The 144,179-nt window shown below is 38.1% G+C and overlaps 1 protein-coding gene across 2 annotated transcripts; it reads left to right on the top strand.

Annotated features, from left to right (window-relative positions):
- The first annotated feature begins 33,812 nt into the window (after positions 1-33,812).
- LOC100498055 (cGMP-dependent protein kinase 2) lies at positions 33,813-124,872 on the top strand. Of its 2 annotated transcripts, XM_002935769.5 has the most exons (19): positions 33,813-34,163; positions 54,907-55,511; positions 63,062-63,228; positions 66,101-66,214; positions 74,263-74,368; positions 76,040-76,103; positions 78,854-78,931; positions 85,384-85,478; positions 87,793-87,861; positions 92,805-92,906; positions 96,154-96,304; positions 98,702-98,838; positions 103,640-103,729; positions 108,405-108,546; positions 110,119-110,282; positions 110,896-111,018; positions 119,273-119,335; positions 121,296-121,362; positions 121,448-124,872. In XM_002935769.5, exons 2-19 carry the CDS (start codon positions 55,048-55,050, stop codon positions 121,541-121,543), a joined length of 2,292 nt encoding a protein of 763 aa, XP_002935815.2. In that variant the 5' UTR covers positions 33,813-34,163; positions 54,907-55,047; the 3' UTR covers positions 121,544-124,872. The 2 variants fall into 2 exon arrangements, with proteins under 2 accessions (XP_002935815.2, XP_031762124.1); XM_031906264.1 differs by lacking the exons at positions 33,813-34,163; positions 54,907-55,511; positions 63,062-63,228; ... (2 more) ...; positions 76,040-76,103; positions 78,854-78,931 and adding an exon at positions 82,804-82,889.
- Positions 124,873-144,179: the final 19,307 nt, after the last annotated feature.

Here is a 144,179-nt window from a genome sequence, read left to right as displayed (position 1 = left end):
CCTTACAGTATGTGCCCAGGTTTATGGCAACGCTTACTGAATTCTAGATATAACATTATACAGGCTGGTAATTTATCTTGGCACGGATAGTCTGTTTGCTCTGTTTTCTTATGCAAATTATATCATTTCTAATCATTTTTGTAATAATCCATGAGATTCAAAAAATGTAATAAAACACCTGGCTAGAATCTACATAAACATGTGCAATGGAATATTTAGGAAATGTGCTTCTTGTTTATTTATTAGTCTAGGCTTAGAGAAGGGCTCATGGGAAATCTTTATCCATGGTAAAGTATTTAATAAGCTGCCCTCAATATTACAAATCTGCTTATGGTTATGGTTAAAAAAAAAAAGAAAAGTAGGAAACACAGCTGCGTAGTAGTGGCGAAAAAAGAGCTTAACACGTTTCCGACACCCCTGCCCCTAATCATGTATTCTATTTAAAGGCAGGCATTGCGATGTGCTAAGCTTTTTTCCCTCAGGTTTGTATGAACTTTACTTTTCTAAATGTTAGATTTGTACTGTATGATAGTCTTGCCCAATTCATGTGATAATTCTATATTTGTGTGAGATGGTAATATGCCCATTAAGATTCCATGTTCTAACTGTACCTTTAGAGGGAGAGTGTTGTTATTCAGACAGTATGTTGTGCTATTTTGTGTATTGGTAATAAATCAATGACGATTAGGGATTATCGCACTTATTCAACTAGTCTTTTCAGCTAGTCTTTTTCATTATCATATGAGGTTTAGTAAGTTATTTTGGCTGTCAGCAAGGTATAGGTTATAGCTACGAGTCAAGAAATATAGACAAATGCATTAATTTAGTTCATTACACATGACAAGGGGACTCCTCAATTGACCCTTCGCCTTGAGGCACCCCACTGAACCCCCTTGTTACATATCTCAATGAAACACCAGGAGACAGAGGTGGAGAAAATGAGAAGATAAGGAAGTGAGTGCTTTTCTGACATCACATCCCTCTCTTTCTCTGCCCCTCCCCAGGCCAGCCTTCTCCTGCCTTAACTCTTTCCTTCTCACCTAATCACAGTTGCACCTGGTTCTGCCAATCTCTAAACATAAACCAGTGTAATCTGGCTGCTGGTTATTCGGATCCCTTGTCATGCAGCCCCTGCGCTTATATCTCCAGGGCTTTCCTAACTGGCTTATTTATATATACAAAGTTGTAGGTACAAAAGTTGCCATATTTTTTCTTCTTTTTCCCAGGTTTTTTTTTGTATTATTCTTCACTATTGTTTTGCTTACAATAAATATCAATTATATCATAGGATCAAGTACAAGGTACTGTTTTATTATTACCGTGAAAAAGGAAATCATTTTTAAAAATTGGATTTTTTTTATTAAAATGGAGTCTATAGAAGACAGCCTCACTGTTATTGGAGCAATTCCATACCTGTAATATGTCTCTTCCTCCAGTAAGTGTGAATGTTTCCTTTTCTGGGTGTGTTTTGATATATTTTTGCTTGTTTACAGGGTTTAAGTGCATTTTGTTCTGGGAAGCACTTGTCCTTAATGTTCTTGTAGCTGAACTAAATAGACCACTCAAGGCACTCAGTTAATCAAGAAAATGATTAATTGATCCTCTATATCAAGTTGACCCAACTTTTTTACTCAAAAGCAACATTTATATTTGTTAGCCGGGCTCTATTTCTGTTTGGTGCCTCTCTAAGCACCAGGTTAAATATCCGAAAGCCTCATTAATCCTCTATTCTCTATTTTTTCAAATGTTTGTAGGTATACATCTGTCAGTCAGTGTGTATTGTGGGTATTTATTCAATTGGCAGAGGTTTCTCCATTTTCATAGTGAAGGGCAAATAGTGACTTAGTAGCTTTGTGCCTGTGTTATGTTTACAGCTGGGCTTTTCCCAAATCATGGCACTATTTATAATTCCATGCAGACAAACAAATTGACTTCGGAAACCAGAACAGATCAGCAGTCTGAATATTAAGGAAAAATATTTTTTTCTTCTCAGCTGCTTTTACAGGTATCTGCCAACCATTCCCTGTGATAAGGCAAGTGCAATGTTATTTCAGGGTCATCTGTCTGTATCCAGGCCAACATGTACACACTCATCTCTCTGTATCCAGGCCAACATGTACACACTCATCTCTCTGTATCCAGGCCAACATGTACACACTCATCTCTCTGTATCCGGGCCAACATGTACACACTCATCTCTCTGTATCCAGGCCAACATGTACACACTCATCTCTCTGTATCCGGGCCAACATGTACACACTCATCTCTCTGTATCCGGGCCAACATGTACACACTCATCTCTCTGTATCCAGGCCAACATGTACACACTCATCTGTCTGTATCCAGGCCAACATGTACACACTCATCTCTCTGTATCCAGGCCAACATGTACACACTCATCTGTCTGTATCCAGGCCAACATGTACACACTCATCTCTCTGAATCCAGGCCAACATGTGCACACTCTTCTGTCTGTATCCAGGCCAACATGTACGCACTCATCTGTCTGTATCCAGGCCAACATGTACACACTCATCTGTCTGTATCCAGGCCAACATGTACACACTCATCTGTCTGTATCCAGGCCAACATGTACACACTCATCTCTCTGTATCCAGGCCAACATGTACACACTCATCTGTCTCTATCCAGGCCAACATGTACACACTCATCTGTCTCTATCCAGGCCAACATGTACACACTCTTCTGTCTGTATCCAGGCCAACATGAACACACTCTTCTCTCTGTATCCAGGCCAATATGTACACACTCTTCTGTCTGTATCCAGGCCAACATGTACACACTCCTCTGTCTGTATCCAGGCCAACATGTAAACACTCTTCTGTCTGTATCCAGGCCAATATGTACACACTCTTCTGTCTGTATCCAGGCCAACATGTACACACTCTTCTGTCTGTATCCAGGCCAACATGTACACACTCTTCTGTCTGTATCCAGGCCAACATGTACACACTCTTCTGTCTGTATCCAGGCCAACATGTAAACACTCTTCTGTCTGCATCCAGGCCAACACGTACACACGTTTCTGTCTGTATCCAGGCCAACATGTACACACTCTTCTGTTTGTATCCAGGCCAACATGTAAACACTCTTCTGTCTGCATCCAGGCCAACATGTACACACTCTTCTCTCTGTATCCAGGCCAACACGTACACACGTTTCTGTCTTTATCCAGGCCAACATGTACACACTCTTCTGTCTGTATCCAGGCCAACATGTACACACTCTTCTGTCTGTATCCAGGCCAACATGTACACACTCTTCTGTCCGTATCCGGGCCAACATGTAAACACTCTTCTGTCTGTATCCAGGTCAACATGTACACACTCTTCTGTCTGAATCCAGGCCAACATGTACACACTCATCTGTCTGTATCCAGGCCAACATGTACACACTCTTCTGTCCGTATCCAGGCCAACATGTAAACACTCTTCTGTCTGTATCCAGGTCAACATGTACACACTCTTCTGTCCGTATCCAGGCCAACATGTAAACACTCTTCTGTCTGTATCCAGGTCAACATGTAGACACTCATCTGTCTGTATCCATGTCAACATGTACACACTCTTCTGTCTGTATACAGGCCAACATGTACACACTCTTCTGTCTGAATCCAGGCCAAGTTGTACACACTCTGACAAAATTAAAAAATGCACTTACAGTATCTGTCACCCACTTGTCAATATTATATTTTCTATTAACGCTGACAAACGAGATTTGATACATATTTTCTAATACAAGATGTTGTGAACTTAGTGAAATGTGAAAAGGTTTCTCCTTAATTTTACTTTTCCCTGCAGGCATTAAGGTTTGAACTCTTGCTACAGTTTATGAGACAAAGTGGGTTGGCTTTTAAATATTCCTCACCACAAGACTTCCTCTAGTTTGATGAGAGCAGTAATGTCAATGTTTTGCAAAGCTTTTGTAATGTGATAACAGGACTACTGTAGCTGTTGTATGTTCATCTGAGATTATTCCTGCTTAAGCCGCTCACTGCTCTGGTCTCTGAAAGACCTTAGAGTCTCAATTCAAATTTTTGTCTTTTGCTACATTTTTGAGAACAGACACAAATGGTAATGACCTAGTTTCCCTAGTTATTGAAGAAATAATAATGTATAAGGTCACTTGAGCACACTAAAACAGGCACATTGAGAAACATACATTTGTGTGTGTTTCCTTTAAAGTGTCTGCAGGTATTCTGATTCTTAAACAGGTATGTGGTTGTTGGGTGACTGTATATAAGAGCATATAAGCATTTAATAATTCAATCACTGGAGGGATCAGAGTTTGCATTGGGACAGCTATTAAATATGCAGGCTACATAGCTCCCCAGTAGCTGTTTTTTCAGTGATGTGTTATGCAGCTGGACTGATACTAATGAGATTTTTCAAGGTTTCAGTTTGCAAATGAATGATATGGCAACTCTGGGAGGAAGTGTGAAAATGTAGATTGGCTGCAGTGATGGTTTGTTGTATGGGTCATGGGACAGATTGGAATTCCTTCTGTAAAGATTTCTAAGAATCACTGCCAGGCCAAAATTATTGTTGTGTACAGTTATGCTGGAAATTGGAATGTTGTTGTTATTGCCATTAAAGAACACCATAAAGAAAAATGATGAATTTGACTTGGCATGCTATTTATTTCCAGTATGTATAAAAATATTTTCTCTTAAGCAGATATTCCTATTTTTTATTTACTTTGTTTATTACCAGATCTGCTGTATCCAGCCTACTTTGTTCATTGCAGCATCAGATAATACAAATTCATGAACTGCCCTGAAAGGTCCTACAAGGATTTTTTCTTTTTTATATTAGTATTTTCGAAAACTAGTGCAATGATTTGAAAGGAGAATTAAAGCCAGCACAACGTAGCTCAGTGATGGTTGGTGGGGGCCATCTCAAGTGCTTATTTTTCTCCTGCATTTTATTCCAGACTTGGAGCATCAGCAATTGAAGCCACGTCTGAATATGTGCGAAGATTAAAATCTGTTAGTTAGATGGAACACACCAACTCTGCTGCACTGCTTTTTTTTAAGGCTGATGTCCCATGGAGAGATTTAGATGCCCACAATAGATCTCTGCTACCAAGGGCAACTAATGTCTCCTAAATGCCTTTCCACCAGTAACAATACAAATAGCTAGTGGAAAGGCCTTTGCATTGCTTTGGTTTTCCGACGTCACACAAAGTTGGCTGCTGAAGCAATATGTAGGCCTTTCCACCAGCGATTCCTATTCACCAAAATTAATTCAGCTGTTGCACTCCTGCATTTTTCCCTGCAGTGATTTGTATGTAAAATGTAATTCATTAAAGGTACAAGCATGGGAACTATTATCCAGAAACCTGTTATCCAGAAAGTTTTGAATTATTGGAATGCCATCTCCCATAGACTTCATTATAATTAAAAAATTCTAATCTTTAACAATGATTTCCTTTTACTTTGTTATAATAAAACAGTATTTTGTACTTATAGTAACTAAGATATCATTACTCCTAACTGGGGCATAACAATCCTTCTGGGTTTATTTAATGTTGAAATTATTTTTTAGTAGACATAAGGTATAGAGATCCACATTAAAGGGGTTGTTCACCTTTGAGTTAACTTTTAGTATGATGCAGAGAGTGCAATTCAGAGACTTTTTGCATTTGCTTCTTTCTGTTGGGGTTCCTCAAGGCTCTGTCCTGGGCCCCTTACTATTTTCTCTCTATACCTCCTCACTTGGCAAATTAATCAATTCTTTTGGCTTTCAGTACCACCTTTTATCTTTCCTCTCCTAATTTCAACCCAGAGCTTCTAACTCATGTCTCTTCCTGCCTGTCCTCTATCTCCACTTGGATGTCCCAACGTTACCTTAAATTAAACCTCTCTAAGACTGAATTGGTTCTCTTTCCCCCATCCAACAACCATATTGTTCCCGAGGTATCTATAAAGGTTAACAATTCTACCATTACCCCATCTCCCCAGGCCCGGTACCTTGGGGTTATCCTCGATTCCGCCCTGTCCTTCACTCCTAATATCCAGTCACTTTCCAAATCTTGTCACTTTCACCTAAGAAATATTTCTGCCAATCTCTGCAGTGGCTTCCCCTACCATCCAAGATAAAATTCAAACTTGACTCTCACATTCAAAGCAGTCCATAACTCTGCCCCACCCTACATCTCTGAACTTATCTCTAGGTCCCATCCAACCCGCTTGTTATGCTCCTCTACTGACCTGCTCCTCAACTCCTCTCTCATTCCCTCCTCACACACTCGCATTCAAGACTTTGCAAGGGCTGCCCCCCTTCTCTGGAATTCGCTCCCACAATCTGTTAGACTTTCTCCCAATCTCTCTGCCTTCAAAAGATCTCTAAAAACACATTTATTTAGACAAGATTAACCTAATCTAGTTTAACATAACCTCAGTGTGCTGCTAAAAGCAATACCTTGTGCCACACCTCTCACAACTCTGGTCATGCCCACTCCTACACCTTGTGTCTCAACCCTTTCTCTTTGTAGATTGTAAGCTCTTTTGGGCTGGGCTCTCTTAACCTATCGGTTATTGATTGCTTTATATGTTACTCTGTATGTCCAATGTATGAAACTCACTTATTGTACAGCACTGCAGAATATCTTGGCGCTTTATAAATAAATGTTAATAATATTTTACTTTTTGTTCCACAGCTGTCCAGTTTGGAATTTCAGCAGTTATCTGGTTTTGGCTGCTGGGGTAAGTGAACCAATTGAAAAGTTGCTTAGAATTGGCCATTCTATAACATATTGAAAGTTAACTTAAAGGTTAACCACCACCTTATCCGGAAAACCCTAGGTCCCAAGCATTTTGGATAACAGGTCCCATACCTGTACTGGTATCAAAAGCACTTTCAAAATTTTGTTCACACACTAACACCAGAAATGATACCAGCCAGTCATCCACACAGCTAGCTGCTTTTAATGTGCACCGAAATCCATGCTCAGTTTGTGTTCATTTTGGCAAATTGGATTCAATTATGTCACATTCAGTGCAGTTGCCTCAGGCGCAACTAAATATACAAAATACATACCAATAATGTTGCAGGCTGCTTCTTTTCACTATTCTTATGCTCACTTAACCTACTCATTTTATATATACCTAGGCACTTTCCATATAGGTTTTGCTGACAGTAATGATGCATTGACCACACATTGAAAGTAGCAGGATGCAACCAAATTGTTTTTTCCCTAGATCTCACTGTCTGGGGATGTAAGTTACCTAGAATATAAGTTATGTCTAAATCAAATGTGTAACTGTTTCCCCAAATGAATCTCACTAGATCACAAGCTATATAATTCATATACAAAAACGATTAAAGCTCAGTGGCAGCACTATTTTTATTAAATGTGTTTTTTTAAATACAGTACATAAAATGAAATCAGAACTATAAACTAAGTTTTTTTTGGAGCCTTCACTGCATTTCTAAACTAAAATCTGGAAGTGAATATTTAATTTTTAGAATTTCTTTTGCTTCTTTTTGAAAGTGAAATTTATGCTACAAAAATATTTACCAAGTGAAAAATGGCATTTGCTAAATGAATACCGGACATTCCCATATTCCTGATGTACCAAAGGACCTGCAGATGTTTAGTGCCTACATCCTTGTGGAATAAAGTATTTACATAAAGCAGTTACAAGAACTTAGAGACAGAATCCTCATAATTCCTGGCTAGACAGAACATCCACCTTACCAGACAGGCCAGAACAATGACTTATTCAAACCAAAAGGATCTTGTGCCCAGCAAGGATTCCTGAGCTGTTTTATAGATTATGCAAAAGTACAATGAGAATCTCAAGTGCACACGCTACACTTGTATTCTGTACCATTAATATTACCTGCTTGTGTCTAGCTAAAGCCACAAGAAAAATCTGAACATTATTCAGCAGATGTTGCATCACTAATCAAAGCCTTGTGCAGCAGAATTTGTACTTATTTGCTGCAGATAATGTATGGTAATATGTGCAATTACATGTGTATTCTGATCGTAGATATCCAACATTTAGAAATGAAAATATAAAAAGTTGATTTTTGATTAATTTGAATTGTGTATAATTAGTCAACAACAGTTAAGCCCTGCCTAGATGTAATGCTGTGCTATATGGGTTAATGCTGATTGTGCTGTATGGTTTACATCTCTTTAGTATACTATAAGCTATAACCACCTGGTCTATTTGCCTGTCTAGACAGTGTCAGTACAAGTAATTAATAACTTTTTTTGTTCTTTTTAATTAATTTCTTTGGTACCTATACCTGTCATTTCAACATTTCTATACTACCAAGTAATTAAAGAAAGTAAAGTCAAAAATGTAGCCCCTAATACTCTGACATCTGAAGGGTTAATACACAATTCTGAAAGGATTATCAGATTGAGAGAACTGCCACAAATTTCTACATGAGTTGAAACTCACTTCTCAGAACCATCTGTGCCATAGACTAGTGCTCTTAGGCTATGTCACAGACAGTATTTTGATGAGCTGTACCTGTACCACTGGGCAGACATTAATATGTATGTATGTATGTATATCTTTATTTATAAATCACTACTTATGTACACAGAACTTTAGAGTAGAATAAATGCAAGGGAATAAATGCAAGTGGATAAATGCAATAAGTTAAGAGTCAAAGAGATAAGAGGATGGAGGTCTCTGCCACTACCGGCCCCTTTTCTGCTTTCCATTGAACGTGATGTTTTACAGCATATTAAGGCATGATCATAACTTTTACTGTAGCTTGTTATATTATAACCAATTGTTAGCTACGTCTATCAAGTAGTAAAATTATTAAAGAATACTGTCATGGGAAATCGTTTTCTTTCAAAACACATCAGTTAATAGAGCTTCTCTAGTAGAATCCTACATTGTAATCTGTTTTTCAAAAACACAAACAGATTTTTTTTTTATATTTAATTTAAAAATTTGACATGGGGCAAGCCATATTATTCATTTCTCAGGGTGCCACAGCCATGTGACTTTTGCTCTGATAAATTTCAGCCACACTTTACTGCTGAGCTGCAAGTTGGAGTGATATATCCTTCTTCCCAGCAGCCAATCAGCAGAACAATGGGAAGGCAGCAAGATAGCAGCTCCCAGTAGATATCAGAATAACACTTAATAGTAAGTTACATGGGAGTAGGAGAAACAATAGGTTACCTGAAAGCAGTTCTAATGTGTAGTGCTGACTTCTTCTGAAAGCTTGGAATCAGGCAAACACACAGAGATGGCTGCCTACACACCAATATTATAACTAAAAAATACATTTGTTGGTTCAGGAATAACATTTTAAATAGTGAAAAGAGTGAACTATTTGCTATGTAAACAGTGTAATTTATAAATAATAGGGAAGAAAGTATAAGGCAAGAAAGTAGGGGTATGCTAGAGTATGACCACAACTTTTCATAGCTACTTCAAACCTGGGTGTTTTTCTGCTAAAGGAGAAAAAGCTAGTACTGCCCTTTGCCTGTAGGCAGTGTAATAGATGGCATCTACCTGTCACTGCTCAAATGGGGTAGATGGATCTGTGTAAATATAACACTTATGTACATTTTTAGGGCAAACTCTGCTCCATATGCTGTATTGTCCCTCAGCATTTTCTTCTCCAGGATTGTTTTCAACGGGCATAAATACCTAGGGGCATATTTATTAAAGTGTGCAAGCCAACATCCCTGGTGATGTTGTTCATAGCAACCAGTCAGGTCTTTGCTTCTGTTTTCGAACTTGTAGATGACCATTCAAATCCAATTGCTGAAAGGTTGATATGGGCAACATCATCAGTATAATAAATATGCCCCCTAGTGTGACATTTCCCTCAATAAAAAGAAACAATGAATGTTCCTCCCATTCCTCATATCAGAGCTCTGAGCTCTGAGAGTGCCCAGATGGGTTTTAACCTGAAGCAAAATAGATTAAATCAAGAAGTACAGTGTTCTATCAATGGCTTGGCTACACAAGTGAGACCGTCTATGAACCTATTTCCAAAATGGCACCAACATTTTGTCTTGAATTCTGAATAAAATTATATAAAATTATATCTCAGACCCCTATGATCCCTTTCCTGATAAATTTACCATTTTTTGGTGTTTGAATCAATTTGGCTTGTTAAGTGGCATACAATAGTTCTAATTAAAATAAGGAAGCAATTCTGGGCAAGTAGCACCGCCACCAGTTGCCTAGCCCTGTTATCATTAGGGATGTAGCGAACCTCAAAAAAAAAGTTCGCGAACCTGTTCGCGAACTTCCGCCGAAAATTGCGAATATTCGCGAACTTTGCGAACCCCATAGACTTCAATGGGAAGGCGAACTTTAAAACCTAGAAAACCCATTTCTGCCCAGAAAAGTGATTTTAAAGTTGTTTAATGGGTGCCACGACCTGGACAGTGGCATGCAGGAGGGGGATCAAGCAAAAATTTCTCTGAAAAATTGACACACGCTGTTTTTCGAAATGATCTGTAATTTTGCGACTTTTTCGTATTTTCCGGCGCTTTCGTAAAGTTATTGTAAGTTTTGCGACTTTTTCGGAGCTTTCGTACCGTTATCGTAAGTTTTGCGACTTTTTCGGATCTTTCGTAACGTTATCGTAAGTTTTGCGACTTTTTCGGAGCATTCGTACCGTTATCGTAAGTTTTGCGACTTTTTCGGAGCATTCGTACCGTTATTGTAAGTTGTGCGACTTTTCGGAGCTTTCGTAACGTTATCGTAAGTTTTGTGACTTTTTCGGAGCTTTCGTAACGTTATCGTAAGTTTTGCGACTTTTTCGGAGCATTCGTACCGTTATCGTAAGTTTTGCGATTTTTTCGGTGCCGGCGAACCCAAATTGCGAACATCACAGAAAGTTCGCGAATTTGCGGACTTGCGAACACCCGATGTTCGCGCGAATTAGTTCGCCGGCGAACAGTTCGCTACATCTCTAGTTATCATTCATTATTTAATCGCACATGCCTACAGCTTGTGCATATGAAAGTAATTTCCACTGGAAATGCAGCCCAATAAGGAGATGGGTGGGGACAAACTGATACCAATGGGATACCATACTGACCAATTAAGCAATGTATTTTAATGGGCTTTATTGCTCAGCTCAGCACAACAGGAACAAACCCATATTTTATATGTGATGTGTAGTTAAATGCCTTGCTCATTTATGCCAAGCAGCAAGCATGGAAAGAGGCTGATTTAAAGACATAGGGATAGGGACATAGGATAAAAATTTTATCGCTTCTTATTTTTCGCAACTTAATGCACGATTCACTAAAAGGATACTTGCGTAAATTTAGATGCAATGATGTTGTTAAGTCGCGATGAGTGTTTCTCTTGCGTTATTTTCTGCTCGTGCGTTAATTCCCGCTGCACGCGATATATTTCACGCCTGCTATATTAGCACACGAATTAACACACGTAACCAATTATCGCGTCTAATTTAACGCAAAAAAACGTGCGATAAATTTTATCGCACTTTAGTGAATCAGGCCCATTGCCTTTGGTAAAAAGACACAAACTTGAATAAATAACACTGTAAGTCCATATTTTATTGCCAAAAACTCATTTACTGTACTTTTCTATAATTTATCGCCTGCCTGTAGTAGGTGTTAATTTTCGCATAGCCTAATGCGATATTTAGCGCGCCTAAGTGATTGTGAATCATGTGATCGTATTCTTTTCAGAGCGGAAATTAACGCATGCGTTAAAACTAGCGCATGCGGTCGCGCGAAAAATAGTGCATGCGATATGGCGACTTAACGCACGCGATAATACTATGGTGAATCGCGCGCTAATTATCGCGTCTATTTTAACGCAAAAAAGCGTGCAATAAATTTTAGCGCACTTTAGTGAATCAGGCCCATTGCCTTTAAACTAACGCCTTGCGATGATGCATTATTTAGCGCATGCGATATGCGTCTTAACTCATGCAAAAAGATTTTGACGAATCGGTACTTTTCGGTACTTTTACTTTTTCGGTACTATTTATCGCGTCAATTTTAACGCAAAAAAACATGCGATAAGCGTTATTGCACTTTAGTGAATCAGCCCCATAGTCTCTAAACCACACTAGTGTAGTTACCTATAACAATCAGGTAGTAGCATGTTCAAAACTTATTGCTCACTGGTTATGATTATTAACAACTGCATTTGCGCAATTTAATACCTATGTTCGTTGGAATTATGGAATTATATTTTTCTAAAGGATCAGTTTTTGAGGGCTAGAATTCCATAAAGTTGCATTATTTATTTGTCTTCTTTTGCAATTAAAAGTAAGTCTAACTCTGAAGTGGATTTAAACAAAGGAACATATGAAATAAGATGGCACTTCAGATACACAAACACCAATTTCTATGGATGAGACAAAGCTCTTAACTGTCAATACAAGTGCTTTATGGCTGAGCACTGAACCATTGAAGCTAAGGCATTTTTCTCTTTCACTGCAGTAATACAATCAGAAGTAGAAAGGAATTCTCAGTAGGCCCCTTCTGAAACGTAAATGACACATCATAAAATGAAAGCCTAACACTGCAGTAGAATGAATGAAACTGGGGCTATACTGTGCTATGAGCTTTCGTGTAACAATACCATGCTCTATCTAACAGTTTTCTTAATATTCTCTTTGTTCTTAAGATAGTGTTTACAAAGGAATGCGTTATTTTGGTACTCTGTACATAGTCATTACTAAGACTTAAAGGAGACATATAGGATTAATGAAAACAATGCTAATTTTGTAGGCATGAATACTGGTTTCACTTTGGGCTAAACATTAATACTATCTGTAAAAACTGCCCCTTTATTGGTGCTCCCTATAGATCTGCTATGGTTCCTGTCTGTGTTTTAAATGAAGGGTGGGCGTCATAACGTTCCCTGCCAGAAGCACAGCAGGAGAGGGATAGCCAATCACAGCTCTGCAGTGACACAAGCAAAGACAGGCTTCAATTCCATATCAGGTCAATCTAGCTGCTGATTGGTTCCTATCCTAAAGTGCAAAGTGGTGGGTGCCACCAGCCCCATACAATACTTTTTAGGGCTCTGGCACACGGGGGAGATTAGTCGCCCGCGACAAAACATGTAAGTCGCCGGCGGGATGGCACACGCGGCAGCACGATTTCCCGAAATCGCCGAAAAAGACTTGCGAGTCTTTTCTAATCTCCCCCGTGTGCCAGAGCCCTTAAAGAACATTCCTTCTATATTTAGTTCAATTCATTGGCACCTCATCTTCTTTTCTGCTGATTCAGTGCACATACTCTGTGCTGCTGTCAGTTACTGAGCTTAGGGACTGATGCAAAATACACTGTACATACAAAATATGAATGTGACAATATAAGGCCAATTAGTAATTAATACAGATAATCACTACATGGCAGCTCAGAAACCAGTGCAATTAGCATCAGAATTTAATCATCAGCCCTGTAGCATTAGCTTACATTACAGGCCGCCCTTATTTTCTGCTTGGTAATTTGCTAGGACTTAGTAGTAGTTATTCTTATTACTTACCAAGCTTAGCTTCCCAACAGCTGCCCAGAGCACACTGAGCATGTGAGTGTCGCAGACACCTTCCAAGATGAGGAGCTCCTGCGACAAGTTTGATGTCCTGGATCATTGCTGCTATTGAGATGCTGAAACTTTAGGCTGGCATTATAAGTACAGTTTATAAAATATGGCATTTTTAGCCATATTGATTTGTAGGGTTTAGTTCTCCTTTAAGGTCAAGAAGTACAGGAAGCCATAGGGCTGCCTATGCCACACAATCATACTCCAATAAGTAAACAGCATACAGGACAGGATGGAAAGCCTATTCAGGAAAGGTATATAGACTTCAAACACTCTACAGAAATAGTACAGAGCAAATGGGCACAATTAACAAAGCCTCTCAGAAGTGCATTTGTTTGATTAATATGGATGCCAGTTTGGTAAATGGGGTAGGATACTCAATTAGTAGAAAGGCTGTGGGCCTCCATTTCTTATATAGTCAATGGTAGAGGCACAAATGCAGGGTTAGGTTAAGCACAGTCAAGCACCATTATACATTGTGTTACTTCACCCATTACAGCCATTAAACGGGGTGCCAGGGGGAGCTTTATCCATTACACCAGCCACTGACCAACCTTCAAGTACAGGGCTCCCCTTATGCATTGTGCATTGCACTAAATCACAAGCACTCTATATAGAGATAAAGGAAGTTTTAACAGTGCAGGATTTACATACATACAATGCAACATAATGCAGAGCAATGTTTACTGCATCGGGATGTGCGTGTCTCCATTAAAGCCTGCTCTGTATAGATATTCTGCGAGTAATCATGGATCAAATAAATTGCATGAGAAGCCAAACCTTATGAACCTAAATTAGTAAATAGTAAAAGTACAAATGAATACTACAGTGCATTTGTATCTGCAGAGAGGCACAAGAGGAGAGTGCCGAGAGCTAAGGGAGGTGTGGGCTGGCTGCAGGCTGCGGGGGTTGTATTTGGACAGCTCTGCTCCTGAAAGTTCAACTCACTTGACTGAAAATGAAAACAGTGTAGGGAATGCTGCAATACTCATTTATTTTCCCCTCACAGACAAATGCTTTTCCTATTTCCCACTCTTTCAATAAAATATCTTTTTATCTTGCAGTATAAAAGAAAATATTCTGTTGGTCAAACATGCTCGGAAAACAACTGGGGAAAAAAAGGAATAATCCCAGAGCAAGTTCAAGCTATGGCCTTTCAGTTATAAACACTGGTGCACAGGCCCCTGGAATAAAACAGCCCTCAGGTTTACAGTATAAGTCAGAAAAGGTATAAAGGCCAATTAAAATATACAAAGCACTAGGCTATAAATTATATTATGTTTAGGGTTGTGAAACATTCCAACATTCCTATGGGTACAAAAGCCATTTGCAGTACTGATGCATGCTTGCCTATAGATTTATATCAACGACTGCTTATATAGGTTATTGTTTCACTTTAAGGGGCAAGGGCTGGAGGGTCTGCACTGAGCCATGAACAGTTTTTACCTCCTACAGAATGGCAGACAGAAGCAGGTAATTATGGTATGTCACCCTCTTTGTTTTACAAAGGGTTATAATAAAGGTCCATACAAGAGGTTATAATAAAGCTTTTAGAATAAAGTATTAATACTTGTACCTAAAACTCATCATCTCTTGAATAAGCATTGCTTATAATTGAGGTTTTTGACTGCTTGAAGTGGATAGAAGTTTATCAGATGATCCACTGATGTCTCTTCATGCATAATAATAACAACTGATTACTGCATACCAAATCCACTTGTGATCAGAGCAAAGGGTTAGAACTTTTTATACATGGTATGTATGGTTGGAGAGATAGTTCTATGCTGCCATGTGTCACTTGTTCACGTGGCTAATAATAATATACCTTTATACCTGCATTTAGATTTATTTTGTTTCTCTATTACAAGAGCTGAACGGAAGCTCTTTTAATTACTTTCTTGTGTTAAGCTCTGACCTCTTTTACTTTCTGAGCCCTCCTTCTCTCTGTGACTATGAAGACGTCAAAGATGTGCCTACTGCGCATGCCTAATTGCAGTGCTGGGCCAAGCTGAACGGGTGCCCCAACCAGCCCCCCCCCCCTCGTGTGCATGCGTGCATGCGCAAACGAGCACACAATGCGTGAGCTCACAGGGTGGTGGGGTTGCTGTGGCCACTGCAGTGGGAAGAAAGGGTCCGGAACTAGAGGTAGGTAAAAGAAGAGGTACCTGCCTGGCGCCACCACCGTTGTGCCCTAGGCCCTGCCTGATTGATGTTATATGGCACAGAGGCAGTGAGCATACCCAGTATGCACTTCTTTGAGGTCTTCATAGTTGGAGAGAGATGGAGTGCTCAGAATGCAAAAGGGGGTGGAGCTTAATGCTAAACAAAGAACTAAGTTATAGAGCTGCAGTTCAGCTGCTTGTAATAGAGAAACGTAATAAATATGCACACAGGGAGAAAAGTATGTTATTCTGGGCGGGGGCTGTTTAAAGTAATTTTAGGAGATTTTAAAATAAAAGGCTTCATTATCCTTTTTTAATATTGGATAAATTAAACAAATAGTCTTATAACATATAAAAAAAACTTTATAAAGGACCATGCTTTACAGCACAAAAAGTCCAGTATTTTTGCAGATGCTGGCTGTGAATTGTTGATATTTAAAATTTTATGACCCATTTTGATTTCATGTTCCCTTTCATCCTGTCACTGCAAGCATGTATCCTGCTGCAGAGTTTAATTCTTTAAGGACATCCCAAATACAATCTGCAAAAAGACCCCTCTAACACCCAAGGGCTTTATCATTTCAGAATAATTCAGCAGACTCATCCTGACTGCACTTTGCAGACTGCACATATGGTGCTACTTTTCTGTCCTAATCATAATTTATGACACATCTGTCCACTTCTGCTACATTTAATGAGGAATGGCAAAAGTAATCATCCCTGCACTATTAGTGAGGGTGGGGGGAAGTGCAACACCTATGGCAAGCAATGTAAAAACACTGTACATTCAGAAGATGATATTTCTCCCTCAAACCATCCATCTATAATGACCCGAGTAATTATCAGGAAACATGTCTGACTTCAAGCTTTCCTTCAGACAAGCTCTGTAGGTGGAAAGTCTTGCTGTAATGGGTTTTCCGTCTGTTATTTTTTTGGGTGCTAAAAAGAACTATTGTCTGTTTCCAGATGCTCTTTCTATTAGTAAAATAGATTTTCTGTTTGATGATGCAAACAAATTAGGACAAAAAGAGGCTTTGATATTGACATTTGTCTTTAAGTGTAAAATAATCTTTGATAATGTCTACTTTTACAGTTATTATTTGCACCTGTAAACCTTCGGGACTAACGGGAAAGCATGACATAGCTTCCTAATAATCACTGGATGTTTTAAAGGAGACTTTAACTTAGCTTGTCAGGCAGGTGCAGCAGCACCAAATAAAGAAATAATGTTTGTAACAGTATTTTTATTATTATCATTATTTGTTTTGAAGTGGAAATTCTTACTTCCTGAAACATTTCCCCTCCCTCAGAATATAATCATTTAATAGATGTTTCAGGGGTTCAGACTTAAAAAAAAAAACCCTCTAAATGAAATTAAATGCTGAAAACCCTGCTGAACAGTGCTGCTCAACCAAACTTTACTCAGCTGTTGCTGGACTACTAATCCCAGAATAATGTAACATATAATAATAATATTGTGAGATGTAGTCCAGAAACATCAGGGTTGTATTCTTAAAGCAATATTGCACAATAAAACTTTTCCAAAACTTTTCCCCCGCATCTCCAGAGCCAGCGACTGTATCACAATTCAAGAAATCCTCCAATGAGAATCCAAGCTGATGTGTGTAAATCTGGCTCCCTGTTCTTTGTTCCTGCAATTGAGATCCCTTACAATTAGAAAGAGATAATCAGGCAATTTATAACGGTTTATGTGTGTGGTGGGAGGGTGATAGAATAATGCAGAAAAAATTGCCATTATTTTAATCCACCCTAGACTAGAATTTCTGACGTATTTCTGTGCAGAAATAAAGTAAAGATCGCAAGCACTTAGTAGTTTTTACACAGCTTTTTTTTGTCAAATTAATACCTTTTATAACAAACAAAATACCATTGTATACAATAATTACGCAGCTTTTAGATACATGTGATTTTATGCAGAATATACTTTAGCAGTGTTAGAGCTTTCTAAAAAAAAATTCTGTAATATTTTTTATTAAAGGGGACCTGTTGCCCTAAGAAAAAATCAAAAATTGTTTCTATTGTGTTGTTAATTATTAAAAATCCCTTTACTTATACTATATAAATACTTCACACTTTGTTTCCTTCAGTCTTGGAATTCACAATCACAGAAAGCAGGCAGGGGCCATGACAAGGGGACTCCTCAATTGACCCTTCGCCTTGAGGCACCCCACTGAACCCCCTTGTTACATATCTCAATGAAACACCAGGAGACAGAGGTGGAGAAAATGGCCACAGCATTTATTCACATTTTATCAAATAAATAGGACCTTGCCAGCCTAAACCAAGGCAATATTCTAAAGCCATAATTCCATAAGAGGTCGCTACTATGCTCTGCCGTTCGTCGCTGAAGACTTGAATGAGTATTAGACTGCCTCTACCTACAGAGAGGATGGCCCCAAACTCTGCTACCAGCAGGAGCTGCATTACCAACCATGAGAGAAGTTCAGCAGCCCTGCTGCCGGTCCTGGACCTGCAGTGTCTCGATGATAGGAAATCCAAGCAGGCTGTCACCTAGCACAAGCAGTAGTAGCGTCTGTATCTATCAATCTACCGTGCAGTCACAGGAGAGAACCTCCTTTCTCCCTCTGCTAAAATGACCTGTGCAGTACTCTGGCAAGGTCCTACCGCTGATCTGACAAATAAAACTTAAAATATATTATCATATATCCACTATTTTGATCCAGAGGAAGGCAAAAAACCCAACCTGAAGCTAGTGCCAATTATGCCTCAAGAGGGAAAAAATTCCTTCCTGACCCCCTGGGCGATCGGAAACATTCCCTGGATCAAGAAATCGTTGTTAACATGAATTAAACACAAAGCTGACTCTCAAGTTTATACCATATAAAGATACAGAAAGCACAATATAAAAATGCATTCAGGTAAAATTCCACATTCAGTTATTAATAGATAATATGAAAACCAAAAGAAGAGAAACTCCTGACATTTCTCAAAATATGCAAAAAGAGGGAGGGTGGTGGGATGTTTCTACCTGCTCAGAAGATAAGGAAGTGAGTGCTTTTCTGACATCACATCCCTCTCTTTCTCCGCCCCTCCCCAGGCCAGCCTTCTCCTGCCTTAACTCTTTCCTTCTCACCTAATCACAGTTGCACCTGGTTCTGCCAATCTCTAAACATAAACCAGTGTAATCTGGCTGCTGGTTATTCGGATCCCTTGTCATGCAGCCCCTACGCTTATATCTCCAGGGCTTTCCTTTTTGTGGCAGGATACACAGTTATAGAATATGAGGAGAACCGGTGATGCAAGGAGTGCAGTAACATATAGACAGTGCTGAATGGAAACGGAAAGTAATTGACTGCACCACTTCTATGCCTGAGACATAGAGGCAGGACAGGCAATAAATAATTGACAATTCAGATATAAAATGTTTACAACAGGTATGGATATTTTAATAAAAACAATAATTTTGGTTTCATGTTTCATTTGCAAAGAACTTTTATTGTGCATTTTTAATGTGTAGGTGACAGGTCCCTATAATTCTATATGAAGTGCAGGCCAATAATAATAAAAAAAAGAATAGGCCATTTTTAATGAGCAATAGCATTAACGCATGAATAGTTAGCAAATCTGCAATAGGCTTGTAGCTTTATAACCTACACAGATCCCATTTTAAAGACTTTAATAGGTATAAAAAGAAACAAGGAATAAAGGAAGGTGGCCATGCACAGGCCAATAAAAGCTGTTGACTCAGTCCCTCCAGATTAAACTAGTAATTTATTGGCACATGTATGTGACCCACTGGCAGGCCTGCCCAACTGATATCTGTCTGAAAATTAACCCTGCCAGAGCCTAATTTGGCCCAGCATGTGGATGACTAAATCAGGCAAAGATCTGTTTGGATAAGGAGTCAAAAGCTTAAGATTGAAAGGCTGAGAGCAAGAATATTTTTTAGCAGAAAATATCTAAATAATTTGGAAGCTACATTTTGGTTTTGGATATGTATTGGGAATAAGGTCTTGCCAAATGGGTGGAAATACAACAGATAACACAACCCGCAGTAGGGATGTGCTAAATAATGTTGGCTTACAGTGGGGAAAAGTGGGGAAATAGCTATAAATATAAGTGATTATTCTATGTACCATTACTATTTTTTTCAGTCTCAATACATTACTTACTTGTAGCAATAAGTCAATTGTATCAGTTTTGTTTTGCCAGAAATTAGCAAAAAAGCAGGAAATTTTGCAAATTTTCAGCAAATGCACTGATAATGGAAGGCAAATCTAGTCATTCATTAATACATTAAAGGCCCATGAAACAGTTAATTAAAACCAAGAGATCCAATGGAATTGAAACCACAAAGATTTTTTAAAAATCCACAAAACAGCTGATTTAAGCAAGTGCTTTCTACTTTTTGTCTTTGCGCTGTTACTTAGTAAAGTAACTTCTGGGTTTACCTTTAGTAGTAACAGCGTGATGCGTTTCATGGATTTATTAAATCTTTGAAGTTTTAGTTCTATTGGATCTCTTGGTTTTTATTTACCTGTTTCATGGGCTTTGAAAGTTTTAATAACTACTCGGCAAAATGGCAAAATTGTAGCGTGGATTCACCTGTGGCTAAAGAGAATTTCACCAGGAAACCATAACTGGGAACTTCTCAGTACTTGTTGGTAGTCCTTAGTTAATTAATTCAAAAATTTATATAAATTAATCTGGTTACTTTTGTAGACTTGTTAGTTGTCTACTGATTAAGTTCATGCTTTACAGAAAACTTGGTGCCAATTGATTTGGTACCATCATATAATTATGATTCACCAGCAAATAGAATATCATACAAATTCAATATTTTTCAGTTCAGTAAAAAGGTTCTCTACAAAACACAAAACACTAAATAACCCCCAACTGACCTGCAACATCTCAGTGTATTTGTGGAAATATGGAGAGTGTGTGTGTTCATCTCTAACCTCATTGCGGTATTTAACAAATGGATGCTTAATTTTATGCCAGCATCAATCATCTCACTATATTTATTTATTGTTATAAAGCCTGTTTGTCCTCTTCAGGATTACAACTAGCTGGCTTGGGCATTAATTCAGGAAGTCCTTTTTTTATCTGATCTTAAATTAGGATCTTCATGATCCTCCTGTGAAAGATGATGTGTCAATTGGAACTGCCTTATGAGTGAGCGTTAGGACTCTTCAATGTCACCCATGTGTTATTTTGGCCAAGTAAAGAATAAATAGCTGCACTGGTATATTATTTATGAAATCATATGAAAATATGTCCTTCAACAGATACCACCAGTGCTTTGTGACTTTTTAAACAGAGCATAATTCTAAATGTGTATTGTTAGTACATTGTGCAATATACATACAATAAGATTTTTATTTTTACATAGGATTATAAAAAAAGAGAGGTTTTAGGACTTGAAACATTTCTTTCTTTAACAACATTTGTTAAAGAAGCAACTATTAGAGGTTTTTACTTATTTGCCCTCCTATTCTCCTCTTTACAACTTTCAAATTGAGTTCACTGACAGCAATAAAATCGTTATTATTGCTTTTTTTTATTACCTATACTTCTATTCAGGCCTCCCATATTCATATCCCAGACTGTCATTTAAGGGTGAAGACACATGGAGCTACTAGTAGCAGCTACTTCTCATGGCTACTAAGGCTAATGCCAGACGAGGCATAGGGCGGATATTTTCAGCAAGCTTTTCCACTTGCAGAAAATATCCGCCCTACGCCTCGTCTGGCATTAGCCTTAGTAGCCATGACAAGTAGCTGCAACTAGTAGCTCCGTGTGTCTTCATCCTTAAATGAGAGACTGGGAGTTGTAGTGTGTGGAGTTGTAATGGAGAGATGTATATCCCTGTAAGATTCCCTGTAGGATTCAAAAATCAACTCTATATTTAAAGACAAATTAACATTACTTGGTCAAATATCTATTACTATCCCTAATACAGGCATGGGATCTGTTATCCCGAAACCCATTATTCAGAAAGTTCCATGTTATGGAAAGGTAACTTTTAAAAATGACTACTTTTTTCTCTGTAATAATAAAAGAGTACCTTATACAAGATCGCCCCGGGGTCCCCGCACCCCCCAAGGTACCTCGGCTGATGCATCACCTGCCCCCACTGTGCACCCTTCCCCCCCAGGGGCCCCTGCCAGACATCCTCCCCTGGATGCGCGTATATGAAACGCATAAGGGGAGGACATCGCTGGCCAGGAGAAGTGCCAACAGGGTCGGATCTGGAAAACCCCAGTTCCCGGGCATTCTGGAAAACAGGTCCCATTCGTGCATCTTTTCTATCTATCGCTGTCTGTTTAATATCTTTTTACAAAACTATTTCAAGTCATGTATAAGATATCACCTAAGCTTGCTGATCTGAGCTACAAAACACTTTCAAGGGTAAAGTAATAACTGTATATCTACAAATATTCCATGAAAGCATGTGAACCAGCTTCCCAGTGAATAAACTAAAATATGAACAGAAAAAATATATCTTTCAATAAATGGGCCGCCACAAGTTTAATTAAAACACACACTTTCATAACATTATCTGGCAAAAAGTTACCAAGTGAACAAAGTATCCACAGTACGAATCTGTGCCGTTTTGCTTCGCCATAAAATTCGCAAAACAGCAAGAAAATTTGCAAAACGCATTTGTCGCGCAATTTTTTTGTCGCCTACGTTTTTTTTACGCGACCGCGCCCAATTTGACATGCGACAAAAAAAAATAAATTGCGTGCCGAATTTTTCCGTTGCGAATTTTCACAGGAGTTTCGTGAAACAATTCATGGTGAAATGTGGAAATTCGCTGCAAATCCATACCTGGCGAAAAAATTTGCTCATCACTAGTACTAATGCATACACTAGTACTAGTGTATGCAAAATATTCACTTACATAAGAACAGATCCATATCCAACAGGTAACCTGTTTTGCCGATATAAGGCCAGAATGAAAAGCCAATTTAATAAAATATTCAGCAAAACTGTAAAACAAATACAGTAAATGAATTAAAAAATTACAGCATATTCATTGCATTATCTTTGTGCCATCTTTGTGAATTAAGGTTTAACGTTGAAAATTATTTTCTTGGTTGTACGAAAATATTGTGGTTGCGATCCGAAAGTCACAAAATTTTTTAATCCGAACAATCGTAAACGGCGCGAAAACCTTTCTAGCTTTGGAACTTCAATGCATGATTTTGGAAGCCTTCAATGACTCTACAGTTCCAACCTGGCCAAAAGAAAGTCACGATACCGAAGCTTGAATGAATTCCGAAATAGTCATAGTATTTGCGAAAAAAATACAACTTTTTCGTGGAATTTAACGAAAACCACGAAAAAGTCATACTATTTTAACGATATTTTCATGGTCAATACGAAAAGTTCTAAAAATTAGAAAAAATAAGAATTTTTCTCAATCGTGGTCAATCGTTCTTTAATGAATGGGTCCCCAAGTGTTATATGCCTAGTGTTCCACAAAAATTCTGGTGCTCTCTTGAGTTGCTAATCATCTCAGTGTTGTTTTATGGAAATATATTGAAGGTTTCATTACTGTATTTTCCATAGTGTTTACAGTGTTACACTATTACAGTGACCCCCCAAGTTATGCATTCCGCCTCCGACTGTGACAATATTAATAGGCAAACACCTGTATACAACACCCAACACCTAGTTACCTAGACCGGTCCAGGGGCGGGTGGGCAGTAAACTGCTCTTGATCTGTGAAAGTGTCACTGAGTAAAATGTTATATAATTTAATATATATATATTATATATTATAATTAATGTTTTCTATATTCTAAGGTTTATATTTTTGCCTCTTTGATTATAATTATTGTTTCATCTTTTAAAACAGATTAAACCCTGAATTCTAAGTACTTGTTTGTCAGTGTATTTCCTTTGACCATTTCCGTATATTGTCAGATAAAGCTAACTTAACTGATACATGTGATTCACAGAGCCGCACACAGATTTCATTGAAATAAATGTAATGCTGTGTGCATGGCATCACAACAACATCTGTTCTATCTTTTTCTCCTAATACTTTTTCAGAAACTCCAGGAAATTAAAATGTTCTAAAAGATTTGGACTAAAAAGTTTGGGCTTGTGTGTAAAAAAAGAATAAATTATATTTTTTTTACTTTTTTTTGTTTGAACTTTGAAGAAAATAAAGCCTACTTACATGTTGGAAACACTTTAAACTAAAATACAAATGTATTCAATATGAAAATTGTTTTGGAATATTAAAAGATACATAGATATTCTGAAACCTTGACGAAAGTGGGGGACAAAGTCAGTTTTACTCTTTTCCAGTTCCAGATAAAGACTATGTAATGGGCAGCAGGTGAAGTGAATGCTCCTTTTACATTTGGAATATAAATTTACATCGGGCACATATTTAGTAAGCCTGAAAATCTGTCACCAAGATCCTGAGCAACGCCCTATAGACTACAATGTAAATGACCTGATTTAGTGTCAGAGCTGCTTTTAAATCATTTTGAACTTTATCTATAGACCATAAGAGTATAAAATGTGTTCTAAATTGGTTGTCTAACCCAGTGTTTTTCAACCTTTTTTGGGCAAAGGCACACTTGTTTCATGAAAAAAATCACGAGGCAAATTTAACTCCGTGCCCAGCAGCAGTGCCCCCCTAGTACATTGGTGCCAAGAGCAGTGCCCCCCTAGTACACTGGTGCCCAGCAGCAGTGCCCCCCTAGTACATTGGTGCCAAGAGCAGTGCCCCCCTAGTACATTGGTGCCAAGAGCAGTGCCCCCCTAGTACACTGGTGCCCAGCAGCAGTGCCCCCCTAGTACATTGGTGCCAAGAGCAGTGCCCCCCTAGTACACTGGTGCCCAGCAGCAGTGCCCCCCTAGTACATTGGTGCCCAGCAGCAGTGCCCCCCTAGTACATTGGTGCCAAGAGCAGTGCCGCCCTAGTACATTGGTGCCCAGCAGCAGTGCCCCCCTAGTACATTGGTGCCCAGCAGCAGTGCCCCCCAGTACATTGGTGCCAAGAGCCAGCCCCCCTAGTACATTGGTGCCCAGCAGCAGTGCCCCCATAAGTCAGTGTGCCCTGTGGCCCCCCCTAATACATTGGTGCCCAGCAGCATTTTACTCTTCCGCGGCTTCAGCAGCATCTTCCCCTCACGCGCGCCGCCTCTGCACTTCTGCCTACACGCGACCGCACACAGGCCCTTTTATAACGTTGCGCCCCGTGCGTACTGACGTCACCCGTACACACGGGGCACAACCAATGACAGGGCCCGGATTTTTTTTTTAAAGTAAAAATTGCGGCCCTGCCTACGGCACACCAGGCAACATGTGGTTGAAAAACGCTGGTCTAACTGTCTCCTTTCCAGTTACTGAACTGCAATTTCCTTGCCATTCAAGCATTTCACCACTAGTGAGAGTATGGGCAAATAGTTGAGTAACAGCTGTAAGCCTCAGGCATAAAAAATAAATATAGCATCCGTTTTAACACTTGTTTAACAGACATCCCATTACACATAAAAATGATACACCAGGGCACATAGGGAAAAGCTTATTCATTTAAATAAATAGAAACTTACAACACAGAGAAGGGATGTATTATTTAGAATGCTGGTGACCTTGGTTTTCAGAATTTTATGGGAGGTTTCCATAATTTGGATCACCATGTATTTTTAAACATTTTTGCAATGCACCATCACGACTAGACTACTGTAACCTGCTACTAACTGCCATCCCTAACTGCCATCTAACCCCCCTACAGTCTGTATTAAATACTGCTGCCAGAATTCTGCTCATCTCACCCAAGAGTGCAGGCCCCTCCACTGTTGAAGTCCTTATCATGGCTTCCCATTAAACAAAGAATAACTTACAAACGCCTTCTCACACCCTTCAAAGCCCTTTATTCATCTGCACCTCACTACATTTGCTCCAAAGAAACTACTTTTATATGTACAGGATAAAATATAAATAAAAATGACAAGTCAAACGAATCACTTTCATGTTTGGTGTTAATGAACCTTTAAGAAGAACCTTTCAATATGAGGTCATTTGTTTTCGAAACATACGTAGGTCTTGAAATGCTAAGAGACGCTCCCACGTCTATGATAGAAGTCATGTCCTGCTATTATCAGAGCTGGGCTAAATGAATGGCAGCTGTGGAGTGCTGATCCTATGCAGGCTAATGCTGTTTTAAGCATCTGTACAGCCCAGAACAAAAATCTTAGACGTAAACATGTGCGGCTTGCTGACATAAATGTATATGGAGAGAAAGGGAAATAACGTTGTGGTTTCTATTAAGAACAATTTGACAGACTTTATTTAGGCAGGAACATGCACATCTTGGTCTTAAATTAGGATGTGGAAAACCCTGGAATGATTTTGGAAGATAATATTTTAGAGAGATTTGTAAAGGGACAAACGCATTTAATAGGCAAATAAACACTTACATTACTAATGCTTAACTATTAATATTGGAGACATGTGGTGGAAGGTGGCTTCTCACCTTTTTCCTTTTCTCCAGTTCACCAAAATCTCATCAAATATTTTGGCTGCTTCATTTTTCCCCACCTAATACATCACAACAGCTTCTGCTGCCTCTTTGTGGCTTTTCACAGTTAATCACTGGGTCTCCCCCGCCATACACACAAAAGTAATGGTTTAGTCACATAGGCTGACCAGATTACTTGAAAATTCAGGGACACGTCTAAAAAATCCAGCTAGCAGGGCTGAACTGATTGCAGTTCATTTTAAACGTAATCAGTGCAGTGCAATAAGTATTTATTAGAGGTGTCCCTGAATTTTTAAGTAATCTGGTCACCCTATGTTGAGCATTTATTATAAAAGGTCCACTGACCTAATAACTCTCTGTGTGTCTGCCTACTATCACAATGGACACTAAATAAATCGCTACATTACATCTTCTGCTGTCAGCCTCTGCCCTCTCTTCAACCCAGGGGTCATCTGCTCCCCTGTACGATTTATCTCTGTAGTGTATTCTCTGCCCTTTCTTAACCCTACCAATACATAAACCTTCACATCTTTTACGTAGATTAAGTGGAATTATACAGAACTATCACCACCATTTGCAATCTGGGAGTTGCATCCGCAGATCAACAACAGCTGCAGAACTACAGGTTGGGCACTTCTGGTAAGCTATTTACAAAAATAAGGACATTTTGTTTGCAGGGGGAATTTTCTGAGGCTTGAGGCCCAGGGCAAATCCTACTCTACTACAATGGCTGGTCCCTGCACTGAGACCAATTTGGCACAGTCCTAAAAAGTATTTAAACTGCAGTACTCTTATAAACAGCAGTAGTTGTTGGCACTTAAGAGGCTTGGTATTTACATTGTTATTTGCTCTATGTTATTTGATACATACTCTGGGCACCAATACTGCTAGCCTGGTGTTACTGCTGTCCTATATCCTAGTTCAGTGCTGTCCAACTTCTGTTGTACCGAGGGCCGGAATTTTTCCGACCTACGTGGTGGAGGGCCGATAATGGAAGCCAGTTTTGACCACTCCCCTTTTTGAAAACGCACCCACTTGAAACCACACCTATGTTATCACATGACCATACCCATATTAATGGTTGTAGTACAGCAAAAAAAAAATACTCTGCCTGCCCTACCCTGCCTGTGTGTGCCATACTCTGCCTTCCCTACCCTGCCTGTGTGTGCCATACTCTGCCTTCCCTACCCTGCCTATGTGTGCCATACTCTGCCTTTCCTACCCTGCCTGTGTGTGCCATACTCTGCCTTCCCTACCCTGCCTGTGTGCCATACTTGGCTGGTTTGTGCCATACTTGGCCTGTGTGTGCTATACTCTGCCTGTGTGTGCCATACTCTGCCTGCCCTACCCTGCCTGTGTGTGCCATACTCTGCCTTCCCTACCCTGCCTGCGTGTGCCATACTTTCACTGTGTTTGCCATTCTTGGTTGGTTTGTGCCATACTCTGCCTGTGTGTGCCATACTCTGCCTTCCCTACCCTGCCTGTGTGTGCCATACTCTGCTTGCCCTATGATGCCTGTGTGTATGGCACACACAGGCAGCCTACAGTGACACAATGCTGGCACTGCTCCTACAGTCTGCACAATAACTATATATTAAAAAACTTTTTAATTGCAGTACCACCTCAGTATATGTTCTTTTTGTAGTGTGCAGGGATTATTTGTGGGTTTCTACTGCTCCTGAGGTGTGAACAGGGGAACAATGGGGGTGATTACAGCCTGAGCCTGAGGTGTGAACACTGCAGGGGGTGAACAATGCAGAGATTAAAAGGTGTGAACATTACAGGGAATTACATATTTAAACAATACAGCCTGATTACAGCCTGAATCTGAGGTGAGAACCATGCAGGGGGGGCAGTTAATCACAGTACTGATACCATTCAAAGCTTACACAAGAGTAAGCCATCAAAGCAGCCAGACAGGTGGGGGGCCACACAGAGGGGGGTCGCGGGCCGCCAGTTGGACAGCACTGTCCTAGTTTAACACTGCCCAATCCTTAGCAGCATTACTTTTGCCCTTAGAAGCCAGCCTTATTAAGGGATGAACAGACAAATGATGCCAGTATATGCAACTTGACCATTACAAAAGCATTGGACATCAAAAACAGTTAGGATAAATACAATTCTTCCTGGTTTTAATACAACGATACAGTAATATATGTATTCGAAGAACAGTTCTCTATTACATACTGCGGGAAATCACTACTGATGGTAGATCATCTGAGAACACAGTGCCAAGATGTAAATCTAGTTCTCTGCTGCCACATAGTGGAGGTTAGGCAAAGTGCATTAGCTGTTTGTTTCCAAATGCCCAAACATTGCACAAGGTGGGGGTGGGGGGGGGATAGAATTAATGTACATGTGGACATTGTAATAGAGGGTCAAGTATTATATTCTCTGAATAAAAATGTACAGGGTAACTAAGATCAGTTACTCAGTATTCATATAGGCATGGGTTTCACCCCACATTTGCAAAATAATTCAAAGGTGAAATATGCAAAAATCACAAGTTTATTTCAATGCTTTGGTAAGTGAATTAGACCCGTTACGACTATCTTCTGTAAACTACAACTCCCAGAATCCTGTAGCAGCAGAATGATGAGAATTGTAATACAGCACCAGAAGCATTCATTTGAGACCTTTGGGAATCCTCTTTTTCATTGCCTGTCTCTCAAAGTTCTCCATTAACAGTTTTGTCAGCAGCCATGGCCATAACCCGTAATCAGAGGTGTGCATTATTTATCAGTTCCGCAGAGAGCAAGCGCATGACTCTAAAACAGTTCTGAGTCTCTCTAGTACTACTACGCTGAAGAAACCAACAATAAGCATAAAATCACAAGACCACTTTCTGCACGTTTCTAATGCAAATTAAGTGTATCCTATGCAAACCACAAGGTTTTATTGCCTTAATATAGTTTGCTAAAGTCGACTCTGATCACAGGGGCATACTAAAAGCAAGGTTACGTTAAGTAGTGAGCAGAGCAAAACAAAAAGAAATGCTCTTTCTAGGAAATGTACAGCTGGTTCCACAGTTTTGGTGCAGTATAAAATGCTCTGCTAGTTCAGGATATATTGAATTATCTTTCCCCAGCCCAGAACAATAACTTTTCAATAAACATTCACAGAAGATAAATTGTCATTTTTTTATGGTTAAACATATATATCTCTATTAGAATTTTTTGCTCTGATTAGTGAGATTAGATCAGCGGTCCCCAACCACCGGTCCGGGGACCGGTGCCGGGCCGTGGGCTGTGCTGAACCGGGCCACCTCTGCTCCCAATTACTTGTGATGCCAACTCCCTGATGCGTTACACAGCTATGACAATAGCTATGCAAAGCCCAGGAAGATTTCTACTGAATACAACAAGGACCAAAGTACTTTATTAAGCTATGTATGTAATAATAATATTAATAGTAAAGTGCATAATATAAAATTTAACTAGCACTAGTTGCGCCGCACCCCCCATCCCCGGTCCTTGGAAAAATTGTCTTGCTTGAAACCGGTCCGTGGTGCAAACAAGGTTGGGAACCACTGGATTAGATGACCTGGGTACCCACATGAATGTGTATAATTGTCATAAAGCTCAAGGGCTCAAGTGCAGTGACTAAAGTGCAATTATTTGCCCCACTGCCATGTTTTTTCCCCACAATGCAGCATTTAGAATTCCAAAATTCCAGCAGCATTGTTCCACATACCACAATTGTCTCCAGCTTGCCAAAATTATCACAACTGCGCACATATTTCAGCACAAGTCAGATGCAATTGTGTTGAAGTCCCTCTGGAGTCATTTCTGGTGTTTGATGTGTGAGTGAAGTCTGCTTCACGATTTTTTAGACCCAAGTGTGCTGGTCAGGACCTAACCTCGTCAGGAGGTGGCATGGCAGCGCTTAGTTTGGAATGGAGTGTAGAGTGTTACTATACGGAATTGCAAGGAGCACATTTTAACGCAAGCAGCTTTAACAAAAAGCATTTCTGGCATCTCAGACATAATGGCATACTTGAAAGAGATCTATCACATGGCAACCATACACATTTTCAGATTTGTCCCCAAGTTGCTAAATCAAGTTTTAGCCTGTTTTTGGTTGTGTCTTTGTGGGTGCAAATTTCTTGTGCCAATGCTGGAAGCTCATATAATGGTGTTAGTAATTTATAACGTAATTTTTACTTATAGTAGGTACAAGTCACATGTGTGTGTAGGTGACCTGAGCAAACCCTGGAAGCAATTCCTCCTTCCTACCTGTTGTTCCAGGCTTCCTTGCATCTGTACACCCTGTTATTTTTGTACCTTGCACCTAATAAAGGATAGAGGACTCCAGCAGCATTTAGTGCAAGGAGCTAGAATAGAGAAAAAGAAAATATAATGTTAAAAGGGTGGTTCACCTTTCAGCATGTTTTAGAATACCCTATTCCTAGTAACTTTGCGATTGGTTTTTATTTTTTTTTATATAGTTTTTGAATTATTTGCCTTCTTCTTCTGACTCTTTTCAGCTTTCAAAAACCCTGGCAGCCAGAAACTATTGCTCTGTGAGGCTACACTTTTATTGTTACTTTTTGTTACTTATCTTCCTATGCAGGTCCTCTAGTATTCATACTGCCCTCTTCTATTCATACTACAGACCACTGCTATGGCAAATAAGACCATAGCAACCAGATAGCTGCTGAACTACAAAACTGGATAAATAACTGAAAATACATAAAAGACATGAAGACTAACTGCAAATTGTCTCAGAATAGTCTACATCATTCTAAAAATTCATTTTAAGGTGAACTTCCTCTTTAATGGATGGAGTTTTGTGCTTTTAAATCTTAAATGAGACCTCATGCGCATTCATTTTATGCATGTTTGTTGCATTAAAGTTTTATTGAAAAAATCATAAAACATTCAGCAACATTCACACAAGTTGGCAACAAGAAGAATGTACACATTTTCATAAAACTGTTTCATGTCTTTAATGTTCCAAGCACACACACAAATTCATTTTATTCAAGCAGCTGTGACTCAGTAATTCAAGATTTTTATTTCTGTGGTCACAGATATGTTCCCACATGATTGTAGATATTGATCCATGGAACATATTATCAGCGGAGGATGGCAGGATGATGGGTCAGTGGTTAGCACTGCTGCCTTCCAGAGCTACATAGCTATATAAAAGCCATCTTTTGCTGCTAAATCTGTATCTTTTTTCTTCGCTGTGGTACTAAGTTCCTTTCAAATCTCTAGACAAAGTTGTGGTTGAAGTTTTGAGAATCAAAAGAGAAACTGATCCCAGATTTTGTGTCGCTGGCTGCTGTGCTCCCTGGTGTTCTGCAATGCAGAGCTAAGAGTCACAGAAGTTATCAGTCCTCCGTTGAAAGCTTCCAGCCAAATCTATGATATCATATAATTGTCTTGTCTTGTGGTGAAAACCTGCTGGGAAATTTCCTGGGCCTGTTGCCAGCCAGCGCTAAGGATATGTCAAGAACAAATACAGCTTGAGGACTGCCTCTTGTAAATACCTGCATTACTGCCTTCCAAGCCACATATACAGTTTTTGTGATAAACAATATATCCTTCTAGATGAATGACAGAACATAAGGCTGTGGCAGTTTGTACAAAGCGAGCTTGTATACATTTCTCTTGTTTCGCATACTTATATAAAAAGAAATCTTTTTTTTAGGTATCAAAATAGCCACAATAGTGAATGTACAGAAAATATTCTGCAAGAAATAGTCAGTCAATAGACAAACATCTAACTGTAGTAAGGAGATAAAAAACTATTCAAGAATATCCAAAGCTACCAGAATTGATCTGATTGTTATTCATTAATAATATGCTTTGGCCTCTGCCTAGTTCTATCTGGCCTTTTTGTTATCCACTGATTATTAGTACAATCAGCTCTTCCTTTTCAATAGGATATCACTGGCTCATAGGACATTATGGCTCTCTGGATAATTGCTGAAATATTGGCAAAAACAGAATCATTTAGCCTATTTACAACAGATCTGTACAAACTGTACTCTACCTTAGCCCTGTGGTTATCTAATACAGACTGTAATTGTTTTAATTGTGTTAAAATTATTTAACTGGCTCTTCAGTTTGACATTTCAGAAGCTATTTGGTTGCAAGGGGCCAATTTACCCTAGTGACCAAGCAAGCAGTGGTTTGAATGAGAGTCCGGAAGATGAACAGGAGAAGGCCTTAATAAAAAGATAACTACACGTATGGGTTATTCAGAAACCTGTTATCCAGTAAGCTCCAAATTATGGGAAGCCCATCTTCCACAGACTGTATTTTAATCAAATGCTTCACATTTTTAAAAAGTAATTCCTGAATCCGTATTGAAAGAAAAACAATTATATTGTGTTTTTTAAGTTTAAATTATTTTCTAGCAGACTTAAGGTATGGTGATCCAAATTATAGAGACCCCAGGTCCCAAATAACGGTCGGTGGAAAGAGACTAAAAATAAAGGGAAATAATTTAAAAAAATAAATAAAAACATAAAATGAGGACTAACTGAAAAGATGAAACATATAGAAAGTGAACTTTGGGGCTGAAAAATGTTTAAGAATAAGTTAAAAATAATCAATAATTATACAGGTATTTTAAATCAAACAAATACAATGGAGTATATAACTGTCATTGGATGCTGGGAGATCTAGTTCACAATAGCTGGAGGGTGGTGAGAATGCCACCCTGCGTTACCTTTTCTCTGCAAAGTTGACAATGAAATGGAACATAAAGGTCAGTGCGGTGGGTACAAACTACTTCAGAGCATTGCTGACTTGGTAACTAAGCAGTATTATGCACAGACTCTAATTGCTCCCTGCAGTCTGACATGGTCACTCGGCCTCAGTGACCAGCTTAGGTGGGCTAGCAAGCACATCTAGTCTGTAAGGCTGCGGCCAATACATGGTTTGCCAGACACATGCAGCTACTTTGAAGGAAACAACAGAGCTGAAAGTAAAACCATTTTAAATCAGATGCCAGCAGAAGCCCCTTTCACTGCCAGGCAGACAAGGCAGATTTGAATAAAGCTATTTTCCTGGGGCTCACACATCAATAACAATATGTGAACTGCTTATCCAATACTTCTACATCAATGCAAAGTTTATATATTCTAGGTTTTTATTAACTGCCCCTTTACATTGAATACAGTTTGTAGGCCTCCTTCAGCTCGTCCTGTTTATATAGAAGCTTCTCAAAGCAGAATTACATAATCCAAGTTAACGACTGCAGTGCCACAATATTCTGCTATATTATAATGTCAATACAACTGCGGCTTTTTATTGAATAGTCATGAATAGCAGTTTGGCTACCATTCAATTTGATATCCAATGGAAGCTATTGAGCATCCCTCATGTAAACCAAATGATTTTTATATTATTGACTATTTAAACCTTTGGAAACTAAAGCAGTCTGGTTAATGCTTTTTGCAGTTTCTCAGCCTCCCCCCAAATAGAAGACTGAGAGGTTAGTATTTACATATATCATGCAGAGGATTTTTCCTTGGCATAGGAAGGGTTACACTGGTTCTGCTGCTGGAGTTTCCCTGCAGATGGCACTCACTGACTCTGCTCCCCATCTCATATACCCTCTCTGCCTTTCATGCTTTTTGCTGCCGTTGCTGTGAAACCTCTTCATTCGCTGTTAGTCCTGATAGTAACTGCATTTGTCACAGAGGTAAAGGGGAAAAAATGCAAAATATGACAACAACCTTCCCAGTCTATTGCTTGTTGTGTCTTTGCCTGCAACCCAGAGATGATGACATTCGCAGTGCTAGTGAAGGTGGCTCAACCCTCAAAGCGAAAATGTAAAATGTGAGCAAGGGATGTCCTCACAGTGCGGTATCCTGACAGTGACTGGGAGACGCTGCTTTTACCACAGAAACAACAAGATACAAGGTTTGTTCTGCACAGTGAGCCTTACACCTGTTACTGGAGAGGATTTCTCTGCCTGCTCCCAGGAGTCAGAGGTGGGTTTGACTTCCAGGCTTCTGTCAGCACCTATATTTCACTTGCAAACTTCTCTTGCAGTTTGACATCATTCCTCTGTCTGCATTAGCTGCTGCAACTTAGCCTTGGCTTCCCCTTAATAGGGCAGTGATGCACAGTGCAACTGCACCATTCTTTCATTAGGGGACAACTAATTATACACAAAAGCTTTTCTCGTGCCCGCTGCCTATGCTTAGGGCATTTAGAGTCAACGTGTGCCCATTGCCACAGACTGACTTCAGTGAAGTATGTCTAGAAAATAAAGGTCAATATGCCTAGACCGAACATAAGTCCCAGAGGATTAGTTAGAATGCCATGATACAAAATGAATAAGAGCAGATGGTTATCGGTAAGGCAATACAAAAATGCCAATATAAACATTATGGAAACTCTAATAAGTGTGTGCAACATTAACAGACCTGTAAACAATCTGTATGCATACATATATATTTGTTATTCATATGTATATGTGTAGTATCTATATGATCTAAAGTCTGACTAAACTGCATAATACCCATGTCAAGGGAGCTGTGCTCTACCCAGTTTACATTAGCCGAAGTTCATGTTTAACCCTTCAGTAGAGCACTGGAGTGACGTGCTTTCATCTGTCCATTTACTGGAAGAAACCCGCTAACAGAACATAACAAGTCTGGAGGCTGCAATCAAAAAATCCATCTCTCTTTCAGTAGCTGTTTTGAAATTGTTATTGCCATCACTATTCTCTGTTGTAACAAGGGAACATTGCAGTTGGAAATAACATTATGATCATGGTTTCTCTTGTTAGTTTACTAAACATAAATACATCCCATTTCCTACAATTCAGTATGCAGAAATAGCTCTGGAGTGGTATTTATAACCATACATGCATATTAACAGATATACTAACGGAGCATGTTTGCGTAGGAGTGTCAGCTGTAAATCGCGTGCCAATAAATATTTTATATTTCATATAGAGTATAGTGATCTGAACGAAATTCCTGCTACCATAGCGTTTTAACACATGCACTGTGGCAGAGAAGCAGTTAAGCTGTAACAGACATAACATATTCCTCTTCCTCCCTCACCCTGAGTGTCTGGATGTATATAAACACTTCCATTCAGCTACACATAGTGATCATAGTGATCTTCATAGAAACATACAGTATTTACAGAAGAAAAAGAAAGATATAATGACAGCATGAAACCATCCATCCTGTGCATGATTGCTTAATTACCAGCATTAATTAGCATTTTGCAATGAGGCTTATAAATATATAAATTACAGTTTTTTGTTTACTTGTGATTTTTTGCTCATAAATCTATAAATAAGCATGTAGAGACACTCATTAAAGGGGGTTTCCTAAAATCTCAGACAGTCCTTATTATTATAAACTGCATTGCAAAGTGAATAGTCCCACTGTCTGTCATGTTTGTTGTCAAGGTGACTGTCACAGTACAGATCAAGGTTGCAGTCCCCTGTTAACTGAAGGGCACGGAGCTGAGGGGCAAGTGGACATTTATGTTTTGTGAGTCTGTGGGGAATCTGTGCTAAGTAAATAATAATGGGACACTGTAACATATCAGTCTACAAGCCTCTGCTGTAAAATATGCAGAGAGAGAAAAAATGCTTTGGTATATGGTTACTTGGACCTATTAATGTGATAGGAAATATATTGACTTGGACATAATAATGTAATTAGGAGTAACGGTAACTCTGACCAATTAATGTGATAGTTAATATGGTTACTTGGACCTATTAATGTGATAATTAATATGATCACTTGAACCTATTAATGTGATAGGGAATATAGTGACGTGGATGTAATTATGTGACCAGGTATAATTAATTTGATAGGAATATGGTCACTTGGACTTATTAATATGACAGGGAATGTGGAGACTTCAATCTACTAATTTAATGGGGAATATGGTCACTTGTACCTTTTAATATTATAGGGAACATGAAAACTTGTACGTATTAATGTTATAGGGAATATGGAGACTTTGACCTATTAATGTGGTAGAGAATATGGTCACTTAGACCTATTAATGTAATAGGGGAAATGGAAACTTTAATCTATCAATGTGATGGGGAATATGGTCACTTGGACCTATTAATGTTATAGGGAATATGAAGACATGGACCTATTAGTGTGATAGAGAATATGGTCACTTGGACCTAGTAATGTGATAGGGAATATGGTCACTTGGACCTAGTAATGTGATAGGGAATATGGTCACTTGGACCTAGTAATGTGATGGGGAATATGGTCACTTGGACCTAGTAATGTGATGGGGAATATGGTCACTTGGACCTATTAATGTGATGGGGAATATGGTCACTTGGACCTAGTAATGTGATGGGGAATATGGTCACTTGGACCTAGTAATGTGATGGGGAATATGGTCACTTGGACCTAGTAATGTGATTGGGAATATGGTCACTTGGACCTATTAATGTTATAGGGAATATGAAGACATGGACCTATTAGTGTGATAGAGAATATGGTCACTTGGACCTAGTAATGTGATAGGGAATATGGTCACTTGGACCTAGTAATGTGATGGGGAATATGGAGACTTTTATCTATTAATGTGATGGGGAATATGGCCACTTGGATCAATTAATGTGATAACTTTGGCCTAATAATGTGATCATGTTTTTTTTTAGTAGAAATACAATACTAAATTGTACAGTAGTAAATTGTACAGCAGAGCTATCTGTCACCCTCCAGCTCTCAACATCTCTAAACATCAACTGACAGTTGAGGGATTCTGGGAGTTGCACTTTAGCACAGGGGCTAAAGTCATAGGTCAGACATCTCTATTACAAATCATTTATGTATTTATTATTATACTTTATAAATATTTATGTAGTTATGTTAAATGTAAAACTTCCAGGGAATGAAGAAATGAAATCAGTGGGAAATCCCTGGTAATGCTGCTTACATATGTATTCTATGTATTCCTTCACTGAGCTAAAGCAAGGTCACTCAATCTGTCTTTTGTGCATCCTCTAGTGAAAATCAGAATAGGATTGTTGTCCATTAATGTGCAATTTATTTTCCTGCTAGTTTCCCATTAGGTTCAGATAAACATCAAAAACCCTTTATAAAACTACTGTGAAGATTTCCCTGTTATTCTGACCCCTCTGCCTGTTTACCATCTTCCAACATTAGCGTTGGTGCTGTTGCCTAGCAACCTGAATGTTGGAAATGGAAAGTATCACCTTGTTGCCCGTTCTCCATAATTATGCTGCAATGTTTTTTTGCACAAGTTAATTGCCATATACTCTATAAAAAGTCAATTCAATAACATGATGCCAATCTAAAGACAAGATGTGATGCTAGCAGCCCCCAAGTATCCTCAGAAACTGTAGTTTTTTCTTGGAATATTAATACACAGCAGCATTAATAATACCTGCTATGCTATATAGTTTACCTGTGTTTATTAGGGCAGGTACATAAAAGGCATGAGACCTGCATTTAAGCTGCAGTTCAGAATTGTGCATCCTAATGCTCACTCATTAAAGGTCCCTGATTCATATTGTAAAAACCTTGTTGTTCAGTACTATATTATAGACTTTGAATGCTCGAATGAACCTCAGTCTGAGCCAAATACCCATTTGGACATGCTTTTACATGTAAAATGAAAGTGTGTATTAAGATAGCTTCAAAATACATTAACTGTGCATAATGGATTCCTGTTACTCTGACACTGCTACTGAAATGTATATTTACACCATTGCATTTTTATTTGAAATCTCTCACCTTCATACTCACTTTTCCATTTTCTGAGCAACCTTTTCTTGGTAAATAACTGAAAGGTTTAATATGCTTGATATGTCCAATACATCCCAAAACACAGCCACTTGCTGAGACACTTGCTCTTTAATCAATAGACTCAATGATCCAGTCACATTCTCCGGTCGCTGGTGTATAGGTCATAGGGGTTGTCACCTTTGAAATAACTTTTAGTATGAGAATAATGCTCTGTGACTGTGATAATATGCAATTGGTCTTTATTGTTGTTACTTTCCGGTTTGGAATTTCAGGAGCTATACAGAGGGGAGGGCCTGAATAAAAAGATAAGTAATAAAAAAAATAACATTGTAGACTCACAGAGCAATAGGTCTTTGGCTACTGGGGTCAGTGACTTCCATTTTAAATCTGGAAAAAAAACTATAAAATAAATTATAAAATAAGGATTTAAAAAATAACTAGGAATCTGCATCTGACCTACAAACTATAGTTTTGAAAACTCGGAAAGGTAAGTTTCGGGGGGTGGCATCCTAAAAGTCGCCTCAAGGCGGCAAGGACCCCTGGTACGCCACTGCATTAAATGAACAGTAACACCAAAAACTGAAAGTGTATAAAAGTGATTACAATTAAATGTACTGCTGCCCTGCACTGGTGCAACTGGTGTGTTTGTGTCAGAAAGACTACTATAGTTTATATAAACAAAGGTTCTGTGTAGCCACAGGGGCAGCCATTCAAGCTGGAAAAAAAGGAGAAAAGGCACAGGTTAAGGTGGCCATACACGGGCCGATTCTAGCTGCCGATATTGGTCCCTTAGACCGATTCGGCAGCTAATCAGACCATGTAGGGGTACTAACGACAGGCTTTCCCGACCGATATCTGACCTGAAATCGGGCAGATATCGATCTGGCAGGTTAAAAAATTTAGACTGATCAGGGACCGCATCGGCTTGTTGCCTATACCCATCGTTCTTATTCGATCGTTTGGCCCCAGGCGAGCGGATCTGAAGGTGTATGGCCACCTTTACATAGCAGATAACAGATAAAACACTATTGTATTCTACAGAGATTATCTGTTATTTGCTATGTAACCTGTGGCTTTTCTCCTTTTTTCCAGCTTAAATGGCTGCCCCCATGGCTACTAAAAAGTTTATCTATATAAACCATAGTAATGTTACTGTAGCTAACACACAACTTTTACCAGTGCAGGGTACATTATATTTTAATTACTTTATAAAAAAAAAACTTTTCATTTTTTGGTTACTGTTCCTTTAATGTTACACCAATAGTGCAAAGAGAGAGGCTGTGGTATCTTTCTCACTGAAAGACTAAAGAGTCTGGAACTACGTAATCAGGGATATATTTACTTTAAAACAGAGGTTATGCATGACTAATGTTTACTGCATAGTCCAGTACTAAATAAAGTCAAAGGCACTTGCTTGTTTTGCTGACTTCAGGTAGAAAAATCAGAAGTTTGCAATTTGCTTGTCAAAATGAAAAATGGAAGTAGATTTTAGCCAAACTTTTTTTTAGATATATTTTCTGCAGTAAGGGAAAAAATGTTTTTCTGACAGCCTGGAATATATGTTTAATATGTTATCTGTGGGGGAAATCCCCTAAAGGAAACAACTGGATTTATGATTTTTTTTGCCATTCTGCCTGTATTATGAGAGACTTGCTGCATTGGGGTCCTGAGTTTGACTCTGGCTTAGGTACTATCTAAGATAGTTCTCTCTGTGCCTGTGTGGATTTCTTCTGGGTATTCCTGTTTCTTTCCAGCACTCAAAACATACAGGCAGGTTAACAAACAATGCTAGTCTGTTTTAATGTCATTGGGGCCTTTGATTGCAAGCAGCACTGGGGCAGCAGGGCCGGAACTAGGGGTAGGCAGAAGAGGCTGGAAGGGCGCCAGGCAGGTAACTCTTCTTTCATCTACCACTATTTACAGGCCATTTCCCACCACTGCATTACCCCCTCCGGCCTGGTTGACTAGGGCGGCCAGCCGGCCTGGCCCAGCACTGTGGGGCAAAGACTGTTATGAGAGTTGTATAATCTCTGTATAATAATATAAGAACTTGTAACACGATTTTGGCTATAAAGGGGTAAATCCAGGCTAGTAGATGATGTAGAGCATTTGTTACATGCGACCCCTTTCCCAGGATGGGCCTCTGCTATGTGGGAGAAAGTAAGATAGGAGCTGAGGGTGTAGTTGAACTACAACTTGATGATGCTGTGTAGTGCAGATGGTATAAATGGACGCCAGAGAGGTTCTTATGGTGAACTATAATACAGATTTATTTGTCCAAGACACAGATGTTACGCAGGGTTATCAGACTCACAGACAAGCAGATTGAGATGGTACAATAAGGAAATGCTCTTTTGCAGAAGAGAGGGTATGGACCGTTTTATCCCACCTCTTGGTAGAGTCTGGGCAGGGAAAAATACCTTTCAACCAGTATCCCTTGGGAGGTAGTCCAAGTAGTAGGAACTACTTCAGGTTGATAACCTCTAGTGGATGAGTCCTCCGGGTGAGTAGGGATCAGGGGTTATCTTGTCACTATCTCTACTCCGTGGCCCTGCACTGAGGCAACATTGCCGGATAGGAGAACTACTCCTACTCCTCAGGAGATCTAATCACTCCTTTGGTGAGGCTAATGGCTGCCCTTTCTAGCTAGAGCTGACTACCTTCACTTTCCTAGAAAGTGCTATTAAACAATCTGACTGTGCTTGCTAATTCCTCATTCATGGGGCCCTGTCCCCGACTCTCACTAGAGGTATCGTTTCCTCTAGGGCACAATGGCTTCTGGGGCCTACAGTCTGCTCCCAGGCTCAGATGGAGCTCTGCTTGGGACACAACATGCAGCCAAAAGAGAAAGTCACACCCTCCTGCCAGACACTATATCAGTCTGCAGGGGGTGTGAACAACCTAACTAGACCAATAGGCATAGGGGTTCTAATTGTAACCTGAGTACAGGTAAGGAACTTACCATAATATTTGTGAAGTCTCATAACTAAATGTTAGTGAAACAGTTTTCCTCTTGGGGTATACTGAGAAGCACAAACATGTCTCAGATAACAACGCAATGGCATACAAACCAATATTTTTGGTAATAAAAAACACAATGCCTGCTGAAATGTATTCTTTCTTGTTTTTTAAACCATTTTCTTATTTTTGTTAAAATTAGTTTTTTTAAAATGTTTACATGTGTCTGTACGCGCCCGCTGCACGCAGCTAAATTGCTGATGTATTTCCTTATTGATGTGCTGCTCGATTCCCAGTCAGCTGCCAGACAGCCTCAAGCCATGTTACTTGTGATGGCCCTGTTTTGGTGCGCACTCTCTGTGGAAATTGAAGAGGCCAACGAGCTGTTCCATATATCTATGAACAGAAGGGACCCAAGGACTCTCTGTTATATCTCTGAAAAGCCGGTGCAAATTTTCCCAAAGACAAAGAAAACAGATTGTTTTAACCCAACAAACACTGAGCCAAATTAAATGCACAAAACATTACAATGTTTCCTTTTTTCCTGTTGCTTATTAGATAATCACTCAACTATGAACTCTGCATAGGTTGGAGGGGTATACAAGTGTGGGATCTGCTATCTCCCAAATACTAAATTTGAATCAAATAATTGAAATATTTAAAGATAATCTCCACTACAAACCAAAATGTTCCAATATATGTTGACCGAAGAGTAAACCACAACATGGGTACTTAAGTCCAAAATGTAAATCCCTTTAATAGAACACTAAAAAGCAGAGTTAAGGTTTAATACAAATGTTGTGGAGCATTGTGGTGAAGGATGATGTCCATGAGGTATCATTATCAACTTGCCCAAAGGAAGGAGGAATGCAACCTTAAGAGGTTAAGAGGCTGGAGGAGTGTTTAAACTAGACAAGGGGGGGGGGTTGGTAAGCTAGATTCTTATGGGAGAGCTAGTGTAGATGGGGCAGTGGGACCAGTAAAGGGTTGTGGGGGAGGAGTGAGGGGGGCATATAGTTTATCAGATAAGGAGCTTCCATTGTTACAAGGGAAACAGACTAATTTTCACCTTAGCTCTAACTGTCCTTTAGCTAATGTAAGCATCAGAGGAAGAAGTAGTAATCTCCGCTGCATGCTGGCTAATGCGCGTAGCTTGTCGGGTAAATTAGGGGAGCTGCAAGCTATTGCATGTATTGAAAATTATGATTTAATTGGTATCACTGAGACCTGGTGGGATGAAAAATGCGACTGGGCCGTGAATTTAAATGGTTATACACTTTTTAGGGACAGAGTGATTAAAAAGGGTGGAGGGGTTTGTCTTTACGTAAAGTCAGATTTAAAGCCATCAATAACGTTGAATCTCTTTGGGTAGAAATTTCAGTAGGGCTGAAGGTCACAAAGAAAATGATCATTGGTGTATGCTATAAACCACCTCGTATAGATGAGGGGGATGAGTCCCAGCTACTTTTGCAAATGGAGGAGGCTTCAAAATTGGGTCAAGTTGTTATTATGGGGGACTTTAATTATCCGGACATTGACTGGAGTAATGGGGTGGCTAAGTCATAAAAAGCTAGTAGGTTTGTAAATATGCTAAATGACAACTTTTTATTTCAGGTGGTTCAAGAACCTACTAGGAATGATTCTATTTTGGACCTGGTAATATCTAATAATACTGAACTTATCTCTAACATTTGTGTGGGTGAGCATTTGGGGAACAGTGATCACAACATGGTCTCCTTTGAGATAATGCTACAGAGACAGCTCTATAAGGGACTTACTAAAACGCTCAATTTTAGACGTGCAGACTTTGCCAGTATAAGGGCATCTCTGCAATGTGTCAACTGGGAAAGGCTTTTCATGGGGTTAGACACAGAAGGAAAATGGAACATCTTTAAAACATTGCTTTGTAGGTATACACAACAGTATATTCCCCTTGTAAGCAAGGAGAGGCATCGCAAAGCAAAATCTTTATGGCTGAATAAAAGAGTTAGGGTCGAGGTTGGTAATAAAAAACGTGCTTTTAAAGCATTCAAGTTAGCTGGGACAGCGGAAACTTTCATCAGGTACAAGGAAGCAAATAAAGCATGCAAAAAAGCTATCAGGCAAGCTAAAATTGAGATGGAAAGGGATATTGCAGCTAGGAGTAAAAAGAATCCAAAATTATTTTTTAATTATGTGAATAGTAAAAAAATGAAGCAAGAAGGGGTGGGAACTTTATTATCACGGGGGGGTACATTGGTTGATGAGAACGGGGAAAAAGCAGAAATTTTGAACTCTTATTTTTCATCTGTCTATACATCTGAGGAGCCACCTAATGAAGGCTTCCCTTTTAATATACCCAGTGCTAGTAATTTAGCTACTGACGCGTGGGTCACTCAGGAGGAAATTCAAAAGAGACTTGAACATGTAAAGGTAAACAAAGGTCCAGGGCCGGATGGGATTCATCCCAGGGTATTAAATGAGCTGAGCGCTGTGATTGCCAAGCCTCTTCACATAATTTTTCAGGATTCGTTGAGGTTTGGCATGGTGCCGAGAGACTGGCGAATTGCTAATGTGGTGACATTATTTAAAAAGGGATCTCGTTCTCAGCCTGAAAACTATAGGCCTGTTAGTCTGACATCAGTAGTAGGAAAACTTCTGGAAGGGGTAATAAGGGATAGGATATTTGAATACATTGCAGTTCACAATACTATTAGTTTGTGCCAGCATGGTTTTATGCGTAACAGATCTTGCCAGACTAATTTAGTTGCCTTTTATGAGGAGGTGAGCAGGAACCTTGATGCTGGAATGGCAGTTGATGTCATCTACTTAGATTTTGCTAAAGCGTTTGATACTGTACCTCACAGAAGGTTAATGATCAAATTGAGGAATATTGGCCTAGAACATAATATTTGTAATTGGATAGAGAACTGGCTGAAGGATAGAGTACAAAGAGTGGTGGTAAATGGAACATTTTCTAATTGGGCCAGTGTGGTTAGTGGAGTACCGCAGGGGTCAGTCCTTGGTCCTTTGCTTTTTAACTTGTTTATTAATGACCTCGAGGTGGGCATAGAGAGTACTGTTTCTATTTTTGATGATGACACTAAATTGTGCAAAACTATAAGTTCCATGCAGGATGCTGCCGCTTTGCAGAGCGATTTGACAAAATTGGAAAACTGGGCAGCAAACTGGAAAATGAGGTTCAATGTTGACAAGTGCAAAGTTATGCACTTTGGTAGAAATAATATAAACATGAACTATCTACTGAATGGTAGTGTGTTGGGGGTATCCTTAATGGAGAAGGATCTGGGGGTTTTTGTAGATCACAAGTTGTCTAATTCCAGGCAGTGTCATTCTGTGGCTACTACTGCAAATAAAGTGCTGTCTTGTATAAAAAAAAGGGCATTGACTCAAGGGATGAGAACATATTTTTGCCTCTTTATAGGTCCCTGGTAAGGCCTCACCTTGAGTATGCAGTGCAGTTTTGGGCTCCAGTCCTTAAGAAGGATATTAATGAGCTGGAGAGAGTGCAGAGACGTGCAACTAAACTGGTTAAGGGGATGGAAGATTTAAGCTATGAGGTTAGACTGTCGAGGTTGGGGTTGTTTTCTCTGGAAAAGAGGCGCTTGCGAGGGGACATGATTACACTGTACAAGTACATTAGAGGGGATTATAGGCAGTTGGGGGATGTTCTTTTTTCCCATAAAAACAATCAGCGCACCAGAGGTCACCCCTATAGATTAGAGGAACGGAGCTTCCATTTGAAGCAGTGTAAGTGGTTTTTCACGGTGAGGGCAGTGAGGCTGTGGAATGCCCTTCCTAGTGATGTGGTAATGGCAGACTCTGTTAATGCCTTTAAGAGGGGCCTGGATGAGTTTTTGAACAAGCAGAATATCCAAGGCTATTGTGATACTAATATCTACAGTTAGTATTACTGGTTGTATATTTAGTTTATGTATGTGAGTGTATAGATTGGTTAGTATAGGTTGTGTGCTGGGTTTACTCGGATGGGTTGAACTTGATGGACAATGGTCTTTTTTCAACCCTATGTAACTATGTAACTATAACTATGTAACCTACAGGTTAGTGGACAACCACCAGTGCTTAGACTATTGTAATATTGCTATCAAGCAACTTCCAGATACAAATTCTCAACATGAATAACTGGCAGCGCTCCAAGGCTGTTAGAACTTGTGAGTAGAAGCAAGGGGCACAACAGGCAGAAGTCCAGGCACAGGTAAGGACAGGCAGTGAGCAGAATAGTCATGAACAAGATAGGAGTCTAATAACCAGGAGATCAAATCTCACTAAGCATAACCAGGAACTAGCACAGTAGACCTACAATTAGTGACGAGCAGCAAATTTCTGCGTTTTGTGGATTGTTTTAAAAAACAGGCGCAAAAATTCACAGCAGTAAAATTCGCTATGCAACAAAAAAAGTCAAAACAATTGTCGCATGGGGCAATTATTTTTGCCACGCATCATTTCCCAAATTTTGCACCGTTTTGTGAATCTTTTCAAAGTTTTGCAAATTTTTCGGCGGAACAGAACAGGACAGATTCACTCATCATTGGTGTCAATGGCTTTAAATATTTAAACGTAGCACCAAATGCAGATGTAATGCATTGGAAGCACCACAGGTCTGAAGCATCCTTACAGTATCTCTTCCGAAGGAAAGGGGGGGGGACATTACTGCTAGAGTTCCTATAAGCAATAGACAGTTGACAGACCCCACAAGACACAGCAGGAAGTTAAAAAGCAAAAATAGGAACAAGCTGAAATGCCAGCACAGGAAAAGGCTAGAGAGCTGGTGATAGAACAAGCCAGGGATTCAGCACTAGAGCAACAACAGGCTGAAATGCTAGCACTAGAACAAGTTGTACTATTGAAACTGGAACAGGCTGGAGAGTTGGTAGGACCTCAGGTAGGTATCAGGTAGGGTTTGCAGATAAGTGTATGCTACTGAGAGGCAAAAATATCAAAGGGGCATTATGGGATCGAAGAAGAAATCTGTCCAAAGACCAGTCTATGTTTTGGTTGTGTTGTTTAAACAAAGCTGTCTCAATATTATTGGTGTTGATGGACTGTGAATGATAAGGAATTATCTTTTCTTTATTGTCTCCCACCATTATGGACAATTCCCCAATGGAAAAAAAAATGTAAATTAAATTTTAATTCAACTAATTCACTTTTAGTTAATTATTTTAAAGATATTTTAGGAATATCTACAGTCTTCTTTGGGGAAATGTCCTTAATTAAAAATGAGGGATAAATAACATTATTAATGTAATTGACTTTGATAAATGTTATGAACTACATGCAGAAAGTGAATACATTAGTTTAGGAATAGAAAGAACAGTATAGATTCATTTGAGCAACAATCCCTAGACATTTGTGCAGTATCTTCTCTGATACTGAGTGTTCATTGTGCAAATTTAAAGTAATTCAGAATATCATCATGGGTTTTAATGCAATATACAGGAATTCACCCATAAGTTTTCACATGATAAACCATAAAAAAAAAACATAAAATCCCATTTTCTCATATCCTGATTTAATTCTGGATTTCCTATAGAGCCAGATGCAATTCAATGAGAAAAACTTATCTGTTAACTGTTTATCACATGAAATCTTGATTGAAATGGAAAAACTGCACCTGAATTAAGAGAAAAGTTTTTATTCCTAGAATTAAATCTCACCCATAATTTTCACATACCTGTACCATAAAATCATATTTTTATCCATTTGTGGTTTAGCTTCAGGTTTTGAGAAATGTATCTCAGAAATATTCTCTGGTATATTATGTAATTCATGGCTGGCTTTGATATCATGCAGCCCACAGCCATAACTAATAACCACCTATAATTTTTTATGTGGAACCTTTGTTCGATCTGAAATTTAGTTTTGTAATATGATATGTAGATTGTAAGCTCTTTTGGGCAGGGCCCTCTTCACCTCTTTTATTGGTTATTGATTGCTTTATATGTTACTCTGTATGTCCAATGTATGAAACCCACTTATTGTACAGCGCTGCGGAATATGTTGGCGCTTTATAAATAAATGTTAATAATAATAATAATAATAATGACAGCTGACAAGACAACTAACTTGTACACTGGTAAGGAGGTGAAATATAAAATTATTGACAACTTAAGGTTGGTCTCTAGGGGCATTCCCCTTCAGAAGCCTATATAAGGAAGCAAATCAGCCAGGCATTTCCTCTATGGCCCGATAACATCTACAGGAAAGACCAACGTTACCAATCCAGTTCAGGTGGGAAGCTGTGCCTTGCTAGAGCTAGTTAGAGAGGAAGGAGACTGTCATTAGCTCACTTTAGGAGTGAGAGACAGATATGGTAGCTAGTATGGACAGTCCTTGTCCCAACGAGGAGTGAGTATTTGGTGAAGGTTAGGAAAAATGTATGGAGTCACCAATAGCCAATCTGTTTCCACCCATTAAATGTCATCATTTAAACTGAATGTCATCATTTAAACTGATGCCATTATTTAAGTATTTATTCCAAGGTTGTTAAACTTTGCAGAGTCTGGGTAACTGCAGGTTAAAAAAAAAAAAGTGGGCAGAGCCACCAACTGCCAATCATATGTCACTCATTGACTTTCAGTGGGGAAATTTAAATTGCTGCCATTCAGACACTATTAAAACCTGGGTCCCCAAACTTTGCACAGTGGTTTTTACTATATAACTGTGGTCCAAGGTTAGAAAAACTGGGTGGAGCCAACAGAATCCAATCAGATTTCATTCAGTGACTTCACATTTTTCAAACCAACATGAATTTTGTTCTCAAACTTCCCTTTCTAGTTGTTATTGTTACTTTTTGTAACCTTTTTTTTCTATTCAGGCCCAACTTGGGAGTTGGACCTTCAATATACTCTATAAATATACTCTAGGAGATAGGTAGGGCTGTACGGGTCAAAACTCCCTGCCCAGTTTTTCCCATTTGGAAAAACAGGCAGGATTCTTTAAGACTGACAAGGAGATTTGCCGATCGCCTTGTTATAGTCCTGCCCCCGTGATGGCGAATCCTGTCCCTGTGACATCACATCATGCCCCACCTCCCTGCCTGGAGTTCCTGGGCACGAAAGGTGGCAACCCGATTAGGAGACAATTTCCAAAGGAAATTGTGTTATTCTTTTGATTACTTTAGCTTTCTTTTGATTTACTTTACATTTTGTATTTTATTTCTCTTTGTAATGGAAACCCTAGAATAGATATAATTTTTTTTTTTAATTTTAAAAAGTTCTATGGACTGCAGTGATTTTAAATATAATGAGTGATCGTGTCTGGTTGTTGAGTTTACTCCACTGTAAAATGATGGACAGGGAATCTGAAATTATTATAGAGCAAATAATTAGCTGAGATTATTAGCCTCTAAAATTCCATCCTGGCAGAACATTTGCCTTAAGGCTTTAAAAGAAGTTCACTGTGTCATTCTGTAAAACAAAAAACAACTCTGACTCAATATAGGATGCTTCCTGTTGTAAGAATTGGTAGGTGCAAGAAGCAGTTTAAAATGTGCAAGTGCCACATAGCATTCCTTTAGGGCTATGACACATGCAATGGGATCAGGGTGAGAAGATGTGTTTTGATCACTGCAGCTAGTAGCAGAAAACAAAACTCCCCATGTGCCATTGCTCTTAGTCAGCTCTGTTAGCAGCTCAGGCTTTTCTTGTTCTACTGAGGCAAATGCCAGCAAACATTCTCTTATGTTATAATAGAGCTTTTTATAAAAGAGCAATAAATAAATTGCAGAATTTTATCTTCAAAAGCCTCACAGCATTCAGTCTTTTCTGTGAATTATTGAGCCTAAAGTAAAAATCTAATCCAAATCCACGTTCAAACAACAATTCACACAAACTGAGTTAGAATAATACCATCAGCAAGTAACATGAGTTAATTTGCTTTGTGAGTCTGGGATAATTAATTAAACAAATCAGTGTGAGCATAGCAGAAATCCTATTTGGTTATTAAATAGGTCAGTGCATTTGAACACGCATAGTATGTATTTTAAGAAATTGTAATGTAAGCTTTTCTTCTTAATGAAATCCATATGTTGAGAGAGATTGTTGTAGTTACAGCTCAGGTAAGGTCTAATGGAAAAAATCGTCTCTCAGATAATATATGTAAGAATATCTGTCTCTTAAGCAATTGCAAAGGATTATGCACTATATGAATAAATGTATCTAAGGGTCATTATTTAACGGATTACATTTTTTCCCACTGCATTTAGCACCATTTTCCTTTGCAAAGTAAAATTACAAACTCTGTGAAATGTCATTTGCACTGATATGATTTGCTGTAACTCCATTGTAATTACATAAAGTGTCATGCTGTTATTTTCTAAACAAGGGAATTCCGACCAGTATAGGTGTTGCTTGGTTGGCATCTAGAGATGAGCAAACCCCTCCCCTATATATACACACAGCATTAGAAAAAATAGGTTTCCCATAAATATTTAAAATAATACCTGCTTATTAAATGTCTGTGTAAGGCTCTCTGAGAGACCCACACAATCTCTTACCTGTCAGTGTGTTGGTCTCCAGAGGCCTTTGTGCATGCATACCTCCCATGGCTAAGCCAGCCTAGCCTTCAATTATAATGTTCCTTTCTGTTTTTTTGACTCCTGCCTGTATTTCACCTGGATCTTTGCTGCCTGGTCTGACTCATCATTTTTCTGGAATGTGTGTTCTGCTGCAAAAAGTGCTGGGGCTCCAAAAAGACATCAGTGAAGACCAATGCTAGAAGGGGTTCCCTTATACACAAAAGAGTAGGTTCTTTCAGCTTCCACCCAACATTCTTATTGAACAGACTGTTACAGGCTCTTTAACAGATTGCCCCTTTCTAATTTCTGCTCCTGGAAATGAAATTGGTACAGTGAACACTCTGCTTTGGGGAAAATCAATGTTTTCATATTTTATTTAATGCTCTGATATATTTGGCCACCAAGTGTATTCCTTTTAGAATTAAATAAGAAAGAAGAATATTTAGAAAATATAGCAGGACTTCTGCCTCTTTACCTTACTTTTACCCCTGTATTTTATGTTTTTATGCGCTCACACAAAATCACTTTAACCTTAGCAGCAACTCCCTTTCACCCATGAATGTGTAAGTGCAAAATGTACAAAGGGGAAGGAAACCTGGCAGCATGTGGGGAATTTCTGCTGTTTTATCGGGCACTTTGGCACCATTTTAAATAGAAAATACACATTCAAACTTGAAAATTTACTCTGCAAGTTTGCCATTTAGAGAAGCAAAGCTTTTGAAGGGTTGTTAAAGTACCATAATACAAATTATAAATTAAATAGCATTGTTTTATAAGAGACAGCCTTATCATGCACTTATATTCCTTTTTATGCAGGGAAAGCTCTTGACAATCTTATATGGGAGGCTATAACTGTAGACCTGTATACAAATATACCTTCTTGTCATTTCCAGTTTACTACCCCTCTAGAAACCATTATACAGTCTGATATGTCTAGCCAAGTCTGAGCTGAGCAGTGGGGCCGAGTGGTTTAGAGGATAAGAAGGAATCACAAGTGTCTCTAGTAGAATCAAGTCTAAAGCAAGTGAACTTCATGAGTTTCCTTAAAACCATTTGGCCACTCATCTGAGCTTATTCAGTTTAACTGAGTGGTAGGGAATTTCCTGGCATTTAATCCCTTGAGGGTAGTACAGTCACAGACATCCAATCACAATGGTTCCATTGAACTTATTCAGTTAGGTGTTGGCCGAAACTCACTGGTGTGAAAAAGTATGATCAAATCACAATGGTACAATAATTCTCATTAAGGCAGGTTTTCATTTTTCACAGTACATGACTGGAAGTGTGAATTGTTGTGAAACTGCCGGGGCAAGGATGTCAAAAATTATACATGGCTATTGATAGTCCTAGCTTTTTTAAAGCGACAGGTTGGAAGGCACAGTTTGTTTTGATGATATTCAAATGTAAAGCATTAACTAAAAATGTATTTAGTAAAAGTGATGCTTTGTTGATTTGCTTTAGGCATGCTTCAGTTCTCCCACTAAATTAGTCAGCTACAATTCACTTGGGTGGCATGGCTCTAAAAATGGGAGCTGGTAAATTTACATTAAATTACTCATACTGAATAGCCGATTACTAATCATACGTGTATTGTTTTCTGTGCAGCTGAGCATATTATCTGCTTTGCAGCGTTTAGAGGTATTTATGCCATACAATGCATTACATTTATGCACCAATAAAACCATATCTTACAAAGTTAGTTCAGATATGTATTGCACAGAAACCCAATGTAGCATGCAGTATACTTTGGCACAGGGTTACCTGGTCATTTAAAAAAAAAAAAAAAAAAAAAATAGGGACACTTTTGATAAATGCAAGTTGTTGATCTGCATGAGTGCATCACATGATCTACCTAAGCTGGCATGTCTAATTTGAGTAACGGCCCTTTATAGAAATCATGGGTAAAAATAAATTAAATAGAAATTTATAGAAAGCCCTTTTATTTTTAGGTATTACTGTTCCATCCATTAAATAATGGTGAAATAGTTATTTAGCTTTTAAAAAATATGTGTCCAGTGATATTAAAGGGAAGTGGGTACTATTTATGGATTTTACCATTTGTGAATTAATGAACATTTTTGACATTTTGACCCAAAAAATGTTCTTTTATGAGTTATCACATAAAAACTTATAGGCAGGATTTAATTAGAGGAGAAAAACTCTTTTTCTCAATCATTTACAGTTTTTCGTATCGACTTCAACAGAGTTTTCATGTGATAAACAGTGAGATGGGAAAATCTGTAACTGAGTTAGGAGAGAAGCTCTTCTCATCAAATTAAATCTGACCCTTTGGATCCTAAAGGATTTGTCCACGTTAAAAACTTGCTACTGCAGGCGACAAACCTCCCCGAAAATGCCTTGCCCTTCGCTAACATTGTAATCACTGCAGATAAATTACATTACTCACAGCAATTCGGCTTAATTGCAGGAAAAGCCTATTGCGCAGTGCAGAATTATTCGCACAGTGAACATATTTGTCCTGCCTGTGTTTACATTTACAAAACTGGGCAAGACTGGTGCATTTAATGTGCAGACACAATTGCAAATTTTTAGTTGCAGTGCAAATGTCCTTAAAAGCTTTTTAAATATGGAATATTTGCAAATTGTGAACAAGTTACGCCACAACTTTGTTGGTGGAAAAAATATTTGTTAACTGATTTCCCAAATTGCGAATTAATATTCACAAAGTGAAATTGGTGCTATATTCGCGCTTAGTAACTCACACAAAGGGTATGTTCACACAAACTGCAAACTCGTTTTTTAAATTTTTGTGCTGCATGAACTTTTTAAATGACCCCCATTTTGTTTGCTCCCAAATATAAGAAGTAAGCACTCACAGGGCCCCTGAGTATTTACATCTAAAAGGAAATCAACAACTTTGGTGTAAGCTGCAACACATACTCTCGTCTAATTAATGTTCTTAATAGATACAAGTGCTCAGTTCCCCTAAGAGAACTCTGATTTCATATGGGAGCAGACAAGAGAATTGTGTACAGCTATACAGTTCTAGTAGCCCCCAACTCATAAATCTGGCATGGGAACAAATTCAAGCCTAAATGAATATTGGTTCCAATAATAACTTACTATTTCATAACTGGAAAATATCCAATATTGCTTTAACTCATCCCTTTCCTATTATAGTCCTTACACTTCCCAAATGTTTTTCTGGAGGTGAATGCTGCAGCTACTGGATAGTAAAAGTACGTTTGCAGTGGAGTATGAAATGAGTTGGACTATGAAGATCTATGTGAGCAGATCAGGCCTCTGGAATATTAATACTAATAGTGTTCTGCCTCTTTGGTAGCCTGTCTGACATTTCCCTCTACAGCTGGCCGGGTGCCTTGAAAGTATTGCTGGATATTATTGCAGGCGCCAGCATCCCACGCATGCAGTTGTTTCACAATATCGGATAAATGAAAGCATAAAGTTTGAAATCATTTTAACTGCAGCAGTTCATTATAAATCTGTATTCTTTTTACCTAATATATCTGTACGCCTCTAGACAGAGAAAGAGAGAGTAATGCATCTTTCACTGAACACCTAAAGAAATAATAGAAAAATGCTATTGCATTCTCCTCTCCTCTGCACCACAAGCAGCAACTTTAAGCTTATGAAATTTGTGCTAAGTTAGAGTAACAAGAATTTTAATAAAAAGACTACTACTTTTCCACTGACCTGGAGTAAAGGTTAAACCTTTTTTAAAAAGGCCTACCCCGCTCTGTTGAATCTAGAACAGCAATTCACAAACTTGTGGCTTAGAGACAACATGTTGCTCACCAACTGCTTGGGTGTTGCTCCCAGTGGCCTCAAAGCAGGTGCTTATTATATAATTCCTGGCTTGGAGGCATGTTATGACTGTATTAACACCAGGTGTACCACCAAAAAGAGCCTCCTGTAGTCTGCCAGTCCACATAGGGGCTACCAAATAGTCAACAGCCTTTATTTGGCACCCCATAAACCTTTGAATTGCATCTGGAATTGAATAAGGAGATAGGTATTTCTCATCTAAGTGAATGTGACCCAAAGTGCACTGCTTATGTGCATACTAAGGAAAACTTTTCTTAGGGTTTTTCACATGAAAACTCTTTTGAAGGAAAAGAAACTAAAACTGACTTTGGAGAAAAAAATGTTATCCTGAAATTGAATCTCGCCCTTAAATTTTCACACAATAAACCATGAGATAATCTTTTCTCAAGTTTTCACAAATTTTATGATGTGTATTAAACTCATAAACCCCTCATCAAGACTATTCCTAATGTGTAATTGAGCAGTACAGAGCAGAAATGTTGTGAGACAAACAGGGAGGACTTTAAGTCCCAGTGTAGAGAAGGGGTTTGGGTGTACACTGTTCAAAGAATGTTGCACCAAAATCTGTTTCTATTTTATTTCGACAGGTAAACACTGTATAAGAAGATAAAGAAATTGAATAGTTTGCTGACTGAAATCATTTTATTAGCAGGCTATACCATACTATAAACAACAGCTACGTGTTTCCTCTCCTGCACTGTCACTTGATTACATACCCCCACACCACATAAATTAAATCATTGTAAAATACTACCAAAATACAAAGGAGATAATCGCCATATTTTAAAAAAAGTAGCCATAAGTATATGTGTTAAACAAAATAGCTGGTAGAGCTGGAAGCACTGGTTGACATGAGTTCCCTTTTGGTTAGGCCACGCTTTACACTCTGTGCCAATTGCTGGGCCAGAACTATTTTCAGCTATATAGTTACAAAATGAATAACAAGTTCTAAAACAAAGGTTTGTTGAATTTTTAGGTTTAGTCCTACTGTCTTTCCTGCAACAGTTAAACCCACCATGATGAATAGTGATAACATTGATAAAGATCTGTGGCCCAAATAGAAGCACTAGTTCATACTAAGGTTGCTATATCTTACCATTATATTTACTGTGTAAGAAGTTGCTCATTATGTAAAAATTTGCTAGCATCTAATTGTCAAGTGAGTGAGTTCAGGGGCACTTCTGCCATTAGGCGAGTTGAGAAACTCGCCTCAGGCGGCAGAAGCACCCCAGTTACCAGGGGCGGCAACTGGTAACTTTAAGAGACGAATTTCCGGTTTTTAAACCGGAAATTCGGCTCTTCTAGTGCAGAGAGCGCAATTGCGCTCTCTGCACTAGTGATCTCACCACCCCCGGACCCGCTCCTGCGCTCAGAAGGTAAGCGCTGGGGAGCGGGGGGGGGGGGGGGGCGGCATCCAGGAGCCGGATATGTCCAGAATCGCCCCTGAGTGAGTTAGTACTGACCCCTAAGAGATATCAGTAAAGGCAAACAACTATGTGAGCACCACATGTTTTAGGCTCCTACACAGGACAGCAATAAAGGTAACTAGAGAAAGAGGCAGCATACATCTCATTGCAAATTAAAATGCTTTAAATTGTATTTGTTAACAGCAATAATCAAAGTATTACTTTAATAACCACCATTGATTTTAATTCCTAGGTAACTGACAGATGCCAAAAAAAATGGGAATAATGAGTGATGAATCGTGGAGAACAAAAAGCTTTTAAACTTGAAAATAACATCACAGAAAGAATGCACAAATAAACACTTGTGAAACAGAGTATCTTTCCTGGCCTGGGGATGTTTAACCAGAACAGTATGGGAAATGGAACTATCAGAGCCCCAAAAAGGGAGGACAGTTGCCTCTTTTCTAGGAGGCGTGAGCACTCCTCTGGGGCTTTTAGCAAGTTACAAGAGACAGTGTTACTTCTGGAAGAAGAACTGAAGCAGAGATGGAAAGAGCTCCAAGAAAAGGATGAAAAAATTCTGCAGCTGGAGAAGGAACTGGAAGTGAAAGTTATTCAGATAGACAAGCTGCAGGATGCTCTTGGATATAATGTTACTCAAACGTCCCCAAAGGGCAGTCAAAAAAAGAAGCTTCTTAGTGTTATTAACCAAGGGCCTGCTCAAAACAATGAGAAGGCAGCAGAGGCCCACAGGCGTCAGAAAGCCAAGGAAGGAGTGTCAGCAGAGCCAACTTCAAGGCATTACTACAACCCTTCTTCTCAGAACCCTGATGTCACCTGCGTCAGGAAAGATTCCAGGTGAGATAAGTTGTTTCTGACTGTTGCTTGAAACTATGTCTCTGCTATTGGTCTGCTATAATGCATATTCAATGGTAGAATAAAAAATGTTTTTTGAAGATTAATAATGATGATGGTGATACTTCGTATTGTTATAAGTAATGTGTCACTATAATGATTTGCCTGAAAGAAGGTGTTCAACTTCATATTACCTTAATTTGTCAGCTATTCTTCGTGGTTTATCTTGTATGGTTATTAAAATATTAGCATTCTGATTCTGCCTTTTTCACCCTGCAATTGAAAATATCATATAGTTTTGGGGTCACAGACCATGGTATTAGTTTTCGACTTTGTGAATTCGAAAGTTGAATAAGCTCCCATAAACTCCCATTGACTTTTACATAAACTTGTCTACGTAAACTTGCAAGCTTTTAGATGCCAAAGTTTTACATTCACGTTTTCATGGTTTTTGCTCTTAATAAATATCAGACATTTGAGTTTAATTCAACTTTTGAACGTTTTAGCGCTAAAAAAAACCAATTTTCAAAAAATGTTAAATCATTCCCTTAATGTGAGGGTTCAGTTGTATTAGTGTTCTTAGTATAAACTGGCTATATTCCTAAACAAATTGTATTGATCTAGAGAGTTGTAGAAAAAAAAAATTCCAAACAAAATGTGAGCTTAATACATAAAAACTCACCTATTTTCTGTTCATTCTGATAAACACACTTTTAAAAATCCCTTAGGAATGAATAGAACATGGGTGAGCTTTTAGGTATTAAGTTGAACTCACATTTTGATAAATCTGACCCTTATTGTAGATACATTACATGAATTACCCCTTTAAATCAGTTTAGTCAGCCCTTAAATACCTAGTTATTTGTAATATCTATAAGCCTTTCCATATGTAGTACACAGTAAGACAATATAGGGCCTAGTTATCATGCAGTGTAAAAACAAACCACAATCTAATACACCACACATCACTTTCTAATCGGCAGGTATTGCTGTATAAAAAAAACTGTATATTGACATCCTGTAAAAGTTTTCTACATAAAATTCTGAGATAAAAACAGTACTTTCTTTAGAGGGGTTGTTCACCTTTAAGTTAACTTTTAGTATGATATAGAGAGTAATATTCTGAGGAAATTTGTAATTGGTCTTCATTTTTTATTATTTGTAGTTTTTTAGTTAATTAATTTTCAGTTCAGCAGCTCTCCAGTTAGTTTCATCAGTTATTTGGTTGCTAGGGTCCAAGTTACCTTAGCAAAAAGGGAGTGGTTTGGATGAGAGGCTGGTATATGAATGGGAGAGGGCCTAAGTAGAAAGGAAATTTACAAAAAGTAACAATAACAATAAAACTGTAGCCTCACAGAGCAATAGTTTTTGGCTGGCGGGGTCAGTGACCCCCATTTAAAAACTGCAAAGAGTTGCAAGAAGATGGCAAATAATTCAAAAACTAAAACAAATAAATAACGAAGACCAATTGAAAAGTTGCTTAGAATTGGCCATTCTATAACATACTAAAACTTAGCTTAAAGGTGAACCACCCCTTTGAATCACCGTTTTTTATGGTATTTTTTACCGCTGGAATTTACCTGACCCCTACATTTTTCCCACTTGAATAGTTTACACCAGTGCTGTCCAACTGGCGGCCCGCGGGCCGCATGTGGCCCACGACCCCCCTCTGTGTGGCCCCCCACCTGTCTGGCTGCTTTGATGGCTTACTCTTGTGTAAGCTTTAAATGGTATCAGTACTGTATTAACTGCCCCCCCCTGCATGGTTCTCACCTCAGATTCAGGCTGTAATCAGGCTGTATTGTTTAAATATGTAATCCCCTGTGTTGTTCACACCTTTTAATCTCTGCATTGTTCACCCCCTGCAGTGTTCACACCTCAGGCTCAGGCTGTAATCACCCCCATTGTTCCCCTGTTCACACCTCAGGAGCAGTAGAAACCCACAAATAATCCCTGCATACTACAAAAAGAACATATACTGAGGTGGTACTGCAATTAAAAAGTTTTTTAATATATAGTTATTGTGCAGACTGTAGGAGCAGTGCCAGCATTGTGTCACTGTAGGCTGCCTGTGTGTGCCATACAGTATGGCACACACAGGCAGAGTAGGGAAGGCTGAGTATGGCACACACAGGCAGAGTAGGGCAGGCAGAGTATGGCACACACAGGCCAAGTTTGGCACAAACCAGCCACGAATGCCACACACAGTGAAAGTATGGCACACGCAGGCAGGGTAGGGAAGGCAGAGTATGGCACTCACAGGCAGGGTAGGGAAGGCAGAGTATGGCACACACAGGCAGGGTAGGGCAGGCAGAGTATGGCACACACAGGCCAAGTATGGCACAAACCAGCCAAGAATGGCACACACAGTGAAAGTATGGCACGCAGGCAGGGTAGGGCAGGTAGAGTATGGCACACACAGGCAGGGTAGGGAAGGCAGAGTATGGCACACACAAAGGCAGGGTAGGGTAGGAAGAGTATGGCACACAGGCAGGGTAGGGCAGGCAGAGTATGGCAGGTTTTTGCTGTACTACAACCATTAATATGGGTATGGTCATGTGATAACATGGGTGTGGTTTCAAGTGGGTGCAGTTTCAAAAAGGGGAGTGGTCAAAACTGGCTTCCATTATCGGCCCTCCACCACATAGGTCGGAAAAATTCCGGCCCTCGGTACAACAGAAGTTGGACAGCACTGGTTTACACCATAAAAAAAGGTGATCAAGTGACATAATGTGAAAAACTACACAGCTTTATAAAATCGCATTCATTTCACGCTGCTATTTTTAAAATTTTCCTGCATTTATATTGGATAAAGTAAATATTCAAATCCTTTCCTATATTGCAGTAAAACAAAGGGCATGGGGAGACATATTTTTTAAACAAAATACACACAATATCTCAATTTTTACTGTAACATTTCTAGAACTAATATTTGTTCGCTGTAGTTTACAGTCATGGATTCTAAGTTTACTCTGTCGGTAAATCAATTTTATTTTAAAAGGCTAAAGCCCCATTAAGCACTTTCATCATGACTTTAATGGCCGTTTTCTAAAATGTCACATAGGCGGAAGCCAGATGAAAATCATTGCTGTGACCAGCAAAGCTGTTTTCTCATAACAGTTAAAATGGAATATTAGAATCTCTGCCTTAAGGTTATGACTAGGTACATCCCATATGGGAAGATTATTCTTCTCTAGTTTCTTGAGACAGAGATAAAATAATATTGCCAATGATATTTCTTCTTTACTATTAGATTTTGTCTATATAAAATTGGATTTTTTTAATGTTTTAAAAATATCTCTGTGGAGCTACTATTAGCCTACGTTTACAGGGATTACTGTCTTATGGTTTTAGAGGTTCTGATGAGTTTTGTAGTTATACAAATGTTGGAAGATGAAAATTACAATTTAAAATGGAAGTGACAGAACTTGAAAAAGCGAAAAATTATATCAAATTATGTTAAATGTAGATTTATTTGAGGCACTTTCCATTTTTGTACCTTCTATTGTGTTACAATGAGTTCCCATATTTAAATAAAATGTATAACTACAAAAAGAAGCATATAGGGGTGCGCTATCTATCATTGAAAGAAGAATCTTTTGTAAAAGGAAGAAAGTATTTCTTTCCATTAGTGATGAGCGAATTTGTCCCATTTCAAAGAAAAATTTGGTAAAATGGCAGGAAAATTTTTGAAACGGCGAAAAATCTGTGAAATGCATTTGTCGCGCACCTTTTTTGTCATCTGCATCTATTTTTGACTGCGCCTATTTTGCCGTGAACGCGCCTATTTTGACACGACCGAGCCCTATTTGACATGACTGTGATTTTTTTGTTGACGCACAACAAATTTTTCTGCGGCTCACTTTTGTGGAAGTTTCGCAAAACAAATCGCAAATAGCAAAATGCTGAAATTCGTTGCGAATCCATGTCAGGCGAAAAAATACGCTCATCGCTACTTTCCATTACTAAATAAAGTGAAATTTTATTGTGCTTATTCATAGTTTTTATTATTATATATATTTTTTGTTCTGTATTATACTATGCAGATAGCAAATTGGGAAGAAAACACATTTTTGTTTCTGAAATTTCCATTTTCCAGTTTAAAATACCCTATACATTTAAGCTTAACCACTAGGTTTGAAAGCACAGCAAGGGTAGTTGCTGAAAACCCCCAAATGAAGACCAATTTCATTCTTACTGAGGGGTCATCAATGACATGCTATATTATCAAACCTCAACTATTGACTTTTACCATTATATGGTCAGGGAAGTTTCACTCCTGAAATTTCTAGTTTCATATAATACCCTTAGTGGATCCACTTCTCAGGGCTGTACATGCTGCTGATCAAAAAACCCTTTACAATACTGATGAGCTTTAGGCTGATGCCAGACGTGGTGTAGGGCTGATATTTTCGGCAAGCGGAAAAACGCTTGGTGAAAATTCAGCCCTACGCCTGCTACTTGTGCCTGCACCGCGGGACTTTGCATTCTCTCACGTTTTCATGTGTATATCTGCTACATGTGCCTGCACCCGAGCGTATCTCATTCATTTGGGTGCAGGCACAAGTAGCAGGCATAGGGCTGAATTTTCACCAAGCGTTTTTCCGCTTGCCGAAAATATCAGCCCTACGCCACGTCTGGCATCAGCCTTAATAATGGGTTTAGATCAGACACTACCCTGACTTTGCTTAAAACCAAGTGGGTGAGCTTTAGTCACTAGATTTGGTTTCTTTTTTTTGCTGCTTTGCATATAAATAAGGAGAATGTCTCCTTACTCTTGTATATAATACTATATCTTATTCACAGCTGCTTTTCAAGCCACTTGACAGAAATTAAGTCAATTTTCAATTTGCAATCTTGAATAAGCTTGAAAAAATAGGTTATGTGCTAGGTGTTTTAACAGCTATATAATGTAAATTCAATTAATTTGCTGTCTAAATTAGCAATGGGAATATTATGACATAAATGTCAGTCTAACACTTTCTACCAGTTTTACTCTTTATTAGTGGAATTAATAAATTCATTTAATAACATGATTCAGCTTGGCAAATCTTTGTAGCGAATACTGTACATAAATGTGGGGGTGACTTCCAAGAAGAAGAGTTGGAGTGTGTGACCCATTCATTCTTTTTAACAGGCTGTGGCCAAACCAAAGACTCCCTGAGGGCCACTTATTCTAGGACAGTTAGGGGAAGCCATACAAGCTGGGACGAATGACTGTTTGCTCTGCTAGATATTCCTTGAAGCCCAGTCTGATGAATAATTTTGTCAAAAGTGTTTGTATTTGCTGCCCTACATATCTGTTGGGGCTAATATAGCCAAAAACAGTTTCCCTTTGTTAGATTTTGTTTTTTCTACCTCACAGTTTGTTTTAATTTTTACTTTTTTCAAATTGGACGCAGGCAGCAAAAAAAGACGTGGGCGACAAAAACAGACGCACATCAAACACCGTCTCGCAAATTTTACTGTAATTTCTCAAATTTTTCGGCGAAGCAAAACGCAGACAGATTTGCTCATCACTAAACATGAAGTCTAGATTCACAGGAGCCCACTTGGTTTGAAAATGACCTTGGTAAACGTTAGATTTGTTTTGTATTCACTTGGGCTGTCCACAATTTTTGAAACTGAAGGTTTAACATTGCTCATTAACATTTTTTTCCTTTTTGGTCTCCAACTCTTCCTGCATTTCCCCAGGGCCTCTTCTGATTTAACTGTGGCCCTGCGCTACAGCAAAACTGGAAAAATATTAATCTCAATAAAAACACTTGCTGTATTGCTTGTGTACAGACCTGGGTTGGATGTTTATATTTATATGATAAGCCAGCATTTAAGAATTAATTATTAGAAATTGCACAAGAAGGAAGCATACATAACAGTATACTAAACTAAGGACATATGCTATGTATTTGTATCATTGTAGGTCACTGGAGATGTTGACACATCAAAGTTGCAGCAACTTATGTCATATCATATTTTGCAAGGAGCGTTGCTATAAATGTAGCACCATACACACTGATGCATTATTTCCTTTAACCAGTAATTTCATTAGCTTTATAATATCATCAGAGCTCTGGGAGATTTTTTTTTTTTGTTTCACTTTTTTTTTTTTTAGCTTTACCTTGAACATACATGCATATTAACCAAACCCAACATACTTCTTCACTTAGCTTTTGTTTAAATATGTTTGTACTGCAACCAGACCACACGCATCTTCCCCTAGCTTTCCCCAAATATGTGTGTACTGGAAGCAGACCCTGCATTCTTTTTCCCTTAGCCTTCCTCTAAATATGTGTACAGTAACCAGACCCAACACTGCCATACACAGGAAAACATATTGCTCTTATTTGCAGATGTACTTCCTTTATACATACCGCATATATATACCTTATGGGGCCCATTTATCAAAGTCCGAATTTCAGACTTCTAAAAATCCGATACAAAAAATTTGTATTAAATGCGATATTTTCTGATGTGCGCTAAAAGCGTGAAAAATTCCCGTTGTAGACGTATGAAAATATGATCCAAAAATTCAGAAATTTTTGTATCTGAACGATCATAAACAGCGTGAAAATCTTTCAGACTTTGAACCTTCAGTGCATGATTTTGGAAGCCTCCCATAGGACTCAATGGCACTCTGCAGCTCCAACCCGGCCCAAGGAAAGTCTCCCATAGGGCTCAATGGCACTCTGCAGCTCCAACCTGGCCCAAGGAAAGTCTCCCATAGGGCTTAATGGCACTCTGCAGCTCCAACCTGGCCCAAGGAAAGTCTCCCATAGGGCTCAATGGCACTCTGCAGCTCCAACCCGGCCCAAGGAAAGTCTCCCATAGGGCTCAATGGCACTCTGCAGCTCCAACCTGGCCCAAGGAAAGTCTCCCATAGGGCTCAATGGCACTCTGCAGCTCCAACCTGGCCCAAGGAAAGTCTCCCATAGGGCTCAATGGCACTCTGCAGCTCCAACCTGGCCCAAGGAAAGTCTCCCATAGGGCTCAATGGCACTCTGCAGCTCCAACCTGGCCCAAGGAAAGTCTCCCATAGGGCTCAATGGCACTCTGCAGCTCCAACCCGGCCCAAGGAAAGTCTCCCATAGGGCTCAATGGCACTCTGCAGCTCCAACCTGGCCCAAGGAAAGTCTCCCATAGGGCTCAATGGCACCCTGCAGCTCCAACCTGGCCTAAGGAAAGTCACGATACTGAAGCTTGAATGAATCCGAAACTTTCGTTCTCATTGTGACAAATACGATTTTGTCGCACAAATTGTCACAAAGTATGAAAAAGTCGTGCAAATTAACGAAAAAAATCGCAGAAAATAAACAGTTGTAGAAATTAGAAAAAATTCTAATTTTTTTCTATTTGTAACCAATCATATATTGATAAATGGGCCCATATGTATTGTAATATCGTTGGTGATCTAAACTTCTATACTGCATCATGCTGTAAAATAAAATGTTTTGTGTTTTCATATGTTGTATCAATATGAAAGAATGCTTTTGGGAAAGCTTGTTCTTTGTCTGTGACCTACTTGAAATAAACAAACCACTTTTCTGTTTCCCTAGTGCCAAGAAGCTAATCACGGGTGCCATTATGAGTAATGACTTTTTAAGGCAGCTTGAGGCTTCACATGTCAGGTGTATGGTGGACTGTATGTATGAAAGAGTGTATAGTAAGTCACAGCTTGTTATTCAAGAGGGGGCAGCTGGAAACCATCTCTATGTCCTGGCAGGTGAGGAGTTGTTTTTTCATTTAACATTTTTTTTTTCAAATTCTATATTAAAATACTGCATTCTAATGGACTTATATTTAAGGATTCATGGGGATTTCTGTTTTCTATATAATTACAGCAAGCACAAATGCTTTCATTTCTTATCTCAGAGAATTGTCAAGTAGTGGTGCAACATGGATGCAGAAATCTTATTCTGACTTAGAAGTCATTGAATGTAATCTGTGGATGCCCCTGTCAGCTATCTGATCTGCTTTCCTATGCAAATATTCACTTCAAAACATCACAAAAATGAATCACTTTTATCCCCTTTTTAATCATTGGAATTGGCCACACAGACCATTGCCAACACAGGTACCACTACATCTTAAAATGACACTGACAATTTCATGCTTCCTACTATGTGGCAGTTAATTGAGAAAAGGCCTTTTCCAGAAATATATTTTACACTTATTTACATTTACCTGTGTATAAAAATGGGGTTCATACAAAACTGCCTTGCTAAACTGGTAGTGGAAGAACCTGACTGGCCTGCGCACATCTGCACGTCTTTGAATTCAATTGAAACACTGGTTTGAGCCAGGCCCAATCTGCAAATATCAGTGCCCAACCTCTTATATATAAATGGAAGTAAATCCCATCCAACAATCTTCCATCATCTAGTACAGTGCTGTCCAACTGGCGGCCCGCGACCCCCCTCTGTGTGGCCCCCCACCTGTCTGGCTGCTTTGATGGCTTACCTTTGTGTTAGCTTTAAATGGTATCAGTACTGTGATTAACTGCCCCCCCTGCATGGTTCACACCTCAGATTCAGGCTGTAATCCCCCTGTATTGTTTAAATATGTAATCCCCTGTGTTGTTCACACCTTTTAATCTCTGCATTGTTCACCCCCTGCAGTGTTCACACCTCAGGCTCAGGCTGTAATCACCCACATTGTTCCCCTGTTCACACCTCAGGAGCAGTAGAAACCCACAAATAATCCCTGCACACTACAAAAAGAACATATACTGAGGTGGTACTGCAATTAAAAAGTTTTTTAATATATAGTTATTGTGCAGACTGTAGGAGCAGTGCCAGCATTGTGTCACTGTAGGCTGCCTGTGTGTGCCATACACACAGGCATCATAGGGCAAGCAGAGTATGGCACACACAGGCAGAGTATGGCACAAACCAACCAAGAATGGCAAACACAGTGAAAGTATGGCACACGCAGGCAAGGTAGGGAAGGCAGAGTATGGCACACACAGGCCGGGTAGGGAAGGCAGAGTATGGCACACACAGGCAGGGTAGGGAAGGCAGAGTATGGCACACACAGGCAGGGTAGGGAAGGCAGAGTATGGCACACACAGGCCAAGTATGGCACAAACCAGCCAAGTATGGCACACAGGCAGGGTAGGGAAGGCAGAGTATGGCACACACAGGCAGGGTAGGGAAGGCAGAGTATGGCACACACAGGCAGGGTAGGGAAGGCAGAGTATGGCACACACAGGCCAAGTAAGGCACAAACCAGCCAAGTATGGCACACAGGCAGGGTAGGGAAGGCAGAGTATGGCACACACAGGCAGGGTAGGGAAGGCAGAGTATGGCACACACAGGCCAAGTATGGCACAAACCAGCCAAGTATGGCACACAGGCAGGGTAGGGAAGGCAGAGTATGGCACACACAGGCAGGGTAGGGCATGCAGAGTATGGCAGGTTTTTGCTGTACTACAACCATTAATATGGGTATGGTCATGTGATAACATGGGTGTGGTTTCAAGTGGGTGCGGTTTCAAAAAGGGGAGTGGTCAAAACTGGCTTCCATTATCGGCCCTCCACCACGTAGGTCGGAAAAATTCCGGCCCTCGGTACAACAGAAGTTGGACAGCACTGATCTAGTAGAAACCCTTCCCACAAGAGTAGATGGTAAGGGCTGTTTTGTAGCAAAGAAAGGACCAGCTTGAAATGGCATTCCAATTAAATGTTAAATAGGGAGATGTCTTCATTCTTTGGCCATACAGAATAGATTGTAAATTGCATAGTTAATCAGACATATTCTTGTTTGGTGGGCAAATGGGCCAATGCTTTGTTGTTGTTACTGCAAGCTCAGAAGTAATTATCATGTTGGCAAGACTTTTGCAGCTAATGCAATAAGTGCTATGAATGCAAGCGACTTTTCACATTATAAATTGTACGTGGGGCAGATCTTGGCAACCTCTTGCTTTTTGCTCTTAGCAAAGTTACTTACAATGGCTACTAAGGTCAATAATACATTACTGCTCCCTTCCAAACATAGATTGCCTCTTAAATCACAAGCAAATTCATTGGTAAAGGATACTGTTTCATGGCAAATCTGCCACTAATTAACATGTACCTTTTTAGGTAGTATGAATACATGATTTCCTAGTTATTCTTTTTCCTACCAGATGATTTGGAGTAAAACTATTATTTGTAGCACAATCAGTTAGCAATGGTGATCCTATAATATGCAAATGTTGTGGCTAGTTGCACCTCCCAATATGGGGTATAACAATATACCTGTCTAGTTATTTTCTACCTGATAGTGGCAGGTAGAAAAAGCATGGTGAAAATAACAAGACTATGTTTAGTATAGTATAAGACTATGTATTGTTTGTGAACACACATAAAATCTCACTAGCTGTGTACTGAGCCAGTAATGACCAAACAATTTTAAGAATGGATTCATTTATATGTATGCGGTGTATTATATGTGGTTCACACTGCATCACATAAAGCAAAGTAACATAAAGGAGATTTACCCAAAGAGATCATTACTGCAGTAGTTAGTGTACTAAACAATAAACATACAGTACTGTGCAAATTTAATGCAGAAAAAAAATAATTGTAATTAACAGGATTGTTTACTCTCTACAGATGGTTTGCTTGATGTTATTCAGAACAGCAGGTTGCTTGGGCAGATGCATCCTGGGACTGCTTTTGGAGAACTGGCCATTCTATATAACTGCAAAAGGACTGCTACTGTGAAAGGTATGAGTCTTGGTAGAAACACATATTCATAGTAAATACAGCAGTAAAAGCAATATATATTTTTAAATGCATTAGATATTAAGGATAACACCATGTCACTCATGTAATTACTTTTTCAGTTTCTCCATTGTTTTCATTGAAACAATGATATTACAAACTAATGAATCAAACATAATATAGAGGTCAATTAAGACACAGAATTTTGGAATAAATCATACACTGAAGTATTTATCCAGTTAGTCCTGTGATGCTCCAAAACACACGCAGCAAACCAGCTCATGATTTAAATGTCTTTCTTTTTTGTCTGATTAGCTGAGGCTCAGTCAGATCAAAGACTGATTGGCCAAATTGCTTGTTAGGAGGACGTACATATACAGAAATGTATGTATCATCAGCTTTATTCTGTCTACTCTGCACTCTGCCGCAGAAATAGGAACAAGTGCAATTAAAAATGTGCTTAGTAATATAAAGAAAAGTGCTCATATCAAATTGCTTTCCTATTTTGTGCTGCATTGCATTCTTAGAGTCATTTCATGTACTACATCTGAAAAACTGGCAAATTTGTTGTCTGAAAGGTTCATTAGTGAGACAGTCACAAAAATGGTTGTTTACAAAAAACAGTTGTATCAATTTTGGCAAAACATAGATTGTTTTAATGTTGAATATAAGTTTGTGGGGAAGGGAACTACAAATGGCCTACTCTTCTCTTACTGCCAGTGGCATTCATTAGGGAATCACGATCCATTATATCAAATATGTTGATCTCCAGAAGGTTTACTATGGAGCCCAATGAATCTCTTTAAAAGTCATAAAGAATCTTAGCACAGACTTATTCTGTGCCACCATGGAAACTTAAGGTTACTTTCCTCAAGTTCATTTGAAAGTTAATCCACTTCTGACAAATTACTATTTTTGCTAATTCAAGCCTTTAAGTCCCCTCTGTAGACTGATTGTAAAAGCAATGATTGTGTATTAAGTGAACAATCTAAGGTTGAGATAAAATATTCTGTATAGTTACATTTCAACAAAAAAAGCAGGTTCCTTGAGCAGATTTTTTCTATAAAAAACGTGGAAGGTCTTTGCAGTGCTTTACAATTTAATTCTATGGGAACCTTGCACAAAAACAAAAATATTCACAAAAAATATTCAATGCAACTGACAAATGATAAATACCCCAGACCTAAAAAATACTAGAAAAGCATAGACATTTTTCTTATGCACCAAGAAGAACCAAACTTTTTGATGCCTTTATCTTTTTACTTTTTCTTTACGACATGGAGATTTTTTTTATAGAATAGGATGGAGGTAATGCTTCATTTTGAGAAAAGTACATCCAGCTGTGTGAGCAGCTATGTCAGACTTATCCTAAGGCTGATGCCACACCAGGCGTAGGGATGATTTTTTCGGCAAGCGGAAAAACGCTTGCCGAAAATTCAGCCCTACGCCTGCTACTTGTGCCTGCACCCGAATGAATGGGATACGCTCGGGTGAAGGCACATGTAGCCGATATACGCACGAAAACGCGAGATAATGCAAAGTCTCGCGTTTTCGTGCGTATATCGGCTACATGTGCCTGCACCCGAGCGTATCCCATTCATTCGGGTGCAGGCACAAGTAGCAGGCGTAGGGCTGAATTTTCGGCAAGCGTTTTTCCGCTTGCCGAAAAAATCATCCCTACGCCTGGTGTGGCATCAGCCTTAGGATAAGTCTGACATAGCTGCTCACACAGCTGGATGTACTTTTCTCAAAATGAAGCATTACCTCCATCCTATTCTATAAGGGTAAATATATGGGTAAAAGCAATTAAAGTGAAATCTATGGAGAAACCAAAGTCTGGTTTTGTGAGACCTGCAACTATTAGAACAATGTAGAAACAGAGATCTAGACATTGGTGCAAATTTATAATGAAAGACAAGTATGAAAATATAAACTTTTTTAATGAAATGTGGATATTTTGAAGAGAAGTTGAGACTCGGGGGAAACAGGAAATGTTTTTTCTCTTTGGGGGACTGGGGCTGGGTTTTCTTTTGTGCAATGTGATACAGATATAGTAAAGGTAAATACTTGGGCTGGTTTTTTTTTTTAATACAATGTGAAGCATGATTTCTTAAGGTTTAAGGATTCTTTACCATCAACAAGGATATATGCTTGTATAGTAATCATAAAGTAAAAGGTTTTGTTTTATTTTTATAGAGACAAAAAAATTGTTTACTTGCATTTTAGAGCTTTCTGGTTATAGGATACTGAATAGGGATAAGTAAACTTAGATTCGTATTGAATTCAGTGAAAAAAAGTAGTTAACTAAAGTGCTTTTTGTTTTGCCCCCAAAAAACCCTCAAAAAACTGTATTCTCCTGCACAAAAGAGTGCGGTAAAAAAATATGGAAGAAAACCACCTATATACTCCAATGCATTTGGTGCAAGAAAAATGCAAGAAAAAACACCCACTGACTCCAAAACATTTGATGCAAGAAAAAACATCTCTTGACTCCAATGCATTTGGCATGAGGAAAAAAATGCAGCAAAATATGTCCATGGACTAAAATGCATTTAGCAAAATTTTCAATTTTTTCGTAGTTTGTCAATTTTTTTGGGCAATTGAAATGGGGCAGTTTTGCTTATCAATAATAATAAATCCCACCCATACACTACATCATTGAATAGTTTTAAAATCTTCTATCTAGAATGCTCCCTTTCCCCTTTCATTCTTCTCTTCCCTGCATCATAACAACAGTTTCTTGTCATATTCTTCTTCCTCACTCTCTCCCATGAGATTGAATTTGTGACTCCCTACTCCCTCAAAAGGCATCAGATTATTCAGCGAGTGAATTGAGATATCTCAGAAGCTTTAATGTCTGTGTGTCATAAATATAGCAGTTGCTTAAGGGAAAAATACTCAACTCAACAGGTAGTTTGGTAAATCAGTGTGCAGTGTGCCGTACATGCTGAGTGATTTTTTAATGAAAGCATTCAAACTGACAGTCAAAATAAATGAGCACAATAGGTACTTCTCACCTATGATAAAATGTGTCTGCAATGAGTCTTTAGGGGCCGTGAGAAATTAGCCTGATTAGAGATGCTGTGCAAATTACAAAGATTTGATATACAATCTTGAATAAGTAATTTAAGAAGTATTGTGGCAGGGCTGGCTTTTGAAAGAATGAAAGTGACAGGCAGGTTATAAAGACAAAAATGTATGAATAGAGATTGGTACTCTACAGTGAACACACTGAAATAAACAGACTTGATAGATATAGATGGATAGATAGATAAGACTTCAGCTGGTACATTCGCTATAAGTAGCTAGAGCAACAAGTTCAATATCTACTGTAAATTACATTTTCATCCTTTTACCGTTTTCGAAGGAAAATCACACTAAAATAATCCTATACGAGCATATATAAGAGCATATTTTCATTTTAAGGAGAGAAAGCTTTAGAGTAAAATCAGTACAGATATGACAAATCCTTCAGATTTGAAGAACTGAAGATGCTGCATTGTATCCAAGAGTGAAATAAAAGCAGGGCAAAGGTATGGTTCTCATGACATGACCACATTGCTGCAATAAAGGATTGTGAGGATGACATTTCACAGCCCAGCTATTGTTAACTAGGGCAGAAAAACATATAAGAACATCTTAGAATTAATGGAGCTGAGCAGCTTGCTAAGGATGAAAGAACATGGAGATAGCAAGGATAATATTTCTGCACAGAAAACCACAGTTGCAATTCCTCTGAACTGGAGAAATAAGCACCACTTAATGGATAAAGTGATAGTAAAGAACTATTTAGCCCTGAATCCAATACATTTGAACAGACCACACTTCTCATATCAAAGTTGAAAGCAAATTACAAAGGCTGGATTTACTTAATTATACTTGGTTCATTCTTATTCCCATTTGCTAAGAATAAACAGATCAAGCAAATTTTCATTCAGTGCCATTCACAGCATCATGAAATATGTAAGCCTTTCACTCAACACAGGGCCATTTAAGCCAGTGGTTTAATATAAATAAGTATATTTGGTCATACTGCTTCATAAATAAACTTAAAGTATGCTGTGAAACTCTTATTAAAATTTCAGATGCAGAAAGGAAACAGACTTAAAATGGAGTCTCAAGGGTACATCAAGTCTATTTTTGACTGTCCCTGCTAGTATATAACAAACAAATAAAACATGAATACATTTGAAGTCATTATCAGACTGCAGGATTGTAGGGGGGAGTTAAAATCCCTAAAGGTGACTAAAAACAATCATTTGTGGCTAAAGATGTCAGTGTCCTTCACCAAGTGCAATGTATTTGCCAATTTTTGTCTCTTTGTTACTAAGCAAATGATATAGCAAATTATTGCTGCTGTATAACATATTTAAGTATCTAATCTGGTTTTCAAATAGAGCAAAATAATGGATTTGGAAATGAGGTTTTATGCAGTATAAAATTTGTATTCGCGTGGCATGATTTGATTGGATTAGTACATATGAATTCACAGTGAAGGACTTGATTGGATTAGCACATAATAGCACAATGATGTTGATTGGACACTTTTGGGCCAAATTCATTTGTATGGTAGATAGTATTTAAAATTTGTCTGTACTTGAAAGGACCTAATGAGGACTGAAACAACATTTTTTGTACAATGCAGTGCAGACTCCCTTTATTTTAATGCAATCCGACTCCTGTTGATTCAGCTCAAATAAGCAGTGGAAACTCACCTCGCCTACTTATATTCTGAGCACTTTGTGTCATTCAAATTCTTTTTCTTTCCTCAGTTGTTAGGTTTTAAACTGAACTCTTAAATAAACTTAAATCAAAATGCAGTTTGCACTTACACAATATAGAATGATCACATTAGTGACTAAATGATGATTTTGTAGTGTTATTTGTCAGTTTTACTCTGCCACTATGTAAAGTTAGTTTATTTGCATCTTAGCACCATGTGATTATTGTGTAAGTGACTCTGATTGTGCATTTCTCCTTTCTACCGCAGTCTTCATGATATTATAATCAGAAGATTCATTCCAACTTTCCACTCCTAGATTAATTGTTTGCAAGTGCCATACCAGATCTTGTTGTTCGATAGAATGGCATTTTATGATATGAAGCACAAAGTGGTGCCTAATTCTAAATAATTACTAACAATGCAACAAATTCAGACTACTAGAGTTTCTAGAGTGCTATCATAGAAATAGTAATTCACTTTTAAAGGAAAACTATACCCCCTAACAATGTAGGTTTCTCTAAAAATCATCATCATCTAAATAAACTATTCTCATAAAAATACAATATTTTAGTGGTATGTGGTATTCTAAATCGAAAATTGCCATTTAAAGCCGCCGCACTGGGCTCATACGATTCACGGTGCACACAAACAAACCAAGGGCACACATACATTTGTGGTCACATCAGCCAATTAATGGACAATCTGTTGGTTAAGTATTCATTCTGGGGGTATGACTTTCCTTTAACCACTAACCAAATGCTGACAGTGAAAACTCTAAAATAGTTTGTTCAGCATTACACTGTTATTCTTATTCCTGTATTATGTAAGTGTAGCCCACTTTATAGAATGTGCTGCTACCTGCTGAGATCTAGTAGCGCTAACAGGATCCTGAGCCCCGCTTACTTTGGGGAACAGATGTTGCTGTGTTATTTGGTGTGCCTCCACCCAGTATAGGGACAGACTGAACTGTAACTCCCTTCCTGAGAACTTGATATTATACTTCTGCTTGGGGACTCCCAGCACTCCTGGCACCTTGCCCCCTCCCTTGGGGTAGATTCTTACCAGGCAGAGTGGATCCTCCAGATAGTAAGACACTGCACTCAGATGTTATGATGAACCAAGTGATGTCTTTTATTGTAGCTTGACAGACAGGCGTTGCATATGTCACACTCAGGGAACACTTTCTTTCCTTAAGAGGCCCTCTCTCCTTGAGATACCAGCAATACCCCTGCCAGGCGACCCTCCTTGGGGTTCCCTCCGGTACTTCTCGCCAGAAGCCCCTCTCTAGGGCACTTCCCGGTACTCCCGCCAAGCGGACACCCCCTTGAGACCTCACCCCGGTAATATCCACCGGCTATCCCTTGGATTAGGCAAACCTCCTGTTCCTTCCTCTTAGTTCCCTGACTCCAGCAATGAGTGCTGGGAGATCTTAATCTCATATAAGCTCCTGTTGGGGCCAAGCTGCCCAGCTAAATAACCTGTCTGCCACTCCTAGAGGGGCCTATGACAATGAACTCTCTCACTATGCCCTGGCCTGTCACTAGCCTCTAGCCAGAGGGGTCCCAGGCAGGAAGACCTGGCAGCACATGGCTGCACAGCCTTATATACTAATGGTACCACCCTGTGGCCTTAACCCTGAACTGCAGGGAAGCTAACTCCCTGTTAACTATTTAAGTGCCAACCACCCAAGGTGTTGCACTATTAAAGTACCACCCACCCTTGGGGTCTATCCTGGGGGTAACCATCCTAGGGGCCCAATTTTGGAGATCCCTACATAAGGAATGCTTTATGCTCATTTAATTGAGATATTTATCACTTCTAGGTAATGCTTTGTTTACAAATACTGAAGATTAAATAGGAAATAGGCTCAGTACCACTTTTTCCAAGTTCCCTCCAAACTGCAGCAGAACAATGACAATGTCTAAACACTGCTGCAGATAAGGTATTGATGTTGTAAATCAGAAACCTGAACAAAGCATCTCTCGAAAGTGACAGATCCCCCAATATAATCAGCTAGAAGAACGGTACAACATATTGACTGGTCTGCTGTGATTTCCGATTCACCCTTCTGTATCCATCTTATATCCTTATTGGAACTAAGACATGTAAATACTTGGAGAAAGGCTAGAAGTACTTGTGCATAATTACATTAGCTGTAGCATGCAATTCCAGTCAGCAACACCCAGGACCAGCAAGATATTGTCCTATATTTAAAGCAGTATACATTCACATGAGGCCCAAAGTATATTCCATAGAACACAAGGGCATCCACTGAGATTACAAAACATGAAGTGGTTGTAGTAGCAGAATAAATTAGATTGCCTTTTAATCGAGTGAGAATATAAGTGCACTCTAGTAGAGAATTTCTCAGGCACTGGTTCAGTTACCGAAAGCAATTTTCTTCTTCTAAGGCAAACTAGTCTGTTACTAAGAGGCATTTTAGATCAGCTAGAAATTATATAGGGTTTATTTAAGCAAAAGTGTAAACTTAATAGATGTCTTTTTTAAACTATAAACTATAAGAAATTTTAAAACCTTTTTAGAAATAAAGTAAATCAAGACAACACAAACAGTACTACAACATATATATGGGGTTATATAACAAATGACACTAAGTTTTCCCAGGAGCAGTATCTCATAGCAACCAATCAGCAGGTAGGTATGGGTTACTGCTCCTGCCTTTTATTACATATGGGGGATAGTTTCATTTGTTTAATATATGCTTATTGTTATTTCTATTTCATTGAACTAGAAAATATGTTTACTAAGGCTTGTTCACAAATGGGAGGGCATACAGCACAATGCTCAAGAATGTTCGAGGCTTAAATATGCACAGTGAATAGAGTTCATGATCAAATGGAGACATTGATCAAAGTGGTATATGATTTTATATATGTCAGTTTGTTAGACACTTCCCTGACTGTGTGGATTCCATCTAGTAAGAAACACAAAGAGCTACTTAGTAGCAGCTACATGTCACAGCTACAAAATGCCAGAAAATACCCCGCCATAGACAATACTGAGAATTGCGTCTGCTAAAACACACGTAAAGACATTTATCAGTAAAATGGTAGCAGTGCCCCTGATTTGTATGTATGTATATCTTTATTTATAAATCACTACTTATGTACACAGTGCTGTACAGTAGAACAATAGATTAATACAGCAGGGGGGTTATTAAAATAATATTAGATAAATACAGTGTAGCAATAAATACAAGAGACAAGAGGATGCAGTACCCTGCTCAGTAGAGCTTCCAATCGAAACATTTCTATAGTTTTCCTAAGTCGTATAAAGATATTTAAACAGCAGTATGTTTGCTTTGCAGCTGTGACCGATTCAAAAATCTGGGTCCTGGACAGGCAGGTTTTCCAGAACATTATGATGAGTTCAGCTCAGGCCCAACACCAAGAATATTTCAGCTTCCTTCGCAGGTATGTTGGATTATTCTCTGTTATGATATACAGATTACTATATACTATAAAGAACACAGCAAGGCTGATTTACTACAACAATATTGTATTGTCAGTTGTTTGCATTCTGCCCCTACCTCATACATATGGTACGTGCCCTTCTCATGTTGGCCTGTACTAACATACTATACTAAGATATAGTAACAGTATTAAAGTAAAACTTTTTGTATATTAAGAATCCAATTTATGCCAGGAGGGCTCATGCCAAATTTCTTAGGGGAACTACAATACAAATTATTGTTTAGAAAAAGACATGAATGGCAACCAGAAATTTCTTTAATCCAATTTCTTACAAGTGTGGAACCAACACCCCTAATGTATAAAGAATTTATTAAATACTGCCTACAATCACCTTTTGCTGCTGAGCCTTGGTCATTTAACATTTTGCTATGTGTAGTTTTATGTGATAATCCTGTGGCTGTAATATATATATATACTGTATATATTTACCCTCCATACTGAGTAAAGGGAGGGCAAGAATCTTATCATTTGAATATGCTGCTTATATGGGTATTGTAGTCTATGAGATCCTTGCAGTATCTTCTAGCTCAGTGTGAATAGGTAATATGTAGCACCAACAGCACAGGTCTTACAAGGCTGGGTGTCAATGCATAACAGCTTTATTTAATCTTTAAAAACAAGTCAAGTATCAAAAAGAAAACGCTACAAAGTCTATATACCATCTAAAATCCTTTAGCTGAATGTAAACATTATATGCCTCTTTCTGCTCTAATAAATTTACACTATTACCTTTTTCTTTCAAGATAATATTATAATTACATTGTATACTATTACAATATATTATTATTGTAGCATGTAGTTTTTGTTATTGTGATAAAAGATATTTGTATATTCAAGCTATAGAGACAAGACCAACAAAGTGTACACAAGTGTAAGGAAACATTTTTGTAGTATTGCATCTGAATCGCAAGAATTAGAAATCTGCAATAAATCCTTCCAGTTAAAAGCTTTTATAATGCAGTAGCTAGCTGTAAACTCTGTTTGCATTATAGCTCCCTCTGCATTTATTAATGATTTCCTATGTTTCCTTTCTCCTCTCTCTAAGCTGAAACACATTACAAGCTACATATTGTAACTTGCCGGATAAGATGTTATGGATGTGATGGGTTGGTTCATTAGCAGTGCCAGATAGAGCCGGGGGTATGGGGGGGGGCATATAATGATTACAGCAGAGTTGCAAAGCTAAGCAACCCTTGGCTGCAAGAACAGAGCAGCAGTGTAAGAGTCTTCTGCAGCTTTTTGCATAAACGACCCCCTGCAGGCTAATTTAACAGTTCCCTAAACTCATTGAAGACAATTTCAAGGCAGTGAACCAAAATGCTCGAGCTTAACACAGAGTCTGGGGTGATTTTTATGTATCTGGGACAGTGGGAGTCTTTCTATATTACAGTTAAAGAGTCTTGTGCCACTGTGATATGATCCAGTCTCTGTCAGTCAGCGGCTCTGGCTCTTAGGAAATCATTAAGGAATGTGGGCAACAGACATTACTGGGAGAGAGAGTGGGTGAAAATCTATATTAACACCGGCAGGAAGCAAGGAATGAATAACAGTGCTGTCAAAGTATATTTAAAATGCTCTATAGTAAATATAACTTTTTGCCTCTTTTTCTAGTGTTTCTCTTTTAAAAGACTTACCTGAAGAAAAGTTATCCAAGATTGTGGACTGCCTGGAAGTTGTACGTATTTTATTTTCTATGCTGGTTATTTCATACTATAGCAGGGATATTATTATATTAACAATATGGAGGATTCTTTGTTAAATAGTTAAAGCGTCCATTTCTAAACTCAACATGCTTGCTGCCCAATACTGAACACATAAATGCGTGCATGTTTTTTCAGTAAACCATTAAAGGGACTATTGTGGGGGTACTACAACCACATGGAAGTTTGGCCATTCTTCCTGTACATAAATACAATTACTCTGCAGGAAGAATGGCCAAATTTCCATGTGGTTGCACACCCATCACACTAAGCCCTATGACTGGAACCCCTGCACTGGTCAGGAGACACTTATCCCAAGAAATGCTGCCATGCAGGTAGGTGTTAGACTTTGAAAAAATAACCGGAGGTAAATAGTTAGGTCCACCATATGGCGTTTATCCTGATGTGGTTTGGTGGCTTACCAATTTTATGAGCATCATTTTGTTATTAAAAACCCCTTTTTTCTCAAAATACCTGCACTATCATAGATACTAAATTACTTATGAAACAGGGGACCAGGAAATGTGCATTGATCAACCCCCCCTCTCTAATATTAAACATATACAATTGGATTACATTAATGCTATAAAGTGTATGTATATATATATATATATATATATATATATATATATAAACAGACAGAGAGAAGCACACCCTTCACAGGTTCAAATACCCTGGGTGTGGTTTTTCCCCTGAGGAAGAGCACCATCTGTGCTCGAAACGTGGACTTTTTCAATAAACACTTTTTTCTTTTGGCATTAAGCCCTTGTGTGTGGTACTCTTTCTTTCTTTCTTTCTTTCTCTCTCTCTCTCTCTCTCTCTCTATATATATATATATATATATATATATATCTATAAACATGCTTGACTTATATATATACAGTCCAGGGTAGACAGGTGCACACCGAGATCATTTACAAAAAAATACCTTTATTGTTCCATAAAAACTAGGACCTAGTTTGGCTGATTATTCGTGGGAGTGCTGAAATTCCTTAGACTTGTATATATATACAGAAAAGCCATCACCCATAGACTTTATTTTAATCAAATAATTCACATTTTTAAAAAGGATTTCCTTTTTCTCTGTAATATTAAAACAGTACATTTTACTTGATGCCAACTAAGATATAATGAATTCTTACTGGAAGCCAGACAATCCTGTTGGGTTTATTTAATGTTTCAGTTATTTCTTTAGTAATATTAAGGTATGATGATTCAAATTTCAGAAAGATCCCAACTGGAAAACCACAGGTCCCAAGCATTCTGGGTCGAATACCTGTATATTGATTATAAGCACAGATATCTTCTGAAGTATAGGTTTTTATAGTTGACCAGAAAGCCTGAAAGGGAAAGAAGAAAATAATGAGTGAAACTGACATACGGTAGCACCTCACGTCCAACAATAAATAAGATAAAGAAGGCATTCACACAGACATATACTCTAATTTGTTTCATCAGCTCGCCATAAATTCAGCCTGCTAAGTGGGTTCTTATGATAAGAGTTGCTTTAAATACGTAGTATCATCTGATTAAGATATTCATTTTACTCACTAGTGGCAATCTGGTCAGGACATTTTTCTTTAATTGGTTGTCCATTCATTTAATTACAGAATGTCAAACAACCACTTTCTGTGCACTTTCAGAATATATGTGATTAAAATTCTAGTGGATTTAGAGTGCAGCAGTGGAGTTGTGCTGACACAGTGGAGCAACAAACTTCTCATCAAGAATAAAGAGAGCAATTACAATCTAGGAGCTGGTGAGAGCACTGTTGCTTGACTAATTGTTTGTCTCTCACCAAGCAAATGAGTCATTCTCCATCTGACACTCGCAAATAATTCAGTGAATGAGATTCTGAATGGAATATTGCAAATGCTAAGGGGTGGACAAAGCTGTGTACTTCATATGAGCCCTGTGTTTTGACAAGAGTGCTGCTATTTATGAAATTATATGTCTATTGCCTATGAGAAGGCAGATCCAAAGGGAACAATCTGCTCTAGAATTACACTAATTTAGTATGCCGTTTACTCTTCAATATCATATAAAAGAACTTTGAGAAATGACTTTGCGGCATGTTAATCTTTAATGTTTTCATTGATGGATAGATCCTAATGCCAAACCCCTTCCAGAGACACACACCCACTTTTATATATATATATATATATATATAATGTACATATATAAGGACTTGAAATGAGCTGTGTGGCACAGTAGCTCAGTGGTAAGCTCAGCTTTCCTCTACATTTGGCAGTTCAGCTTCTGAAATGCTAAATCACAGCTGTCTGCCCCCAAGATAATCAGAAAAGCAATTAAATGGCAAAAATAAATTTTCAGTCATTATTTGCATAATTAAATTTGGGGAGATAATTTAGTACAAATGAAGAGAAAATGATCCTGCTTTGGAAAATGGAATGACTTATAGTATGATATCAAGAACATTATTTTTGTAAAATAAATTAGTGTAGGATGGTTGATTTTTTTTCCGCTTCATCTGATAGATTTCTAGCATCAAGATCAGTCTGCAGAAAGATTTCCAATCAGGGTTGCTTTATCTACTGATTGCAGAAGGGCCTCCAAGTGTATTGATGTGATGTGTTCAAGTACAGGAATGCTAGATTGCTGCATAGATAAAGGCAAAGGAAAGACTATCTATACTTTTATGCACCAAGCTCTCCTGCCCCCACTGGAACACTGATATCTTTCTCTATTGTATTTCTTTTGACAGGATTTTTATGACAAAGGGGATTATATCATCAGAGAAGGAGAAGAGGGTAACACCTTTTTCATTATTGCCAAAGGAAAGGTAAGAATAAGTTACTTAGAAATATGTGATGTCTAATATAAGTCAAAACTTTTTTTTGTACAAGACAAAAAAAGTAGGAAAGTGTTTCGGGGCAGATTTATTCAATTTAGTATTTGTGTTTTTTCTTGAGCGTGAGCATTTTTTTACTGTTGTGTTTCTATCCACATGGTCTCATTATGATACACATTATACATTTTTTTCAATTTAAAAAAGGCAACTGTGGTTAAAAAAAAGTTTTTGCAAAAAAAATAAATAAGTAATCGCAAAATGAGTTCTATGCAAACGGTATGTAAGATGAGATGGTGGCATCACTCCTCTCTTACTGAAAGCTCTGACAGGTTGCAACTGCCTGGGGAGAGCTGAATTCCTTGGGGGAAATGGATACTGGGCTCTGGTATTGGCTGGGTGAGCAAGCTGGTGAACGGCTCGCTGCCACACAGTGTGTGCCCCCCAACATTTCATGACAGGCACAGTGTGTGGCTCCCAGAATGTGATACCATTACCCTTAGGGGGTGGCACACGGGACATTTTGTCATCTGAACTCAATCTCCTCCAGCATCCAAAATTATAGGTCAGTCTAAGCCTCTTCCAGTGAAACATTTGAATTATGTTATGGTGAGAACAAAATGTCCTGTGTGTCATCAGCCTAAGGAGTACAGTGAGAGGAAGATAACTAAAAAAATAGAAGATGTAAGAAGAGAAAATAAATATCTGGAATGTAAAAAAAAAAAAACAATGTAAGAAACACATGAACAGAAGTGTTGGAAGAAGGAAAGGAAAGAAAGGGATAGTGGGGTAAAACAAAAGAAGGTGGGGTAAAACAGAAGATATAGAACATAAATAGAAAGGGAATAAAAGGCAGAAACCAAAGACAAAAAATAAGGTTAGTAGCATGTTGCAAATTTTATATAAACCCATAAGGTATCTACTGATGGTAAGGATATATATTCATACATATAAAGGATATTAATACAGTTGTGACTTTTTATCCGGGGTTACTTGTATACCTAGCAAGTGCCTTGTTAGTGCTGCTGCAGCAGTCGGTACTTTCTTTATTATCTGACTGTTGTGCAACTTGCACAGTGACACCTATTTGAATTTGCCTCCTTATCACTTCTTGGGATGACTGTGCCCACTGATTCTCACTGCATATAATGCTGTAGATTTCCCATAAGTCACAGCTCCTTGTTTTAAATAATGCACTTGTGGTTATGTACTCATTGCCTCTCCTTTTCTATGAGGTGTGTGGGATCCCAACCCCCACTGTGTCATACTGTACATAATATTCTTGAGATACCACTGATAAAGACTTATTGGGTGCCTGAAATGTTGATTTTTTATAAAGGCAGTATTACAGAAATTAACTCACCACTTAATGGCTAGAGCAGCTTTGTGTTTGATGGTGCGTTTAGAGGAAAGTTGCAATTTTTCGATAGGCTGGAGAACACACATAAACGTCCGAAAAGCGCCCAAATGCGTTTTTTTGTAATGATTGGTATTTTGCGATTTTTTTGTACATTGTCGCGACTTTTTCGTAGCCGTTACGACTTTTTCGTAAATTGTTGCAACTTTTTCGTAGCGTTACGACTTGCGCGAATTGTCGCGACTTTTTTGTAGCTGTCGCACCAAGTACAAAAGTTTCGGATTCATTCAAGCTTCAGTATCGTGACTTTCCTTAGACCAGGTTGGAGCTGCAGAGTGCCATTGAGCCCTATGGGAGACTTTCTTTGGGCCAGGTTGGAGCTGCAGAGTGCCATTGAGCCCTATGGGAGACGTTCCTTGGGCCAGGTTGGAACTGCAGAGTGCCATTGAGCCCTATGGGAGACTTTCCTTGGGCCAGGTTGGAGCTGCAGAGTGCCATTGAGCCCTATGGGAGGCTTTCCTTGGGCCGGGTTGGAGCTGCAGAGTGCCATTGAGCCCTATGGGAGACTTTCCTTGGGCCAGGTTGGAGCTGCAGAGTGCCATTGAGCCCTATGGGAGACTTTCCTTGGGCCAGGTTGGAGCTGCAGAGTGCCATTGAGCCCTATGGGAGACTTTCCTTGGGCCAGGTTGGAGCTGCAGAGTGCCATTGAGCCCTATGGGAGACTTTCCTTGGGCCAGGTTGGAGCTGCAGAGTGCCATTGAGCCCTATGGGAGATGTTCCTTGGGCTGGGTTGGAGCTGCAGAGTGCCATTGAGCCTTATGGGAGACTTTCCTTGGGCCAGGTTGGAGCTGCAGAGTGCCATTGAGCCCTATGGGAGACTTTCCTTGGGCCAGGTTGGAGCTGCAGAGTGCCATTGAGCCCTATGGGAGACTTTCCTTGGGCCAGGTTGGAGCTGCAGAGTGCCATTGAGCCCTATGGGAGACTTTCCTTGGGCCGGGTTGGAGCTGCAGAGTGCCATTGAGCCCTATGGGAGGCTTCCAAAATCATGCAAAGTCTGAAAGGTTTGCCTGCCGTTTACGAGTGTTCAATACGAAAAAGTCGCGACAATATACGAGCAAATCGTAATGGCTACGAAAAAGTCGTGGCAATTCGCACAAGTCGCAACGGCTATGAAAAAGTCGCGACAATTTACGAAAAAGTCATAACGGCGACGAAAAAATCGCAAAAAATACGAAAAAGTTGCAAAATGTTTGTTTCCAATCCGAATTTTTCCCGTTCGGATTCGTGGATTAGTAAATGTGCCCCTAGGTTTTATATAGCTACAAAAGAGAATTGTGTCTCATTTTATTGTTAGTCAGTTAGGGGAGCACAGGGTGAGGAATGCAAATATCTAACCCTTTAATATCTAACCCTTTAATCTGCAGTAGTGATGTAGCGAACATCGCCGAAAATGTTCGCGAACCCGTTCGCGGACTTTCGCCAAAACTCGCGGATATTCGCGAACTTTGCGAACCCCATAGACTTCAATGGGAATGAACTTTAAAACCTAGAAAAGCCATTTCTGGCCAGAAAACTGATTTTAAAGTTGTTTAAAGGGTGCCACGACCTGGACAGTGGCATGCAGGAGGGGGATCAAGGGCAAAAACTTCTCTGAAAAATACTTGTAAAAAAAACGCCAAAAAAAACGCCAAAAAAAAAACCGCAAGCTATTCCTATGTATATGCATAGGCGATAAAACGAAGCGAAAAAACGCGGCGGAAAAACCAAGGCGAAAAAACGCGGCGCCAAAAAAAACCGCGGCAAACCCAAAGTGGCGAACATCGGCAAAAGTCCGCGAATTTGCGCGAACGTGAACACCCGATGTTCGCGCGAATTAGTTCGCCGGCGAACAGTTCGCTACATCTCTAATCTGCAGTAAATAAAAAAAAAGTTCAATGAATACATACTGAATTTGTAATAGATGTACAACTGAAAATTACATTGACTGACATTTTGTATTAGTAAGCTGATTTTTGTTTCTTTGAGTGGAGGACACGTTTAACTATAACCGTGTGACCTTATTGCCTAAAACTATTCATATTTACAAACACTGTGCTCCAACTGACAGATAACAAGTGGGATTCAGTTTCCCTACACAAGCTATCAGTTGGCAGCAAGTGGTATTAAAATGGACTTCAAAAGTGCTTATATTGTAGGGAAGCTCCTGCTGGTGTTGATACAAAATTAAATGTACTTGGCTCTCATACGTGCCAGTGATCTGCCAGTTTTTAATTTAAGTAATTAACAAGCTAGCAGCAGCTGATGATAGGTCTGTGTGGAAATAAGGGAAGCAGGAAGGCATGAATAGACCTGCTAAGGCAGGCCCAAGGGAAGGCCTGGGAACAAAGTGTTCCTGGCACATCTGGCAGTGCTTCGTTTTTAATACCAACCAGTTTTCTCAAGGATGAATGATTTAGAACCTGTTAATTTGAATAGAAATGTGTTAGATTTCTTGTTTTCAGTGTGTGATTTACATTTTTTACACACAAAAAATCAATGCTGTTGTGTGTTTGTGTGTACAAATGTGGTCTTTTGAAAAAGGTATACAGACCCAAGGTGGGTAAAAAACATTCAAAAACATGCTTCACTTTTAATACTGCTTTTCATTTGTTAGTCCACTATGCTCAGGTGCCTCTTAAATTAGTAATTAATATACATTTAGACAAAAATTTGAGATTATCTATTCTGTTGTGTTAATAAGTCAGCATGGGCTGCATTTCAGCCTTGCGCTCCCTGTTTTGGAATGCAAGAGAACACAGGATGAAATGTGTAACTAGCCTAGAACCAGTTTAGCATTAAAAAAAATGTGTGCGTATATATATATATATATATATATATATATAATCGATCAAAAGATGGGCCGCTCCACACAGGACTTATCACACAATTCAATCATTTATTGAAGAATAGTGAAGAACTGACATTTCGGCTACTCCTGTAGCCTTTATCAAAGTTAACACACACATAAAAATAATAAAATATTATGATAATGACTGAATTGTGTGATAAGTCCTGTGTGGAGCGGCCCATCTTTTGATCGATTGTCTACGTATTGAGGACTGCACCCAGGCGTTCATTTTTGCATTATCATGAGTGCCGACCTACTCTACATTTTATACTGTATATATATATATATATATATATATATATACATTTATGTGTAATATCTTACTGTTTATACTATATACTTATAATTTATGCCTAGATAAACAGAGACTTTAAAAATTACTGTGTTGCAAGCAGTAAAAAAAGAGGTACTGGTATGGGATCTCTTATCTGGAAACCTGATAATCACAAATTATGGAAGGCCATCATTCATAGACCCTTTTAAAAAAAAACTCTAAAACCATGAAACTACAAATGTTAATAAATCTGACCCCAAGAGAACTGCCTTCTGGTTTTTGCCTTCAAACCCCCCAAACCTGATGACAAAATAATACAAAATCTGCCCCTAAGTGTGATCTGCAAAGGGACTGCAAATAGTTTACCTCTGCACATATACAGGTATGGGACCTGTTATCCAGAATGCTCGGGACCTGTAGTTTTCTTTGTAAAGGATCTTTCTGTAATTTGGATCTCCATAACTTAAGTCTGCTAAAAATAATTTAAATATTGAATAAACCCAATAGGATTGTTTTCCCTCTAATAAGGATTAATTATATCTTAGTTGGGATCAAGTAGAAGGTACTGTTTTATTATTACAGAGAAAAAGGAAATCATTTTTAAAAATTAGAATTATTTGCTTTTAAAGCGGACCTGTCACCCTAAGAAATAAGTCCAAATTATTTTCTATATTGTTAGTTGAGCAAAATAAACTTTATTACTCTATATAAATAATATAAATCTTGTTTCCTTCCGTCTTGGAATTACTCAATCAAAGCAAGCAGGCAGGCACCATTTTGTGGACACTGTTATTAAGGCAAGCTTTGTATCATGCCAAAATCTTGTTTATGTGATAGAATGGGGGACCTGATGCCCAGGCCCATGCACTGGCTACACAGTTAGATAAGGAGGAGGGAGGGGAGAAGTGAGATGTGCAGTGACATCTAGGAAGTGCTGAATGGAAAGCTAAAGTTGCGGTCTGCCCCGCCTCTATGCCTAAGGCATAGAGGCGGGGCAAGCAATATATGATTGACAGCTGTGATTTTTAAATGCCTTTATAATGGGTTTGGATGTGTTAATATAAAAATGAATTTGGGTTTCATGTTTAATTTGAAAGGACTTTTATTATACAGATTTTCATGTCTGGGTGACAGGTCCACTTTAATGGAGTCTATGGGAAATGGCCTTTCTGGATAACGGGTTTCCGGATAAGGGATCCTATACCTGTATTTATAGGTGTTGTAGTTTGCTTTGCAATGTACTGTAAGCAAACTTGCATTTATCGTCTCCCTCTTATATATAATAAGTAACACTAAGGGGCACATTTACTAACCCACGAACGGGCCGAATGTGTCCGATTGCGTTTTTTTCGTAATGATCGGTAATTTTGTGATTTTTTTCGGCGTCCTTACGACTTTTTCGTATTTTTTGCGATTTTTTCGGCGTCTTTACGATTTTTGCGTAAAAATGCGAGTTTTTCGGCGTCTTTACGATTTTTGCGTAAAAACGCGAGTTTTTCGTAGCCATTACGAAAGTTGCGCAAAGTCGCGATTTTTTCGTAGCGTTAAAACTTGCGCGAAACGTCGCGCCTTTTAAGTTTTAACGCTACGAAAAAGGCGCGACTTTGCGCGCAAGTGTTAACGCTACGAAAAAATCGCGACTTTGCGCAACTTTCGTAATGGCTACGAAAAACTCGCGTTTTTACGCAAAAATCGTAAAGACGCCGAAAAACTCGCAAAAAATACGAAAAAGTCGCAAAATGTTCGTTTCCAATCGGAATTTTTCCAATTCGGATTCGAAATCGTGTCTTAGTAAATCAGCCCCTAACTCTAAGTCCGCATTTCAGTGACATCAGACGTATGATATTATAATGCAATTATAAAGTAATCACTGTATCACTCAAAAAATATTACTATTGTACTGAGCATTTGTACTGTATTCTTCTCAGGTGTGTGTTACACAAGCAGTGGAAGGATCTCAGGAACCACAAGAAATCAAGACTTTGGGAGTTGGAGACTATTTTGGAGAGAAAGCATTGATTAGGTAAGGTTTTCTCTTATTGTATACTTCAGAAAAACTAATTAGGGACACTAGATATCCTGACAGATTGGGAAAGTATTTGTTAGAAGTATTGCATGCACAAAGTTGTGATAAATGTATGTGGAGAGAATGGATCAGGTGAGAAAATACAAGTGAGGAAATCATTAAAGATGATTAAAATAGTAACATTGGGAACGTTTGCCCTGAGTCAGTAACTCGCAGCTGCCAGGAATTTGTTTTTACTACTCTAGTGGAAACTTGATAATAAATGCATTTGTTTACCCTTTTATGAGGCACAAGAACTTGCTAAATCCTATTATAAGAAATATTTATGGATCATTTTGTGACTTAGTCCAACAGAACTATAACCATGCTTACAACCCCCCCCCCCCTAAAGTTTCAGGCATTAACCATTTGGTCATTATCCTTCTTATCTGTCCTTGTTACAATATAATGCCCAAAGCTTGGACTGCCACCATGTCTTTTGACTGGAGTCATTGTGTTGTGGGTTTTTTCAAAGACACCTTTTCATTTCTCCTTAACTTTTTTACTTTAACAGGGCAAACAGAGATCTTTAAGCTACTCCATGTCTGGTCCTTGTGAGGTTGATAATTACCATTGCACAGACAATCTGCTAACAAAACTGTCCCAACAAAGGGGGAGGGGTTGAATACTAGTAATCTAAGTATCTACCTTGCAACGACCATACAAGCTTTAAGTTTACCTGCTAAAAAATAATAAACGAGCATATGGCTTGGTTAAAATGTGCTATCAGAAAATTACAACCAGCATTAAATTGTCAACCATTGCAGTAAGGGAAAATATAAGCAATTACAAATAAAAATACTCAATTGGATAAGATTTTAGGTGGGACCTCACATTGTGGCACCATTGAGTAAAGAACAAATGTCACAAATGTACATAGTAACAAAGTAACATAGTAAGTTAGGTTGAAAAAAGACATACACCCATCAAGTTCAACCATAATGCCTATATATAACCTGCCAACTTCTAGGTGATCTAGAGGAAGGCAAAAAAACCCATCTGAAGCCGCCAAGGGGGAAAAATTCCTTCTTGACTCCAAGATGGCAATTGGACCAGTCCCTGGATCAACTTGTACTAAGAGCTATCTCCCATAACCCTGTATTCCCTCACTTGCTAAAAAGCCAACCAACCCCTTCTTAAAGCTATATAATGTATCAGCCAGTACGACTGATTTGGAGGAACGGAACCTTCCTTCTTCTAATCTTTTTTGTGCATTCAAATGAAGATGAATATTAAAGGGGTTAATATGAAATATGTGTAAGAGGTGCACACTTGTTTCAAGCCCTCGGGCAGAAAGTGCTGTTGACTTGTTATATTAGGGGTTAAAGGGGATGATTAGCAATCAACATCTTACGTAAGTCAGTGTGCAGAAATAAATGATGATGCACAGCTAAGGTATTAGATATGGGACTATGAGGGTTCTGGGTTGTGTATAAACAGGCCTTGGGCAAGAAAACAATGTGATATCCTGTAAATGTTCAAAATTGGGCCCATTATCTTTGATAACACAGTGGACTTTTGGACAATATGCAACAGGTATTTGAGACAAAAATGTGTTGTGGGAAGTGAAATGTATTCTGATGCAGATCCCACTTCCATTTCAATTATTAGCAATAATATTTTTGTCTCTCTAATACCCCGGCCATGCCTGCATCAAATTATATTTTTTACAAATACATTTTTTGGCGAGGTCTTCAAACAAGCAGATTTTTCCCCCGATATGCCCACCTAAGGTTGGAAATAGGTTGGGTAGGCCCGTTGGGGGGGTCCTCATACATAGGCAAAAAAACAGCTGAATCAGTCTGAAGGACCCAAATCAGTAGTTTAAATCTGCCCGTGTATGGCCGCCTTTACAGATAGCAATAGGCTGAGGCCAAATCTTTAAACATGTAACCTATGGTATATAGCATATAGTGTATGGTATGTATGCCTGCAGCAAGAAAGGTTAAACAGCTTGTCCCTCTAGCTAGTTTCCTTTCCCCCCTGACATTAGATAGTCAAGGCAATGTTTAAAAAGCAGAGGTTAGTTCAATGGGATGTTACAGGCAGGGAAAATAGAGTTAATAATAATTGGTCTATTCACTGAATATGTGATGAATACAGTATGAGATGGCTCTGTTTTGTTTATCCCCTGCCTTGTGTTCATGCCACATTAAATCCACTCCATCAGGTTTGTTTCACTCATTTGATTGATAATGTGATGATTGAGAAACTAAAACATAACTAATGGAATCTCTAATGCTTAATTTCTCACTGTGATCATTTCTTAAAGTGAGGATGTTCGTTCTGCCAACATCATTGCTGAAGAGGATGACACGCAGTGCCTTGTCATTGACAGAGAGTAAGTATAGACCTGCAAATAAGTGCTTTCTCTTACAAAATCCTGCACATACCGTACTCTACAGCCAAAATATATCTTAGCAATGTACAAAATAGAAACAGTAAAAATGACAAGCAGGGTCTGAAGTAAGTTTGCTGTCATATGAAAAATGAAGGCAATAAAAATAGAAGTTGAAAATGTTTCTTCATTCTCTTGACTTTTGGCAAATCCTGCCTGTCGATACTTCCCACTCAACACTGAAGCATTAAGAGTGAGCAAATCTATTCTGTTCTCATGTTCTGTGCATTGCACTGCTCTGTGTATTATTCTTATACAGAAGCAGCAAGACATAGTTGCTGGCACTGCTCATTCCTAAATTAACACCTTCAATGTAGTTTCTTTGGGTAAATGAAGACAATGCTTGAATAAAGAGTTCCCTCAGATAACTTATTTTATCATTTTCTGCTCCTTGCCAAGCTGTCAATATCCTATTAAGATGTAAATTTTAGTAATAAAGGTTTGCAAATGCTAATAATTTAATCTTGAAGTGGTGCATGAAATTTTGAAAACATTGCAGACTGTGCACATTGTACACCATTAAAACAATTCTATTAGAAACTTATTTCAAATGTATTATTGGGGTTGTTTAAAAGCTTCAGAAGTGAAGAACACACCTTGATATATTAAAGAGACTTTATATATATACAGGTATGAGACCTGTTATCCAGAATGCTCGGGACACGGGGTATTCCGTATAAGGGATCTTTCTGTAATTTGGATCTCCATAACTTAAGTCTGCTAAAAATCATTTAAATATTGAATAAACCCAATAGGCTTGTTTTGCCTCCAATAAGGATTCATTATATCTCAGTTGGGATCAAGAACAAGGTACTGTTTTATAATTACAGAGAAAAGGAAATCATTTTTTTTAAAATTAGAATTATTTGCTTATAATGGAGTCTATGGGAGATGGCCTTTCCGTAATTCGGAACTTTCTGGATATCGGGTTTCCGGATAAGGGATCCCATACCTGTATATATATATATTATATTTTTTTTATTTATATGTTTTTGTATTTTGCTATAATGTATTATCAGTATTCTCCGTTATTTTTAGCCATAGATGATAGTTTGAAGTCTTTTAATAATGTTACACTTGGCACTTTTTTGGCTGTGCATAAGCTGCTGATCCTGATCCCTGATGCTCAGTATTACATTTTAAAACACTTTGTTACATGGTTGCCCTGTAAAACCATTCCATACTTCCATTTATTATTTTCTCTTAGTAATTAAAAATTCTCTATTTTTATAATTCTGGTACTTTTGCTGGTTTGACTTATTCATTAATATATAGAACATTTGGCTCAATGCCTTATTTGGAGACTCAGGCCAATTATACATGTAATAAAAGTAAAAAAATTAACCATCTGTATGAAACAATGCGTCAAACCTAGAATATTTTCTTACTCCCTTGACATCTAGCAATTATATGTATGATAAAGGATGAAAAATTAACCAGCTACATTAAAAAGTACTTTCTACCTGGAATATTTTCTTACTGCCTTACCAGGTTTTATTGATTGGGATTTTATTTTAATATATCTCTTAACACCCCAAGCAGTGACTCTTTTGTCACAATTAGATAGTATTGGTTATGGTGGAACAATACAGTTTAAAATTGAAATGTAGAAGTAATAAGAGCAAGCCTAGTATAACTCATATGCACGTCTATCTTGGTAAAGGAATAATAAGCTATAGTTACTTTTTTTAACAACACATGGTGTAATGTTGCCCACACAGTCATCATTAAATTAATTCCCACATTCAGTTTTTAGCAAACTTTTTTTTTTAATCAGATCTCAGAATTTGCCGAAGGCATTCTGACTTTCAACTTCTAAAATGACCCACCCACAAAATAAAATGAGTACATCAATCATACAAAATGGATTTGTTCTGGGCAATTAAAATCCTTGTCTTTTGGTTTAAAAAAAAAAAAAAAAAAAAAAGGAATAAATAGGAAGAATGCTGAATACTAATGCTGTCGAATTCAAATATTTATTATATTTTTAACACTCCATCTATGACTGCAAGGTTACAATATCACACTCAAATTGTTAATTTTATAAAATGAATTTTGGGATAGGGGATAAGCAACACTGAAATATTTACGAAAGCAAATGTGTGTGTGGATGTATATCTGAAGGTTCAAGCACACCAAACGAAAAACAAACTAATCACTAAACCTGGGTGCTATCCAAGCCAGTAGTACACAAAATCAAAATACAGATGCACAGAAGGTATTTTTACTAAGAAAAAACTCATCAGTGGCAGTAAGCACAACTTTGTGGAAGTACATTTTGACACTAGTACCTTTAAAGAATGGGGTATAACATGCAACTGACTTCAAATTGAAGGAGGAAATTGCATTTGCAGTTGTGCCTGAACCCTCAAATATACTCACAGTGAGATAAATTTGATTGCACTCGAAGGGCCTGAATTGAGGACAGTGTGGATTAGCACAGTACATAGAAGTAATAAAAGCATTTACAGAGTCCCTGGAGTGCGGTTTGTTCACTAGTGCCTGGATAATATTACTGATTTAAATCAGCACCAAGACTTAATTATGGGAATTAAGAAAGTGATGGGCTAATGGCACTGAAATTCTCTATATCTCTTATGTTAGCCTGTGCTTTTCTATTTATTGAATACAGCATTTTTCTTCATCTTCAATACTATATTTTTAAAATGTATCATATTATCTAAAGGCACCTCTAGGGAATATATTTTTCGCACCGATGTGTAGAGAGAATCCTGCATGACTGGCTAAGTGAAACCATCCTGTGCCCCTGGATACATTTTTTGTTTATTATAAGAATTTGTACAAGCACTTTGTATCTGTTGGAATGAAAATTTCCACGGGGCATGTAGGCTCTCTGTTTAGTTTTACCAAATCCTTTCTTGGTTCCTTTGTCAGAATAAATCTATAGAAGTCTGTAGCTCCCCTTTGCTCAAGTTTTATGCCTACAGCAGAAACATTTGTTTCTTTAGCAAAGCGGTTCTTGTATAATAATAACTAAGACTGCATACAATAAATAACTGAAAACCCTATACACCACGGTTATCTTCAAGTATGTTTAAAAATTAAATCAATTGATGAGTTTACCTTCATCTTAGAAAGCCCAATATTTCAAAGATAACTAGGACCAATAAATAGCCAGGGCAAGTGCTTTATCTCCATTTTGGAACAGTTAGAAAAATATACCCCTGAACATTGCTGAACTCTATAAATAAATATCACATAAACAGGCCATAATTAAAATACCTTTTCACAAGCCTTTTCTAAATTAAACATAAATATTTCTTATATCTACTATTAGTTTATCCCAAAACGAAATACTGTTATCGCCCTAACGTTTAAGTGCTGCTGTGCTTAAACAGAAACCAAAGACATGCATACATACTAAGCAAATCAGCTGTATAGACAATGGCGTTTCTTTTACTGCCACATTTCCTGACTGTTTAACCCTGTAGTTTTTCTGCCCATTCCTTTCAGATGTTCTGGGAACAAGCAAATTAGCAGTTTCCAGTGAATTTCACTTTCACTTGTTTTTTTTGATACTTTAATTATGCATTTACCATAACTGACAGTGTTCTTTCCATCATTTAGGGCCCTAGCTTGAATGTGTCAAAGTAGCACTACTTTAAACTGTGAAGGGTTTCAGTCTGTAATACTTAAAGGAATATTGTCATGGAAACATTTTTTTTTTCAAAACACATCAGTTATTGCAGAATCCTGCATTGAATTTATATTTCATTTCAAAATTTCACATGGGGCTAGCCAAATTCTCCATTTCTCAGGGTGCTACAGGCATGCTTTAGTGCTGCACTGCAAGTTGGGATGGTTGGCGCATGTATTGCTAAAAATGGTAGATATGATAATAGCACTCAATAGTAAGAATTCCAAGTCTGGCTCATGACTCCTCCAGTTACATGGGAGTAGGAGAAATAATAGGTTACCTGAAATCTTTTCTAATGCGTAGTGCTGGGTCTTTCTGGAAGCTCAGACTGGGCACAATGCACTGATATGGCGCCTACACACCAATATTACAACTAAAAAAAAGATGTATTTGTTGGTTCAAGAATAAATTGTTAAATGGCAGAGTGAGCTATTTGCTATGTAAACAGAGTAATTTAGAAATAAAAAGTACACCATAAAAATCACAACAGAATCACTTTAATATTGATGACTTCTCCCACTTAGCCAAAAATGATGTCTTCATTCTCCCAATGGAAAGATATCATGACATTTTAAATGTAAACATAACATATCCCAGTGATACTTTGGTTGGAGAGGATGTCTAAGGTCGGAAGATAAATAAATAGACAAAACTGGAAATAATAGTGATGATGATTATGACCCTTCCAGCAAAATCTGTACAGAATGGGTTAGCTGCCATGGGAGTGAAAGAACTTGACTCATCTGGAAAAAGCCCAGACATCAACCCGACACCTGTGCAATAAACTGGAACACTGACTGAGAGTCAGGACTGATGCCTAATATCAGTGCCTAAACTCACAGGTTTTTTTTTTTTCGACTGAATGTGAGCAACTTACACCTACAATCTAGTGGAAAGCCTTCCCAGAAGGGCAGAGTTTGTTAAAGCAGCTAAGAGAGCACCAACCTATTATTATTACTCCAACAAAAGATGTTGGGCAGGCAGGTGTTTAGATGCTTTTTGGCTCTTAGTTTTTTTTTTATTTCTGCAGCGCTTTAAATTATAGGAAAAGATTTAAAATCCCAAATGACGAGCCATAGAGGAAAAAAGATTTACTGCTGTTATCTACTATAAATTCAATTTCTAGAGTTCAATAGGTAATGTGTATGTACAGATAAGCATGTTTATATCTATGCTATGTACACCTCAGTGACAGAACTTTTCAGTGTGCTTTTCTTTACTTGCATAGTACCTTCAATCAGATGGTTGGAACTTACCAAGAGCTACAGACATACCTTCGGGAGTATGTCTTCCAGCTTGCACTCAATGACCATGATAGAAGGAATGCCAGGTAAATGATTATTATATTATTTTGTTTTGTTTTAGTTCTTGTTAGTTATTTGCAGCAGCAGAGACAGCAATGGAGTGCCATGTAGAGGTTTAAAACAGATAAACTGGAACTCACACATACCAAGTGAAGAAATTTTTTTTTCCACAAAACAGGACAAAAATAATTTATAAATGTATAGCTTTTGCCTTCTTGGCATTGTTTAGCTGTCTTATGCAACATTACTTATGTGAGTAAAAAATGATGAATTGTTAACAACAGTTTAAGTGTAATTTGATATTCATGATAATCTACCCCTACCCAGGGGAAACCCATTTGGCTCTCTGGAGCCCTATAAAAATAAGACCTGTAGGGCGCTGTTAGTAAAAGAGTAAGCGCTGGGTTCCTAGACCCCTGTTAGTAAAAAAGTAAGTGCTCGGTTTCTAGACCCTCTGGAATGTCTGAACCCTATGCAGTTATATCCTATGGCACCTTTGATGACTGCCATGTTTATTATATAGTACCAACAGAGTTTAGTGTCAAATACAGTCATAGAAGTGGAGGCAGTTTGATTGCCTTATTTAGTATGTTACCCAAAAGGAGTTTAGCACCATAGCTGAAAATATCTGAAATCCCTTCCCTGGCCAAGGGAACTTAAAGGGGTTAAAATACATTCCCCTTGTAATGGAAATGTACACAAATTATTGCATATATAAATAGCTAAGTAGAAATAAAATGAACATTGCTTTTGGCAGAGAGAGGGCTGGCAATTACTATTAAAATCTGAAATGCATAATAGCTAATTACATGGATTAGATAAAAATGTATTTCATAGGCAATTCTGTTCATTAGACTTCATTTGCAATAGACGAAAATGGACAAGTGAATTTTTAATTGCCTCCAAATTACTTTCTCTCCAGTTCAAAGGTATTAATGGAATGCAATTTAATGTGTTGATATGAAATACAGTAAAAAAAAAAAATTCAATTACAAGTCCATTTACATGTCAACAAAGTCCACTGTCATTCTAATGCATCAGTAAGAGCACTTTCTCCTAAAGGTATTCTGGTAAATTGCTACCTTGGTGAGATTGGTATAAAACCCTAGGATTCTCAATACATTTCAGAAGTTAATTTTTGGACTATAATTTAGAGAAAATGTATATTTGTACAGATAGCTTTTTCTCCCAGCATTCCAGTTTAACTGGGGGCACACATTAAGGGGTAGATTTATTAAAATTCATATTTTTGTAATTTTTGCATTTGTTTTCTACCATAGTTTTAAAAAGCATAAATGTTTTTGCATTTATTGAAAAATATGATTATAAAAATCATGAATGAAAAAAATAGTGGAACAAATATTAAAACTAATACAAATACATCAACATCTTTATTTACGAAATATTTTTTGTGCAATTGCAAGCAACCCCCCCCCCCACAAAAAAACCCTCAAAATCAAATAAAGATTTTACAATTTGATAAGGACAGCTCCCATTGACTTCTATACAACCTTGCTAGCTTTTAGAAGCTGTAGTTTTGTGGTACAGTTTTATGTGTTAAATACACTTATTAAATTCAGGAGAAGGAACGGTAAAAACTAAGTAAAGCTTTATCAGAAAGGGCTATGTAAATACAGCCCTAAGCACTCATAGAAATACTGCACTCCTCTATCAAAAGAAACACAGGATTTCTTGTCTACTATTTTGTAAACATGTACTTAGGGTATCTGACTTCCTTTCTCAGAAAAATCCTTAATTCCAGGGGCCAGAGTCTGCACAGATCTCTCCTCTCTCCCCTCTCCTGCTCCCCCCTTCCATAAGAATGCATAAAACTCACTCCCCCCTCCCTTAGGAATGTGTAATCTGAGCTACCAGCTCACAGCAGGAAGCTATGAAGACCAAGCTAAAATGGCAGCTGCTGTCTTTCTGCAGAATAAATATAGTGTTCTAGGTGGCACTGGTGTGGCAAATCTATTGGCAGTAAAATGCCAAAATGACTTTCCTTCTCCTTTAAAGTAATTACCGTAGTTACATACATGATTTTTGATGGAGTAAAAGAAAAAAAAGTTAATAAATCTGCCCCTAAGATGCATCCAATGCAATCTATTCTATTGGCGAGTCTTGCATAAGATTGAAATAAAAGGCAAACATGGTGATTTGGGATTCTTTGGCACACACTTGTCCTAGTTGGCATAGTTATTCTTCAAGAAAACAGCCTGTCTCCAATCACTTTCTTTACTGGACAGTTGTAATGTCTGCAAATGTGACCCACTATAGATTTATGTCTTCCGGCAATAACTGCACAGTTGTACCCATGCTCTTCTACATCCCCGGTTTTCTACAGTGAGAGGTCATAATAGACAATTCCAGATATTTTGCTGGCACTATTTTACCAGAGTTTTAATAAAAGTTGTAGCTACGACATGCTTGTGTAAAGAAAATATGAATCCACTTAATTGGGGTAATTATCCCATTTATTATGCAGCGATTTACAGTACAGGACAACTGCAACATTGGTTTTGGCAGTTGTTTCCCTTCATCTTGCATACATAAAGTGGGCAGTGCAAAGAATAAACAGAATAGAGGGTCATTATACCCAAATGTAGAATAAGTATAGAGCATGAAAAACTAAACTGGGTTGGTCAGTAAATCTGCTGCTTTTTTTTAACCTTTGCACAGTTCATTATTATATAGCCTGATGAAGTGCTAAGCCTAAACTTAGGAATAATAAGTTAGGTTGAAAGACAGCGGAAATACTGGTGTTTCTTCATGCTGAACTCTGCTGGGGTCTTTGCTGTGCCATCCCCCAGCCCTGCTTCTGGAGAGTGGCAGGTGTGTGGAGTTCTTGTATATTGCGGAAATCTCTAGTGTGCCATTAGCCTTAGGCACTAGATCATAAGAGTCAGTGGGATGTTTGGTTTAATTATGAAAAATGGCAGAATTCTAATTGGACTAATTATGATTATGACAACTTTGTTAATGTTACTATTTAACTGGTATTATAAAAGATATGCCAGTGCTATCTAGACTGATGCAGAATACAGTTAATGTCTTACCAACTTGACAGGAACAATAATACTACTGGATATTAGATTAGTTAATATGCACAGTGGGCTATGCTATTTAGATTTTATAATGTTCAGATTTTAATACAAAAGTTCAATCACAACTTTCCTTAGAAGAGTGCAAAGGTTCACACGTGAGCAATATGTTCCAAGAAAGAGATATCATTGTCATAGGAAATATTTAATTCCATGTATTTCTGATCTACAGAAGAAAAAGCCTTCATCATTCAATGTCTCGAGATAATTCAGAGGTCAACCAACTGAGAGAACTAGTTTCTAAATTCTCCAGCACATCACCATTCCGATACTTGGATGTCATAACTACTCTTGGAACAGGAGGATTTGGACGGGTTGAGCTGGTGAGATTACACTGTCCCATCATGTCTGTGTTTCTGTTCACAGGTGCAAAAATAGAGATTGGCACATAAATTGCTTAAAGGGGACCTGTCACCCTAGGAAATAACTCCAAATTATTTTCTATATTGTTAGTTGAGCAAAATAAACTTTACTTACTCTGTATAAATAATGAAAATCTTGTTTCATTCCGTTGTGGAATTACTCGATCAAAGCAAGCAGGCAGGCGCCATTTTGTGGGCACTGTTATTAAGGCAAACTTTGTATCATGCCAAAATCTTGTTTATGTTCCAGAATGGGGGACCTCTGATACCCAGGCCCTTGCACTGGCTATACAATTAGATAAGGAGGAGGGAGGGGAAAAGTGAGATGTGCAGTGACATCTAGGTAGTGCTGAACAGAAAGCTAAAGTTATTGCCTGCCCCGCCTCTATGCCTAAGGCACAGAGGCGGGGCAGCAATATATGATTGACAGCTGGGATTTTTAAATGCCTTTATAATGGGTTTGGATTTGTTAATATAACAATGAATTTGGGTTTCATGTTTAATTTGAAAAGGACTTTTATTATACAGCTTTTTATGTCTGGGTGACAGGTTCACTTTAATGGGAAAATGCCTTACAAGTTTTTGGGGGGTAACCCTCTTCTTTAGGTGAAAAATGCTTTACCTGTGAAGATGGCTACCCCTGAAAGCTTGTGCCTTCATTCTCTGGTTCTCTATAAAGACTATAGTGTGTTTGCCCACAAAATATACATGTGCCTATTCCTCTTTTTGTATGGTAGACAGTGACTTGGAGTGGCTGAGATTACTGAACACTGGATGAAGTTAACTATATTGTGTGCAGAATTTTTTTTGTTTATTTTGCTCTGTTCACAGGTCAGCATCTGCAAACAGGTTCTTCCTAAATTAGTCAGTGTCTGAGAACAAAATGATGCAGGCTGTAACTGATGTGAACACTAAAACAAAATGCTGGCAGAGATCATATAGGGACCAGAGGAAGTTATATGATGTAAACCGTAACACTGACAAGTGCACATGCACACAATGAAGTATAACACGACCTCAAAGAAACAAATATAAACTGAGAAACAGATTATTTCCCAAAGCAGCCCTGTGTTAAGGTTGCCATGGAGACTGAAGCATAAGCAAATTGGTTTTAAAAAAACTTATGCAACATAAAAAGTAGCCCTGGGCTTGGCATTTGTTCTTAATGAAAATTTATATTCACAAGTTAAAGTGGCATAAGATGATTTTAGTTTGGGTATTATAAGAAGCATTATATATATATACGGTATAATGTGCTGGCCCTCTTTTGGAATTATACATGATCCTTTGACTGGGCACCACTGAGTTTTGAGAAGGGAGAATTCCCTTTGTGTTGTTTACAGCCCATGTGTGGCAAGCAAGGGTTTTGTTTTATTTTGTTTATACTTATGTTTGGCAGCAGAGTCTGGAACTGTATATAATTAATGGAATTTATGTTGTGATTTGCAGTTTAACACTAGTGGTATGCCAGGTAGTTAAATTAGTATTATACAAACAAAATAAAAAGAAAAACCCATACTGGCACCTCCCAATTACTAAATACTTATTGAGAAAGCAGAATTTGATACTATAAAATTTAACTTTTAATAAACAATAAAAATAGCTATTCACTTCAATAGACCAGACACCAAACAGAAATCACATAAGGTTAAAAACCCTGCTCAGAGACATTATTCATATCTGGACCTGTTACAGGTATAGGATCCCTTATCCAGAAACCTGTTATTCAGAAAGTTCTGAATTATGGAAAGGCAATTGCCCATGGACTCCATTATAAGCAAATGGAAGCCCCAGGTCACGAGCATTCTGGATAACATGTCCCATAGCTGTATTGCAGAATGTTAGGTGAGAAACTGAACTAATCTAGGGCAACCTAGAGTCAGGTGAGCTCAGCCTCACCTCTATCCCTGCCTCACTTAGGAAAAGTAAATTGGGACACCATTAAAACACTATTCTCCCCTGGTGTCCTTCTGGCCCTAACATTTATTGTGGGCTCTGTATTATGCAGTTGCTCACACCTCAGTCACATCTGCTGCCACTAAATACCATTCAATCACTACTTGGGCAGTCACATAAAGTTAAAAGAGAAGTGCTAAAATGTTAAAATTTTATAGTACCAAATTCTGCTTTCTCAATAAGTATTTAGAAATCAATAAGTGGGGAGCTGCCAATATGTTTTTTTTCTCTTGATTGTGTTTGTATATTAATAATTTAGTTAATTTTTATAATTTATTAATAATTTAACCTGGTAAAGAAGATAGATATATGATAGACAGATGATAGATAGATAGATAGATAGATAGATAGATAGAAGAAAAATATTCAATGTGCTAAAAATTGCATATTTTTTTCATTCAGGTGAAACTCAAAGATGAAGATATGACTTTTGCACTGAAGTGCATTAAAAAGAAGCATATTGTAGATACACATCAACAAGAACATGTATACTGGGAGAAAAACATTTTACAACAAATCAACTGTTCCTTCATCATCAGGTACATCATCTAATAATTGTGCTAAATAAAAAGGTACCACTTTAATAAATTATCTACCTGTACAACTGAACCATGTAGTACATTTGCTGCCTTATGGACACCTTGAGTTCATAAAGATTAAGAAACATCAAAAATTCTGTATCTTAGATCCTCTTACCCCATTTCTTTCTTTTCCCTTCCCCTTTGCCCTCCTTCTCCCCCAAACGAATATTTTGCGATTTTTTCGTATGTTTTGCGATTTTTTCGGATTCTGTACGAATTTTTCGGATCCAATACGATTTTTGCGTAAAAACGCGAGTTTTTCGTATCCATTACGAAAGTTGCGTAAAAAGTTGCGCATTTTGCGTAGCGTTAAAACTTACGCGAAAAGTTGCGCATTTTTCGCGTAAGTTTTAACGCTACGCAAAATGCGCAACTTTTTACGCAACTTTCGTAATGGATAGGAAAACTCGCGTTTTTACGCAAAAATCGTATTGGATCCGAAAAATTCATAAAGAATCCGAAAAAATCGCAAAACATACGAAAAAATCGCAAAGTACCGATCATTACGAAAAAAACGCAATCGGACTCCATTCGACCCGTTCGTGGGTAAGTAAATCAGCCCCTTAGGGTCAGCAGCGTAACTTGGTTGCATTTGGCCTTCCTGCAAAAAAATCTTTTGAGTGGGCACAGCGTGACCAATCCCTCCTCCCCCACCCAGGGAGGGAAGACTAAGGTACAACAGACCCCGTGGACCCTGTACCACAGGGTCTGCTGTATATATAGTTATGCCACTGATTAAGATAAATTGGGGTAAATTAATCCAATTAATCTCAGCATCTCACACAGCCACAGTTGCCAGCTTACTCGCAGAGCAGAGACTACTGCCAAAATCATACCTTTTAATAACAAGTGAGGCCCTCATTTTCACAGCCCTCTGTGCTTCTTCATAGAGGATTCTGGGAAGGATATACCTTCTTTCTATGATTCTCCCAGTAATTGTGCTTGAATGTACATGTGGATACTATTAAATGGTGTTTATCAATGTCATCGGCTAAACACATTGTATAATAAATAATGTTGTTGTGTTTAAATTGTAAAGATATTACATGTCATCTCAGAGGAGGTTTTGTAAGTGTGCTCCTTCAATCTTATAATATCCTTGTAGTTATCGTAAACAATTTTATAAGGTCATTAAACAATAAATAAAACTGCATTTTAAGACAAATAAGGAATATTTTTTATTTTGATATTATGCTATTACTAATATACCAGTTTCTGGCCATATGGGCTCTGTCTGACTGTATGAATCACTAGTCACCATTCTGCATTGCCTAAAGTGACTCTTGCATGTGAAGAATCGGGCATTAGTTAGTCTGTTAGTTAACTGTTATGCAATTGGTAAAATAAATCACCAATGCAGCCTCAAGGCACACAGACACTCATACAGTTTAGATAAAACCAACCTGACACACTGATGCATGTGGGAATAACTTTATGATGATAAATGATGATGATGATGGTGAAGATATACAGGCGTGGAAAAAGCACCCTTCAAACAACAGCTATTATATACAAATTTTCACCAGATGAATTAATGTACAGGTATAGGACCCGTTATCCAAAATGCTCGGGACCAAGGGTATTCCGAATAAGGGGTCTTTCCGTAATTTGGATCTCCATACCTCAAGTCTACAAAAAAAATCAATAAAACATTAATTAAACCCAATAGGATTGTACATAGGATTGTACATTGACATGTACAAGGTACTGTTTTGTTATTACAGAGAAAAAGGAAATCAGTTTTAAAATTCTGAATTATTTGATTAAAATGGAGTCTATGAGAGACGGGCTTTCCGTAATTCAGAGCTTTCTGGATAATGGATTTCTGGATAAGGGATCCCATACCTGTACTTTGTACTTCACATGACTAGTATAGCCACAGACAGTGATAACCGTGACAGTGAGATTACATTGCAATCTGTGACAATATATCTACAACTGTGGAACATTTGATATTTAAAAAGATCATTATCCTTTCTGAACAGGGAATTAGATATAACTGTTATGCTAAGAGGAGATTCACCAAACAGTGGGAAACTGGATACAATCCTTTTACTTCAAGCACTGTACAATAAAAATGTCCGGAAGCCGTGTAATTTAATGTAATATTTACCAGAAGAGCATAATGCAACCTAACCAGAGGTTAACAGTTTGTTTGATGAAGCTCAGAGTGCAAGAGAATAATGTCTGTTTTTTATCTGTAGAGCCTAATAAATCTCATCTTTGCCATTCCTCAGTGAGACTACCAGCTGTGATACATCTGCTTTCTACAACTCTTCTTCATATGTATAGCATGGCCTGAAACCAAACCAAACATATCTTCAACTTTCACTTAAATATATACCAATCTGATTCCTCCCTCCCCCAGACATTTATTTCTGGGATTGTGTGAAATAATTACTTCTACAGTCTTAACCTTTTTTATATATAGCATGGCCTGCAACCAGATCAAACATATCTGTAACACTCACACATATGTACCAGTCTGAGTCCTCTCTCCCTGCACATTTCATTCTGAGATTGTGCAGAATCACTTCTGGAAAAAAAGCTAAACTTGTAGTCAGCAACACGCTGAATTTTCCACACAAATGGTTGCCTGTACTCCCCATGGTTACTTTCCACAGGCAGCAACAATATATCAAGTATCATAAAATATCAGTGAAGATCTGAAAAATTGCAGTCTATGCGAACAAAACTGCAATAACGGCAATTCAAATCTTTAAAGAAGTATTAGAGTGCTGTTCAGAATACAGTATCTATATAATACACAAGAGAATTAAATATCCTCTAAATTATATCCTTAGAAATGGTGCTTAGTGATGTCATCAGTTTTAAAATATGAAGACATTACAATACTTATAATATACTAATATTTTACATTATTCACTATATAATTACTTAAGAGTCTAAACCCATATATATGAGTATATATAAACAACTGCAAAAAAACCTCTGCACTCACCCATTATCAATATTTAGAAATAGGACATTAGGACATTTCTGTGCATTCAGCTACTAAGAAATGCCTTCCCTCCCCACCCCAAAATGAGGGATTGTTTGTCCGTACATTGCAATATACTTCAAGCTGGCCAACTACGTCAAAGTCATCCCTTCTGGCCAGTCCTACACTGACTGACCTATATAAGTAATTTAAGATTAGTACTGAGCAAAGGGACTAAGTTTTACCTGCAACATGCTTGCGTATAAGGTTAAAACTCCCATATGGTTGCCCTTTTATTGGCTCCATTGGGATCACCTGACTGTAGCTGGGAATAGTGGGGGCTACAACATGGAGCTGGCCACTGCTCCTGTATAAACAATAACACAAGAAAAAGGGAAAGTTGTGCTCAACCACTAAATTGTAAACCATTAGGCGGGGGTACAATGAGGCTGTGACCACAAAATACATATAAACAACCGCAAAAAATCCTCTGCACTCACCCATAATCAATATGTAGAAATAGGACATTAGGACATTTCTGTGCATTCAGCTACTAAGAAATGCCTTCCCTCCCCACCCCAAAAAGAGGGATTGTTTGTCCGTACATTGCAATATACTTCAAGCTGGCCAACTACGTCAAAGTCATCCCTTCTGGCCAGTCCTACACTGACTGACCTATATAAGTAATTTAAGATTAGTACTGAGCAAAGGGACTAAGTTTTACCTGCTTAGAATGTCCTATTTCTACATATTGATAATGGGTGAGTGCAGAGGATTTTTTGCGGTTATTTAAATGTATTTTGTGGTCACAGCCTCATTGCACCCCCGCCTAATGGTTTACAATTTAGTGGTTGAGCACAACTTTCCCTTTTTCTTGTGTTATTGTATATGAGTATATATATGCTTTTTTCAGCCAGGAGGTGAAACGTGGATCCGCTTTTGTGCGCTCCTTCCTATAGCTTTATTCATAGGCATGGCAATGCCCAGTGTGGAGCTACACAAAGTATATATCGGCATAGAAACCTGAAAGTATGACATTTTTGCATCAATATCTATTCTATGTAACTCCACACAGCCCAACTCCATGTCTGTGAATGGAGCACTCAGCATTGCCTATCTGACCCCAAAAATTGGGCAGAGATCTATTGGGCAAGTCTGAAAATCCCATCAGGTGATGGGTCCCCATAGGCCCACAGAATGTTCCCTAAATCAGGCCCAAGGTCAATTATTGGATCTGCTCAATTTGGCCCATGGGAGATCAAGCCAAAGTAAATCTTTAAATGTATGGTCAACTTGAAAATAAGTAAATAAACAGAATAGTTAGACAATTGTATAACTAATCATATTTATCATAATAAATAAACCAACATTTTAGAGGAATTATGGTGGCATGCCAAAAGATGGACAAAGAGTTTTTGGTTCGCCATATGCCTCTCTAGTAACAGAATGCAAGAGTCTGTCTATGTCTGTAAATGTTTACATGCTCAAATCTTATTTCTTTTCTGCTTACTGCTAGTTTGATATCTGCCAGCCTTCTTTGTCTATGTAAAATGTCATTTAAACCTCTTTCATGTGCACTCTTCCCAAATACAAGTTTTGTTGGTGTATTTTGAGCAGTAATGTTTGTTTTTGCATCAGATCATCAGATGTTTTATTCAATAGATTGCCTACACAATGATACTGCAGCAGCTACATGAGGCTGCCTATAAACACAACACACAGTAACACAAATGAATTTGAAGAGCAAAGTGCTGATGCGAAATCTTGGCAACCACATTTCAGCGGCAGATGTGAGGATTTCTCTGTTTCATTTTGTAGGCTCTACAGGACTTTCAGGGATGCCAAATATGTTTATATGCTTCTGGAGGTGTGTCTGGGAGGGGAGCTCTGGAGCATCCTGCGGGACACGTGAGTTAATATATCTTACCTACTGATTATTATCTCTTGTAAAGAACCAAATAATCAATTAAAGTACTGTGGACTGTTAGAAATAAAAATTCTAGAAAAAGTATTTAAAGTGTTTCTTGGGTAATGAAATATTTTTTTTTATAAATTACCTTATGCAGAATTTCCTAATATCTGTATGAAACAATGTAACACAAGCCAACAGACTGACAGACCTGCTTTGCTGGAGGAGACTGACCTTTGCAACATTGTTTAAAAAGTCATAACCAGGAATTCAGCAAATGCTGCTTTCAATAGCAATTACATTTACATATAACTTTTAAAGAACTGAACATTTTTAATAAATTCTTTTCTTTTAATAGGCAAAAAAATATTTTTGGGGTTGACATGTCCTTTAATAGAGATGATACAAATAAGCATACTTGCAAATAATTTATGATTCTACATCAAATTTAAGCTATTTAAGCTCCTCCCTGAGCCAGGGAGGAGTTCACACTAGACTGTCTGGTTACCATTGGTTGGAGACATCGCATTTTAGCAAATAATATGGATAAACTTCAGGTTGCCATAGCACTTCCAAGCTTTGGCTTTTAATTAGAAACTGAAGATTATATACCCAAACCTGCCTTTTATATGCTAATAAAGACCTTGTGTAGTGACATTCTTCATTTGCATATCACAGGCAGCCAGTTTTTCCCTTGTCGCGGGCGACTAATCTCACCGAAATGCCATCCCACCAGCTAGAATGTAAATCGCCAGTGGGATGGCATACGCGGCACCGAAATCACAGAAGTTTCCTCTCAAGGCAACTTCGCCGATTTCAGCAAAGCGCTGCGCCGCATATGCTATCCCACCAGCAATTTACATTCTAGCCGGTGGGATGGCATATTGGGGAGATTAGTCGCCCTCAACAAGGGAAATTTGTCGTGCGACGACTAATCTCCCCGTCTGTCACAGCCCTAATACACAAACAATGCATAATGATGGAAGACAATAGATAGCAAATCCTTTAAAGGGAATGTATTACCTCATACCTAAATCAGAAAATCTGTTTCTCAGAATCTATATGGTATACATATATTATAGAGAATAGGTGTTAAAAAAATGAAGATCCTTGTATTTGAGTCCATTATGAGAAAATAAGAGAAAACTAGAAATGCAGCTTGCAAATGGTTTTTGAGTTTGGGATACCTTTGAATTTATCTGTATCTGTTGGCAAGCATGGGGCCACTAATGACCACCAGAGGCCCCTGACCCCCTTAAGGATTTAGTGAGGACACAAGCAGGCAGGTGCTTGAAAAAGTAAACAAGCTTCATTGCAACAAAACAAAAAACTAAAGCAGGTACAAGCAGAAAACAATAAAGCATGGTCAAGGACAGCAAATAACTTTTTTTTCTAGATATATTAGGAATCAGAGTCAAAACTAGGATTAGGCAGAAGAGGCAGCTGAATAGGGCACAATTACAAAAATACAGTCCGCTCCTGCTGCCCTAAGTCCTCCCTGGCTTACTCTGTTCCTGGAGGGTCAAAATGGTCACCTCTAGGTGTGTGGCAGGGGTGGCAAGTGGGGCAGAATGGGTTATCAAGCGGAAGGGTGAGCTATTGCGGTGAGCGAGCAGTTGGAGGATGAAAAAGTGCTGTACTGAGCAGGGGGCAGCTTTAGTGACCAAGATGCTTTGGGCGCCAGTACCTCTTGGTCTGGTAACTGTTTAAATGTCAAGTCTGTCAGCCTCTTGCAGTATCAACACCTTAAGTTTTAATAGGTAAGACATAGGCAGCAATAAAGGTACAAACATTGATATGCGACACTTAATATAAATTAAAACACTATATAGATCAACTGTTTAAAAAATATACACTGAGATAAAGATCTCACTATCCTAACAGTTTACATCATGGTCCGTGCCACAATAACTTTTAAACTAAACCTCTTTTAGATGGGGCAAAAACCCTTGATGCTTTCATTCTGTGCGCTGTTCACTAGGCTTTTCATCTTTGGAAAAGAACCCATGAAACACAAATCTGATGTTTTTCCTTACAAAAAGTGAGTAATTTTACAGGGCTGCTCTCAAGGGCTTAAATCGATTTGAACTACAAGGAAGTTAATCCCTAAAGAAACGCCAGAGTTGAATTTTCAATGGAATTTCATCTCTGTTAAATAGAGTTCGTCTGTGCTGCCGGTCATTTTATATTAAACCAAGGATTTAAACAACATTTCCATCTCGAATTTAATGTTGTTTCCAATTGTATCATAATAAAAGCCATCATCCTTCCTCATGACAGATCTTTATTTGCTGTCAACCACTCAGTTGAATCAAATATAATAATACACTGAATCCAAAAAAAAAATCTCTTGTTCCTCTAAGATTCTCTGATACATGCCTAGAGTCATGTAAAAGTATGCCACATGCATATTTCAGGTACTTGTTTCCAAAAGTGTCTATATACATAACACTTCTAAAATATAAATATATATAAAAAAAATATGAAAAGAGGGATGAAAAAAGAATGGAAAGAATGGGCACCATTTACATTTTTCACAGACCATGCTAATTTTTAAATACCACACCAACTCTTGTGGCCATACTCACTAGATATATGTTTGTGCATTTCTTTCTTCTAAATACACATATGCCTGGTTTGCAGCATAAAATGGTACAATGACCCCTAGTATAAATGTTATAAAGACCCACAGCATTGGTACAGTGACACCTAGTATAAGATGTTGCAGAGATTCGCCGCATTCAAAGGCAAAATGGCCTTAGCAAAAATGGTACAGTGACCTATAGTATAATATGTTGCAGAGAGCCACAGAATGAAATGGCACAGTAGCCTCCGAATAAAATGGTACAGTGACCCCTAGTATAAAATGTTATAAAGACCCACAGCATTGGCACAGTGACCTCAGCATAAAATGGTACAATGACCCATAGCATTGCAGGTTGCAAAGACCAACACCATAAAATTGCATAAAATGATACAAAGGGCATCAGCATAAGGCTAGTGCTATCTGGAGCTGATTCTCAGCCTACATATGAATGCAGGCCAAGAATCAGCCGATGCAATGGCCTATTTCTACTCTTTCAGCCTGGGTGCAGATACATGTGGCGAATTTCATCTCAAAAATGCATACTTACAGGTTTTCGTGCTGTATTACACTCCATGTGTCAGGCCAATGCAGTGCCTGTGAGTGCAAAAATAGGAGTGGGAAGAGGCTAGCTGATTGGCCAAGAATAAGCCCCACAATGGCACTAATCTACGCTAAGGGCACAAGTGGCACAGACTCTGCTTCAATACACCTGTGTTTTCCCCACAAACAAAGAGAAGCTGTTGCATTCCCATCCTTCTTCCTCTGCATTGACAGCATCAGCCCAAGCAGATATCGGCATGGAAACACAAAAATATTTTTTCCAACCATATCTACTTAATGTGTCTGCACACAGGGCGACACTGTGTCAGTCAGTGCAGAGAGCTGAGTGGATGGGAGAGCATCAGCTTTCCTCTGTCTGTGGGGAAAACAATGGGCACCTCATGTGCCCTCAGCCTAAATGTGTCACATTAACTCGCAGAGAGAACCACATAAGATTTGGTTCAGACAAACACTGATTTCTGCAACAGGGACACCAAAAAAGCCTACTCTTTTACTTCTGAAACTGCTGTTTTGTTTGCAGTGAAAATAGGCATTTCACATTAAAAATTGTTGGTTCACTTGGCTGGAAGTGCATCATTACTCTGTTTGATGTGCCATTGCTTCAGGTTACACCCCAATTATCTGACTTTGAAACCAAAGTTAAATTGCCCTTGATAAACTAAAGTGTTGTGGAGGAATGAATCTGGCAGGGTTGCCACAGATATTATCTTCTCATTTGCGCAGTACTAAATGTATAGTTAAGAAAGTATTTAAAGGAACAGTAACACCAATAAATGAAAATGTATAAAAGTAATGAAACTATAATGTACTGTTGCCCTGTGCTGGTAAAAGTTGTGTGTTTGTTTCAGAAAAATCAATATAGTTGTATTTATAAATATCCTGCTGTTTAGCAATAGGAGCAGTCATTCAACACGATAAAAAGCACAGGTTACATAGCAGGTAACAAATGAAATCTGTAGAATACAATGGTGTTTTATCTGTTATCTGCTATGTAAACTATGTCCTTTTTCATTTTCCACCTTTAAGGGCTCTGGCACACGGGGGAGATTAGTCGCCCGCGACAAAACTCCCTGTTCCCGAAATCGCGCTGCCGCGTGTGCCATCCCGCCGGCGGGATGGCGGGTCATGGCAACTCGGGGAGATTAGTCGCCCGCGAACAGGGAGTTTTGTCGCGGGCGACTAATCTCCCCCGTGTGCCAGAGCCCTAATGGCTGCCCCCATGGCTACACAACAGCTTATTTATATAATCTATAGTAGTGTTCCTGTAGCAAACACACCAATTTTACCAGTGCAGGGCAAAAGTACGTTATATTTTAATTACTTTAAAACACTTTCATTTTCGGGTGTTACTGTTTCTTTAATTCTCTGTGCCTTATGTGGTAAAACACTACTGAGAAAATTGGATTTATCAGTGTTAGATACTATGTTGAAAAACACAATCCTTGTTCCTGAGGATGCATACATTTGTGAAATGGCATTCTTATGAATAATGTTAATGTATTCCTGCATGTCCTTATATACCCAAGTGGTCCATTCGAGGAAGGAACAGCAAGATTCTGCACTGGCTGTGTTCTCGAGGCTTTTGATTACTTGCACAATCGAGGCATTGTCTACAGAGACCTAAAGCCTGAGAATCTTCTTCTCGATTCCGAAGGATACATAAAAATGGTTAGTTTCCTAATAGTATGTATAATATTTTTTGTGCATTTGGTGCGTGTGCCATTAGCATGGGTTGCATCTGCCTCTATTCCCATGTGATCTATATTTGCCTAACCATATTGTTATATATGTCACAACAGTTCACACTTCCAGTCATGTACTTTGAAGGATTAACACCTTCATCAATGAGAATCTTGGTACCATTGTGATTGGATCATATGGTACCTTCTTAAACCTGTCAGTTTTAGCTAACACCTAACTGAACAAGTTCAATGGAACCATTGTGATTGGATGTCTGTGACTCTACTACCATCAAGAGTTTAAATACCGGGGAATTCCCTACCAGTCATTTGAACTGAAGAAGCCACTCGGATGAGTGGTGAAACGTTTTCAAGAAAAAACTCAGAAAAGTCCAGTTGTTTTAGACTTAATTCTACTAGATACTGCATACTGTATATGTTATACATTGGGGGTCTGTAAAGTATATTCGGTTACAGTTAACTAGCTGAAGGACACATTGATTTTTTTTTGATTTATGCAGTGTACATTTGTAGAGACATCATCCAAAAAGGTTACGTCTCCATCAAGGTTACAAAACAGATAATGTAATATATCAATATAAACTATAAATATCGCACTCATATTTTATGAGGTTAACATTCTTCATAATCACAGAGCACTGAACTGAACTTAAAATAGACTTTAAGGAGCAGATCTATCAAAATGGTGAACTCCCATTGATTAATACGCTTCTAAAAATCCCATAGGAATGAATAGAACATGGGTGAGTTTTATGTATTAAGCTCTAAACTCACATTTTGATAAATCTGCTCCTTCGTGTCCTCAGCTGCAGCCCAAAGGAATACATTGTAATAAAACTGAGGAGCTTTTAAAACAAGTTGCCTTAATATAGCAGAATCAGCAATGTAGCCCAGAATACAAACAGCCCTACAAAATGTAAGTTACATGAAATATGAACTATACTGGATTGAAAAGAGATATGGGGGAGGGGTTGGACAACAAGTGCAACTTGTGCTATGGAATTGTAACTAAGCATTCATTATTATAGGTGCTATAGCCTAGACCAATGACTACTGATCGGTTGGATCAATTAACCGATCCAGTGCATCTATAATAATGAATATCAGTATCTCATTTGTTGCTATTGGTTACTGGTTTAGGGCAAACCATACCTGTTTTTTTGCAAAAACGAAGGTGTGTTTTCAAATAGTGTGATTATGAGAGATGCTAAAATTATTGCTCGTTTTTATAGACGTTTCTTTTTCATATTTTAAAATGTTTAATTTCATGCATTTATTACATTTATTGAAGTAATGGATTCCATATATGCCCTGTTTATATGCATGTCTCTCTTTTTTTATACAAATGCATTTACAATATTGTCTAAAATATATAATTCACATAGGTGAATTATGTGTTTTCTACGTCTTAAGTTAATAAATGCTTGAGGAAATGGGGTAAACTTATACAGTATACAGTACAATCATATATAGTAATTCTTTTAGGTATACATTTTTCAGGTAAAATTTTCATGGCTGAGTTTTTATCCATGCAATTTAGGTAGACTTTGGGTTTGCTAAAAAGATTGGACCAGGGAAGAAGACTTGGACATTCTGTGGGACACCTGAATATGTAGCTCCAGAAATAATTATGAACAGAGGACATGACTTTGGGGCAGATTACTGGTCACTTGGAATACTCATCTATGAACTACTAACAGGAAGGTATGGGAATTGTTAGCTATTTCCATTATGTCATAAATGCCCAATATGTTTTGCAGTGTATTTAACAGAGCTTATATGCTGTCTGCTATGTAACCTGTGCCTTTCTCCTTTTTATGATTATTTGGCTATGCCCATGGTTAACAAATCATGTGAACATCTGTTTACAAATACAGTGACAAACACCCAAATAGGGACTTCTATCTGGCTTTTCAGAAGTTTCACATTACTCATAACCTTGCTTTGGGTAGGTTTTTTAGATCTAAAAAGCTGTCCCTTTTAAGATGGCATTTGACAAGATTTGCATAGCCATGGGTAATGTTTGTGTTAATAAAGTAGGCCATATTAATTATACACTTGTTACTTTACCAGGTCTGGTACTGACCTGGTAAACACCTTCAATACAGTGTAATTTTGGGCTTACTCTTCAGTCTAAGCAGTCACTTGGAGTAACTAGATGTTTTCCTTAGTGAGGGGGGACAAACATAGTATCTAATAATGCGACAGACCAATCAGAACTCTAACTCTACCTCACCCTATAACACTAGCAAGTATCACTAGTAAATCTCTCTAAGATGACAGCATACTGAATAATGGCTTGTGCCTTGTGTTTCAGTCCACCCTTCTCTGGAACAGACCCAATCAAAATTTATAACATGGTGTTGAAAGGTATTGAGAAAGTAGACTTCCCTCACCGTATTGGGAGACGCTCTGAAGATGTCATCAGAAGGCTTTGCAGGTAATAATGTATTTCTGACACAATGTACATGTATGTCCGTATGTATGTATAACTTTATTTATAAAGCGCCACAAGGGTACGCAACGCTGTACAATCTTACAGAATACAAAATTACACACAGGGAGTGTTATAATAAATAAATACAATAAATATATATATATATAAGTGCCATGTGGTATGAGACACAGTAGGAAGGAGGTCCCAGTCTAAGTGGTTGGGTAACATACAGGCACAAATTGGAAGGTAAGAGTGCATCAGGTATGGGCATTTGCCCTTAAGCGCAGGACTAGGCAAAATAATGTTTTAGTGCTCCAGAAGGTAACAGCTGAGCTTTTTCTTAAAGAGAGTGGGTGAGTTTTCACAAGGTAAATAAGCAGTTTTATTTTATAAATTTCTCAAAAATGTAAAGTAGAAAGCTTTTATAGAAATATAAATATTATAAGCAAAACTGCAAAGCATTCAGGGGCAGATTACTGTACAGTAGGGAGCTGTGCCCTGTCCCTACCCTTGATCTTACCCATTTTAACCACTTTGCCATCTATCTCTTCTTCTGATCTACCCCAACTTGCTCTGGCCATGCCCCCATTTATTGATGCTGGAAATCTTTTAGCTTTGACCACCTGGATACACCCTATGTAAATCCACCACTGAGGGCATTATTATTATTATTATTATTAACATTTATTTATAAAGCGCCAACATATTCCGCAGCGCTGTATAATAAGTGAGTTTCACACATTGGACATACAGAGTAATATATAAAGCAATCAATAACCGATACAAGAGGTGAAGAGAGCCCTGCCCAAAAGAGCTTACAATCTACAAGGAGAAAGGGTTGAGACACAAGGTGTGGGATTACTAAACAAATGTAGTTCCTGAGACCAATTTTCTATTTTTTTTTTAAAGATTTATAATAAATTACCGTATATACTCGAGTATAAGCCGAGTTTTTCAGCACTAAAAAAGTGCTGAAAAAGTAACCCTCGGCTTATACTCGGGTATATACAGTAAAACTCTTTTAGATGCTGCTGTAACGTGCCCCTTGTGCGCAGCCACGGAAGTGTAGCATCTGCTGTAGCAACTGCTGATATTACACTTTCTTGCGCGAGCGCTCACAACCCCCCCCCCCCTGGCCACACTGCCCTGGACGAACGCATGTGTAGGGGAGCGCTTTCGCATTGACTCGCACCCAGATTAATAAAAAAGAACAATAAGAGTTAAACCTTTTAATTCCATAAGGTTAACTAACTGCAGTAGAACCCCCATTTTATGCTTTACCTTTAGACTAACTGAGAAGTCTGGCCTTGCTAGGAAAATTATACGTTAGTGATGAGCGAAATTATTCGGCAGACATGGATTAGCAGTGAATTTCTGCGTTTCGGCATTGGCAGATTTTTTTGTGTAACGGGCAGGTATGGTACCTGTTGTCCAGAATGCTCAGGACCTGGGGTTATCCAGATAAGGTTGTTTTGCCTCCAATAAGGATTATTTATATCATAGTTGGGCTCAAGTACAAGGTTCTGTTTTATTATTACAGAAAAAAAAAGAAAATAATCTCAGCACTTTGGCAGCAATCCTTAGCAAGCAATTCTGCTTCACAGCAATATTATTGCAGAGGAGGTGCAAGGTTCTGTGGGAATTGTGAAAAAATACACAAGACGGATCTTTATGTAAAGATTAAGTAATAGTGCAGTGGATGTTTCTAACATTTAAACACTGTTTTCATGTTTTTACAGATAGGGTGTAGCAGCTGAGGTTGCAAGTGCAGTTGTACCACTACAAAAAGCAAAACACTGGCAGTATATAGGGGGCATTTGAATTGAATTGAGAGAATGAGTGGTGGTAAGGGGCGGAATTAAGAAGCTGGTTCTTACTTCAGACTTTTGTATTTCAATGCAAGATGGATAGGTTCTACATAAAAAACTTTGCACTGGATCTCATGAATCAAAGCACCAATAATCTTTGGGCCTCTGATATGGGAGGCAAAGATTTGCAACTGACTGGTAAGAAAGAGCATCTTTGGGCACAAGCACAATAGAAGTTTTGTGTTTATAGTCTGCTCAAGGGCTCCCTTTAACTCTTGCTTATAGGGCACATTTGAATTCCCATGCCTTGCACCAAATAGTGCTAAACCAGTGGCACCCTTGGGGGCATAAATATGTGGCCCTTAGTACACCAGGACATGCACACACACAATATAGAGAGGGACTACTTACTGCACAGAGCCCTAAGTGTACAAATGAGTATTTACCCACGTTTCACTGTGCTAGATCTTTCATGCGTTCCAGCACAGGGGAATGCAGGAAAAAATGCTGGCTTGTATTTCCTATTAGGCTGTACTCATTGTGTTGCAGGCAAGCTCCGAAAATAGGTGCAATGCATCAAGTTGTGTTCCACCTGCATTCTGCACTGTGCTTATGTCACAATGAGTATAATTACATAGAGAATATAGGCCTGCATTTCTTCCTGCATTCCCTTGTGCTGGAACACATGAAAGATGCACCACAGGGGAACACAGGTAAAAAAGAGGTGTAGAGACATACCTGGTTGCTCTGCCCTGGATGTAAGAGGAAGAGACAGCTCTTATTAAATATGAGAAGGAGAGCCACAAGGCTGGCCCCTGTGTATGAAGGAATTTGACAGGAAGCCAATAACCCTGTGAGTGAGCCAAGTGGCCTTGGAGAGGGCCATTTGAGGGAGGGATAGCGAGAGAGAGAGAACCTGGGTACAAGCAGAAACTGTAATACCTGTTATACTTCTGTGTTTCTTGTATAGACTTGGGGCAATAGGCCCTACCTATGATAGATGGGGATGCCACCCTTCCGGATAGCTTTAGGATTTTATTTTCTGTATTTTGTTTTTCATCTTTGAAGAAGCCTTAAATGTTCACTGTGGTCACATACTGAGGAATAAAACACTTGTTTTTTTGTAACTGACCTGTGAGTCCAGTTTTTTCTTTTATTCTAATTTTGTTTTACTGGCACCCAAGCAGTTAACTACACAGAAGGATTGCTCCCTTTAGGATATATAAAAACCTGTGTGCATTTTCAATTCCAGCTATTCATTTTAGTGTGCTACTGCACTTCTATTTCCAGGCTCAGTTACATTTCTCATAGTTGATTGGCATTCAGAGACATTTTTCTGTAGTATTTTTGTAGTGAAATTCAAATGTTTGTAATAGATGACACAGCCGAAATGTGAGTCATTGCAGACTGCATAAGCAGCCATGGGATTTCGGCTTTGAGTCAGACACGGCCAGTGTGAGTCATCATCACGTCTTCAGTCCGCAGAAATTTCATGTTATTCCTAGCACATTCCATTGCAACGGGTAAAGGTTTCATCTCATTGTAGTCTAATTGGTTAAGGGAATTGGTGCATGAGTTTTTAGATATTAATCACAAGTAAATACCAATTAGTCCTGCATTTTGAAATGTCAATCATTTTTGTTGGTGAAATGGAAGCAAAGTGTATGCTGATGTCTGCAATTAAAAAGAAAATTTGTTGAACTTTAGTCTAGATAGGGCCGTAGAGAAATGCAAATCATAAGATAAATGATTAGAACAACCTTGTATAGCACTATTGCAGATGTACTGTAGATGGGGACAGATGATTTTTAGCCCTTGCATGAGAGACCCAAACCTCTGTTTTTATAACTGCAGTAATTTGGGGGTGCTTTACACCTGTTGTAAGCTGTGCATTATAGGGATCAGCTATTTTGTCCTTCCATATTTTATTATACATTGCTTGTGGTCCAGCACCTCAGTGCTTATTTTGCTCATAAGTTAAGGAATAATAATTGCCTGTTTATTCATAAAAATATTTAACCCCATGTCATGTCAGGCTATAGTGCCGCAAAGACTACTGATCTCTACTCAGGGCATTATCATAAGCTTAAAGTGGGTGTAAGAATCATTATTACAGCAACAGATAGCAAGCAGATAAACTCAGTAATATAAAAAGTCTGACAAACTACAGAGATCATTATATAGTAGTAAAAGAGTTTATCTATATACAGCTCATTGCTTTGCCTCACAACATGCCACAAATGGAAGATTCCTGCACATGCTCTTGGTTCCATCTTCTAAGTTGTTTAGGGGTCTCTTTGATTTAACCAAGGTCTGTTATAAGACTGGTCTGCCCAGTATCACAATTAACACTAAATTGAACTTAATTCATGCTAATAACATACACTATGAAAGGATTTATGAAAGAACAGATTTTTCACGAGATCACAAATAACCTCATCTTAAAATTTAAAAAGTTCCTAGCAGTTTTCAAGAAAGAGGTTAGAATTAGAAACAGAAGTGCAACAAAAGACAATAGGGCTTATTTGCATCCACAAGAACAGTGGGCAATTTGCACCTTTGCACACAGTGAATTGTGCCTTAAACCACATTCATTAAAGGTGTTTGCGTCAAAATATGCTCCTTGCTCAGCCCCCCTCGGTCCTTCCTGCCTTCTGTTCCAAATCAGGTGCTGCTGTACCTATAGACGTAGGGGAACCCTGGAGCTACCACCACCTCTGGAGAAGGCTGTATCTACAGGGTTCCCTCAGCACCCTGCATCAATAGGTGCAGCACACTTGCGCCAAAAATCACTCGCATGCTGAACACCAGAAATCCCAACACACATTGGAAATGATGCCAGTGAGACAAATTATTTGCAGTGAAGTGCATGAGCAGTTGCATCCATTTGGGCAAATTTATTTGCATTGCAATGACACCAAAATTGTGGGAAAAATGGTGATTGTGCATGAAATTGTATTTTGCAGACATAAATGAGCCCTGTCCCTTAGAATACTATTGATTCAAAGTGAGGGAATGTGTATTTTCCAACAATATATGGTTTTCTGGAGTCAACATGATTTTTGGGGGCTTTACCGCACATTAAATGCAGACAATTGTCATCAAATTGTTTAGAAGAACCATCCCATTTATATTTAAGATAATGTGGGAGATTCAGCAGTTTTGAAGACCATTAACTTTAGCAGTGCTTGCAACTTTGGAAATCAGTAGAGAAAAATATATTTAAATATTAAATGTGCCATTTATTTAAAAAATATAGGTATTTCTGGGGCAAAGTTACTGTTAGTGGCCTCTTTTGCCTTATAATCTAAAAAATGCCAAATTCTATTGCAGTGCTTTAAAAATTTGGTATTCTTCTGCTGTGGGTTTTTCATCTATACAAGTCTGAAAATACAATAAAACTATAAATATTTACTATCAGTGCCCTTGGGAGATTTACAAATCAGTTGCATTTTTACAGATATAATAAAACTGTTTCTGATGTTTCCCTCTGTTGTAAAAAAATATGCATTTTTCATTTTCTAGTGTCCTTTATCTTGTTACAGAAGTAAAATTACATAAAACATGGACAATTTTGAAACCTTAGATTATCCGGGAAAAAAAAGCAATAATATTTCCTAGGTAAACGAAAAGTTTGCCACAAAGAGAGAGAGAGCACAAAATGCACCATTGATGTCTGACACTGAGCGCAAAACCCAGCTCCGGCACTGAAAATGTTAAACGGACACAGATAATTCCATGTGAATTAAAATTCTATGACTGATCCAGGGCTTCCTTCCCAGAATTCCTTCTGGCACACATAAAAACACATGCTGCATGGTTGAATAGTAATATTAGTTTGGCTCACACATTGGATCTGATTACTAATTAGATGTTGATTCTAATTATTTTCAAATAGGCTAAACAAAAGGGACCATTTAACCAGAGTCACATAACTAATGCATATTATGGAGAAAACATGATTTGAATGCATGTCAGTAGAACCTTATGTTTATATATAACTGGTTAAGGCTTCTTACACAAGGGTGGTTTTTTTTGCATGTTTCACATCCGTTTGATTTCACCTAAATCTATCAGATAATTGGTTCCAGTATATTCTGTCTGGTTGTACTTATGAGCGTTTGGAGTTGTGTTTTATGGCATTCACGTTTCATCATGTTTTTTAAACCAAGTTTGTGTTTGGAACTGAGTTTGTGTGTAAAAAAAACTTTACACGCAATATATGTGTTTTTATGCACTTGTGTTTACCCTAATGTTTGCCCTAAAGGTAGCACTTATCATTTTAACCATTTTAAAGGGATGTTCTGGCACCCCAAGTGTACATGCCTGTTGATAGTACTTAGTCTGTAAGCACAAGGAAACATTTCAAACTGAATAGTAACCTCGATTTGTCAGGCATGACTGCCTTTCACGTTGATATGTGGCGTTACATGGACCTGCATCTCAATACTTGGGGTAATTCTGCACAGGCCAGTTGAGTTTATGTGCTCTTATGAGCTCTTCAGTTCTATATGGAATTTAGATTACTCTGGAGACATGGCTCATGTCTGTCATGTCTGCCGAAAAGTGAGATTTAATTTTGCAGTGAGTACTTGTTTTTTTTTCTAGATGCTGCAAGTGTGACCCACCATTATCTTTTTATCTTTGTATGTGAAGGGAAAGCAAAGCAGGGAGGATAACATCTCTAGCTCTTACTCTCTGTCACTTGCTGCTATCTATATATTTCTGGCCAAGGCAGTATTTTCTCTGTCATTCATATCTGTATAATAGCAAGTTTCACAAAGGTGTGTGGTGAAAATTTAAGGCCATGTGATTAATAAGCATTTTCCTTTAAAAAAAAAAAAAAATATATATATATATATATATATAATATATATGATATATGATATATTCTTAAGATGATACATGAATGAAATTTGAAGGTTTTCAAAAACTTAATACTTTTCATCTGTAACTTTTAAAGTGACATATATTTTGTATACAGCTATGGGATCCGTTATCCAGAATGATTGGGACCTGGGGTTTTCTGGATAAGGGGTCTTTCCGTAATTTGGATCACCATACGTTAAATTCACTAAAAAATCACTTAAGAAATAAATAAACCCAATAGGGTTTTATCTTCAATAAGGATAAGTTATATCTTAGCTGAGCTCAAGTACGAGGTACTGTTTATTATTACAAAGAAAAAAGAAATACTTTTTAAAATTTTGAATTATTTAATTAAAGTGGAGTCTATGAGAGATGACCTTCCCGTAATTTGGAGCTTTCTGGATAATAGGTTTCCAGATAACAGGTCCTGTACTACAAGGGGCCCATTCATTAAAGCACGATTGACCATGAAAGATAAAAAATCATATTTTTTCTAATTGTTAGAACTTTTCGTATTGACCCCGATAATATCGTTAAAATAGTACAACTTTTTTGTTTTTTTTCGTTAAATTCCACAAAAAAGTCATATTTTTCGCACAGACTATGACCATTTTGCAATTCATTCAAGCCATTGTGACTTTCTTTTGGCCAGGTTGGAGCTGTAGAGTGATCGCAACCACAACCACGCAACCAAGAAATTTAAATTTTCACGCAATTTTCGCACATCAGAAATTATCGTGGTTACTCCGAATTTTTCCCTATTGTGCTTTTTAGTAGTGAAAATTTGTGCGTTAATGAATGGGCCCCAAGTCTCTGAATCAGAAACCTATTCTTGGATGTTGGTGGCTGCAGATAACAACAAGGTGGATAAGGATTTTGACATCCTTTCCCTAATCTATAATTCTGATAATGTCACACAAAACATGTACATGATTTAAACTATCAAACATTTTGATGACTGATAATATAACTTAAGCTTGCTACATGTACAGCATGCTTTTTTTAAATAATGTTTTTATTTCCATTTTATATGCCAGGTACAACAGTGCTGGTTTCCACAATCTGTATAATTTAGCGTATATAACATTAAAAAATAGCAATATTATAGAACATGGGATATAACAATAACATGTAGCTCATTCCAATTCAATTCCTGCATTAGCTCTTGTATACGATCTGGTAAGTTCCAGGTAGCTGGTGCTGAAAATTGTATGTAAGTAATCCTATATACAGTAATATCCGGCATACTTCAGTTGGCTGTTGTGAAAAAGTGTATGTAAGTACATGGAAGAAGGTAGCCCTCCTGTAGCCGCCCAGGACAGCCTGGCCCCGCCTGCTGGTGAAGTCATACCTTACTTTGTACAGATTTACCCCAGCAAACTTTAGGAATCAGAGCTTATAGTTACTAATCTGGTGCACATTTGCACTGATGAAAGAAAATAAGGCCAACCAATTATGTTATATGCCTGTACATATACAGCTGGTATTCCTCAGTAATGAGGTACCATTGTCAGTGTAATTAATGTTAATACATTTGCAAAGAATCTACATAAAAACCTTTTCACTTTTCTCCTCTCTAGGATAAATCCTGCAGAAAGATTAGGAAATCGTAAAAATGGCATCAGTGATATTCGAAAGCACAAGTATGTACGTCATAAGTCAATCCATCCCTGGCACTGAAAAGTCCTTTTGTCTTTCGTTTCATTTACCATCACCCACTTAACTTTAAACTAGACATTGCTGAATCTGGGATAAAATGTTTTGGTATAAAATGTTTAGGTATTAAAGACTTTATTGCATGTGAATATCTGGCTAGGCCATCAACTGGTCCCAGTTAAAACAGAGAGCTTTGTCTTCTTGCTTATTTGATTTTGAAATACCCAAAACTATTACTGCACTGCATTTTCTAAAAATAAAAAAACAAATCTATTTTACATGTTTATCTTTCATGTTATGTAATTATAACATTAAGGAATCACAAATTAAATAAATAAACATTATTTCAAGGCAAGGTGCAAATAGTTAATATACAATTTATTCTGCACACTAAATAAAGGCAAATATACATAGGGGTATGCTTTTGCTATCAAAATAATAATAAAGTTACATAGGTTTTTTGTTCACTATTCATGGTTTTTGCACTACAATTAAATTTTTTAATGTGAAAAGAATTTTTAGTGATTTACAAGCGTAAAAACTCCGAAAAACACTAATGCACAATGTCGCAATCTAAAAGCGGTCTTGTAGGAGTCAATGGGAGGCATCCTAGAGAAATTTTAATAATCTTTAATTCGTAGTTTAGATGTTTTTTTGTTTGTAAATCCACAAAGATTTGTAGGAAAATTTGTGGTTTTGTGTTTTTTGTTTTTTTTTTAATCCTGCATTTTAATTAATTCATGCTTGAACCTTTAATAAATGACTAAACATTCATGGTTTTTATGGACATGAGTTTGTTTGTGGTTTCAAAAAACTCTAAAACCAAAAAATCAGAGTGTACCCTTGCTGCTACAGATTCGGTTAATTCACCTAAATACGAGTTAGGTAAAAATTACAGTTAGGGGCACATTTACTAAACAATTTTGAGATAATTTTGCATGTTTTCTAACTTTTTTTAAACTTATAGACTATTCGGAATGTATGCAAAAAGTTTGTTAAAATTCCACAAGTTTTTTGTGGTTTTCGTTAAATTTCCACAAAAAAATCGTATTTTGCTCAAAGAATACGACCATTTCAGAATTTATTAATGCTTTGGTAACACTTTCCTTGGGACTATCTTTTTGCCAGGTTTGATCTGTCAAGTACCATTGAGTCCTATGGAAGGCTTCCAAAGCTAGACATGAAAGGCATCAAAGCCAGAAGTTTTTCGTGGCATAACAAACTTTTCGGAATGAAAATATTGTGACTTTCGGAATGCAATTGCGATATTTTCATATGTGCGATAAAAGCATTTTTGAGACATTTTATAGCTTCTGAAATTATTGTGGTTACTCCGAATTTATACCATATTGTGTTTTAAGCCCAGAAAAAAATTAGTAAATGTGCCCATTAGTGTATGTGAAAGGTAAAGATCTTTGTAGGGACTTAATAAATGAAGATGACCAGTCCTATTCTGGCTCCTTCAAGACAAAGAAGAGAGGTCCATTGCACTCACAATTTTTAAAATGACAAATATTTTTAGATATTTTGTGTATTAAAATACTAAGAAATGCCCTCCCCTTTAAGCTAAAAAGGGATTGTTTGTCCATTTATTGCAAATATACAAGTTGACAAATATGTCAAAGTCATGAATCAGATGAAAGTGAGTGTAGGACAAGCCAGACCAGCATATTGGTAATGGGTGAGAGCAGAGAAACTCTTGTATTTGTCTGTATTGGAGAGCACAACAAGCTGTATGACTCCTTACTGGAATACAGCCAAGATGAGCCCAAAGCCAAAAAGGGTTGTGCATGGTAATTAATATGCATTTAAACACAGAAAACTCGTCATTGACCGATAAAAGGAATTGTGTACAGATAAGAAGAGTCTTGAACACACGGCTTATTATTTTGGGATACTAATACTGAATTTGTATGTATTTAACTGAAGTACATATTTGTTCCTTAGATGGTTCCAAGGATTTAATTGGGAAGGACTCCGTAACCGAAAGCTGCTGTCTCCATTAAAGAGAGAGGTTGGTGACTTTAAAAGATGAACACTATAAAATATAAGCCCAGTGCTGATTTTTCCATGTTGTGACTTTATTTTCCTGATTGCAGATCAAAGGAATCACAGATCACAGCTATTTTGACAATTTTCTTCCTGAATCCGAAGAACCACCAGATGAGCTATCGGGCTGGGACAAAAATTTCTAAAATGTATATGGTCCTCCTACTATTTTGCTGCTATGTCACTGCTGATTACAATCTGACATCTTTATCTGAGATCTCTGGACAAAACCAAAACCCAACAGCAAACCCAGCATTTAAAGATAATTCCAGCAAGGCATGATTTTTTCATATAAAACACAAATCTTTCAGATGATTATTTTTTTCAATAATTTGTCAAGCAGTTGAGAAGGTGTTAATGATGTGACAATAGAACAGAAAGATGCAACATCTTCTTCTGTTCTGTAGCTTCATTATAAATGTCCAGCCATGACTCAGAAGATGCAAAATGATCTTAATGGCAACCATTTTGTATTTGTATTTGGAAAGGACATATTCTCAGGAGCTCTTTTATTCTCACCCATAGAGATGAGTAACGATAAATTAAAGCAAAGCTTTATGGGGTCTTCTGCTTTATGACGGGTTGAATTTTAAGAAACATTTGAACAAAACACCTATAAGATTTGCTGAATGTACTGTATGTGAGACATTTGCTAAAGCAAAAAGCAGATTATTCTCGGGGGGCTCTTTTGTACCAAAAGGAAGATTTTCTTCATAGGTGTTTTGCACTTCCCTACAGAGAAAATTTTATAGATGTACCTCAGTATCTGTTCTTTTCTTTGCACACAACTGATATGTTAAAGGGTATGTTAGTTCACACTGTTCTATCTTAAACCAAGCACTGCAGTTATAATCTAACACTGCCTCTTGGTTCCACCCAGAAAGTATAAAATGCCCACATGCAGAGCAGGATTAGTGTAGAGCATATGATTTCTGGACATTCAAAGTCACTACCCTGGGCTTCCATACCTCCATTCCATTTGATATGTGCCTTTTAGACTAGGTTTCCATAACTGAAAAAGCAGTTACATAAGCAGTTTTCTCTTTTCCTACATTCTCAAACACGTATTATTACATACACACATTATAGCTCATTTTGGTCCTACAAAAATCATGAAATCAAATCAATGGTACCCCACTGAGTCCTGAAAACTTGTGATTTTGTAACCTTTTAACATTGATTTTAGTATTTTCATCTATATATCACCAAATATATTAGGGTTCATTTATCATTCCCCAGGGTGCAAGTGGTAGGAGAGTGAAGGGGTGCAGGAGGCCGACTGCAGCCTTTTTTTGCTTTGAAAATAACCCCCCATCTCCTTGTGCACCATAACCCTAAAGGGCCAGCTTCTCCCCAGCTGACGCCTAATTATCAAGCTTTAGCAACTGCTAAAAAAAGAAAAATCGCAGTCTTTGGGTTGTCCTACCACACTATGTATGAAATTAAAGGTTTTACTCATTTTCAAAATAGGGGCAGAGGACACATTTCAAATTATTTAACTAAACCAATGGCAAATATGGTTACATTCATGATTCCCATTTTGTTACAGTAAATTCTTGGTATGCTATTATATTTAGGTTTGTATTATGGTTGTATAAACATAATATCACAGTTACATTTTTTAAGGCTTTATTGCAAAGTCACAGAATATTTTTGGGAACCCCATTTATTCAGTCTTGCTTGCCACGTTGTTTAAAATGAAAGAATTATAGTGAAAATAAGTTCTCCTTAAAAGTCAGAATTTTTTACTGAATTTGCAGTTACTCACCTCAATATACAATTATAACTTAAACCTCTAGCACAAGCCCCACCATTTCTTATATCTTCCTTGGTCTCTTTAAGTTAAGTGCTTAACGACCAAGGCATCCTATGGACCCTGCACCTTTGTGGCTCTTCTTCATAGGCTGCACAGCTGATTTTATACATTGTACTAGGGATGCATGGAATCCAGGATTAGGTTTGGGATTCGGCCAAGATTCTGTCTTTTTCAGCAGGATTCAGATCCAGCCAAACCGGATCCTTTAAATCACGTGACTTTTTGCACAGAAATGTGGAAGTTTAAAATGTTTCACAAAATGTTGCAAAGCACATGCAAATTAGGATTAGGATTCGGTTCTGTGTTCGGCCAAATCTTTCACAAAGGATTTGGGGTTCGGCAGGATTCCAGAACAGTGAATTTGGTGCACCCCTACATTGTACATCATTCATTTTTAACAAACACAACATTTATGTAACAATAACATACAGAATATAGCTCAGGCACACACACAGTTGAGAACATCTTTTTGTCTGTTTAGGCCACCCTTGATTAATGTTATCACGGTATAATCTTACAGGAAAAAAGTCAGAAATGGTGTCTGGTAAATATAATTCTAGTTTTGTATGAACAGTGCATCAAAGGGAAACTATATTTTAGTTTTGTATGTACTAGGCAAGAGGAATTTTCATATCTATGGTCTCTCATTTTCCCTTTCCCAATGCATCCTGGTGTACTGTATAGGCAGAGCTCTTCATCCTGTCGTTCCATAGATGTCGCTTCACTCAGGGGCATGACTATAGGAGGCCCAGTGGGGCACTGACTGATTAGTAGTTTCAGTTTACAAAAAAATATATAATTCCATAATTAGGGGAGCCTTGAAATAATTTGGCTGTGAAGCATAGTAACAACTGCAATACATTGAAAAACAATACCCAATAATAGCAACCAATCAGATGAGTCTTGGCATTGCACTTCAGCAAATATAAAGCCAATTACAATGGGGGCATGGCATCTGTTTCAGGATCCACACCCATTCAATAGGTGCCAACTGGACAACTTGATAAGAGTTTGAACAATGATCTTTGAGACAATGAATGGAGCTAGTCCCTAGGCCCTAGTTAGGTTGTTAAAACAGTGTTATTGTCATTGAAACTCAGTGCAAGTCAGAAAGTGGTTAGATTAAATTGTCAGTTTAGGTAGTTAACCTATATGTGCACTACTTTGTAAATTTGAATAGGTGAATTTCATTTTCTATATCTAGATGACAAATCAATGCTAAGAAAGAATCAGATTCTTTCTATGGTCTGATCACAAGTTATGATGTTTACAGGGTGGGAAAAAGTAAAATCTGGCCAATGACATGTTTAGGTGGAGTCTCAATTTGCCAATAATATACAGCAGAACATTACATTTGTCTGGGGTTGAAGATGTTTATTGTAATTTATAGAGACCCCAGTGACACCTACCACATCCTTCAGTGCTTGATGATTTCCAGTGTTTAGAGTGTAGCAGATGGATTAAAACTGTGTGTTTAGCCAGTGTGCTGTGAAAAGGCAGAAAAATATCTGATTGCTTATGCTGTGTTTGGCTGAATGTGCCAACAGTGGAAAAAAAGAACATAAACACAAACTTGTCATGCTGAAGAAAATGCCTTGATTACCCTATTAGGTTTCCCTTCATTCTCTACTCAATAAACATTAGGTTTTAGAAATCTGACTTGGAGTTGTTTCTTTCATTGTGATATCTGCACAAGCAGCAGCCCGTCCCTTCACTAATTGACATGGATGACAGGTCATTTTTCAAGGAACAAGTAATTTTCTCAAGTCACGACTGACGAATCATGCTTGACCACTCTGTCCTTCTGTGCCGAACATCTATCTCAGTGAGAACAGAAGGATGGGATTACTTGAGCTGAACACAATGATTGCTGCTGGGGCATTTTCTGTACAATACCTCATATGACATTTTCTGTAAGCTTCCTTTTTTGCTTATGATTTCAATAAATGTCCAATTATTTGGGGATTTTTTTTTCACAAGGGTGTACTGGAACATACCCATATACTCAATTTTCTTTTATAAACCCCTAAAACTTGACATCATAACCTTATGTCTAGATTTGTTCAAACACTTATAAACCAATGTTATGGTTATAGTATACATGACAGAGTCATCATGGGGACTTGCCCAGCCAATGTAAACTACCCAACTGCCACTCCATCTTAACCAACCCCAATAAACACAACAGACACTGGCTTGTGGGATGAAAAGTCTGCAGAACATTTAATAAAGGAGTACAGTTTTAGTGTAAAACATACCATAAATAACAAGTATGATAAAGTAAATAACACAACATAATATGAATGTTTGTATATCAATGTATAACAATTAACCCTTTAACAAACATGAGCCATAATAACCCTATAATTGCCCAACGCAACTAGCTGCAACACTATCCTGGAACCCACCTCCTCCACAGGGGCACTTACCCCTGATGTGCCAGGCTTGTCAGCCACCCATTAACCATGCAACTCCCCTCCCAACCACCACATTGTGTCCTAGACTTGACTACCCCACCACGTCCACCGCAATATATTACACAAATGCAGGAAGGGAGGGTAGGCGTTTTACTGTGCTGCCTAAACTGAAATGGGAAGCGGGAAGATTCCCTACCCACTTTTTCTACATTTCAGATGTCACTGTCCCAACTATTTCTAAACCAGCCAGTTAAAACTCAGAGAGAGCAGGGCCTAAGCACCATACATGATAAGTGCAGTGTCAATTTTGCGGCCCTCCCCAATTACCCTTCACCCTCTCACTTACCTCACCTCCCCTGTCAATACATATACACGACAACCTCTTGTGGATAGAAAAGGCCGCAGCCATTTTATTTACAACATTATAAGTTTGTTAAACAATAACATATTCCTGTAAATAAATAACATAACATAACAGTCTCATTGGTAACCTCATAACAATAAGCCACTGAAGGCTGCTTTGTGGAAGCTGTCTCTGCCCCCCCCCACCGTCATCATTTTCCTGAGGTTAGGAACCCCCTTTTTCTAGCCACCACAGCCCCCATTTTCCACCAACCTATGGCTGTACACACTAGCCTCCGTCTAACCTTCCGTCCTAACCTCGAGCTATTTCCGTCCCGGCTGCGACTAAGACCCCTCTAAGAGTCCATACCCTAAATACCCTTATCCCCCACTTTTTAACTAAGGGAGGGAGGGTGGGAGCTGCTCGCTCCAAAATGGTTGCTTCGGCTTGCGCCCACCTCTTTTTGCCTCTTCCTTCCGCCTCTCGTTCACTCCGCTCGGGAACTACAACTCCCACAATGCCTTGCTCCCTTAAAGACACAACTCCCCACCGGGCCTTTTCCTAGCCTTATCATGGCCCCGTGCCCCAACTCCTGCCTCGTTTATTTCCGGGGCCCCTGGACTATCATGCCCCATACTTCCCTACTCTCCATTGCGGGTCATCAGGGTACTTTATGATACATGAGTATCATGTATCATCAGGCATGAAGATTTAGATTTATGCTGCAGACGGAATATGTAATATACATTCACATTTATTTACAATAAACTATGCAGCATGGATGGGTTGACGAGTTACTTATGTGGAAGATAAATGTACCTTTTCCCTCTAAAATGAACAGATATGAAATCCCATGTCGTAAGGTTGATTAGAAGTCAGTACACATGCATACTGAGGCTGGACTGCTTTCTAAGCAGCCATGTTGCTGGAATGATAACTAATGAGCACCACAATTATAGGGTTTCCTATGAGCCTTTATAAAGAAATTAGATGGCAGCCACTTCTGCACATCCATTTTTGCAATCATCCGGCAGAAGTGCAAAAAAATTGTTGGTTCATGAGCTGAGATGCAAGAACAGAGCAAATAGTATGTAAAAATGCAGGAATAGGTCTGATAACTTGGAAACTGACCAGATTATACATAAAGGTCCATTCTAAAAATGCTTCTGTAATTATAGCATTTTTAAGTGTCTTAATGCCATAATTCTATACCAAAGGTTGAGTTTACTGTAAATACTGTACTGTAGTACAAGGGTATAGTTTCACATCTAGCTAGTGATGAGCGAATCTGTCCCATTTTGCTTCCACAGAAAATTGTCAAAACACGGAAAATGATATGCAACAAAAAAAATGGTTGTGCACGTACAAAAAATGACGCGCTCATCAAAAAAATGATGCACGTGACAATTTTTCAGTGTCGTTTCTTTTTACGCATGTTTTTAGTAGTACGCCAAATTTTTTGTGCTCGTTTCGTGAAAAAATCCGCCAATGGGGAAACACAAAAAGAAATTTGTCGCAAATCCATGCCCGCTGAAAAATTTGGCCTATCACTTCTCCTAGCTGTTTAGGGATGATGTGCAGCTGCTTAGCTGAGATGAGCAAGTAGGATGGCAGTTTGCACTCTGTTTAATGCCGCTGCCATCATTAGTTTCTTGTAAGTTTTGCAAAAATTTTTTTTTTTAAAGGGAAGCTATACCCCTGAACATTGCAGGGCTCTATGAAAATATATCACATAAAACAGGCCATATGTGAAACACTTTTTACATTTTGTATAGTTACTATAGCTTGAAAAATATATTTTTCTAATAGTATGTGCTATTGGATAACCCTATACAGGTATGGCACCTGTTATCCAGAATGCTTGGGACCTAAGGTCTTCTGGATAACGGGCCCAGACTACTAAAAAAATATTTAAACACTAAATAAAGCCAATAGGATTGTTTTGCCTTCAATGAAGATTAATTATATCTTAGTTGGGATCAAGTACAAGGTACTGTTTTATTATTACAGAGAAAAAGAAAATACATTTAAAAAATGTAATTATTTGATTAAAATGGAGTCAATGGGAGATGGCCCATCTTATAATTAGGAGCATTCTGGATAAAGTGGTTTTGGATAACAGATCCCATACTTTGCCATTTTAAGTTTTGGTACCTCAGGCAAACCAGGCCCAAATATTTATATATATCTGATTTACTTTCCAACCTCTTATTTCTTCTTTTTTTTTTTTGCTTTATATTTTCTCTTTTGTATCTCTACTTGTTTCCTGTCAACTTTTTCTGATACATTTCTACCTCCCTCACTGTCACCTTATCCCTCCATTCCCAGTGTGTCATCCTGTTTCTCCTCTTACAATGTACCATGCTTTCCTTATTTTCCATAAATCATTTTTCCCTTTATTAGTATGTCTGGGTGTCATTCTCTCATTTCCATTTCATCCCATGTGCCTATCTCTTCCCCTGCACCCTATTCCCCATGCCATTATCCTGAAAGATTGCATTTTATAGACTACTAATTTAGCCAATATAAGATATCACCAACTCTATATTTCCCCTCACCTCATCTTCCATTTACTGAGCTGTCTTCCCCCATGTCCCATGCACTTCTTCTCCCTACTTACCTTGTGCAATCTCTCCTGCTTTCTTCTATCATTCTCTGCTCCTTTAATCTCTCCTCCTTTAATCTCTCCTCCTCTCACCCAACATGCCAGTCTCTCCTCATTTCCCTGGGACAATTTCTCCCAATGTTTTTTGTGTTCTCCTTTACAATCCCAGGCCTTCAGCACTGTGTACAGAACATTCAGCCCACTGTTTTAGAGAGCTAAGCGAGTCAGCATTCATGTCCTCTATTCTCACACTAGATTTGTGGCTGACTGGATGTGAGGCAATATCAGCCACAAACAAACAAATCCAGTGGGAGAAACAGAGCTTATTTACTAAGGGGGCAAGGGAGGATGCTGGGGCATTGTCAGCAGTTCAGCAAATGTTAAGTGCAATGGCAAAGCTGGCTGACTGTACTGGTAGAAACAGTGGTCCACCATCTTTGTACAGTTTGGGCACATTTTAAAAGAACTATTATGTGTCTTGCAATATGTGCATAGAGTCCTGCCAGGGCACACATATATGCAAAGCTTCATCAGCCAATGAATGGACAGAACTGTATCTTTTACTTCCACACTTCTGTACAATTCGTTTTACCTGTCAGTTGATCAGTGAGTGACACACAGAACACCAGAAATGGTGGCACAAGGTAAAAAGGCAATATTTACTAATATGTATATGCCAATTTGAAAAGTTTAGTTTGCAGAAGGAAGCATTTTCACATGATTACACAGTTCAAATGGTTAGGATACAGCGGTTCCAGTTTTAGTTTATAGGACTTCTATTGGAAGGCCCGTGTGCCAATGTCATTGCAGGGCCATCCAATGACCTGAGCATAAATATGGCTGCTGCACTTTTTTTCTAAAATTGAGCTAAAGTTGTTGCTGAATGTGCATTTTACCAATGTGTTGCAGAACAAACAGCATATGCTTGTGATTATTCAAACAATGAAGCATCAGCGGTACTTAGGGTGCGAGAAAGAAGATGTACTGTAGTTGACAGATGGAGAAGAGACCTTCTCTGCAGGCTGCTATCAAGTGTATACATACTGTAGCTCAGAGCAGTGCCATATCCAGTCACTTTCTATTAACATTACATTATATATGGTTGTCATACAGATGTACCGGCACCACATGGAACTAGGTCAATGTGTGACCCTATCAATCCCTACAAACATTTGTAGTTTCATGCAGTCATATTTCACTGGTTTTTCTTTTTGTATACATGTGATCTATTTTATGTGTTTAATGCACTTTAAAAATATAATTTGAAACAGAAATGCATGTTGACACTCACAAAAGTGCACTTAAATACAATAAATACAATAAATGTGCTTTGGTGTTTTTAGCAAGTATGAACTTGGAAAAAGCTATAAATATTCAATTCTAACTGCCAATTTTTTGGGAAGCAGTTCTTCAAAGCAAAGCAGAGTAGCCTTACAGATTATTTCTGTTCTTATAGGAAATCGTGTCTAATGGGGAAAATGTTGGTATGTAACACTCATCAATTAAAGTATCAATTAATATAGTGTCATTTTTTTTCTTTTTGTAATTTCATTATACACTTAAAAAAAAAGAATGTGCTTTTACCAGCAATCCCTACCCACTGTGCTGGGTCCATGTTTGGTGTACACACCAAAGAACATTTTTGTGCACATGGTCTTCAAAGTATTATAGGAAACCACCAATAAGATCTATACCTTCCACCCACCAGTGCCTTTAAGCTCCCCTACGAGCTTTACTGATGGACTTTTGACAGCTGTTTATATAATATTAGAATATTTCTTATTTCAGCTAGATCTTCTTACACATATAGAATAGAGAGGGTATATGACTTGTTTGGAGCCAATTATTTGCTGACATTTATGTAAGAACCCAGCTCCATCAATAAGGATGATATCTTATATGTGTCACAAAACACAGTGATTTTTATTGGACCACATGAAATAACTTAGTCTGCATTTTAATTTTTGGAATTTAGTGCCCTTAGATCTGAATGTGAGACATCTCTTTGGAGACAAGTCGGATATGAATATCATTAGGCTCATTGCTTTATTGATAGAATTGGAGCAATTATTTAAACAGAGACCAGTGATTGGTAAGAAATAATAATACTCAAAAAACTATATTAAAAAAAGTATGGTACAGATACTACATACCCAAGAAAGGACACGTCTGACCAAATTAACTTAAAATTTATTGCAAAATATAGAAAATTAAAAATAAGGAAAACTGGTATAACATGCTCGTACACTAAAATCATTAACTGACATTCAACTTAATTTTAAGTATAGAGGGGCAGATAGGGCTCCTGTCAAGGACCAAGTAGAAATTGGGGATTTGGACAGTGCAAAAGACATTGGGTGAAAGGGGTAGCATTTGAATAGACAGGGGCTAGGGGCTTCTTTGGGTAAATTGAACATATGGACAGGCAGGCACACAGGCCCCCACAATTTCTGACTGCATGCTTGTCCTTCACCCTTGTCTTTCAAAACACTTCTCAAAGCACTATAGTTTTCATTTTCAACATCCCATTATAAGGATAGTACAAGTAGAAGTCTACTACTCCCAAATAAATATGATGGCTGCATGGGCTTTGGCTTGGATATATTAGGACTGCTACAACTGTTGCTGAATGCCTAAAATGACTTGTGTTTCTCCTCCCGAATCTAAGTATATCCACTTCTAAATAAACACACAGTTTACAAAATGTGCATGACACACACTTAAAAACCAATGAGCGAGAAGTAGAATTAACCCATTTGTTTCTATACAAAATTGCAGGGGATTAATGCATTATGCCACCTTGCTTGAGTATTAAAGGATTATATGCAAAATATGCACGTCTGTCCTGTTAAGACTACAAGGTACTTATCAAAATAAACCTTAGAAATTATTTACTTCAAATGAGTGTTGTCATGGAAACACCTGATGGTGTCCAGGAGCTACAAGTGCTAAAGAAAAAAAAAGAAATGCAAAGTGCGTCATCGCTATAGAAACACATCTTTGTCACAGGCTATCAATACCCACAATCATTATATATCATTGGATGTCATATGTACTTTAATCCGGATCTATTGAATTATATCAGTGTGTTTCCATACTGGAAGTCAGCGGCTTATAACTTGGTTATATTTCAGCAGAAGTCTATAGATCTTGTGTCAGTAGCACTTTCTTCTAAAGTAGCAGATGCACACATATAATTCATGTTTTCCTCGGGTGTTGTTGCTGTCTTTTGTATACTGAACTTATCACAAAGAATTTTTTTTTTTATTTTGTGCAGCCTGTCTATTTTGCCCAGTTTCATTTTTATACTGAACTGTTCCTTTAAAATAAAATGCACTTCTTACTGCCCCTCATTCAGGTTAAATGTGCATTAACCTTGCTAGATATGAATTTATTTTAAAAGATGTGTAAAACAAGGATTCTCGTTTGTCTGAAATTCAGTATTAGCAAGTAATTCCATGCTATCTCTAAACAAGAATTTTGCTACTTATCATGAGCATTTGGTCAAAAGTAGGGGCCACTACTCTTTTAGATTCTATTGTTGATATTGTGGTAGAGTGACCCAACAAATGAGAGAAAAGGTGAGTTTTCCCTTCAAGTTCTCCATAGTGGGAGATGTAATCTCTAAGGGAGAGGATGATAAACCGAGAAGGTTTGCTCTGTTTAAAAGGTTGTGCTGTCTGGCCCTGAAAGCTATAGGGTTCTGGAAGGAACAAGCGGATCAGGCGATCCATTCCAGTAGTCCAGCTCACCTATTGGAGCTTACTTTCCACAGGAAGGCTGTCCTGTGGAAAAGGTATTTAATGGTATAGAAAGGTGTGAGACAGTCTCTCAGAGCAGGGCACAGAGCAGGAAGGATACCTCTCTGTGTTAGGACTCCCAGAGGGGCTGGGGGGCTGCCTGCCACTGCCAGAAGCAGAGGGAGCCCAGACTTAAGGAGCTGAGGATCTAAGGAGCTGAAAGGAAAGCCAGGAGGCTGAGCTAATCCCCCAGTGTTGTGAGTACAGGGGTGACCCCAACATTTATGTTTTCCCACTGGTAGTCCACAAGGGGCCCAGGTTAGTAAGGGAACCAATCTAATGTGTGAAGGTAGCGCCCAGAGGGCAGGATTTATTTTTATGATTTGTTTTGTATGCTGAAATGGGCACCACTGTGTAAATAAACTGCCTTAAAGCCAAGAAAGTGTCTGTCCTGGATCCCGCTAGTTTACAATATTAACATGGCAGCTTTCACATAAATATAGTCAAGTATGAATAAATAAGCCTCCTTGAACATAAGGTATAGTTTCCTATCATCATTTAGTTCTGGGGCTTTACCTACAAGAATAGGTTAAAATGAATGAATGAATATTAGCCAGGTATAGGTAGGTGGTAAACCCTGATCGTTGAATGCTTCTAACATGTCTTCTAATGTGATAATCAACTTATAGAAATAGAAACTGCCTACTGTCCTGCAACTGATCTACATAATAATTGTAGTTCTGTTTGCTTTTACTGTTTCAGCATTACATCAACATGACATCAGATGAATAAGAGTTTTTTCGAAGGATCTGCATGGTGGTGATATGAGTTGATATAATAGAATATATGGATCTAAATCAAGTTCAGAGTCTTGTGGCTGCTTTCCTTGTTTGTACACATAAGGAGCAAAACATGTTTGCCCCATGTACAAATAGTATCCTACGTGGTGGGCCTTTGGGAGGCCCTAAACCAGAGGTCCTCAACCTTGTTTGCACTTGAGCAACATTTAAATATAAAAAAAAAATTTAGAGATCAACACAAGCATGAAAAATTTCCTAGGGGGTTCCCAAATATCAAAAGAACAAAAATGTGGTCCTCCAGTTCCAGCATTAAAATCATAAAAGCTTTAATGTTTAACCAACATTAAAAACACATGAGAGATACCTTTCAGATACACACGGTGGTGAACCCAAAATGGCTATGATTGGTTATTTGGTAGCCCAATGTAGACTGGCTGACTACAGGAGGCTATGTTTGGCAGTACACGTGGTTTTATGCCTTCAAGTCAGATATTCAAAATGAGCACCTGCTTTGAGGTCACTGGGAGCAACATCCAAGGGGTTGGCGAGCAACGTGTTGCTTGTGAGGCAGTGTTAGGGGATCACTGCCCTACACTGTTCTGAATACTCCTTGAATTATAGTAGAAAGACTGTGAAAATAAGATTTCTATTGGTCAACATCCCTGCTGAAAGCTAGGAGAGGTCAAATAAATGTTAGTTCTTGAACCCAGAACATATTGAACACCCATATAAACAGCCTCCATAGCAACATTCTCACTCTCCTGAATCATTTTTTAAAATATCTCTGTATTAGAAGGCTTGCGTCAGTTTTATTTGGTGTAGACTAGAACTCTTCTAGCTAAAAGACTTTGGGAATGTCATTTCTGAGAGATACTTTGAAAGCAATCCCATTCCATACCTTGTTGTCTGGAGCACAAATCAATAGCTGGTTACTTGACCTGAAATGTTTTCTAAAGCTTTCAACAGCAATCATTTTTCAACAAAGCTCCAGCAAATGCTGACCCCTCTTTTTAATCAGATGAACTGACTATACAGTATTTTGAGAAACAAATTATAGTTTTTAGAAGGCAATTAATCCCTTTTAACCCTTTTGCACCAGTTGAAGCTCACCCTATGAAGGGCCCATAAATGGTCTAAGTAAATAACAGTATAGAAAATGTGAATAACTGTGGTAAAATGTGAACTACTGGGAATTTGTTGACTTTTAATAAATTGGCCCCTGTATTTTGCATCTTTTTTTCTCCACATTAATGGATTTTTATTACTGCAGAATAAAAAGTAGACCTAATCCTGTTTCCTATATTGCTGCAATAGAATGCTAAGAACTCCAACAGCTGATGTTTTAGAACACTTAACCGCTGATAGGTCATACTGTGTTAATGACACTCCTACACTGTTGGCATGTTCTTAAAGGGAAATTTGATTGCTATTCAGGTTTTGTTTTCTCTGTTCCAACATGCATGTCTAAATTGAGTATTTACATATAGATTAAGTAATAAATAAACATCTGTATATGTATCCTCAGAGGTAGATTTAACCACCACCCTTAGTTTTTTTTATTGTAAATTCATTAAGCACCTACAATTATGAATATCATTAAGAATAAGCATTAATAATTAATTAATTAATACTCCTATGTTATACTACACACATAAAGAATTGGCAGTATTACATGTAACATCATCTGTTACATCATCAATCATCGTCCGAGTTCCTTAGCATCTTCCCTCTTCTGGCTGATCTTCAGGTGTCATGGCTGATCATCTTGTAAAAACGGCAGTATGAGTATATTAATCCCATGTTAAAGACCCAAAGATAAATAAAGTCTTACCTTCATACAGTATGTAATAAAAGGCACTAAGTTTGCCCAGTAGCAGTAACCTACAGCAACCAATGAGATACATCATCAATCATCGTCCGAGTTCCTTAGCATCTTCCCTCTTCTGGTTGATCTTCAGGTGTCATGGCTGATCATCTTGTAAAAACGGCAGTATGAGTATATTAATCCCATGTTAAAGACCCAAAGATAAATAAAGTCTTACCTTCATACAGTATGTAATAAAAGGCACTAAGTTTGCCCAGTAGCAGTAACCTACAGCAACCAATGAGATGTTTGCTTTAAAACAGATGGCCAGTAAGTTCTACCTGCTGATTGGTTAAAATGAGTTACTGCTCCTAGATAAACATAATGCTTTCTATTATATAACCCCTTTTGTCTCTTAGCACTTTGCACTGTAGGATGTCTCCTAGGTGGGCCTGCCAGAAACTACAGTTTATCTTTCTTGTCATGAAGGCAGAACTGTGGCTATTGACATCTGGGATTCTAGGGAAAAAGCTATTAGGACAAACCTGACACAACAGAGGCCAGAATGGATCTATTGGGACTCCAATAAAGGTGTACTTTTTGAAGTCAGCCTCTTTTAGCCCACATCCAAACCAGGGGCCATTATAAGGCACAAATGCTATATGTCCCCTGTAAGAGTAGTCAGCTCAGTTTTACCACTCAGGTTAGTCATTTTGACCTGCGTCTATTGACTATCATAAAGATACTTCTGGCATAAAGTCTGGCAGAGTGTGACAGTTGGAATTGTAGACATTGGAAAGAAGGTAACAGTGCAAAACAGAATTTGGGGGTAGGAATAACATGGGTGCTGCTTTCCTTTTGCTGTCAGTGTGTGCATGAGTGAGTGTGAGAATAACAGTACTGTACATGTTTCTGAGTAGCACTACATTTCTAAATCTTCAGCATAAAAGTAGCTATAATGTTTTCAAAATGGGAGAAAAATGTGACTCACTATCTTTGCCCATTGTTTTCAGGCAAAACCAATGCTTTTTATTTTGAAAATAGAATCACTTTAAAGATATGGGCTTTCACAAAATTTCAGAAAGCAGATGTATCATAAAATAAGAGCAGAATCATTACCAAATAATATATATTCTATAGAACACATAACCTTGCACATACTATTGAGAACCACACTGAAACTGAGTGGGAGGACTGCTAGATAGCACATTTAATTACATTCTGTTAGAACAACACACATACATATAAACCAGGAAATAAAAACAAGCCAGTTAAAATGTTATTATTATAAATTGTGTTCTGGAGAGTAATGGCAGCATACTGTTAACAAAGCATTGGTCTATTTGTCATTGGCTAATAAAAAAATGTATCCGGAGTAAATAAGTAAATTCTAAGATTTTAATTTCAGATACTCCAGCAATTAATCAAATTAATCAAAAGAAAAAAAATGGAAGGGGCTAAGAAGAAAATATATACACAGATATAGGAACAAATAGGAAAAGACAACATCAGAAGTATAAAAAGAAAAATCAATCAAAAAGGTGTTAGATATTATTAGCCACCAACGTAATTTTACTGTTTTAAGATTTCTTATAAAAATGTAGTTTATATGTATTGTATACATTTATTTGTATCAATTAAAAACAATAGGTCTCATTTGCAAACCCAAATGCAGGGTGGAAAGTGCAAAAATGGGCTGCACCCTCACTGCGTTTGTGCAAATAACGACAGGCCTCCAGGCTCCGTTGCAGAGACCTGCAGAATGCATAGCTGCCATTTGCACATGCATGTTAGGGACTGGTGGAAGGAGGCACAGCCGACTGCCCAAAGGCAGGTGGTAAGCACATGGATAACTGCACCTCCTGATGCAAGAGTGCACCCCAGGATTTTCATCCAGTGCTCAGTGGAAGGTGCAGTAGACAGACTGTTAAGCTAGCCATACAAATGCTGATGCAATTACTAAGGGAGCAGATCTTTAGCAGATTTGACTGTAGATGTGGTGGGTCAAATCTTATAGCGGATAAGAGGGAGGAGGCATGCAGACCTTTCAGCCAAGCTGAATGTGGATTTTCAGCCAAGAGAATTTCCCTCATGATCAATATTAGAACAAGCTCTGTTTATATATTGAGTGGGTAGGCATTGTTTTTGGCACCTAAAAAGTCTAACTGGTTGCCAACTTTTTTAAGAGTGATCTGCTTGTGGGCATTTAAGGGGCACTAAACACTACATTTCTTTATTTAATCTTACTCATTGCTGGTTAAGACATTATCTTACTGGTCAGGCTGTTATCCAACGCTGGGGTCAGGCCGTTATCCCTGCTGCCCGCCATCTAGGTCACACCAACAATGAAAGTAGGGGAGAAGCACTCAAGCAAATGAATAAGCAAATTACATGTAATTTTGTTCCTGTCCTTTTATTTTCATTACATGGTCCTAATTATTTTTTTCTGATCAGAACAGAATGTTTTAAATAGAACCATGTAATCAAAATAAAAGGACGGGAACAAAATGTGCTTATTCATTTGTTGAGACAGACATATATGACATAAGCAGGCTTAGTAGCCTTTTATTTTTTGCCTTAACATAATTCTAAAATATAATCTAAAATAAACAATTGTGGAAAGTGATTTGGGGATTTCACATATTATGTTCCCTAAAAACTATAATATCCCCTTTTCTCCAAATATTAGCCAATGCTCAGTTAAGCCTCATCTTTCCCAGGGATAAAGCATCAGTGCAATGTGGCTACGTTTGCTTGTCCTTTACTAAGCCAGACTGCTGAGCCTAAATGTTCATTTGTTTCCTCGCAGCTTCAAGTTCCCACTATTGTGCTTTATTCACCATTATTTTGTGCAGTTATTATCAGTTATGCAGATCTTAAACCTTAACCTTACAGAACACTGCCATTTCCAGATCACATGCTGTCAGTTCACAGAGTAACCTGGTAGTTAAGTGAAAGTGCTGTATTGTCCTGCAACACTTAAGGTGGCCATACACGAAGCGATTTCGCTCGTTGTGCGATGAACGATTATATCGACAAACGATCGTATGGCGATCGAGTTCCCATACGATATGCCATCCACGAGCAACGATAATTCGGGAAAGATTTTGTCGCATCACTTGCGACTGTTGATCTCAGGCAGGACCCTCACGTATTGGTGGAGGAAGGTTATAGTGGAAATAGAACTCAGAGGGTGAACAACTTGATTGGACACCAGGGGTACTTAAACAATAACAGTAGGGTACTGATACCAAGCCACCCCACCAAATATAAGTGCAGCTACTTGTTGTAATAACAGAAGGCAACAACAATCATAGAAATGACATACTTACTGTTATAGAGCTCAAGTGAAGTAGAATATATCAATTTGACAGCATATGAACAAGGCTAAATACAGAAACACTCTGGTATATGCCATCCAGGTGTAGGGATATATGCTGGGTCTTTTTTCACTGTGGTCCCTATTCTAGGTCAGCGTTGCCTAGGGGATATTAACCTCACTTAACTCCTATATTTGGGCACTGAGCTGCCCTTTCTGACTGACCCTGTCTGCCTTACACCTCTAGGGGGTACTATAACAGGGTCTGACTATCAATTGCTATTCCTCATTCACAGGATTCTGGTATCCCAGTTTAATCCAGAACCACATCAATGAGCCAATGTAGTCCCGATCCAACAAAAAATCCAGCCTGACTGATCAACATGTGGCCAATTTTGGTCAGATATAGGTCAGGCCTGTCGGAGGGACCCACATACGGGCAGATAACCTGTTGAGTTGGTGTTAAGTAACAGAATCGGCAGCTGAAATCTGCAGTGTATGGGCACCTTTAGTTAGCTAAAACCTTAGAGGACTGAATGAATAAAGGGTAATTAAACCTCCAGTCCCCCTACTAGATTTTTATAGCTGATAGTTACTGTCAGAGTTCATTCTTGTGTTGTGTGGTTCTGTTTTCCAATAATAGAACTTTCTGCCTTATTGGGCACAGTTCCTGCTTGTCACTTAGCAAAAGAAGAGAAAACACAAACCTCCAAAAGTGCTAAAATATTCACTTCTATGGAAATTGGATGTCTCTATTAACAGAAAATTGCACAAAAATAATTTAATGTTCATGAAAAGTAAGCTGCATTAAAAAGGAATATTGTGTGATCAACATGTCTCTAATGTGTAACATGTTACATACATGAACTTGTGACGAGCAAGTAAAGTACAAACTTTATCAGCTGATTTCAGGTTCCCCAGCAAACCCTCCCTTTTCCTGAAAGCCTGGGTCAGTGGTACCTGTTGGAATTTTAATTCTACCCGCAGCAAACTGAAGAGCAATAACAATTACATGCAATAAGTGACCTTCCTGCCAGAGAGGGGGATAATACTGTTATTACCATTCTTGGCACAATTGCTTGATACTGTTATCTGTTTCAGATTTAATAGCCTAATGCCTGAAGCAGATATTCAGTGGGTTGCATACAGAAAACACTTCATTCAATTGCCTGGCAAAATATACATTAACAGTCATGAATAGTGTCAGATTTCTGCTTGACAGCACTGAATGGTCCTCCAGCAGCTTCAAGCAAAGAGCTTGAAAACAATCATTAATACCTGTAGGCTTGACTCTGTAAAGCAGGGCCATTTTATTGCAAAGATTACAGTGCCACCCTCTGCCTCAAGAGAAAACTGCAGCTCTAGTATTCCCATGACATTGATTATATTTTGTGTCTACAGTATACAGTCTTTTCTCTACATGTACAATTGGTAATGAAATGCATTATAGCCAACTGAACTAAGACTGATTAGAGAATTGCATTGGTTATAATCATTACAGCTATGCCTGGGAACTCATTGACTGCAAATTTGCAGTTGTGTTGGTCTCAGAGCCATGCAATTAATAATATATAACATGATAATATTCTTTTTGGACTGGCAGAAGGCAGTACTTATAAAGAAAAACAGAGATGCACCAAACCCCCTGCTTTATAATTAAAAAAACAAATCCTGCAGGGCTGGAACTATGTGTAGGCAGAATAGACACTTATCTATAACCCAACGGTATAAGGGGTAATAACTTAGGCCCTTTCCTGCCTCCTCTAACTCTGACCCTGCATACCAGTAAAGTGTGGGTGGGAGAGAGGAGCTGCCAGTAGGGAGCAGCAGCAACAGCGTTGGCAGGGTGGGGGCCGGTTGTTTGGAGAGTTAGAGGAGAAGTGTTGATAGAGGAAGATTTTCTAGACTTTCTTTAGCACCATATTCTCCACCTACATTCCCAATTTTGATTTGAAGAAACCTGTGGGGACAACCAGCTTGAAAATACATAGACAATCAAAAGTATTTAAATAGTGCTAATAATTTTATTGAAAATGTGTGGCTAGGGGATGTAATAGAGACAATATACGTGATGATGTATTCAAGATTGAAAGAGAGTCACTTTTATATTGGTCTAGGAAGAATAAGAAAATAGAACTAATTCCTTTGGTTTCTAAATTTGTATCTAATAGTAAAAGGTTACAGAAAATGATTTGTCATTACCGGCCAATACTAGAGAGAAAGCAAGCCTTAGGCAAGTATTGTAAGGATTTGACAATTTTTTTCTATAAATGTGTTACTAATCTTTCTGAAATGTTGGTAAGATCAAATGTGGCACGAAAAAAATGCAGTTTTTGAATTCACCCATGTTTGGCAGAATCCATTACCTGAATTCCAATAGCAGCTATTCTATCATTGAAGGCTCCTTTGTAACCCATACTTTAAAAGGCAATTGGTTAGCAATAAAAAGAATACAATACTTTCAATTCAAAATATATGGTATATGGGCTTAAATGCCCCTGTGGTAAGATGCATGTTGGGCAGACTGCCAGAAAAGTAAGGATTAGAATACAAATGTTCTAAAACCAATTTTGACCACAAGGGCAACACATATACACCAATGGGTAAACATTTTTTTAACATAGACGTAACTGCAAATCTGGTGTGACTAGTGATAGCCAAACAGGTCAAATTGCCATCTCAGGGAGATGATAGAGATTGCTCTTATAATGTGAAGTTAAATGGTTTGACATCTTTAACTCACTTGAACCGTTTGGTTTGAATGATGCATTGAGTTATAAATGTTTTCTGTGACCTGATATATATTTTCTTTTTTCACAGCAAAAGAATATTTCACTAGAATAGAGTGAACTAGAACTGGGACTATGTAAAGTAGCTGTTAGGAGAATGCCGCCTGCTGTTGTTATGTCTTTTGTGAAATGTACAGGTATGAAACCCGTTAGCCAGAATGATTGGGACCTGGGGTTTCCCGGATAAGGTGTCTTTCCGTAATTCGGATCTCCTACCTAACGTCTGCTAATAAAATTATTTAAAAAGTAATTCAACCCAATAAGATTGTTTTGCCCCCAATAAGGATTAATTATATCTTAGCTGGGATCAAGTACAAGGTACTGTTTTATTATTAGAGAGAAAAAGGAAATAATTTTTAAAAATTTGAATTCTTTGATTAAAATGGAGTCTATGGGAGATGGGCCTTCTGTAATTCGGAACTTATAATAATGGGTTTCCAGATAAGTGGTCCGATACCTGTACTTAATTTATCTGTAATTTTGTAATCTACTGTACATTTTTGGTGCATTACCGGAGCAGGCCACAAGATGGCAATACTCCATAAATGAAATTCTGCTGCGTATTTGAATACTAGTGATGTGTGGGTCGAAAAATACACTTTCTAACTACCTGCACCTGACCCAGCCTGGCCTGCTAAGCTGTGTCCATTTATATACTCGTTCCTGACCCGCCCGCCTTTCACGTCATGGAGGAGGCAGGACGAGGCAGGCACGCATCCAGAAATAGACAATGCAGGAGGCGTTATAGGGACATAGGTCGCGAGCAAAGAGTACGGAAAAAGCTTGGACTGCACCAGCTGATCGGAGCTGTGAATGAGGGTTTTTTTATGGATTTGGGTTATACACTGCTGAAGTAGTACCTGATGAAGGATCAGGGGATCCGCAACATTATACAGTACAATGAAATTATACAATAAACAGATGACTTGATGATTGATCGAGTTCTCCAGAGTGATATTTGCTGCTGACCTGTGAAGTTTGGAGGGCATGATGGTGCCTTTACTATGCTGAAGAACCTTAACATAAGTTTAAATATTGGGAAACAGCACTTTGTTGTTATTATTATTATTATCTTTACACACCTAAGGGCTTACTTATAGACCTATGTAAAATAAGTCGATAAATGTCATCTGAAAAATTCTACATATTTTTAAAGTACTGTATTGCAGAATTCCAGCATAAAAACATAAATGATACTGTCATTCACAGTCACTACTAGTGATGAGCATATTTTTTGCCAGGCATGGATTTACAGCGAACTTCTGCATTTCACCTGTCAACTTTTTCACAAAACTGCGGCAAAAATTGGCTGAGACAAAATGATGCAGAGACAAAAAAGTCTCCAAGACAAAAATGTCGGCGAGACAAAAAGTCTCCACAGAAAAATGGACATTGACTTTAATGAATTTTGCATAAGAAAAAAAGTTGTGCATAAAATAATTTTGGCTGTGTAAAAATTGTTGCACGTTAAAAAAGTCGCCTATTGACTTTCGCATATTTTTGGCAATTTTGCAAATTATTCAGCAGTTTTGCAAATTTTTTTGCAAAGTGACTGGAACAGATTCACTCATCACCAGTTACTACTTTTACAGCTTCTTACAGCAGAAATGTTCTTATTGACTTTAGCAGCTTACATGTGATCAGTGGTGGTGTAAATTACAAAAATAAACACTGTTCAGAATTTCGGGGTTTGCAATTCACAACATTGTATGGAGGAAAGCATATCTTTATAAACACTCCATTTATTTTACACAATTTACACACTGTGGGGCCTATTTACTAACCATCAGATTTTTTTTTCTCAATTCAGATTTTTAGTGCAGAAAAAAAAGTCATAACTTTTTCAAAATTTACTATACACCCAAATGGCTAAATCCGACAATTCGCCAGTGAAAACTTGCGGAGATCATGTAGAAGTCAATGGCAGATGTCCCTTCCCTTTACTTGAAGATCCTAATTTTGTCTCAAAACTTTAGAGGTTTCAGATTTTTGGTTTGTGCACCAATTCGTAGAGTAGAGGTTTTGATGTGAAACTCAAAAATTTAGAGTTTTCACAAAGAAAAAAATCACAGTGTTTCTTGCACAAACTTTTCATATCTGATTTCTTTAGTAAATGTCAGACATTCGAGGAAATGAGTTTAGTCGAATTTTGAGATGTGTAAAAACCACAAAAAAATTCTAATACAAAACCACACCAGATAAATCTGGCAAGCTTATGGAGAAGTCAATGAGAGCTGTCTTTTCTTTTGCAAATTATAACATATTTATTTAATTTGAGGTTTTTTGAGGGTTTTTATTCTATTGTAATCAAACAAAAATTATTAAGTAAACGAAGATTGAGGCATTTGTTTCTGTATTTGTTTTGCAATTTTTTGTCATTCGTGCTTTCAATAATCGTATTTTTTAATAAATGTGCTTATTTTAAAAGTGAGTTTAATCATGGTAGAAAAGAACATGAAAACTACACAAATTGTAATAAATCTGTTTCTTTGGGACCCATTTACTAAAGGTGGTGGGTTTTTTTTCAAGCTTCATTACGATTCTTCATGGAAAAATAGAATAGTCAATGGCAGCAGTCCTTTTTCAGTTGGCTGATCTTTCTTTGCCTCATGATTTTATGATTTTTATGTTTTAATAAGTCACATGGCATTCAAGGTTTTAGAGAAAGTAAGTTTAATTGTGGTTTTAAAGGAACAGTAACACCAAAAAATACCCTGTGCCTTTTCTCCTTTTTTTCCAGCTAGAATGGCTGCCCCCATGGCTACACAGCAGCCTATTTTTATTAACTATAGCATTTCTGTAGGGCAACAATTCATTATATATTAATTGTTTTAAAACACTTTAATTTTTTGTTGCTACTGTTCCTTTAATTAGAACACTGATTAATGGGCTTCCGTGTATGGTGATCCAAATCACCTATCCTTATCTGGAAAAACCCAGGTATTCTGGATAACAGGTCCTATACTTGACTCTGTTTTCTGGCATAAGTCATACAGTTTTATAAACAGGCTTCTTCCTATGCTGCAGTTATATTTGTGGAGATTAAAACCAAACCAAAAAAAGATTGTAAGCTCTACGGGGCAGGGACCTCCTTCCTACTGTGTCTCACACCACATGGCCCTTAATCTCTGTGTATTTATACTTATTTA

Source organism: Xenopus tropicalis, chromosome 7 (genome assembly GCF_000004195.4).
Source record: "Xenopus tropicalis strain Nigerian chromosome 7, UCB_Xtro_10.0, whole genome shotgun sequence".
Lineage (NCBI taxonomy): Eukaryota > Metazoa > Chordata > Amphibia > Anura > Pipidae > Xenopus > Xenopus tropicalis.
Note: the sequence above shows the minus strand (reverse complement) of the source record. Positions and strands in the feature narration are given on the sequence as shown.

What these genes read in the sequence shown, in the direction of transcription:
- LOC100498055 (XM_002935769.5), top strand. Translation starts at nt 55,048, where the DNA reads ATGTTTAACCAGAACAGTATGGGAAATGGAACTATCAGAGCCCCAAAA. An exon ending in CATGATAGAAGGAATGCCAG is followed by an intron (nt 92,907 to 96,153) that starts GTAAATGATTAT and finishes TCTGATCTACAG; the next exon opens with AAGAAAAAGCCTTCATCATT. An exon ending in TATGAACTACTAACAGGAAG is followed by an intron (nt 110,283 to 110,895) that starts GTATGGGAATTG and finishes CTTGTGTTTCAG; the next exon opens with TCCACCCTTCTCTGGAACAG.